Source organism: Phalacrocorax carbo, chromosome 1 (genome assembly GCF_963921805.1).
Source record: "Phalacrocorax carbo chromosome 1, bPhaCar2.1, whole genome shotgun sequence".
NCBI classification, from domain to species: Eukaryota; Metazoa; Chordata; class Aves; order Suliformes; family Phalacrocoracidae; genus Phalacrocorax; species Phalacrocorax carbo.
Genome location: NC_087513.1, coordinates 39,308,336 through 39,452,514, shown reverse-complemented (window position 1 = coordinate 39,452,514; position 144,179 = coordinate 39,308,336). Strand labels below are relative to the sequence as shown.

At 41.6% G+C, this 144,179-nt stretch overlaps 4 protein-coding genes across 7 annotated transcripts; all 4 read left to right on the top strand.

Moving 5' to 3' along the window:
• The first annotated feature begins 34,602 nt into the window (after window positions 1-34,602).
• On the top strand, window positions 34,603-61,293 carry MDM1 (Mdm1 nuclear protein). 4 transcript variants are annotated; one of them, XM_064449154.1, is made up of 15 exons: window positions 34,603-34,727; window positions 35,276-35,381; window positions 37,743-38,104; window positions 38,530-38,664; window positions 40,397-40,540; window positions 42,543-42,676; window positions 44,832-44,931; window positions 48,456-48,494; window positions 48,863-49,038; window positions 53,007-53,285; window positions 54,996-55,144; window positions 55,268-55,398; window positions 56,358-56,616; window positions 57,712-57,780; window positions 60,004-61,293. In XM_064449154.1, the coding sequence occupies exons 1-15, from the start codon at window positions 34,710-34,712 to the stop codon at window positions 60,108-60,110; spliced, it is 2,208 nt and encodes a 735-aa protein (XP_064305224.1). In that variant the 5' UTR covers window positions 34,603-34,709; the 3' UTR covers window positions 60,111-61,293. The 4 variants fall into 4 exon arrangements, with proteins under 4 accessions (XP_064305224.1, XP_064305238.1, XP_064305217.1 ...); XM_064449168.1 differs by having other exon boundaries at window positions 40,397-40,552; window positions 55,059-55,144; XM_064449147.1 differs by having other exon boundaries at window positions 40,397-40,552.
• Window positions 61,294-71,152: 9,859 nt separating this feature from the next.
• On the top strand, window positions 71,153-73,251 carry IL22 (interleukin 22). The gene is made up of 5 exons (XM_009507709.2): window positions 71,153-71,356; window positions 72,148-72,213; window positions 72,310-72,450; window positions 72,657-72,722; window positions 73,138-73,251. The coding sequence occupies exons 1-5, from the start codon at window positions 71,153-71,155 to the stop codon at window positions 73,249-73,251; spliced, it is 591 nt and encodes a 196-aa protein (XP_009506004.2).
• Window positions 73,252-89,427: 16,176 nt separating this feature from the next.
• Window positions 89,428-95,902, top strand: IL26 (interleukin 26). Its single transcript, XM_064456169.1, has 5 exons — window positions 89,428-89,598; window positions 89,982-90,038; window positions 91,507-91,638; window positions 95,666-95,731; window positions 95,816-95,902. Exons 1-5 carry the CDS (start codon window positions 89,428-89,430, stop codon window positions 95,900-95,902), a joined length of 513 nt encoding a protein of 170 aa, XP_064312239.1.
• A 23,738-nt stretch (window positions 95,903-119,640) lies between these two features.
• On the top strand, window positions 119,641-123,167 carry IFNG (interferon gamma). The gene is made up of 4 exons (XM_009507710.2): window positions 119,641-119,763; window positions 121,722-121,790; window positions 122,156-122,335; window positions 123,042-123,167. Exons 1-4 carry the CDS (start codon window positions 119,641-119,643, stop codon window positions 123,165-123,167), a joined length of 498 nt encoding a protein of 165 aa, XP_009506005.1.
• Window positions 123,168-144,179: the final 21,012 nt, after the last annotated feature.

Below are 144,179 nucleotides of genomic sequence, written 5' to 3'. Positions count from 1 at the left end.
CAGAACTGTGGGTGAGGGTGGGTAGGAGGTAGAAGCAGGATACGATCACTGGGGAACGGTTCTCTGAGTCCTCACTAAGTACCGTGCGGGTTTTTGTGGATGGACCGTGTTTCTGTCAACACCACAGTCTCTAATCTTATTGTCCACCCTGCTTATCGGATCCTGCATGCTAATACAATATAACTGTCATTAGAGCAAACACACACAGATGAGTGGCTTTGCTAAAAAGAAAAAGGTCCAGCTGGGGCAGTTTCCTTCTGAGTTATGGCAGTGGTGGTGAACAGCTTCAGACATTTTTAGTAAGAAAAGTTGTGAATGTCTACCCTAGCAATCCATCTACAAGCAAGGACATAACTGGTCCATGAAACTACTCAATTAAAATATATCAGCCATATTTATTGACCTGCCTGATCAGGTCACTGGGAATCGCTCGAGAGGTGCTGCGGCTGTCAGCAGCACCTGCAGCCCAGCCCTGCCAAGTACAAACGTGGGGGGTCAGATTTCCCAGGTAAAAACAAAGACGTTCCAGATTACCAGACCCCTTGCAGAGCTAATATATCCTTTCTTTTTATGTGCGCAAACTCACCACTGAAACCTGACCCTTGAAATTTTACCTATTTATTAGTACCTGAGGGACTTGGTGTTAGGCAAATAGAACTTCTTCTATTAGAATAGAACTGAAGACAGTATCTGAGACTGCCTGGTCCCTGATAATATTTTTCTGGATTGGGTTAAAATTTTGAGCATATCAGTTGCTTTCCCTTCAGGATGAACATAAAAAAAACCCACCAGCTCATCTGGAACAGGAGGGAGCCCTGCTCCTACTGAAGTCACAGTGGAGCTGGAGTGGGAATGCCCAAGGGGATGCCGATGCAAGATGACAGCGCAGGAGATGACCTTGGTTGTGCCTCCATGTGCCTACTGCAAATGCAGTGAGAAAGATCACAGAAATCCTGGGAAGGCAGGAAAGGCATGAAAACCACAGGAAAAGCCCTGGATCCTTGAAAACAGCTGAGTAAGCAAGGTTTCCTGACTGAACATACCAGCGTTGTGGGTGCGCTAACAGCCTCACTGGCCCTGCCCAGCCTCACCAGGGACCAAACCTCTACCCATGGACCCCATTTCAGCCCAGGCCTTTAGACCTCCATCCAAGGTGTGATGCTGGGGTGCCGTTTTCCAGTGCCACCACAGCTGTACCCAGCCATGACTGCCTTGATCCTGGCCTATGAACTGACTTTCTGGTGTGACCTTGGACCTATCTCACCCCACAGAGGTGCCTGATGATCTGGACTCTTGGTTGAATCCAGCTGGCCCCAGCCGCCCTGCTCCCTGCCTGGGGTCAAGTCTTGCCTTGCCGGTCACCGTGGTGAGCCTCTGCAGCCCCTGGTCCCCAGGGAGGTTCTGGCCCGGGCAGCACTCTGGCAAAGTCCAGGCCAGAGGCATGGGACTGCCACTCCCCTGCTTGATTGCAGCTGCGCTCAGGGGAGCATTGCTGGGTAGGATCTTTGTAAATAGGGATCTCTTGCATCTGCAGATGTCTGGTTTTGCCAGTAATTTTTCAGACAATGCACAGGACCCTGAATTTTGTTGAGTTGAGAAAGCAATGCAGAGCACGTGGCTCTGCTTTCACGGAGGTTCTGTATGTGCATGCCAACAAGAACGTGAGAGGTGCCTGTTTCGAGAGGAGCCCTTATTCTTTGTCTCACAATGCCCTTGCTTTGTACAGGCTCCCTCCCCAAAGGGATTTTCTCTTTTGCAATCTGATCCTTAGCTAGTAGCTTGGCATCGAAACCTCTCCATCACACAACACAGGACTGCTAGGCACCAGCACAATGAAGCTTTGTTATTGGTCTGTCCTCGCTGAAGAAATGGAGACCCCCAGCTCTTCTGTCTAATGTGGCTAATAGTTGGTTAACAGCTCCTGACATAATGAAGTGGCTGCTGTTGCTCGATATGGCCTTACAGAGTATGAAACACTGGCAGTGGCCAATCTTGGGGCTGGTCCCTCACCAACACCTTTCACAATATGGTTAAATTAGCAAGAAGTCCTACCTCCTTTTCTTCACGTGTTTTCCTATGGAAGTTCATGATATTTTGCCAAACTTTGGTAATTTCTATGTATTTGTAGAAAAAGGTAGTTGTTTTTTTTTTTTTTGACAAATCAACTCACCTTTTTCTTTTTTCTAGTTGGAAGTGACCTTTAGATTTTCATGTTCATTACGAACTCCCACAGTACTGAGGGTCTTTTCAGAGGGACTTGGTGGTGCTGATAATTATAGGTGTCAATTGCATTGGTTTCTTGATGTCTTTCCCTACTACTTTATGTTTAATAAGTAAGCTTTTTAAAAATAAGCTTTTTTAGAAGCTTCTTGGAGCTGGGAAATAAGGGTGGGTCAGCGGTACGGAGAAGAGGTGGAAATGACAATGCTTGTCCACTGTATTGCCAGGTAGCTCTGAGATGTTACCAGCTGTCCCCAGGATACTTGTAGCCAAAGACATTGAGAGGAGGAGGGACAGGCAGGTAGAGTCTGAAAAAGGCGGTCAGAGCTGTTCAGTCAATCCATAACAGAAGAGCAAAAGGGGGATGTTACCACTTCACTGCTGGCATCTAGAGCATTTCATACCCACTGAGGAGGTGGGTACAAGCAGGAGGGAGCCTGCTGAACTCTGAGCTGCTGGGCAATTCTTGGTAACTATTTAGTGAGCAATGTGTTAGCTGGATTAAGGCATTTGGACAGAGAATTGTATGGTGCGTTGTGTCAGAAGGCTTTTTAAAAAATTGGTTGAAATACATTGATACTAACTCTAGAAGAACTGGTTTCTGCAAATTTTGTCGGGGCAAATAACCATAACTCTAAGTGGTAATTTTGCTTACTGCCTTAGGCAGGGTTTTGAAAGGTATTTAGATGCTGAAAGGTAGAGTCAGACTTCTATTAAGACTTTCCGAAATATTGTCTGCTTCATAAAATTTTACTTGGCACATGCCTGATTTGTTTGGCACTTAAGTATCTTGGAAATCTGGCACTGTGTGGGTAATAAATACAGGAAAATAATGGGAGTTCAGATTAAAAAACAGCAACGTTGTTTTTTACAGTATCAGGGTTGGCATGATGTTAAATTATTATTACAACAAAGTCAGAATCTCTCGCAAGGTGCATGGAACTAAAAAGCAGAAACAAAACCCAGCCACATAAAAAAAGAAAGAGAATGAAAAAATGTAGAAAGTCTACTTTATAAAGCCCCTGTCATGCAGATTCAGATTATTTACTTTTGGCTTCTGTTTTTTTTTGTAACCTTTTCTCTAGAGAATTATATAGATGAATGTAGAATTGTAAATTGAGTACACAGATCTTTCTACATATTTGCAGAATGAGAGATCTGAAATAACATAACCAACATTCTTCAAACTGGTAAGGGCAGTCACTTGTTCAGGAAGGTTAAATATATCCTACAACTCTGAGCAAATCAAACTGCACGAAGAGGGGTGTCAGGAGATTGTAACGTGTCCTAATCATGAGTATGAGCCTCCAGTTTTTTCTTTTTAAATTTTTTTTTCCAAGGGTGAGAAATAGAATGGTTCTTGAATATGTAGATCAGTATAATTTAATTAGCTTTTATGACCAGGACTCCTCAGAGATAACCATAAAAGTCAATTAGACTGTATTAAAATGCAGCCATTTCCCTGAAGCTTCTGTGAAACGGCCCTTACTTCTTCAGGAAAATGGTAAAAATCTAAATATCTGATCTAATAAAAAGAATAGCCATGTAGAAAGAATGCTGTTGTCTTTTCTAATATAACAGAATTCCTTCTGCACTTTCCCAGTGCCTGAAATGCATTGTAATGTACAGGTCATACCTTAAGCTTATGCATTTATATGCTGTACTGGCCAGCCAGTGTTACAGTATGATCTCGCAGTCCATTTAAAATTGGATTTGAAGAAGATGGTTAGCAAAGTGTAGTGCCTCAGGGCAAAAGCTGATTATCTGCAGGAATCAGTAAAGGACTGTGTCCCAGCTGTACTCCCCCTCCTAATTCCAGATGTTGCACACACACAGCTGGCTGAGCACACAGGAAGATGTGCTTATAACTAACCACGCAGCCAGATGATCACGTCTTAATTGATGCCTTCTTTCCCTCACCCTTGCCTCTCTGTATTGTAATCAGATCTTCATCTACACTGTGTTTAAGAGCAGCTCTGAGGCAACACTTGGTGACCATCCAGCACTTACCTGTTTAGTCTGTCTCCACCTACCCTACCCCATGGCCACAGTCAGTTCATGCACGATGGCTCTCTGCCTTGAGGTGAAGCTGTCTATGGGCTTGGTCTCCAACACACCCTGACCTTCAGGTTGCTGCTGAAGTGGCAGCTTTTGAAGGCAGGAATCACAATTATGTTTTTGATGTCTCTAACGAACATTACAGATATATAAGACTATATTACAGAATAGTCAACATTTAATTTTGGGGTTTGCTCTTTTTCCTTTGAACAACATATTGTGGCATTACAAAGAGCAGGAGTCTACTTTTAATTGGCCTGATCAAGTAGGCACCCTCTTAAATATTAGTATGTCATGCCTATTAATGCCAGGAATGGCTTATATTATTCCTGCAGGTATGGAATACCCAGAGCAGAGGTCGAGAGGGGTAAGCAACCTAAAGCTATAGTATCTTGTCCACCAGTAGCTGGTCTTGAACGAAGGAGTGGCAGAGCAGATGGACAGCTTCCCACCACACGCATCCAGGCCTGAATTCCAGGACAGCCTTATTTATTTCAATTAGCTCATTAGACCTTTCAAGCCTCCATGCTTATCTGAAAAATAAATATTTGCTGTACAGCACGTCACACTGCCCGGTATTATGTTCTCTGCATAAATAAAGTCCTTGCAAAACATACCACAAAGAGCTTGTTTTAAATTTATTGTGAGAATCTTCATTCTGGCTTTACCTGATTTTTTATAGGATTAAAATCTCAGAGTTGATGCTGCATTAGTGTGACATTTCTGTGAAAATTATTGCATTTCATAATAATATGCTCAAGTTCTAAAATAGAGAGACAAGCGTGAAGCAAACAGAACTCATATCAAACTTGCAGCAGATAACAACAAGCATTGTCTTGAAATCTCAAGTTCTTCTCTTCTTTTTTATGGCATAAGGGAAAATATGTGAGAGTTAGCAACCGTGGCACTGAGGTGATGTCCCTTGCAGCGACATAGTTAATCTATCAGCAATTCCATCAGCAAACCTGTTTTTCAGACCTGTTAACTGAGGTCTGAAAATCAATTCCAGACTTAATCATGGACAAAGGGGTGTATTCCACCATTCTGCATGCCGGTGATACACATATATCATTGGGAGAATAGATTCCAAGGTCTCAGACCATGAGAAATTTTATGCTTACAATATTTATGACAGAATATCACTGTTGTGCTACAGTGTGCAGAAAACTAGACAGAATAGGTGATTCAAATGCAAAATAGTTTGATCCTCTGATGAAAATTCCTTGGCCTTTGGCCTTATCATACAATCCAAGGCATGTAAAAATTGTGCTGGAATTTGCCTCTTGTCGTATCTCATTGCTTAATTATTAAACATTTGGTATGGTACAGTTGGTCTATAATAAAGTCTGTCATTACTTGAGCAAACAAAACTCCTTGTGCTATTGTCCTCCTAGATAGTCAATACCTGATAAGGTCCAGGGCTGCAGCTCCTGGCTGAAGCAGGACCATGCAGCTCTGCAGCGTGAAACAGCATAATCTTGCGGCCATGTCAGCACTCTGAGAGCACCCAGGCGCTGTATTTTCAAACCTTTATTTTCTTCTTCATGAAGGAGCAAATGCTGTGCCCTTTTCTCCAGCTGGAGGGACCAGGGGGAGAGGACAGGACTGTGACCCTTTGGCACTGGCAATTGCCAAAGCCTTTGGGGCAAGGGGTGGAGATAAAACTGCCAGTGGTATCAGGTCAGGGCACCAAAATTACAGAGGTTGCCGCGCTTTTCAGTACACAGACAAGAGGCAGATGCAAGAGCACAGTTTAGAGAACATACTGCAGCAGCAGAAAAAGGACAACCTTCCTTCTCTGCCCCTGCTAGCCCAAACCCAGTTACTCAGGAAGGGCCTGAGAAAGATGATCTGTTCAAGGCATATATGTGAAGCACTTCTGTACCTGTTGATTTTTAGGCCTTACATTTAAATATAACCAAGGACTCTAAAACCAGCATTAGTGAGACAGACGATGACAAAAATTTTCATCTCTGTAACCTTCAATGCATAGCACCGGGCTTAGCACCAGTGCACCCCTCAGCAGACACAGCCTCCTTCAGTCTTGCTGTCACCCCTGGCTTTGGGTGCCCCTACTTGATGGTTCTCAATTTGAATCGTTTGGCTGTTTTTCTAGGTAGGGTTTGTGAGGCGCCACCTTTCCACTGATGCTCGTTGGAATGGTGCCAGCTCCCGACTGTTCTAATCAGGCACAGTTCAGCGTCTCCGCTTAGGCACCCAAAAACTGAGATGTGATATATCCCAATTAATGGCTTTTCACTCTGTTGGTTTTATTATCATTTTATGTGCAAATGTGAAACAGTCCCTTGAGTTAGAAGGGGAGTGAAAGAGGTGTGAGGCTCAAATACTGATGAGCCATACGTTCTCTGTCCATCGCCTCGGTCCCACTCCCAAGGTCTGACCCCCCTCACGTGAACGTGCAGCCCAGCGCAGGGCCAGGCAGTGACACTGGCAGTGGCTCTGAAGCAGCACAATACTCAGTGACCTCCGGTCCTTGCAGCACCTTTGCTGAGGTGCCTTCAGCTGCAGGGCTACTGATACCGCATGGAGCTCTGCTGTGATGCAGGGAAGGTCTTGACCCGGAGAGGTGCTGAGCTCCCAGCAGCATGACTGGGATAGCTATTAACTGCAGGGTCTGCCTAAACAGAAATTTGTAGTTGGGGGCTGCCTTGGGGATATCTGTAGGGTACTTAGTTTTAGTTTTGCTCCTCCAGATCTGTACACGCCTGGGCTCAGCTTGAAGCAGGGTGAGCCGGAGGAGCCAGGCGGGATGGCAGCCCGGGAAGGGCAGCAAAACGTGCTGGTGCCACGACTGCTTCTGTGGATGCGATGCTGCCAATTTATTTTCATCCGTCATTTGCGCTACATGCCAGCCTGCAAACTGGGGCAGCTGAGGTGCAGGCAGACCCTCTGCAGCGACGTGAGCAGTCACCTCCCGCGCAGAGCTGATGCTGGCAGCTGGGATCGGTGACTGCGCCGGTGCTGCAGCTGGGCCTGCTGCATGGCAGGGACTCCTGCTCCCCGCTATCGCCTCAGGCCCCTCGGGGCTGCTCCCACTCCCCGCTGTCGCCTCAGGCCCCTCGGGGCTGCTGTTGGCTGCCATCAGCAGGGAGCGAGCTCTCTCCCTGCTGCTTCAGCTCTGAGCACCGCAGGGCGGGCACAGGTCTCTTCCTGACGACCTCTGTTGCAGAGGTTGCAAATTTTGGCAGAGGGCAAGGCAGAGAGCTGGAGCGGGCATTTGTGGTCTAGGCATTTTTTAAGGGGGGTATAGTTTTTCTGAGGCAGTCAAACACCTTATGTGGGTCTTCTATGCTTTATACCATGTCTCTAGAGCATGTTGTGCACAGTGATGCTGCAGCTTTATAGCCATATAGTCTAGTTGTATTTTCTAAAAAACCAGACTGACTGAAGCTATTAAAAAAAAAATCCTAGAAGGTCATTTCTTTTGAAGTCAACTAACTCAGGACTTGCAAACCTAACTTTATATAAAGAGCTCTATGCTGAACCATGGGTCATCCCACCCCACAAAGCTTTTCAGTGAATTGGAAGTAATTTCTCTTTAATATCCTAACCTCAGGGCTCAAAGGGGGATCTGGCAACAGCCCTGTACAAAAGCCCTGTTGGGAAACATTTAATTTCCTGAGATGTTACTCCCACGGTATACATGAAAAGGAATTGCTTTGGATTAACGCAAGGTAAGTTTTATGGATCACGAAACTCTGCCAAAGTAGGGGTGAAATATAAATAAATAAATAAATAAATGTGTCTTCTCCCTCCTTTATAATACGGGAAGTGGAAGGAAGTATGGACAGAAATAAAGGTCCTATAGGAAAATGCTGATGTGAAAGCCTGGTTGAGGAGGTCCTTTAGTTTTACTGCAGAATCTCTTATCCAAATAGCAGAGGTCTGTGTAAGGCCTGGTTGTATTTGCTGTGTACAGGAGCCCTCTGTTTGCAGGGGGAGGAGAGGCTGTAATCTGTATCACCTGGAGTGGGAGCACACATGCTGCTGCAGTCCGCAGCCTAACACACTCGCCTGCCTCCCTCTGCAAATACATTATCTCTTGGATTCATGTGTGACCTCTCAAGATATTCTGTCTTTACCACTCAGGCTTTCCCCAACCACATCTCAGGAGGGAACCAGGAGTTTTCCCCAATGTGAATTAAATTAATGAGAAAAGAATCTAGGAAAAACTGGCTATTCTTTGGCTGATTACCTTTAGTTACCCTACTAGCCATGTTGGGGTTCAGCATTACTGAAAGAATGAACAATAATCTAATTAATATGCTTACTGTACTAGAATAGAATCTAAAGATGTATTCAGCTTGTCACAGCATGCACTTTTAAATTTTTTACTCAGCAGTAACATTAAAACAGCTAGACTTTCAGCCCTGCAAACTGTGGGTAATGAATTTCTTTCATCCCAAACAATTTACTCCCCTGTGTATTAAAACACTTAACCAGATCAGTTGTATTTGTACCGATGCGTGCTCCAACGTGCAGAGCAATGGAAAAAACGAGCAATCAGTGTGCAGTAATGATTATTTTCTTGGTAAATGCTTTTTCTAAAAATGATAGAAATAAAGTCACATATTTCTAAGTCAGAAGTGAGTGCTGTTTACAAAACCAACATGAATAATGAAAACAAGTATATTCCCTCCTGCCCTTGCTCTCTTTGGATGCTATCCAGCATTGACTGAAGTCAGGGAGAGCTCTGCTGTTGACTTCTCTGGAGCAAGATGGGATCTGCTGCCTGCAGTCGGCATTCCCCTCAAATGAGCACAGCTCTGGAAACGCCGTGTGGATGGAAAAGTCCCACGGAGAAGGCAGAGCTCACTGGGCTCGGGTTTAGAAGGATCACCCTCCGGGCCTCAAAACAAGGTCAAAGTTGGGAAGAGGAGGTTTAAAATAAAGGTTTGCATGCTTTTTTCCCTGACATTCTAGTTTCTGAGGCATTTAGCTATATTTGGTTGTATTTTTAGGCTCTGTTCCAGAAGCAGATTGAAGAACTAAAAACTTTGTGAAATGAAAGTTAGGATTTCCGCATGATCACTTCACTTCACAAACCAATGTTCTGAAAGAAATACCCCACCCTGCAACACTTGTTAAAATACAAAGATTTTGTACAAATGCGATTTTAAGCTAGCTACGTGAGTCAGGTCTCAAGAATATAATTCTCTACTTTTTAAATTTGATATGACAGTACAGAAATGATGCTGTAGGGAGCCCATCCTTTCATCATGCAACCTTTGGGACTGATTTCCATGTTCTTTTACAAACTTGCGTGGGATTAGGCTTTTCAGTTACAAGTGCACATGAACAATTTTCAGGGCAACTCCCAGCAATGCAGTTAATCATTCCAGTAAAATGGAATTTAGGGAAAAGCTTTCTGCGCTTCAGAGAACTGAAAAGGATCGGGGTTTGGCCTGCGGGGGTGGGATTCACCCTGAGCGAGGGGTGACGTGGACTTGAAGCAGGCCCAGGTCGTCAGCTGTTGACTCCAGTGGCAGCTTTGCCTGAGCAAATAAGGGCTCACATGAACTTTTCATTTGTGTGTCCGTAAGGGAATAGATTTGGCTTTGAGCACCAGCTTCTTCAATCTTTCTGGCTCTCTGGGGTGGTTCCTATAGATTTCAAAGCGTGTCAGCTGGGGCTATTCATGCAGTTGTAAAAACAACATGGATTGATGAGAGTCACTCCCCACAAGGTGACCCCTGGAAAACCTGCTCCACAGTCACTCAATGGCAAGAATTTTTATTCTATTTTGGCCGGAGAGAGATTAAATCGTTAGACATTTTCCCATCATCAGCATCCTCGTTGTGGAAACATGGCAGTCAATTTTTATTGCAGGCTATCCTCAGCGCTGCATATTTCCTGCTTGGCATCTACCTTCCTCACTTCTAAAATTCATTACGGGTAATCTGCTGCGAAAGTGAGTATCGAGCCTGTATGCCTCGACCACCCAGATCTATACACTCCTATTGTCAGATCTATATACTTCTGCCGTAATAAAAGCACTGGAGAGCAGAGCACATGAGAAAGTGCTCCTAAGGAGATCACTGAATCTTAATCTTTGCCTTACATGCTGTTTAGCACCATTTCTTCCGAAGCTGTGCACGTATCTGTGCAGCTGTATATTTTCAGCATATGTCACTGCAAAATAAATTATTCAGCATTGTTAGATTACTTGTAAATGACACCAATCAATTAACACCACAGCCAGCAGTCTTTGGGGCTTTTGTCAGAGGCCAGGATGGTAAAGCTCTCAACTCCACATTTCCCAGTTTGAAGGATTATGGTAATGACAGCTTATTTTTACGGAATTTTTAATTGATAGTAATATCTTCGGACTTGCTGTGCTAACATTAGGTCTAGGGAGAACTAATCTCTTGAAGGAGAACATGATACAAGCAGAGCTGCCCTTCCCCAAACAAAAGTCCCATTTGAATGTGGCACCAAGCAATCATGGGAGCTTGCTGCTCTCAGTTGTCAGAGTGTTTCACAAGCCTTTGCACTGAAGATTTGCGCCTTTTCCTTACGCAGGGCTGCACAGGCCTTTGAGAAGACTACGCATTAACATGCGCTTCACTGCTGTCCTGTAATAAGGTGAAAAAAGTAGGGTGGCTCCAGGTCACGTGAAACAAAGCAATCAGCAGCCTGTATTGATCCCTGGGCTGAAGATGCCATGTTTCTGTTTGCAGGCTGGAAAAGCCTCAGGTCTCCCTCCTCTGTCCTGCTGACATTTCCAGTGTTTCTGCTGGCATGACCAGCAAGGACACCGGATAGGTTCTGCAACCTTCTCACAAAGGAACAAATCCTACCACTGGCTGCAAAGCCACAGAGCCACGAAATTAAATATTAATTTCCCTGTCTTGATTGAAGGACAAAAACTGGGATCCCCTCCTCCTTCCAAAGCACCCAGCCCCCAGGTGGATTGTGCTGGTGCATGCTCACGGTGTGCGCAGGGTGACCCACGCAGAGAACTGTGCTGCAATACTGGCAAAGAGTAACACAGATGATCTGGTGTTTTCCATGTTGCTTTAAGGAGCAGTAAAACTTAATGACGATGGATAAACACTATTAGCATGCATTAAACATATGTGGTTTAAAGACACAGAGTAGTCTAAAACTAAGTTTTTTGATACAGTTTGAACACGTCATTCAACTGCTGGAGTGTTTTATATTTAAATCTTCCTTGTATCCCCATGAACTAAAATCAGACTGTTCAGAGTCTAGCTGAATTCTCTTCATAAAGTCACCGAGAATAGTTTAAAAGCATATGCATTGTATGCTGACATGGATTGATTCATTAAGGGTGATGGTAGAGTCTGAATTGGAAGGGGCAGTGAAGACAATGATGAATTTTAATGTGGCCGGTGGCTACCGTTCAGCAGATATGAAATTGGAAATCAATGCTAGCTGTTAAATACAAATGGATGCTACCTTTACATCTGAAGCAGTCTTCCATTCCCAGTCTTTCAGTGCGCCAGGGGAATGCTGGCATGAAGGAAGAAAGCCCAGCCTTGCAACAGTCTGCCAGTGCTGCTGTCTGTACTTTCGGTTCATACCTGGGGTACATCTTGCCCTCCGTGAAACGGGTCCACGGCAAATGCTCCCAACTCCCCCCATGCTAGATGTGGTGCTAGCAGCTGTACAATAAGTCTAAGCCTTGGTGTCTGTGTCTGGGAGTCGCATGGCTGCATCTGAACATAGGCTCATACATATTTCTAGACCTCATGGTCAGGAGGAAAATCTTTGAAGGGTGATGAGTGTGTAATGGATGCAGTGATGCCTGAGCCTGCTGGCACCTGCAAGATTAGCCCATGGCAAATTAGAGTGCAAGCCCTAAAAGCCAGGAGTGACTGCACCTCAGCTGGAACGTATTGCTGGAGGAGTGTGACATCCCAGGCCACCCCACTCAGGAGCAGGAAAATGCTGTCAGATGTCCCCCTGGCTTCTAGCATGGTGCCAGGAGTGGCTTGAAAGGCAAGTCTCTGCCTGTCAGAGAAGCAAACTCCCCTGTCAATGCTGCTCCATGTAGCAGCGGAGACACAGCGTGTCCTTGGGGGAGCAGAGAAAGCCTCAGGGAGCTCTGTGTTGTATTTTGCCTAGGGCATCAATTTGCCATAATCCAGTTGTGCTCCCGTATAATGCAGGGACAAGGGGGTTTAGCCTCCTAAGTAGTGTTTGCCGCCTCGCTTTCTAGCCACCCCCCTCTTTTCAACACACAGATGGGGATGATGGAAAAAACTTTACATTGTTGCTTCATAATAAAATATTAAATGGAGAGACAGAGAGCAAAGTTCCCCCTCCCCCGATAGCAAAGCGATGAAGAAATGAGTATCCCAATCTATCTCATTTAAATATTTGCTGGCTCTGTTGACACTCGAATGTAGAGCTAAGTCCCTAATTAAATGAGAAAACAATAAACATAGCTAGTAAAGTATTGGTTTTCATTAATCCCCATCTAGAATGTTTTCAAACAGTGTCTAACAAAATGAGCACCATACTTTAAACATTCACCCTCTAGATCTTCCGAGCGCAATCAGTGATGTTTATCATGTCCTTTATGAAAACGCTGTTTCTTTCTCCACTGCAGGAGCAGAAGCAGGAAGGGAAGCTGTTCCTAGGATGTGGGCAAGATGCAAGAGGGATTTGTAGCACATGTGCACTGGAAACAAACACATATTCTCCTGCGTGAGCATGATAGTGGTATTGGTGTAATGAGCTCTTCTTGGGTAAGTAAACACGATACAATGATCTAATTCCCAGTGAAGGGTCTGGGTGATGTAGTCACCAACACCGAAAAGCCGGGGGGTGGAAGCAGGACTATGGGAGCCTCCAGCCCAGAGCCTGGCTTTAGCAGCAGCCAACATGGCCTTTTGCATTAAGTCCACAGACAAGCCCCAGTCAACACAGCTGGTCCACAGAGCTTGCATGGGGCCATTCACGAGGCACCAGCTCTAGTTCGGAGGGGCACAAATGCATTATCTTCACTACCTTATGTTTTCCTCTGTGTCAAAACTTGCCTGACTCCTGAGAAACATCTCCCATTATGTATTTTAATTTGACCTTGCAGTGGCTCCCATATGGTAACACTATTTTTCTCATATCCATGTTGTCCTTGACCTGCATTGGCAACTGGGTACCTACCTCTCCTTGGCTAATGGGTATGAATTTAGCTGGTAAGGTTGGAGTATTAACGAATTCCAGCCATTTTGGCCAACATTTTGACATTATCAGAGGAAGATTCCTGTTTGAGGTTTATTGAAGCTGGTGATCAAAAAGGGGGGAAGGGGTGAAGATGCTAAAGTATCTCCAGGAAGCATCCATTTTGTGAATGTCTGAGATTTTTTTTTTTTACTTGATATTTGACATTTCAACCAGGTCTGAAACCTCCAGGATTTAATTGCAATAAGATCAGTGGTACACCAGAAATAATGAGGTGTGCCTGAATTATCCTGAAATAGATATAATTGCTGTAGAACTCCTCAAGCAGGTCCCAGTTTCCCCAGCCACAGTCAGGATCTCATTGTTTGCCAAGAGTAAAGTTGTCAGGAGCCAGTGGGACAAAGCATAATTAGCCAGGGTGCTTGTTGCCTGTTTTGGTTTTGAATGACATGTACTGAACAGCATCTAAGAAGAGGAAAGGGTGCTGGAAGAAGATGTTGGCTTGTTGGCATCCTGAGGGTGCTTCACACTTGAGCGGTGGGGAAGACGAGCGTGGAAGTGTGATGCCTGGGTGGAGCAAGCACTGGTGCAGAAGGCCTAGTTCAGCTGGGAGGTCTGAGTAGAAATTAATGGTATTCTCATTAGAACTGAGTTTTGACTTTCACTGCAGCATGGAAAAATCCCTGCTACAGGCCAAGATGAAATGCACTTTAAATTATCAGGTGTCACCTATTGGAGCCACAGCTCTGAGCCACGGCACTGCATGGAGGTAGGGGACAATAAGGTACCTGGCCAGGGGAGCTATAAAAGCCACGGCAGCTAGGGAATCTGTCTTCCTAAGGGACTCTGGTACAAGCATGTCTGCTCAGGATTTCTTGCTGCATGATCTCTGCTGCCTTTCTTTCTCCTGGAGGCAAACACGCCTAAGATGTGGTGAATGCAGGCTGGACGTCTTCCACTGCCTGAGGATGCTTGACTCCACACCTCCTCTGCTGGAGACCAGGAAGACACCAGGCTTCAACTTACACTGCCTCCTCTACTGCAGAGGTTACCTTGTACACAGAGTGACTGTGCCTTAATTAAGGGCACTCAGGCGGGGAGGCAGGATATACAGGCTGAAGGTGGGATTTGATGTGGGTCTTCCTACTGCTGCAACCACTGAGCTACAGAGGCAGCCTCTGTGGCCCCTCAGTGTTGTGCTCGATTGTGGATGAAACTTGTTTCTGAAAGAAAGATAATTTGATAAATTTGTATTAAGCCTTTTTTTTTTTTTTTTTTTTTTTAAAACAAATAGATCATTTACAAGCCTGGGGAGATGTAATGGGGATACACAGTCATCTGGACTTTTACTAAAAATAATACAAGATAAATTTAGCTAATGAGTTCAGCGTGTATATGTTTTAATAGCTTTCCCCTGCTACAGCCTCATACTGGCTCCTATCGTACATCAATGCTTCTTTCAACACGTGTAAATAATACACTGGGCACAATTCAAATTCCCACAGAAAGCAACTTGCTTTCAGTTATAAACAGAAATAAATGCAGCAGCAATCGCATCAATCCATTAAGGCAGTAAATCAAAAATTGGGCCAAATTCTGCACCTTTTCACCTTTTGCTCATGAAAATAATCTTTACTGACTTTCCTAACCTTGCTGTGATAATCAGGGCTAGATTTTCTGAAAGAATTTTATGTTGCAATAAATTTCATATTAGCTCCTAATGCCAAAGGCACTTCCAAAACCTTCCATATGTCTAGATAAAGCATAGTGGATGAGCTCCCTACATTAATAGAGAATATAACCAATCAATTAGTATAAAGACTCTCTCTCTCTCTCTCTCCATAATCACCTGACTTAGTCATACATCATCTAACTCCAGTGCTACTAATGCAAGATTTTTTTAATAGCCTATATTTGTCAACGAGACCAGGGTTTTCATGCAAGTCCCCTGTATCTATCAGCGTAGCTTACAAGAGCAGCTTGTCTAAAGTTCTCAACATTGGATAAAAGTTTCAGACGTGAGTTTCAATATGCTATATGCCTTTGCCTGGTGATCTAGGCCCAGTCTTTGGACTTATTAGAGAGTCTGGCCATGCCTATGTTGCTCAAAGAAGCAGAGCACAGTGTGTTTACATGTGGCCATGTGCAATGTTTGCTCCCTGCAGGGACCATCTTAATTCACAAGAGTCACTGAGCACCATCACGTAGCAATAGTCTCTACTCCACAACGGTTATTGCCAATTTAAACTTAAACTTATTCTGCGGTCATGTTTTTTGTCGCACTTGCAAGTTGCACTTGCAAAAATGTGCGAGGAAAATAATTTTCAGGCAGCCTTTCTTAAATATTGGTGTCCAAGGTGACGAGGGCATGAATAATAGCATAACCCTTTTCTTCTGCCTTGTGATCTAAGTGATTGGGCTCAGACATCTCCTTTCTTCATGAGGACCATTATTTTGTTCCATTGTGTTCTCTATTTCTATGATGACACTCCACTTCCTAATCCGGGAATCAGTTAAGAATGAGCTGGTAGGGGTAACGGGTGAAGGACAGATATTTGCTATCCGATCCTTTGCAACAGCATGGCTTATTCCAAAGTACATTTATCTGGACAAAGCAATATATACAGTTTACTAGCGGAAAGAGGCTTTCAGTGTGAAACCGTGAAGCAGCAGTGCATGCCTCTCTCCTTCACCTTGGTCTTAATCTACATCTTCAAGGTTTCATCTTGTCCACATGAAGATGGCTGCTGTTGACTTCAGTGGGATTAGGTGTTAGAAACATGCAGAGGGGATGATATGAGAAAGTGATTTACAGCCAATCTGCACAGAAAGAACTGGAAATACCAGGTGCAAGTTCACGGAGAAGAAAGATGCAGATGTTGCGTTTTCTCCATTTAGAAATAGGTGTCCAAAAATCAATATTCTTTATACATAGCTCTGAAATATGCTGCCTAAGGTGACTTGGACTCTACAGTGATGTGTGTCCTAGAAATCTGATCAATACAACATCTGCCTCAAAGGTCTACCGTAATCAAAACAGGTATAACTCCTGACTCCTCAGAACATGGGCAGCTCCTGCAGAAAGTAAGTACAGACATAGTCTCCAATCAAGGGTGCTTACTGGGAATAACATTTCAGGTACAGTTTGCCTGCTAACCCACTTATTGTAGTAAGTTCTGCAAAGATCAGAGCTGTCTGGGAGATTGTAAGATGCAGAAAATATATGCTCAATACAGCAAACTTTGATGATAAATGTAAGCTATATTGCTTCATTCAAATGTATACGTTCTTTTTCGCCTCAAAACCTAAATTCACTGTGTAGGTATATGTAATAAATACACCAATTTAATATGGTATCTTTCCTAGTACCTCTTGTTTTTTAATATGACCTTATAAATTTTTCAGATTGAAATACGGTGGGAAGCAGTGAGGCAGAGTTTACAGATTAACTGTTATGAGGGCAACGGAAAATTTCTCAGGCATTCCCCAAAATATTTCCATGTTCAAAAGAATTCCTTTTATCTTGAAGCTCATATTGTACCAGAACATTTGCCATTTTATGCATTTTTATTCATGTTCATCCAATCACCAGCTTTCCTAGGAAACCCACACTTAACACTTGGGGCTAGATTTGCCAGACCTGCAGAAATCATGGAGACTGAACCTGTAGGACATGGATGTGTGAAGCCTTTTTGGGTGAGGTGGATTAATACAGATATTGTGATCTTCCTACACCAAAGAAAGAAAAATAGGCTAGAAATTCACATACTCGACACAATCATCAAAGAGAAGTAGAAGAGGAATTTCAAAATTCACCACTGATCCCAACTGGAAGTACAGAAACCCCAATTATTTCTACAGTACTGCTTCCTTTTTAAAAACTGTTTACATCTGAACTGAAAACCAAATCTGATCAGAGCAATCAGTCCAGAGGCAGGATTCCTTTACCATCATTTGTATTTATGGACATTGATTAGAAATGTTCTGTGTATGCTTGTGATCTCCTTTCAGTTCAACATCTGCTTTCCTTAATTCAGACCTTTAATTCAAGGTCTTGGCACTACCAGCATACTGTGCATTGGCAGTCCCACACCAGCAAACCCCAAGCCTTGATACCAGAGGGAATGTCTCGTAGAAAGGAGATGTACTTTTTTTGAGGGGGTGGAGAAACAGCCTGTCCAAAAGCACCATTCAAATGCAGCATGGTGCCACCTAGTACTTTTGTATAATACATCAGCAAGATGGTATAGTTTGAAAGGAGTATCTGTGACTTTAAAGGACTATTCTGCTCTCAGGAGCTAAGGCAAATGCATTCATTTTTTAAAAAAGGTTACCCTTAATAAGCCTGCGGGTAAGCTATTTCCGAGAGGGACATATTTGAGTGCAGTGCTATTATTCCTAACAAATTAGTCATATTGCATCACCAACATGAAACAATGAAACTAAAGAGCCAGAGCCCTAATTTACTCTCACGCATACTGGTGTGACTGGGCCTGATTTTCTGGCATGCCTGGGCTGGGAAGAGATGCCTCAAAAAAGCCAGTTATAGCCTGAAGACTGCTCCACTATCCAGGGGAATGTGTGTCCCACTGGACTGGAGAGCAGCTGGGGATGAGATGGGATGGGATGGGAGCACGGCAGGCTCAGCCACCCCCCTCCACACCCTTCCTCTTCCCGTGTGCCAAGGGGTATGTGGCAGCTCAGTGCTAGCCGGGAGCTCCCCAGGGAGCAGACAGCAGCTCAGAAGACCATCCATTTCCCACCTCCCTTTGTACTACTGGGTTGATGCAAAGCAGGGAAGCAAATATTGAATCAGACAGAATCACTCCCCTTTCCTGGTATAAAACAGTTGCAGAAGCCCATCATTTCTCAGGCCTGTTGAAAAGTGAGAAAGAAATCAGTATATTTTGGTAGAGTTTGGAGAAAGATGCCTTTCTACTCTGTTCAAATAATACAATGGTCTGTGTCCTCATTGACCCTTGCAGTATTAACATTTTTAAAACATATTTTTTAATTAAAATGGGCTGGAACAGATTTCCGTTCTCGGTCCTGGATTGCGCCAGAGTTCACAAGTGGGTTTCTTTCGCAACCCAAATCAAAACATTGAAGACCAAATACACACACTTTGATTCAAGCTGTGCTCTCTGTGAGGTTTCCAAGAAAACACTACATTTGACAAAGTGTAGAGCTACTTTAGGTTTCCATGCAGAGAATTAAGATCAAAATCTGCTCTTGACATTTGAGCCTGCCTCCTGTTTAGATCAGGAGTTTTGACTCTGATCCATATTTAAGACTAGAATTTCTGCTATCAAAAAACCCTCTCCTGTGCTCTTTTTGGCATCTTTGCAACTTTACGCTTGTGTATGAACTGCAGTGTAAAAGAGTAAAACTAGTTACTAAAATAGCAGGAACGTGATCTGCTGAGCACCATCCTCTCAGCAGTTCTCTCCCCTTCTCCCGTGTGCTGGCTTGTTCTCAAGTATTAAATCACATCATGAAGGCTGCCCTACAAAAAAGCACCCGAGGAAAGCAGCTGTAGTACGCTAGGGCCAGTTTCATCTTTATGTATGTATTTGTAACCGTGGCGGATGAGGGTGAGAAAGCTACGTGGGCAGGGAAGTAATTGGAAGCAATCACAAAACAGACTTGCATAAGTGAAACGATGCATACAAGTAGTCTTCCGAGATTAAAGATATTTGGGTTGGGAGAGGAGCTTTAATTGGAATTGACCTTGTAAAACATGCTCCCTTATGTTCAGGCTTATAATCATGGGTGGGCCGGCTGATCTATTTAAAAATGCCTGGTTCACATTAACCACCCAGTTTTTAGGGACAGTTTTTAGATGCTTGGTGGTATCGCAGAGAACAAATGACCCCGTTTGAATATTGATCCAGTGCGCTAGCAGTTAATGGAAATGAGTACAGATGTTTTCTGTAGCACCTCAGACAGCACTATCATGCAATATTTTGACATAAGAAAACACTTTCCTTCAGGAAAATAAAATACTATTAATTCAACTGCTGCTACTAGGACAATAGATTCCCAGCTGCTGATCTCTCTATATAATTTTAGAAGCAACAGATATTAGAAAAAAAGATCTAATCATCAGGGACATTCTTCCAGGAAGCTTTGGTCAAAATTTGTTGCTTTGACTGTAACACAGATCCAAATGCAATAGGCCCAGCAATAACAAACAAGCTGTTTCGCTCAGGAAAGCTGTGCAGAAAAGAAATGCTGTATCTTTTTGCACTCTGGGTGGGAGCATGTGAAGGGCTGGGCTGGAAAGGGGCAAAGCAGATTTTTATGAGGAAATCCAGGGCTGTGTGTTTTGGGCTCTAGTGGCAACGATGCGTGCCCCTTGCTGACTCTTGGTGCTCTGAAATAGCACAGAACGATAGTCTGTGAAATAGCCCAAATTCCAGCCTCTCTTTAGAAAGGAAGAGTGTGAATACTGGATGTTTTGAATTTGCAGAGTTTTGATCATACATCCCTGATGTGAGCTGGCAGGCTAATTCTTTTTTTTTTTTTTTTTAGCAAATACTGAATCCCAGTAATTCGCTCTCTGCCTTTGCAAGTGCTGTTTCAAGGTTTGCTCCCTGGGCTGTTTCCCCTGCATTGCCTGTGTCCCTGTGACTACCAAGGGCCACGGCAGCCTGGTGCCACCCAAGGGCCGGGCGCTGCCCATGCGAAATACAGTGAAACCAAGCTCTGACCACAGAACAGGGGAAAAGGCTGGCGAAGCATCTCTGCCTGAGCGGAAAGCCCGCTCCAAGCAAAAACCCTCGAGCAAGCTTCTGCCCCTATGCAAGCTTCAAGCTACAGGGCTTCTGTGGCTATTATCATGTGTTTCTAAGTGCTGTCCACAATAAATCTGTAGTTAAATTGCATATAATTGACAAGTGCAAGTAAATTGTGGTCCTTCACAGGCAAGGGACTTACAGTGCGAGAATTCACATACATGCTTTAGAAATGTTTGAGAATTGTTGACTGAAGCTTGTGCTGATGAAAAATCAGGTTTTGGCAAAATGAAGATTTTTCTCAAAAATAGTTTGCTTTCCTCTATGTTATATAAAAAAGAACATTTCCTTTTTTTTAATTCGTTGGCCAAAATTGAGAACTTTCTTCGTTTCCTGCCAAAAAGCAGGCTTCCTGTAAGGAAACTCTTTCGTACCCCTGCACACAGCTTCTGATTGGCTTCATGTGTATAACCTCCGTCACCATAGCGTCTGAGCATAGCATCACACTTCCAGGAAACCAAACCAAATTCACATTCGACACAAATGACTCAGGAACTTACATAAAAGTAATATATCAAAATATGCTGTCTGTATAAGTAGCCTCTGATCTTTTGCTTCCTGCCACCTCAGACTCCCTTAAAATCCTTTAACATGCCTCAATTTTTTTCAGCCAATCTTCTATTGCTAACCTCTGTGCAGGCTTTAAAAGTGGATGCTGTCCAGAAATCCTATTACAATAAATTTACTGTATTAAAAAAATCTGAGGAGGAAATAAGATATGGCCATATTATTAAGTCTGACTGTTCACCATTGCCAGCCTTTCATTCAGCCCTTTGTTTATTGTCATCTTATCCTGCACTTAATCTCATTTAAAATATAGGTGCTTTATGCAAGGACCTTCAATTTTCTGTATTTTGAGTGTCTTCTGTATATGTGACACCACATTTAACGCACATATTCTCTCTCTTTAAAGTTCTTTCCACATCTATAATGCTGTACGAATAAAAAATTGTTACAAAAGCTTAACCAGGAGTTATAAGCCCAACCAGAACATATTTCTGTAGCTCTCAGTCTCCTGTGTCATGAACAGCGAGGCCAGCTTTCCTGTGTTTTAAGAAAGATCGATTATCATATTTATCTAAAAATTCTGTTTGAAGTAATGGATTAGATATTAGCAAATCTTAAGAAAACAGTATATCAGAGTGCATATCCCTAAAGAAATCTTGAGGATCACTTGCTTTAACTGGAAGTATCTTGGGATCTCCAATACCTACCTGGAGAGCCACCCAAGGCTTCCAGATTGACATACCACTCAGAGGACACCGTGAAAGCTGCTCTCCCCAGACCTGCAGTGCAGTGTCAGCGCTGGCCTGGAGGCAAAGCAGTGCTGAAACACTTCAGTTTACAACCTCAAGGTCTAAAAGCAAGGTTGTACCGAGTGAGCTGCTTGGCCACAGCCAGAGGGAATGGGATAGCGATGGCAGCCAGCGAGCCTCATTTTTATGGTGCAGTCCTAGCTGTCTACACCACTGTAGCTCCAAGTGGGGAAAAAAGTGTGTGCTTGAAATACCTGGCTGCAGAAATACAGAAAGAACTTATTAGTAGCAAAGGATTTTAATTTTGCTCGGGGGAGGAGACAACACAGCGGTTCTGTTTCAAACACGTCCTCCTTTCCCTGTTACCTAGAAGATGGTTGTGCAAACCAGAATGAAGTGGACTTTCCAGACGAGGCCTGTGCTGATGGCTAGCGTGGTGACGGTATTCTTTTCACTTGCTGGACGGCAGCTGTTTGGCAAAGCATTCACTGTTTCAGCATTTTTTCAGACATGTTTTCTGCTGCATCGGTTCGTGCCACCTAGCGGTGACAGTCCCACCGTGCTGAGTCCCATCGGTCACGCAGACCGATGGTTTTCACATCTCTTAATGTAAAACAATAATAATCAGAATATGCTTTCAAATGACAAAGCACAGTGTCCTAGGTTATTAATCTGTACCCTGGATGCTCAGGTAGGTTTTGTCTTTTGCTTCCAAACTGCACGTTAACCCTCAGAAGACTGCAGATGATACCCCGGGCCTCAGTGGAAGAAAATGCCAAAGGCAAGCGTTAACATCTGTAAGCTTGCCCGCCCACCTCAGCTGGCCTCTGCCTGGGTATTGAAGCCAGAGGCAATGCAGTAATAAAACAGAAGAATAGGGAAGTGCTTCATTTGGCCGTTCTCGCTCATTGCCACTTCTTCATCTGCCCAAGTCATCATACGGTTGTCAACAGTCCATGCATTACCTGGAAGCCTTGAAAGGTATAGCTTAAAAAATAAATACTTCTTTTTACTTCTTTTCTTTATTTAACCGATTTTGTATTTCACTTTGATTTACAATTATTGTCTAAACTTAACCCGGAGTAGAGCTGCTTAACAACCAGTTGTCAGGAAACCTGAAGTAAATTTTTTAATTAAAATTTCTCCTTTTGTCTTTGTTCAGTGACTTTTTCAGCCTTGCTTAAGCAAAGTGCTTTTGAAGACTTCTCATCTTTTTGGTTGTGCAATTTAATTCAGGGAGGGAGAAAAAAGACAACATCTATCCACATTGCAGCATTGGAGTTGTACCAGGAATGAATCTGGACCAGCAGATTTATTGACCAAAACACAACAGAAGAAATTGTTGATTTCAATCTTTCTGCACTGAGCAAGCCACAGAACAGACTGCAGTTTTAATGACTAGATTGCGGTGGAAAAATTCTAGCATTGGGCATTCATGTACAGTTTAATGGATTCAGGTCAATATTGAAAAGTGTTCAGAGGAACCGTCATGCCATAAAATCTGCGTGGTCCCCATTCAGAGATTGAAGATTCGACTTGCCCTGGTGAGGAGCTAGGAAGCAATCTGACACCCTCAGCTGCTTCACAAGTCATTCCCCAGGAGCACAGAAAAATATGGCACTTCTGCCACTTTTTTTTTTTTAAATTGTTAGGAGATTAGCTTTAAATTAATGCTGGGATCCCCTATGAGTTCTTCTGACAGAAACTGTGGATAAAAGTTCTTGTTAATACATAACCTCTATGCCAGCACCTCAGCAGTTGGTCCCACTCTCTGTGTGATGTGTGGTCCCCAGACTCTTTCTGCTCTGCACCCTTCTTCCAGCAAGCCTTTCTGCCATTGGGATTAGCCAGAGTACCCTGGAAGCAAATACAACTTCTGAGTCTAACAGAAGTGATACCATGCCAATAAAGGCTTTTAGGCATTTTATCAGTGCTTCCTAAATAATCCAATTCAAAAGACAACGAGAAGTAAGTCTGAGAGATGAGCCGTGGTTCTCAATGAATGTAAAAAATGGATTAGAAAAGCATAATTTATTGAGGATTAAATATTGGATAGACAGAAAAAATGTGAGAAATATGTCTTCTTTAGGCTGGCTTAATACCACGCTTTCAGTGTTCAGTGAGTATCAGGGGTGGAGCAAGTGCAGATGTAAAAACATTAGGAAGAAAATAATTTGGAAGAGCTGCTGCATTAGAGTTACATTCTAAAGTTAAAGTAAGGACAGATGCAGCATGTTATGACAGAAACCAACGTAACATCTTCTTTAACAGCAAATTGTTTATTTGAGGATGACTATGTCTAGGAGGGAGATAATACTGTGAGCAGAAACAAAATCAAACAATCAAACAAACAATCAAACAATTCTCAAATAATTTTTCTAAGCTTGAAAAAGCAACAACTTCACAAAGACTGCCAGCATGAGCCACGCTTAAAGAAGAGACGCAAAATTGAGAGAAAACAAAAAATACCCATTTCCTTAAGCAAGACCAATACACCAGCTGTGATAATGCAATCAAGCTGAATTGCCTTCTTGGATCCTGTTGCTACTGTTCAATTAGCATGTCAAAAGATTTTCAAATTCCTTTCTGATGTTATTTCTACAAAGTCTAATATCTGATAAAACCAGAGCAGACTGATACTCCTTTATCTTTTTTTTTTTCCCCAATAAAAAAGTAAAGTTTTTTGAAAATCTGAAGCTTTTCAATTCGAAAATTTGATTTTTTTTAAAAATCAGGTGATTGCATATGAAATACTTAACTTGCAGTTATTTCCACGTACTATTGTATCCACCAGAGAAAATATACTGTGGGCGGTTAATGTCACACTGGAGGCTACATGTGGATACACAGCTAAGTATTTACTACCGTTCAACAATGCTTTGCCCTGGACACTTTTCTCCAAATATAAGGTGGGATATAGAATCACAGAATCATAGAATCATAGAATGGTTTGGGTTGGAAGGGACTTTTAAAGGTCATCTAGTCCAACCCCCCTGAAGTGAGCAGGGTCATCTTCAACTAGATCAGGTTGCTCAGAGCCTCATCCAACCTGACCTTGAATGTTTCTAGGGGTGGGGCATCTGTCACCACTCTGGGCAACCTGTTCCAGTCTTTCACCACCCTCAATATAAAAAAATTCTTATATCCAGTCTAAATCTGTCCTCCTTTAGTTTAAAACCGTCACCCCTTGTCCTGTTACAACAGGACTTGCTAAAGAGGTTGCCCCCGTCCTTCCTGTTGTCCCCCTTTAAGTACTGAAAGTCTGCAATAAGGTCTCCCCACAGCCTTCTCTTCTCCATGCTGAACAACCCCAACTCTCTCAGCCTGTCCTCACAGGAGAAGTGCTCCAGCCCCCTGGTCATTTTTGTGGCCCTTCTCTGGACCTGCTCCAACATTTCCATCTCCCTCCTGTGCTGAGGGCTCCAGAGCTGGACACAGCACTGCAGGGGGGGTCTCACCAGAGCGGAGCAGAGGGGCAGAATCACCTCCCTTGACCTGCTGGCCACGCTGCCTTTGATGCAGCCCAGGATACAGTTGCCCTTCTGGGCTGCAAGCACACATTGTTGGCTCATGTCCAGCTTTTCATCCAGCAGTGTCCCCAAGTCCTTCTCTGCAGGGCTGCTCTCAATCCCTTCAGCCCCCAGCCTGTATTGATACCATGGGTTGCCCCGACCCTGGTACAGGACCTTGGACTTGGCCTTGTTGAACCTCATGGGGTTCTCACAGGCCCACCTCTCCAGCTTGTCCATGCCTCTTTGGATGACATCCCGTCCTTCTGGTGTATCAAATATAGTTTTCTGCTTGCCTTTGTGACAGTTTTGCAAATAGGTGTTAATTAGTCACAAGTAGCGTGTCTCTACCATGCTGCTACACTGGAGACTGTGCAGTCAGGGAAGTATTCACACATTGGAAAAAAAAATAGAGGACCAATAGGATATTCTGAAAATGTTAACCCTACCTTTTTTATGTAAAAACCCCAAACCAAGTGGAAAATTCCAGCTCAAGTCAGCCAAAAGAATGAGTATTTTCCTACGCATTTCTATTTTAAAATTTATATTTAAAAATCTACCTACTGCTCACATGGCTTTTTTCCTGCAACTTTTACATCCTGGTGGGGATGATGAACTGTTTTGCTCTGCTGAGAGCATTTCAACTCAGTTGTGCTACCAGAAGTGGTGGAACACCTGCCTGAACTAACCTTTAAAAACAGTTAAGTGCCACCACTGTTGGTTTTAACTCACTATGATATTGCTCTTTAATGCTTTCACCATCCCTGTTTTCAGAACAGGATGGCTCTTCCTCCTCTTGAGGTCATCAGGAATGTTGTTCCTTATGTCAGCAGGACTCTCTGGACATGATAGTTACAACTTCATCTCTTCACTAGATATTGTAATTGAGGGCTGGATTTTGACAGCTCGCTCCAGCTGATGATGGTGAGACCCAGAACATCTGCAGGTGGGGAGGTATACATTTGAATCACAAAATCTTTTGCTGCCATTCCAGATTTCAGATTAAAAAAACTACAAAATTCATTCAGATTTTGTCTGAGACAGTCTATTTACTTCAGAAAAAGCTTTGCCAGAATTCACAATTACAGACTGCTCCTGTGAATGACACAAGCCACTGCTCACATGGGCCAAGTTCAAGCCACTGACTAGAACATAAAAGGTTATAATATGTGATTCTTTTTAGATCTCTTAGCAGAGATGATCAGCCAATGACCCTATGTCTGGATCTGGCCTGCAAGGCAATTAATTTGGTCTGTGGAAAGAAAAGGGATGCCTTCAGCATGCTGTACCTCCGAGGCCGCTCCACTGATTTCGGTGGGAGCTACTTATGAGAAGGAAATTGCAGGATTTGGTTCCAGGTACTGTCATGGAAAGAAAAACCCTAATGATATTATCTTTGGAAGTGTACCACTGCAAGTCAGGTATTTTGAAATGAATCCAATGTATCTCATTTAATTGCATATATTTTCTAAAAGCTGTTAAGTACTGAAGGCTCTGGTTTATCTGAAATTGAAAAGGCATCCAAGACAGAATTGACTGAAACTTGACTTTTGGGCACTGAGACTCAGCAGCTGCGATAAGGACCAGATTGCTGGTTGGGTGGCATTTTCCTTTCCAACCATACTAAGAGCTTTAGATTTTGCTACAGATTGAAAGAAAATACTAGAAAGCATCCTGTTTGTGCAGACCAGCTGTAAACACAGAAAGGCCTGCTGTGTCCGGTTTGTAAAGGCCCTGAGAACATCCCTCTCACCGGGAGGTCTGGCTGCCCTGGCATGGGGACAACACAGAGTCTGTGCAGCCAAGAGTGGACCCTTTCCACCTGTGTCTGTGGGGAGAGGCCCCCAGGCAGTGCTGCAGGGAAGCTGCACCTGGGACCTACCCCTGGCCCCAGGGAGCTGCTTCCAGCCGAGGCTGTGTGCTTGGTCCCTGCTTGAGTGCCAGCTCCTGCTGTGCCTGGCCTCAGCCTGTCCCCAGGCGGCGGCTTTCCTTTAGCTAGGAAAGCATGGAGTCAGGATCAACTTCACAAGTCTTGCGTTAGGCAAATCCTACTTAGCAAGTCGACAAAGAGCAACAGGGAGCACTGGGCCTCTTCTCAGGACCAGCAGGGGAAGGGCCAGGCTCAGCCTATAGCTCCACGCCTGCCTCCCATGCAGCCAACCCAAACACTGATGCTATCTGCAGCCAGAGGTGGATGAGGTCCTCCAGGAACACCCTCAGCTTGCTCAGTTTCTCTGGGGGGCATTATCTGGAGGAAATAACTTTCTGAAGAAACTCAAGATACATGTGTCACAGTGATGTCATATCTGCCTTAGGAGGGACTTCAGGATTTTTGCCAACTGCCTTTTACACAAAACTATTAGAATGGTGGCCTGGGGGGCTGCAGACGGGGCAGGAGGGAGGAAACAGCTGCGCTGGTAAATATTAGATTTGTTTGCACTCGTGTATGCCAGACAGAAGAGAGGCTGAGACAATTAAGAACCTCAGTTTTACTAAGGACATGCTGACAAGACCATTAAGATTTGATTTGTGTGGCACTGGATCACCAACCAGTCCAAATGGATGGGGCAGGAGCACATGATGGCACTTCTGGTGAATCATCCAGAGTACAAAATTTAGTACTGATACTGGCTTTATATCGCCTGGGGGGAACTGGCAATATCTAGTCTGGCATAAAACTCACGTGCTATGGACAGAATACACCCAAACCAATATAAACTGGAACATTTTTTTAGCACATTCAAATCATGTGCATGAGGCACTTTGCACTGTAAGGCTTCAGTGTTTTAGTCCAGTATTCAATGCCCTAAAAGATTCTGGTGTATGGCCTAACATAATCCCAACTGAAAAGTTGAGCTGCAGTAACCAAAGGCTCAGAAGCTTCGTCCTTGTGAACAGCCCATCAGAACCAGGTACACAGTAAAACAGATTCCTTGCAATACCCGAATACAGCTAAAAGACATACTTCTATCAGCTGCTGTACCTAGTGCAGACAAACGACAGGAGAACAAGGAGCTATTCAGGCTAGCTGTAGTCCAGGACTACAAGATCCTGCCTACTTGCAGATTTCTGTTGGGCTATCCACTGAGGGCAGCTAAAGCAGGGCTCAGTCAGATGTCCTGCTGTCATGGTTTAACCCCAGCTAGCAACAAAGCCCCACTGAACCACTCGCTCACCACCCCGTGGTGGGATGGGGGAGAGAATCGAAGACTAAAAGTGAGAAAACTCATGGGTTGAGATAAAGACAGTTTAATAGGTAAAGCAAAAGCCACACATGCAAGCAAAGCAAAACAAGGAATTCATTCCCTACTCCCCACGGGCAGGCAGGAGTTCAGCCATCTCCAGGAAAACAGGGCTCTATCACATGTGATGGTTACCTGGGAAGACAAACATCCCCCCTTCATCCTTCTTCTTCCCCCAGCTTTATATGCTGAGTGTGATGTCATATGGTGTGGAATACCCCTTTGGTCAGTTGGGGTCAGCTGTCCCAGCTGTGTCCCCTCCCAGCTCCTTGTGCGCCCCCATCCTGCTCACTGGTGGGGTGGGGTGAGAAGCAGAAAAGGCCTTGACTCTGTGTAAGCGCTGCTCAGCGGTAGCGAAAACGTCCCTTTGTTATCAACTCTGTTTTCTGCACAAATCAAAAACATAGCGTCATACGAGCTACTCTGAAGAAATTTAACTTTATTCCAGCGAAACTTGGCACACGTGCTTGCTATATTTGCTGGCACTCTTTGAGAGGAGACAAGTTTCTTAATCCGACCTTCACAAACTTTTAAAGCCAGGTACCATCACTGGCAGGGGCACCGGTGGCAGCAGTGGTGGTGGCAGGTCCTATACCTGGCTGCAGAGTACACACACTTGAGGAGAATGCACGGACATAATTTGGGATCCTTCCTGCTGCGCTACTATAATCAGTGCCTTCAAATCACTTTATTAGAAGGCACTGGAGCTAGTCAAGTAATTGAGAGCAACAAATCTAGTTTTCCTAGACAGGTAGTAGCTGCCACAGTAATATCTAACAATTTTTGTAGTTTGTGGATGAACGTAGGTCTGTATACATAACTGCATTGGAGCATTATTCTTAATCCTGTGGCTGGCAGCAGTCAGGAGGGAAGAGGCAACCATCGAAAAAGGCTGAAGAATCCATGTCTGGTCTGTGTTTAGTATAGGTATATTATGAAGCTGTACCAGTGAAGGCTTGCCATCTGCTGATATTTTGTTTAATAAAAAGTGAAAACAAGAAGAACAAGGACATTTGCACTGCAGTTACTGGAGGGCTAATGGATAAAATGGCAGGGAAAAAAGTTGATATGACTCAGAACCTTGAGAACTACTGCCAGTTCATAAAAATAATTCTGTGCATCTCTGTGACAGAAAGCCATCACCTTAAACGGCTGCGGTGACCCAAGAAACTGGCAAAGGCCAGATGCATACTACCGAGGGATAGGCAACTTCCTCTCCAGATCCCACCGGTGAAGGAGGAAGGGGGCAACGAGCTCTCTGTCTGGAGCCAGCTACCCCAGTATCTACAGCAAATGAGTTAATGATAATGAGGGGGAATATACGATCTCTGCAAACGCCACTACTGGCTTGTCCTGCAGCTGGGTGCCAAAGTTGTTTCCCCTTTGATCAAATTGTCCCCTTCCCAGTCTGTTCTCAACACTGTTACAGCTGCTGGTGCAGTGTATTTCAAGGTATTAATAATGTCCCTTTCAGTATTTGTACTATAAAACACAGCAGTTTTACAAACTTGTTTTCAAAACACGACTCTATTGCATTATCATCATTTTAATAGAGAACAGTTAAGATACAGATATCAGCACGGATGACAGACAATGCGGCAAACTGCACCGTAGATCATTATTACCAGAGCAAGAACAATTTTTAGAGGTTCCTTTACCACAATGTTGCCAGATGAAAAAAATCTGCCTCTGTGTTGACCTAGACATACAAAACCTGAAGTTGTTTGAACATTTTCACTCTGTCCTACAGGGCTGTTGAAATAGACTTCTGCCTGTCCACCTCCTGAAGGACACCGCCATGAGTGCCAGGGAAGAGGGAGAGCTGCTCATGTTTGTATTCCAAACAGTAATGGACAACCTCCTTTGGACAATGTGGCTAATTCCCACTCCCTTAACGAGCCTTCCCTTCTAAATGGCTATGTGTCTGTCAGAGCCCACCTCCCATAAGCGCGAATTGTTATTGATGCATGTATATAGTACCGACAGTGTGATAGCAGGTATTTGTTACAGACGGCATGCAGGGCAAAGTAAGAAATTAAAAGAAAAATGACAAAAGTTACATTTAACAGGAAGTTCAGCGTGTCTCTTACAGAACCTTTTCTTAATACATCATAGAGAGTTTGGCCATCTAGCAGATGGCCCCCTGCAGTGACTATTAGCCTTTTCTCCTTCCCTTTCGAAGTTGAGCTGCATCACCTTGCCAACACAGCTGAGCCCGCCAACCCGAGCCATGAAATAGATACCCGAGGCCAAGCTCACGTCTCCATTGTTACAGTGCAGTTACCAATGCATCAGCCCATCCCGGGGTTACACATCCTGCCAAAAGGAGTTCCTCCCTGAGGGGCTGTCATAACAGATTATTTATGCCTGCATTGCACAATTTTGCTACTGTGGTGTGTAAATCTTAACGCATCTTTAAAAACAGAAGGGAGGTTATTTCTACATCATGAACAGTCACGTAGACTGGTACTAATGACTGAGCGTGCAGAGCTGCACAAACATCACAAAGTAACACCCTGCGCTTTCTACAGAAACAGAGATCACTGCTGTTTATAGCTACAAGTTGGGTGTTTGCTTCTTCGCTAAAGGATGAGCAGCTGTGGTTTCACTGTGCTCTCTAGGCAAACATTAGATCAAAATTAGATCAAAATGACACATACTTTCCTTCTTTTTCTTCTAATATAAGAAATTAAGTTAGCCAATGTCACCCTTGTATCAGCTACACAAATTTGAGATCGTTTCTTCTGTTTCTGAACCTGAATTCTACACTTTTTAAAAAATACCTCATGATATATAATCAAAATAAGCTCATGATCAGCAGATACCAAACTATGGTTAGGAATCTCTTACTATTCTCACTTTAGAGAGGGAGGAATGACAGAAAAGCCAGGGATGCCGATTTCAAAAGTGGTCTGATCTGAGACACTTTGGACTTTTAGGATCACCCTGGGTTGCCAAGGAGGCCAGTAGCCCTTCATTATGGAAAGCTCTGCAGTACGTGTGTGGCCTTGGGTGGGTAAAAGATGATGTTCTCAAAGGCAGCGGTCACTTTTGACGGTGTTTTGCCCTAAGAGATGGTGCACAATGCACAAAAAGCGAATGGTGGGCTGAGAGTTGGACTTACCTATCCACACTTCATGTTCCTTTTATGAACTTTTTTACTACATAGGCTTCTCTGCAATTCAGAATGAAATCATATGAGGGACAGATTAGCTTAAGATCATAACAGTTAATGCTTTTGCCAAGCTTGAGAACCATTGCTGAGGCATGAAGCCAGGATACTTTTGAATTCAGATCCCCGAAAGCAACAAAATGTTGCCCTTTACTGAAAGCTGGATCAGCTCTGTAACTTGAAAAAGGGACTGAAACGAGTACTAAAATTGAAGTAGTTTTAACATAGCAGTTTCTAAATGAGTTGTAAAATAAGCTGGGACAAGTTTGCATGAGAAACATTTGCTATTAAGAGTAAAACCATGGGACTTGAGCCAGGCCAGCTGTGCTACTGCTCCTCCTTTGCTCCTGTACCATTAGGTGCCAAAGGCTACAGACTCTGGAGGTAGAAAACACGTTTCATTGCTCTTATTTGATTCCCTCAGGCTGACACATGGAGTGGAGTTGACAGGCTCTATGGCAAGCTGTGTCTAGCCTTCTGTGGCTGGAGGGAGGATTGCTGAAGCATCGTGCTTTGAGTTTTGGCAGGAGAGACCATCAACGTTAAAGCAAAAGAAAAGAAAGAGACTTTAGGTTACCAACTCTTTAAGGCAGGGTTGCTGTGATGTACAAGTTTACAAGCAACATGAGAAACAGGTCATAAAAAGGTCCCCATTTAGTTAGATGTAACAGACAATTAGCTATTCACGGGCTGATGTCCAAGTCAAAGGTGCTCAGGGAAAATCTAACCTAATCATGCAGTCAGGACTCAAGAGGGCTGGGGTCAAGAGACAGAGAAGGTCAAAGATCGGTGTCAGGATATGCAGTAAGACGTAGTGAAGCTAACAGGCAAACAAACAATGTGAAAAGAAAACCATACGGATCACAAATGATCCATTTGAAATTATACACATAAAATTAAGAAATTTTCATCTGTGGGTTAGCAAGAGGAATCACATCTGTTGATTCCTTTGAAGAACAGAAACAAGAAGATCTAAATCTGGAGTAAGTATCAGTAAGGCAAAATAAAATACTTCTATTTGCTTTACAGGAAATAGGGAGGAAGATGGTCAGCCCAAGGGTTACAGAAATGTGACTTGAACTCAAAACTACTGAAATGTGTTATGTAACATCACAAGCTTTAAATGCTTATTTTTTTAAACAATGGGATCCAATAAATAATACAGACCAGTTACCAAGGGATGCACATTTACATCAGTCCCAGATAGTTTATTTTCCAGAAAACTGGAAACAATCTTTTCCTTCTTTTCAGGACCTTGAGTTTGTGAATGCACTGTAACTTTTTCTACCCATGGATCCATTTTTATGATTTCATTATTTATTCAGCACCATACGAAAATATTCTTACCAGCCAAAGCATCTTAACATTCTTACATCATATTACCTTTACTGTGTGTTCAGTAATGTATATACATTGAACTTTAAGTAGCTAGTATATATCAGCAGCAATAAAGAGCATGAAGTAAAGATCCTAGTAGCTCAGTGGCTGACATATGTACTAAAGTGCTTCTTCCACATTAGCTATTCCTATCTCTTAGCTATAAGGAGAAGATTTAAAATGCAATTTAAATCAAGCAGTGCATATAGAGGAGTGTGAGTTCCATTGTTTCACAAGAATTAATTTTGCTTTATCTTAAAAAAATGGGAAGACATTGTTAAGAAAAATAATATCCTGCATTTCAGGATGGTATGTTGTCATGTTATGCTTCTGCATTAAAGAATCAAACCCATCTCCGAATCGAATCCAGACAGCCCCAAACCATCTATAAATGCATTATTATAGTTTGGTTAATTGGAAAACACCTTAAAAACATACTAAAATTATGTTTGGCTTGGCTTCCATACATATCAAAGAGGAGAGATTCCTGGCAAACCTGGAATCTGTATTTTGAACAAGGAGTTTGCCAGCTGGCTTTTCACATTCTGTAACAAGTTTACGCATTACTTTAGAAAAGGTACTGAACTAGACCTGACTGAACATTACGAAATACACCATTGTAATAACAAACCAAACTGTTTGGTGGACCTATCAGTTTCAAGCATAATCAGCAAGCAAATTATAAAAAAAATATTGTTTTGATCTTTAAGTTTGTTAATAAAGATGTGCAAAACTTGGGAACACTGTTGATGCAGCACATTTCTTCTTCCCCTCCCCCCCCAGCTGTTGCCGTTGCAGCCAAACATTTGACTTTCCTCACAAGCCTTTCCTTACAGATTGGTGGTCTCTCCTCCCTTGCATTGACAGTAAAAAATTGTTGCTCACCTTCTACACAGGGACCAACCGGACCTAAACTCCACTTATGTCAGTGGGACTGGCACCGAATCATTCCTCCCAAGTCTGGCAGGGTGCTTTGCACACGCAGAGGTGACCGGGCCCTTGCTCTAAAAGCTTACACTGCATTAGAGGGGTCAGCAACCAGCAACAGGCCCTCCTGAGAAGGAAGACAAGGATGGTCAGCAGTCAGGCACAGGGAGCGCAAAGAGATTGCCTAAGCCGTTTTGTTTAGAGCATCTATCTTACCGCTTTTTTTTAACCACCCACTCAGTTCTTTTTTGATACAGTCAAAGAGAATCAGGATGGAGATTAGCAGTGGGAAGGCAGTCAAAAAAGCGAGCCCTGAGGGAAGATCTGCAGAAGGCGGCGGATTAGGATCTCCTGACTGGCGGTGAGGTCGGGTGAGGTGGCAAAGGAGGATCAGCAGCTGGCACACCATTGCCCAGGCTCCACAAAGGTAGAGGGAACTTATTTTTCCTTCCTCTAAACACTATATTTGTACCAACATAATGCTACACACGTGGGCGTGAGATTTTGTTTTTTAACCAGGCGTCCAATATTCCTCTGGGCTTGGGCGGCAGTGCCCCACGCTGCTGACTGACAGGCGGGTGGGCTCACACACCTCCCCGTCGTCCTTCTCCAGGCAGGCAGCACCGGCGATATAGCGCCGTTATCCTGCCGTTGGGAAGGTAAATGGTTTTCCATATGGATAACACGGTGGCCGCATCCGACCAACAGGACCCCCGAGAGCAGCGCTGTGAAGTGGGACCACAGCGGCGGCCGCAACCCGCTAACATGGCCCCCGAGCACTGCGCCGTGAGGGAAGGCGGCGGCAGCGGCCACGCCCGGCCCGCGGCCGTTCCCGCCTCTGCTGGGCGGCCGCCGCGCAGGCGCCCGGCGAAGGGAGACGAGGGTAGGCGGGCCGGGCTGGGCCGCGCCGGGCCGCGCCGGCGGCTTCGCCAGGGGAACGGTGGCGTTGGCGGCCGCGGCCCGGCGGCCCGCCCTCCGCCATGCCCGTGCGCTTCAGGGTGAGGCGGCGCCGTGTCCTCCGTGTCCTCCGTGTCCTCCGTGTCCTCCGTGTCCTCCGTGTCCGTGTCCGTGTCCGTGTCCTGCGCGGGCGGCGCGGCCCGGGCCTGGGGGCGGCGGGCCCCGCCGGCCCCTGCAGTCGTTAGAAGGATGGGGTACAGGCGTTTCTGGGGTACTACAGGCGAGGCGGGAAAGGGGAGAGAGACCCTTGTGCTAAGGAGCGCTGGCTAATAAAGACAGGAGGAGTTCAGTCGTGTGGGTGACAGGGTTCATGCTGTATTTGTTCCTGAAATTCTACTAACTTGAAGATATAAAGAAGTTTTTGTGTACTTTTCGGTGCATGAAATTACTCGATGCTGATTCCTGCTACTCGGAGAGCAATCAAGCAGTTTTTGGATGGGGGTGGGTTTGGAAGGTGCGGAGCAACCTGACAGCTTGGCTGAATCCTGCAGCCGCTTTGTTGGTGTTTCTCCCCTTGGAGATCTCCTACCAACAGAAGGAAGCAGGATGTGCACTGGTCACTTGACAAACACCTCTCTGTTTGCTGCAGGGACTGAGTGAATATAAAAGAAACTTCAAATGGAAAACCCCAGAATTTTGTAGCCCGTCCCAACAGCAGAAATCCTTGTGGGCAGGACTTCGGTCGGATCAGTTCGGTAAGCACCCCTGAAAGCTGCCCCCTCGATCGCAACCCTGGCGCTGTCCAAGCTGGCCCTGGTAAGGACGAGCCTGGGCTGCAGGAGGTCTAGAGGTGGTTGCGGTGACTGAGTGCATGACCACAGTGAACTGGTGGTGTTCGCAGTTTGCACGCTTTATACAGTTAAAAGTATATTCCTGGTCATCATTTAGAATGTGTTTTTGAATGTCGTATTCTTTCTGGCTACACCGAAACTTTCTTTTAATGTTAGTGCTGAATATATAAAACATGAAAAATACATGGTTTCTAACATGCAGCATAAGCTGAGTCCTAAACATGAAGCACAGATGCAGTGGTAACCCATACAGGGTGTGTAGAAGGGGGCATTGGGTTGCCTGCAGTGCATGGAAACAATAAGTAACATTCCATATTTAAGAGGAGACTAATTTAGGGCAAAGTTTGATACAAATTAAAAGTTTTTGAAGACCTACAAGGGCAGGTAACTAGGGAAAAGGAAAGGTGGGCACTAAATGGAAAAGCTTGTGATGCTGTACTCTAGGAGTTAGGGGTTATAGACATTATAACGGCAGGAAAATGTGGGATTGGAAAGAAGACGACAAAGGAAATGGCATCTGGATTGAAAGGCCCACAGAGAATTGAGGAAAGGAGTAAGCTGCAGAGTGATGGCAAGTGCAGTGCTTTGAAAAGGAGCAGAGAAAAACAGGAATTGTTGTAGTGGCACAAGACAGATTAAAAAAAATGTGCAATTCAGTGCAACCACACTCTGCAGTCTTGTGTGATTAGAGTGCAATATATTCAGTCCTACAATATGATAAGTGTTCTAAATGATGGCCTAGTAATTAAGAACCAACTACTGCGAGTATAGTTTGTTTTCAGTTGAGATACTAGACATTTTAATAAATAATTTAATCTTGCCAAAGATTATGCTTTATATATGTTACTGCTTTCTTCCATTACTGCAAAAACATATATTTCTTTAACCTTGCTTTCCCTAGCACATGGCTCTGTGTATAGGCACCTGTACTGAAGATAATAATTTCCACGAATCCTGAAACTCCTGAACATCCAAACGCATTAACTAATTTTTAAAGTAGTAAGATACGCTGCTTTTCCAGTTGAATTAAACTGCAAATTTTGCAGGACCTGCAATAAAGTAATGAGTTAGCAATACAGCAGTTTCTCCTCCTTCTCACAATGTAATGGTGTTTCTGTGTGTGCTTGGTGTAGTTTTTCTCCACTTTTGCATTCATTTTCACTCCTACCTCTTTTCTGGCCATTTAACCATATGCATCTTCAAATGTCACTCTTGATACCTCATGGGGTTTGCAGATTGTTTTTGATAATTAACTTATGGTTCTTCATGTTGAAACGCGTAGTTGGCAATTTTAAGAATGGCCTGGAACATCACCACAAAAAGTTAACAGCTGCAGGTGCTCTGGGTTCCATCCTGCTACTTTTCCAGTGGTTTTCCATTGGAATTATTTCCTACCACCTGTATGTGTTTTTGTACATACAGACATTTTGTATACCTTTCACTGTAAGTTGTTCTCTCTTTCTATGTAGCTTTTTCGTGAGATAGGAGTTTCTCTCTCCTAGAAAGTGTTTCTTTCAGCCAGTTATGGGCCTTCACTTATTTGTCATCCACAGCTGGATTACAATTTCCCGCTTTAAATGTGTTCAGTCATTCAATCCCCTTCTTAAAATGATAGGTAATTTTATTTTCATCTGCACGTATAATGGCTAGCAATTCTTTAGAATAACTTGATACCTGGTTTTGTTATGTAGCGTTTTTCAGAATTTGGGAAATGCTTTTGTGTTCATACTGTAAAAAGTCACCAGCTATCTGAGATGGTTTTAAATCACCATTTTATTAGATTGATAGGGATCTGTCACTGTCCTGTCACAGTAGGCGAGAACCTGTTCAACAAGGTATACTGTGCGTGTGCAATGAAAAGTGCTTGTGGCATTTTTTTATCACTGCAGGTTGGTTATTCTGTGTCTGGGTTAACCACATTCTTTTCTCTGGCTGTATTTATCTTGTTGTTGTTGTTCAACTCCCAGAATCAACCTGCAAAAGATTGTCCTGTGGACATATTTGCTTTATAGGGTATTATACAACATGGTCCTGGAGCACCATGTTCCCATCTCTCTTTAGTGGAAAGGAAAGGCATTTGCAGATAGGAAGGAAGACAGAATTTTGCAGCCGTGCCCATAATTCATAGGCTATTGTTGCTCAAAGATACTGAAATAGTTCTTTCTAATAATCAGTTGTATGATAAACTTTCAGTTTGCTCTTGTAATAGAGTGATATTATGTCTTCAATAGAATGGTTTTGTTAAACCTGATAGGTCTTTTTCAGGAATCACAAGAGAACCAAACTTCATTTCCAAGAGAAGGGTACCTTACCATAATCCACAGATTTCAAAGTCCTTTGAATGGACAGCAGACTGTGATTTGAATGACCCACTTGAAGCTGAGGCTCTTAGGACTGCAGAGTTGCACACGGACCACAACAACAATGATGTGAATCAGGAAAAAATTGAAACGCCAGAAGGACCCAGACTCCCTCCAAAAGTTCAGTCACATTCGGTAGATTCTACAGGTGAAACAGCTCTTGCTCTTGCAGAAAACAACATGAAAAGATCACCCTCTGCAGCTCCGCCAAATCAAAATGAAGCATTTCCATCTCCAAAAAAGGAAATTGAAAAACCGGGTAATGGGGTAAGGGAAAATATTTTTTTAATTGACCAGCATAGAAATTACTAATCTGATACTTACAGTAAATACCCTGTGTTGTCTAACTCTCTTCTTAGTTCTGTATTTCGATGTTCTTCTATGTTATAGTTTCTCTCTTAGGAGAACGGTGCTTTTGAGACCAGATTTTGGTTCCACTTAGGACAACAGGAATTTGACCCTTCATATGCTGTCCCTATTGATTTCAGTTAAACAAGGGTTTAGCCAATAATGTGTAGACTTTTTGGGGTTGTTGGCTATAACGAGAAAATGTACTTTGCATTCATTTAATTCATACAACCAAAACCCAAACCATTGGTTTGAAAGTGTGCATTGAAAGATACATGACTTGCAAAATGTTGTAGGAAAGGGAACAATTGGTGTTAACTGTTTTTTCTTTTTTATGTTGTCAGCTTCACAGAGTCCTTCAGAGGAAAGCAGGCACGAATGTTTCACGTTTAAACACTTTCCCCAGAAATTCTGAATATCAAAGCCAATTTGTTTGGAAGAGTCCTCATGAAAAGTCACCGATTCTTGCAGCTGAACAGGTAACTTTAAAGAATCCAAACAGTATCTTTTATGTGTCAGCAAAGTTGCACATTTCCAGGATCTCCTTTTTTCCTCTGGTGAGGGTGGGGTGTGTGTCCACCCTTGAATGCTGTTACATGGTATTTTTTTTTCTTCCTATATACAAAAGTGCAGTATAGTTAGATTTGTTTCCCTGTGATTCTTTATTGTAGTCAGGTCTAATTACTTGTTCTCTGTGGTTGTATTCTGTCCTTGCTAACAGGACCATTTTCTTCTCTTTGCATTAATTTACCTTAGGACCTCTAAGATCCTACTCAATATTACCTTTCATTTTTATAATTTTTATGTTATCTAATATATAGCTAATCAACAGGTGAATGTTCAGGTGTTCTGTGTTGTAATAACATGTCTTGCCACTGAAATCATTCAGGTTTCACTGTTTATTCTCATGGTCTTTTATAGGTTACCACAGTTTCTTATTCTCAGTCTCCATCTCTGTGCACATACACTTGTAGGCCCTAAAGTGCATCTTTGTAGTATTTTTCTCTTTCATTGGAACTGCTTATATTTAAAAATGGAATCTTCTGATTTTAAGGCACTCTTGGGTATTTTGATATATATCATGTGTTCTTGGACTTTGTAGGATTGGAAATGCTGCAATTTCTAGTCAGACCACGAAGAGTAACCCTGATTGTGAGACTGCTTTGTGTTTTCAATTCGTTGTTAGGAGATTCAGTCCATCTTTTAGTCATTTAAAGTATAAAATAGGCACTTCGGCTTTTATTTTGTCTTGTTTCTTCACTGGGAGCATATACATTAATGGGATTATTACAGACCGTGCTTTCTCAGTTTTTACCGCAGATAGCAGATTTGTTCAGTAACTGCTTTCAGAGGCAATGAATGTTGGTAACTAGGATCAATCGCTATAAAAACTGTTCCTGCCTTTTTCTTATTGGCGTACCAAGCAGGTGGACGTGTATAAATTTTCGCAGCTTCTAAGTAGAGTTTCTTGGTAAAATTTAGATATATTAACAAACTGATTTTCTTTTGATTGCTATTGATATGATGGAGAATATGCCCGAATACTGAATAATGACAATACCTTTCCCTTGAAGAGATCCTGTGAAAATGTCTTAAGTTATCGAAGTTAGGTTATAAGTCAGACCTAAACTCTCATGCAAAGCTGGGGAAAATGTATGCTTGTGACATATGGCATGGTCTTTTAATTCAGCATGCCATGAGGAGATAATACCTGACCATGTATTAGGCAAATCCTCTACCTTGGTTTATAACACAGTATTGGCTGGAGAATAGTGGATAGCTCAAATTACCAAGCCCTAAGTATCCAGTTCTAAAACACAAAACGATTGTTAGTGATGGACTGGGCATGTGCTGAGGACTCATAGGGAAGTTTTATGTCATATGTTTTAAAAATATGATCCTACATACAGCCTTGAAGGTGACCTGTCTTCCCAAATAAAAAAAACCTCTGTTAGGGAGCTTCAGTAAGAACAGCATTGAACCACAGGTTTAACTGTGTCTGACTCCGTCACTTTTAAATGTGTTTTTAACAGATTAAGTTTCTCTTCAATTTGTCCTAGAAGTTAATTAGTCTGCACATGCTGTATTTGTACACATGACCGTCTCTCTGCTCATATGCGTATTTTTGCATGGATTGGTTAACTGATTTGGAAAATTTAGCTTTCAGGTAGGCAAATGACGATCTTGTTTGTTTGTTTTCTTTCCCCAAAGGTTATTTGCAATGCAAGTAAATCCATACCTCTGTTTAAATCTCCTGAAATTACTTCTGAAACTACACATGAGAGAAATTTCAGAGGGTCTGCTCCTGTTAAAAGCCCACAAGAGAGAGGTGGTTCAGAAGAGAAAGAAAATCCGGTTTGTGAACAAGTAAATATTTCCCTGGAATAAAGGCATTAGTATACTTCTATAAATTTGATTGTTCTTGTCCATAATGCAGGGGTGGGTTTATTTTGAAATTTTAGAGCTGTTGCTAATGGCACTGAACTCAGTAGTAGTTTTGCTGTAAAAGACTGAAAATAACGCTGTACAGCTCTGTTTGGTCTTAGGGGTTTCTGTAGTGGGTTTGTAGTTTCTGTCATGCATTTGTTCAGTTTACAATAATATTTTAAGTGTGTTTTTCCTGTCAATTTATGAGTGGGTTCCTTTTTTTTTTTCCTTTCAAATTGAAATTTTGTTTTTAGTCATTAGGTTAGTTTTGGAAATCTAAATCTCTGGTTTATACTCTCATTGGTACTGGTTTAGTCTCTTGGTATGTAGGAGGGCTGGAACTTTTTGGATCTCATAAATCAGACATAGTCTGAAGTAAAAAAAATATTCTGATGTATAGAAGATGCCACAGTTGGAAATTATTTTCACCCAGTAGTTGTAACTGGAAGAAACATGGAGGAAGGGTTACAATTAATTTGCCTTTGCCTTGATAAGTTGAAAGGTAAGTAACTATATTTAGCACAGGGCTCTAACGGGACATTGTATAGCCTACATAGGCTCTGTTACTTGGTTCAAAACATTAAAATATCTTTAATGAAGGCATAATTCAGCTGTCTGAGGCCTTGCATTTCCTTGTCTTGCTGTTGGCTTTGACAAACTTCAGTGGGTTTTTAGGAAATACGGCTATGGCTGTTTTACCAGACACATTTAGTGAAAAGGAATTGTTTCAGACTAAGACCTTCTAAAAATAGGTGAGAGCAATTTAGACTGCATGGCAGCTAACTTATTTTGCAAGGGGGATGTATGAATGTCTATTTCAGCAGCAAGGTGTCATGTGTAGTGTTGTCTAAATTCCTGCAGGTTAGCTAATCATCCTTCAGGTAGAAGGACCACATAAAAGTCTCTTCAGTACCCAGTCCTGTTCCTTGATAAAACAGAAAGAGGTGTTGTCAGGTAACATATTAATTAGGACCATTACTGAGCAAAACACATGACATGGAGTGCCTGTGGCTGTTTAAGCCGTTGGTACTTTTGAGGTTCTTAAAGATGATTGTTGGCTTGGAGGCTTTATAATTTAAAACTCAGACCTGCCCATTGCTTTAAATCTCATCTGGGAATGAGGAATTTTATGTCCCTTTTTGCCTCCTTCAGCAGACGGGAAGAAAGCTTGAAAGGCATGAGGCTTTCAGGAAACATTTATTTGTTTTTAATATTGGAAATTCAGGTTGTGTTTTTCCAAGAGGGCTAATAAAGTGAAGGAAAAGAAGGCATGAGAAGGGAATTTTGTTCACAGTGTCTAAACCACTTTTTGTTCATACCACTTTTTGTTACTTCTTCCTTGATGAATATCTTGAAAAAGTTTTGGGGATTTTTGATGGGCTTTTTGGTTTTTTTTTTGCTTTCCTTTGGTTTTTTTTTTCTTGAATTTGAACAATATCTGTGAAGACCTTTAGCAGAATCAGAAATCAGGCATGAGATTTCCAAGAGGATAAAATAAGCAGGAAAAAAAGTCTTTGATGTGAAAACTGAGCAAGTCAATCTGACCCTTTATAAACCAGAATGTCAGCAAATTAATATTTTTATTTATTACAAATTCCAGAAGTACACATGTTAAGTCTTACACAATTCAGGTTAGAATGCACAGGTATCATATTATTTTATTTCTATGTTTCATGTTAAATTCATTTTGTAAAGTGTACAAAATACATAATCTAACTAACTGAATGTTGCATTCAGAATCTTAGCGTTGGCACTTGGCTTGTTTATTTTTGTATTAACAAAGGAATGTAATATTCTTGTTCATATTAAATATGCAAAACAGCTAACACTAAAGTAAATTAACTTTTTGCAAAAGCTTGATGTCAAAAGGAATATGAGGGTTTTCAGATTGTTAGCTAATGTGGTATTTTTAAAATTATCTTTGCCTTAGAATAAGAGGGAAGAACCATTTCAAAAGCCAGCAGAAGATGCAGCAAAACAAGGGATGTCAGAACAGAAACATCCTAAACAAAAAAATAAGCAACATATCAGTCCAAAGCCCCTGTCTTTACGTACAAGTCGTGGGTATGTATAAAATAGGAAAACCTCGCCTAGTGAATAGGCGTATGGCAACCTAATATTTGGAATGATGGATGATGGTCCTTTAACCATGCCATGCTATAGTTGCAGGGGCAAACGCCCCCTTGCAGGGCTGGGATTGAACTTCCTGTGGGTACATCTGCTTTCCATCCCCTTCTCCAGGCAGTGGAAGTGGAAGCTTTGTAATCACACTAGTTCAGTTGAACCTTCTGATGCAATAATAATATTATTAATAAATTTAACATGAATGAACTTAAATTGGTGCAGTACTGCTACTAAACTTCTAGTGAGTGCTTTGGAAGTTGTAGTCACCGTTCAAACTGCTCTCCTGTGCTTGCTCGTATGCCTTAAAACTGTGGTGATTGTACTTGATGTCTGCTTTTTCTAGTCTGTACCACCTTCTCTTCCAGAGTAGCAAAAGCAAACACATGAGGTAAAGGGGAGTAAATAAATCTGTCCCATTTAGGGTAATCTGACAAGCACGGACATAAAATTAAATTGTATGTCACTGAGCGTTGTCAAAGTATCTTTCTTCTGCCACATACCTATGTTGCAGGAGCTGAACTGATCCTTCCATTTTCTAAACATCTGAGGTATGCCAAGAGAAATAAAAGCCCAGAATAGATGTAGGTTTTAAAATGCATCAATTAATCCATCTTTGCTGTCTTTGCGCTTAATGTATGTTCCAGTGGTTGCTTTCATTCACATGACTTTCCAGCAGTGTTTGAGGCATTAGATTAAACATGGGAGAGGAGACTTACCTAGGTCTGAATGCTGTTGGATATTGGGAGATAATTACAAAATGATCACTCAAAATTCTATGAAATAAAATTGCTGTATGAAAATGTGAGTGAATGTAGTCTAGTTAAAACCTTTAACTCTTTAGATTTCATAGCTTTTTGACATAGTAGATTGTAGTCAATTTTGCAGTGATTAGTGTGTAAAATTCTTGATCACTTGCTATGACTTCTTTCATTTAAGGGCAAATTTCTGCCTCTTGTGCCTTCATTGTGGTAGCACAAGACAAAAGTTTCCAAAACGGTCACTGGGTAAATAGTTGTCAAAACGTGCAAGTTCTCAATATGTGGGCAGGACTGTCACTTTGTATGCAAGCTGCATTGCATGGCCTGCTTTTGCAGCAGAATGACTGAGATCAGGGCATAGCAATGATGTGTTGTTTGAGCTCATCCATTAGTTTTGCAACCAAAACTGAAAGAATTCTGTCAGTTTCAAAGAAAGGGATATATGGAAAGACATTTGGAATATAAACTTTTTTTTTGCTTTGGTATTTTTCTTTTTACAAGGTGCATTTTATTCTCTGACTTCAGGATTTTATGATCTATTTCTGAAGACAGACTGAAAAAGAGGGCTTTTCACCCAGTGCTGACTGTATTAGAATAAAGTTAGTAATGTTCTGAAGCAAGATTGAAAACAAAAACCTCTTTAGATTTAAGCGGATAAATCCACAATTCAGTGCTTAAGGACTTGAAGTATTGCTTATTGCCTGCTATAGGTTAGATGATGTTAATTATTCTGTGTATGTATGTGTGTGGCAGAAGGGAAACATCTTTTCAAGTACTGAGGCTTTTGAAGATCAAAACCAGTAGGACATAGTTAGATGAATTATACTGACCATTGTTCTGGTAGTCAGATGTTTCTAGCCCCAGCAGTTCACCCACCCATATGCAGAGCGCCTTTAGAGTAGAGTTCATAGAAGGAAATGTCTTGGACACATTAGTGCCAAACCAGGCATTTTTACTTAAATGCACCTTCATCAGTGACTTAAACCAAGATGTTGCACTTTGCATTGAAGTAATTGAGGCTTCTGTGTGTATTACATTCTGCTGATTTGGCTGTCAGGGCAAAAGCTTCTGGCAGAAGGGTTGTGAGGAAAAGCCGACAGGAGTAACTGCTTGAAGAGCCACCAGCTGTGAATGAGCTTTGTCACAGCTTTCCTAGTTGTGTTGGTATGGATGAGCTGTGTTTCAAAGCATGCGTTTTTCACATCTCAGCCCTGGCATTTAAGTGCAATTATACTTATGATTGTTGATGTAACTTTAAAAGTGCTCTTAAAGAGTGTTCTGGATATCAAGCTTTACTCTTTCTGTCTTTTTTCCTCTCCTCATTCTTGATTTCTTAGGAAGATGAACACTGAATACAGGTCAAAATTCTTGTCTCCAACCCAGTATTTCTACAAAGATGGAGCTTGGTCTCGTATTAGGAGTAAAGTTCCTAATCAGGTGAGTATTCTTTAAAAATCTGAAGCCTGAGTGTGCTTTGTATTTTGATTTTTAGGTGGAAAAATTTTGAATTGTGGTGTTTATAAGATACAGTTTTGAGATTATAATGCTAACGACTCAAGTTCCCAAAGGTGAGTATACAAAGACAATTAGGTTCTGACAAGTCCGTATAATATAAAGAAAGAAAAAATAAGAGATGGTGTGACTTAAAGAATATATTAATGTGACATCCAAAGTGAGGCAGGAGTTTTGTTTCATTTACAATTAGAATCATTCAGAACAGACTTTTGGAGCAGATAATCTCAACATTGATATCAGCCTAGTTTTAACAAGCAGAAGTTTTGAAAATGCACAGTTGGATGATAGGAGATTCCAAGGGAATTAAAGGAAAAGGCCAACATATGTATCAGCCTAGGTCAGCTTGATAATCAGGCTCAGTTTGTTAGCTTGCCGTGCTGAATCCATTCAAAGCAGTCAGCTGAATTCAGTCATACACAGTATAAAACCGAGAATTTCTCTTGCAAGTTTCAGCCAATCTAAGTATTTTCTTGTAGTTTATTCAGTAACTGTGATCAGTATTATACTGTGTAAGAACTCATTTGACAGAACACTGAAAATGCTGAACAGCTTCAGGACCATAGGATTTCTTAGCAGGATTATTGAGTATGAGTTCCTGAATCAGTCAAGGAAATCAAAAGCATTAGCAGTGTTCTAAGAAACTGCTAGAGCTAGTTCTACAACTGTCAGATTTCACTGAATTGACTCAGGCTTCTCCCAGCTGATGGAGGGAGCCTTTGTGAGACACTCTGTGCTGCTAAATATGTGGCAAATGCTTGGAAATGTGTGTTTCCTCATCAGCTGGGACCAAGCTGATGTGGAAGGTAGAACTGGAGCAGATGGCTCACTACTCCCCATGGGCAGGCAGGTGTTCAGCCATCTCCAGGAAAACAGGGCTCTATCACACGTGATGGTTACCTGGGAAGACAAACGCCATCACTCCAAACATCCCCCCTTCATCCTTCTTCTTCCCCCAGCTTTATATGCTGAGCGTGACGTCATACGGTGTGGGACATCCCTTTGGTCAGTTGGGGTCAGCTGTCCCGGCTGTGTCCCCTCCCAGCTCCTTGTGCGCCCCCATCCCGCTCGCTGGTGGGGTGGGGTGAGAAGCAGAAAAGGCCTTGACTCTGTGTAAGCGCTGCTCAGCGGTAGTGAAAACATCCCTTTGTTATCAACTCTGTTTTCTGCACAAATCCAAAATATAGCATCATAGGACTACTATAAAGAAATTTAACTCAATCCCAGCCAAAACCAGTACAGCCTATCAAACTAGTTTTGCTGGTAGACAAAGATAATATTTAGCCTGTATAAATGTGTTACTGGGTGGGTTTTTTTCTATATGGTGTTTTTTAAATTTGCTATTGTCTTGTTAATATTTCCATGTGTATCACTGAAGGTTATAAGTCTTTGTGGGTGTAGTGAAGGCAAAGAGCAAGGATAAAGCTTGGAATTTTGTGGTCTTCAGGACAGGTCGGAAGAAAACCAAGGTTAATTCTTATAACCTCTGTTAATACAAGAATAAAAATTCTGATAGACCTGATTCTTGGCCAGGCGCTTTTTTTTTTTGTAGCATCCATTATTTTGTTCTAAGAACTACAAGATGGGATCCAGCATGGCTAAAATATTAGGACTGAATAAAATATTTCATTCATGGTTGAGACATAAGAAAGAATCTAGCTATTTGAGAAATATGTTAACAGCAGATTAATGAAAGTATGCATAACTTGAAAACAAGTGTGAAGCTTATCGGTTTTATTGTAAAGCAACAAAGGTACTTCGGCCATTCACAGTATAGGCTGCTCAACAGTCCTTTTGGTTTTTACGTGATTCCATACCTGTTCCCATACTAATGCACTGACATGAAGAGAAATGTTCTTCAAAGCTGTATCTAACCTCTATGTCTGGTGGGTTGTTGAGACTCACCCCTGCCTACAGAACATCTCTTGCTTAGCACAAGCAATTAGATGATAAACTCTGACTGATCCGGTCTGGTTTCTCCCTTAGTTGGGACCACACATGGGCAACTTTGGGTCCAAAGCCGACTTTCTGAAGTTCTGAGCCCAAGCAGGCAAATCCCATAATAGAATCCTGGAATGACCTTAGCTGTAGTTATTACTCCTAGACTGCTTTGCTGCAATATATTATTAAGGGTTGCTTTTCAGCAGTCGAATGAAAAAATATCTTTGAATTATGCTTTTGAAAAATTAATGCAGGCAATTCATGATCACAGTAGGACTCTCTGGGGCCTGTGTGCTGTGGAGATAATGCTGCCCGCTGAGTCACTAAAGGAGACGGTTGTCCTTTTTACTTCTTCACGCTTCACTGGAGACATAGTATTTTTCTTCCCATTGGAGTGTCCTGTTGCTCTGGATTTATATTCCTTCTGTTTTGGCTATCATAATTAATTTTTCATTCTTCTTCTTAAAGTGAATAATCCGGTAAATCATTTGCACCTCAAACTTGAAACTCTCCTCTTAAAATGACAAGCATATATTTTTAATGGGTTCTTCTTTGGAAGTTTAGAGGGTCAAACTGTGGGATGTTAGCCTGTGTGGGCTAAGTGTATTTCCATCTGCTGTATCCAGTTATTTTTAGTGGATTTAGCAGAATTTGGCTCACTAACTCTGTTCCTTGCAGGAAGAATGATGTGAAGTCTATCATGAAAGAGGAGTAAATAAGAAAAGATATTAAAATGTGCTAGAGGAAGTGTCAGTATTACTTTCCTGCTCTTTGACAAAGTACTTATTTCCTGTGAACCATTTTTAGTGAGCCAGAAATCACACAACAATATCACAAAGTTATTTTTAATAATTTAAACATAGAAGTTTTGTTGTTGCTTTTTCTTCCTGCACTTCAGTTGTGTTTGAGTGAAGGACACAAGACAGTGTGAGTGTTCAAATAGTTTCAACCATAAAAATGATAGTGTATAATCAGCAGTATAATGTCTAAAGAGAGGGCTTATCACTTCTGGTTTTTTTTAAGACTGAACCTGACATCTGAACAGTTTTGTATCTCATTCTTACAGTTACTAATAGCCTAGAAGGAATGATTTTGATACTATGTCTTACATACGATAGCACCAAGTGTTCTCATGTAATCATCAGCTCCTCACTGTAGCTAGAGACAGTTGCAGCGTTCACAGCATACAAACTCAGTATTACACATGCACATAGATCTGTTGACTTGAAATAATCATAAATCAATGGTGAATATATCTTTGAGTGTTAATGCTTAGAAATCTAAATTAATTTCCTAAAGTTGTCAAAAACTGGTGAAATACCGGTACTGATGTATTTGTTTTACAGATTTTTATTGAATCTCAGGGAGGCAGCATAGAGCTATGTTGACAGGTTTTTAGTATTTAATTTCTTACTTAGACTGAAATAAAGTTACAAGGGTTATCATAACAATACAGTGTTGAGAAAAAAATAAGACATTTTAAAATAATTCTGTATTCCTCTCCTTAGGCATCTCAAAACACCCTAAATTCCATGTGGTATATGGAGGTTGGTTGCATCTAAGTTCCTATTTCAGTGTTTGGAGCACTGTGTCTGAGCACTCAGATGGAAAAACTAGAATCCAGCACTAAACTTATTCATAGTTGCTGCATAACTTTTTGTGCTCATTGAATGAACAATTGACAATTTTGCTTTGGCTTCATGGGGCAAACATGCTTACTAAATATACACTTCTGTTATTTTTGCTTTCCTTTTGTTGCATTTACTGTGGCATGCAATGTTTGTGCTGTGGGTGGCCCTGTATAATGAGTAACTTGCCTTTCTCCTTTAGCTGCCATTAGCTAATGCAAATACTTTATAATAGCTTTTTAGTAAACTTCAAACAGGCATGCAACTTATGAAACCTTGATGTGTAGGTAAGAGAACTTCGAGAAAGAGCAAAGGCTTACAGGCAACGAGTAGAGGGAACACACTTCTCCCGACATCATCTCAATCAGATCCTGTCCGATAATAACAGTCTTTGGGATGTGTCCTCGAATTCCAGTTCAGAAGAAGGCATCAGCAACAACATCAGAGCGCTAGATCTTGCTGGGTAAGGTTGTCATTCCTGCCTGTTATTCTGCAGCTTTGAAACTGAGCAAAATGCTGAATATAGGCAAGGCATGGCTGTGAGGTCCTGAATGTTTGACTATATTCAAGATGCAATTGGACAGGGTGCTCAGTAATCTCATGTAGGCTCCTTTTCCCCATGGAAGGTTGGACCAGATGGTCTTTCGAGGACCCTTTCAACCTGGGCTGTTCTGTGATTCTGTGATATGTAAATACTGTAGAAGAGATGAGGGCTTTTACCTTTTCACAGATGTATCAGTTGATAGGTGCTGGAATCGAAAATGAGGCAGAGTCCAGTCTTCTGAAAGAAGAGGAAGTTACTCCTTTATAATTCTCTACAAATGCATATTTAGTGTGGCAACCGTAGTCTCATCAAGTCTGGAAGAATTTTGTACTGAGTCATACTGAAGTAATGTTCTTCTTTCCACTGGAATGATATGAAATATATTTTCCCTACTCAGATGTTGTCCATGTTCTTATCAGGAGTAATTAATTCATGTCATTAATTCATTGTGGTTGAGTCTTAGACACTGTAGTTCAGAAATTAAGACTTAGGAACTTTAATGGTGTACATCTGTTTTCTCCTTTCTTTTACGGCCATCAGAACTTGCAGATATTCAATCCCTTGCCAGGAGAACTTCAAGAAGGCCAACTTTGGCCTCTTCAAAGACCTGCTTGGAGGAATCCCATGGGCTAGGGCTCTAGAAGGCAGGGGGGTCCAAGGGAGCTGGTCAGTATTCAAGGACCACTTCCTCCAAGCTCAAGATTGGTGCATCCCCAGGAAGAAGTAGTCAGGCAGAGGAGCTAGGAGACCTGCATGGATGACCAAAGAGTGTCTAGTGAAACTCAAATGGAAGAGGGAGGTTCACAGTATGTGGAAAAACGGACTGGCCACCTGGGAGGAATATAGGAATGTTGTCAGGGTATGCAGAGGTGCAATGAGGAAGGCCAACGCCCACTTGGAATAAAATCTGGCAATGCATGTCAAAGATAACAAGAAGGGCTTCTTTAAACACATCAGTAGTAAAAGGAAGACTGGGGATACAGTGGGCCCACTGCTGAACAAGGAGTGGGCCCTGGTGACAGAGGATGCAGAGAAGGCAGAGTTACTGAATGCCTTCTTTGCCTCGGTCTTTACTGCTAAGGCGGGCCCTCAGGCATCTCAGCCCCCAGAAGAGAGAGAAAAAGTCTGGAGAAAGGAGACTTCCCCTTGGTTGAGGAGGATTGGTTCAGAGATCACATATGCAAACTGGATCCTCGCAAATCCATGGGTCCTGGCACCCATGAGTGCTGAAGGAGCTGGCAGATGTTCTTGCCGAGTCACTCCATCATCTTTGAAAGGTTGTGGAGGACAGGAGAGGTGCCCGAGGACTGGAGGAAAGCAAATGTCACTCCAGTCTTCAAAAAGGGCAAGAAGGAGGACCTGGGAAACTATAGGCCAGTCAGCATCACCTCCATCTCCATCATTCTGGAGGTCATCTCCAGTAATGTAGAGGAAAAGAAGGTTTTCAGAAGTAGTCAACACAGATTCACCAAGGGAAGATCATGCTAGATCAACCTGATAGCCTTCTATGATGGTGTGACTGGCTGGTTCGACGAAGGGAAAGCAGTAGATGTTGTCTATCTTGATTTCAGTAAGGCATTCAACACTGTCTCCCGTAGCATCCTCATAGGCAACCTAAGGAAGCGTGGGTTGGACGAGTGGACAGTGAGGTGGACAGAGAACTGGCGCAACAACAGAACTCAGAGGGTCATGATCAATGGGGCAGAGTCTGGATGGAGGCCCATAACTAGTGGTGTTCCCCAGGGGTCTGTGCTGGGTCCAGTCCTGTTCAACATATTCATCCATGACCTGGATGATGGGATAGAGTGTAACATCAGCAAGTTCGCTGATGATACCAAGCTGGGAGGAGTGGCTGATACACCAGAAGGCTGTGCTGCCATCCAGCAAGACTTGGACAGGCTGGAGAGCTGGGCCCAGGGGAACCTCATGAAATTCAACAAGAGCAAGTACAAGGTCCTGCACCTGGGGAGGAACAACCCCATGCACCAGTACAGGCTGTGGGCTGAACTACTGGAAAGTGGCTCCACTGAGAAGGACCTGGGAGTGCTGGTGGGCAGTGAGGTGACCATGAGCCAACAATGTGGCCTTGTGGCCAAGAAGGCCAACGGTATCCTGGACAGCATAAAAAGTAGCATGGCCAGCAGATTGAGAGAGGTTATCCTCCCCGTCTACTCTGCCTTAGTGAGACCACATTTGGAGTACTGTGTCCAGTTTTGGGCCCCCAATTTAAAAAGAACAGGGAACTGCTTGAGCAAGTCCAGCAGAGAGCTTCAAAGGTGATCGGGGGACTGGAGCATCTCCCTTATCAGGAAAGGCTGAGAGACTTGGGTTTGTTCAGCCTGGAGAGAGAAGACTGAGGGGGGATCTTATCAATACCTATAAATATCTGGGGGGGAGTGTGTCCGAACAATGGGTCTAGATTCTTTTCAGCAGTGCCCAATGACAGGACAAAGGACAATGGGCACAAGTTGGAACACAGGAAGTTCCAGCTAAACATGAGAAAAAACTTCTTTCCTGTGAGGGTGCCAGAGCAGTGGCACAGGCTGCCCAGGGAGGCTGTGGAGTCTCCTTCCCTGGAGACATTCAAAACCCACCTGGATGCGTTCCTGTGCCCCGTGCTCTGGGTGTCCCTGCTCAAGCAGGGGGTTGGACAAGATGATCTCCAGAGGTCCCTTCCAACCCCAACCGTTCTGTGATTGTGTGAAAATTTAGAATTAGTATTTTAGTAAAAGGTACGGACAGCTATTGCTGAAGCAAAGAGGGGGGAAAAAAAGCCATTTCTGTCTTCTCTGACATCTGATACTTAAAAACAGTGCCTTGGATGCCTCTGTCTGTAAATCCACTTAGACTCCTGTATGCGCTCTACTTGTTTTGTGTGTGTGGGAGCGATCTATCCATTTGTATGACTGTAGCTCTAATAAGGATTGGGGGATGACACGTGATGATTCTGTGAATCCATTTGATTCTATTAGAAATCACTTAGATAGTTTCAGTATTGATGCTTGTGAATATTGTGCTATTTCTGAAGAACAACTGTAGAATCTAAAAAGCAAACTATTTTTTTTATGCACAGCTTATACAGAATAAGAAGCCATAAGAATAAGTCTGTAGGCACTGTAAATCCTTAGATAAATAGAACTTAGAGAAAAATCTAAATATGTATAAATTTTCGCAGCTTCTAAGTAGAGTTTCTTGGTAAAATTTAGGTATATTAACAAACTGATTTTCTTTTGCTTGCTATTGATATGATGGAGAATATGCCCGAATACTGAATAATGACAATACCTTTCCCTTGACTGTAGCTCTAGTAAGGGTTGGGGGATGACACATAAAAGAATATTACACTATAATGGGTGATATTAAGTATGGTGTAAATTTTTTGTTTGCTGGTTTGGTTTTTTGCCTGTGAAATACAGAACCTCTTCCTGATCTCATTTCTGTGCACTGGGCTAATTTGCACTGTTTTCCGTGAGCAGTTGACAGTTTAAGACTTTCAGAAGTTGTGCCTAAAGAGGAGTAATCTAAAGTGCTTGGCTTTCAAAATCGTGCCATCAGAGTTTCCCTATGCATGGAACTAGTTAGTTTTTGAGCACCTCTGACAATCTAACTTGTTTAAATTGGAAATAGAGCCCTAATTTTACAATACATTTTTTTGGAAATGGTAATCCAGAAAGAGTTTTCATAGAATCTAGTTTGAAAATCGGTTCTGCTTAAACATCAGTTAAAACTTTAGTGGAAATTCAACCATTCATCATGTCAACTGTACCACTTCTTAATATCTGAGCTGTACTTTTGGAAAAGGACTGAACTGGATGAATGTGTTCCACAGAGACATGTATATATCGTGCAAATCAATTGTATGAAACACTGCTTTCTTTGTTACCTAGAGTTTCTGAAAAAGAGACTGTACCAAGCCCCAAAATGCTGCAGCAACCTGACTCCAGAGAAGAGCCACACCAGGAGAGCTCTGAGAAGAAAGACATGTCAGATGCTTTAACTGTTCCAGTTGAAAGGCGTTTAGTTTGGGGTGAACAAGAAGGTCCTGAAGAAAGGGAGAATCAGCAAGTAACAGAAGACAAAGAAAAACAAGATGAACAGGCTGCAGTCGTGACTCAGCATTTAGAAGAAAACAATAAGGATGCCAATGAAGATAAGAAAATTGAAGGGTAAAAGTGAACATTTTTGTGGGGTATATGTATAATTTTTTCCTCTAACATCTCAGAAATTTGTAGGTTAACTGATTTTTGTTTTTAAATCAGATTTACTTAAGAGAGTGTAAGGTAGTGTGACACTACTTTTGCTTTTAACAGTATGATAAGGAATGAGAAAGTTGAAGACATTTTGCTGGTTGATGGAAATGGATCTATCATTAAGAATACTGCATTTCTAACTTGCAAGACAGAAGTTTGTAGAAGCATGAACAATTCTAATGTTTTTTCCAAAACTATAAAATTTGCAATATGGGCCTCTCAGAACAGACTGTTCATTATACAGCAGCCAAATGTAGTGAAAATAAAAGCTCACAATTTGCTTCAAATTGGCAGTGTAGGATTGATAGGATTGAAAGGATAGAATACATGCTAATCTTGTACTTAAGCACCTGTTTTTCGTAAAAAAAAATCATGGGCAAAGATAAAAGACTTGGGACAAGGAAATAACTAGCATCCAGTAATCACTGGTGATTATGTTACTGAGTACAGGTGGGGAAAAGGAGGAGGGGTATTCAGAAATAATGAGAGATTAGTTCAGTATGTGCATAGCACAGTGCATAGTACTGTGTTTGGCAGTTGAAAGATCCAAATTATATCTAGTTACAGAAGTCTCTGGCTTTTGCTGTGCAAGTTTTGAATACTTTTTTGGTAAACAGTATTTTAATTTGGTAGATATTTAAATCTGAATAACTTTGGCCCTTGTTACCATACCATCTAAGTATTTTCTGCTCCTCATTGGGTTTTATCTTCCATGTTGCAGCATGAATCAGAGGTAAGGAATTGTAATTGTCTCCTTTGGGAATAATATCCTGTATGCAAAACTCAGGCAAAGAAAGATTGAGATGCTAGACTTAAATAGAAATTAAATGCAGGCTTTCAAAACCATCATCCTGAAAACCTTCTTAAGTTTCTATCTAATTGTAGAGATTATTTAGTTCATAGATGTGGCTCTGATTGACACTGAAGGTTTTCTGTCATCCTGCAATGTGGTTGTATGTGTGCTGAGATATGCTCTGGATTTGGCCATGCAGAGCAGCTTGTTATCTAGCCTGCTTGAGAGCTAGAAATGAGGCGTTCTTTGCTCAGATGTCCTCAGAACGTGTCTAGCATGCACTGATAGGATCAAGTTCCTTGCACAGTGTGGGTATGCTACCACCTCCTTTTGAAATGTGTCTGGAGGAGGAAGACAGAAGTGGTAGTGCTGATTTATTTAATAACCTGGGGGCTAAAGTGGTTACATAAATGTGGGATACTTGGTTTCAGTTCCACCACATTGACTGAAAAGAGTCAAACCCACATTCCCACCTCTAAGGTGGCAACTAGGTTCAAAGTTTTTCTGGGCGAATACTCTTTCCAGCCCTCTTGTTAAGTCTCTTCTACTGTGCAGCAGTGCTTTCAAAGCTTATCAGGACAGAGGGAGCCTGAATTTGCAGCTTGAGACTGTTCATGTATTTTATCCAGTTAGATAAAAAAAAAGCATTACAGAAACTGAGGCTCAAGGTCTGGAATCCAGGACTCCCTATTGCAAGCAGATGTTTTAGCTATAGCCTTTTGGTGTTTCATGGCCCTGTCTTGCCTTAGGCGTCATTCTAGGAATGTATTAGAAACAAAAAGCTTGAGTTCAAGACTCAAGCTAATCCTTTAATAATTTCTCATTTTTTGCAGTGAGAATGCCTTAGTATTGAATTCTTCTGCAGCTGTGTCAGATTCTTCTTCTGTATCCTCAAGGACAGGTGGCAGGCTTCCTACCCCGAAGCTGAGAGCACTTGGTGGAGCTCAGAGGACTCATCATGATCTCACTACCCCAGCTATTGGTAAAAAGTCTTTTAAATGCAAAGCAGTATTTAAGAACTAAAGAACAAAAAAGACATGTATTAATTAATTTATTAGATTATTTAAAGGTAATAAAGCATTTTTCATCTTCTCCACTACAATAGGAGGTGCGGTTCTAGTGTCTCCTCCTAAATTCAAGTCTTCATCTTCACAGCAGAAAACACGACGTTTAGGAACAGACCCTTCTTCAGCTAAGCAAGGTGCAAGAGATGGTTCAAAAGGAAGGTCCTTCCGGGTGAGCCACAAAAGACAATTACCATTATGCATTTTAGGAATGTGCTTTTTAAGTAATTGTGAATAATTTATTTAATAAATCTTTTTCTTGATTTGTCGTTTACTATTCTCAAATTCTCAGCATCTGTGACTGAAAAAGGCCAATGTCTGAATAAAGAATTTTTTTGGGGGGTATCAGGCAAAGGAGTTGATATTGTTGGAGTGAGATTGGATGAGCTCCATTTTGGCTTTTTCTGCTAAATGCACAGGATTTGTTTAAAAGAAGAAAAAAAAAGTTGCCATGAAGAGCTGTTGATTTCCCTATTAATGTTACTGTGGCTTGCTACTGACATGGGGCACACAGCTCTAGATCCCTTGACTTGAAAGAAATTCAAGGAGGGGTTGGGTACCTATGTACAAGATAGGGTAAATGTGCTATAGTGGTTTTATTCTCCCTTTCCTTTACTTTTGTGCTTCTTTTACATTGCAGCTTGCATAGTTACTAAAAGAAAAATAGAAACATTTAGGAGTTGTTTAACTGTCTTCCTCTTAAAATTGTGGTTTTTATGTCAAGTTGTGCTTAGTCTGAATTCTACAAAGACAGCTAGCGTTTCACTGCATACATCCTCTGTAGTAAGTTCTCTGATAGAAGCAAACACAATTGCATGAGAAGTTGGTTATGTTGGTTAAAAACTAAGAACCCAGTTTTTTGCTGTGAAGAAAATAAGCTTTTGGTTTGACCTGACTAGGTTACTTTCAGACCATGTTAACCACTTGTTATTAGGAATAGATTTTCTTTAAGCTGTGTCACAAGCTTGAAACACTTATTCCTCCAGTACCCTCGCAAGAAGTATAACAGTGTAGAGCCAATATTTGCTGCATATGTGAGGATCTGTACTGGAAGGCTGTATATGCGGTGTTAGATTTTTGTGGGCTTTTTTGTTTTGTTTTGTTTTTTTCCTCCTTTCTATTGTGTTTTAGCCTGACATGGAAGTGGAAGCTGTTTCACTCCTTGCCTCTCCACCTGCTGGGCTGGGAACTTTGGATCCTCTGCCACTTAGGCAGGATCAGTGGCCTCCTGTCAGTGTTTCTGATGAGCAAGTTCCTCTTGCTTCAGCCCGTCAAGAGCATACCTCTACAATTCCTGCGCTGAAGTCAGCCAAAAGCTGCACTATGCCTTGCTGGAGTCCCTCTCGTCGTATTCAAGGGACTCTCAAGGACCCAGAATTCCAGCATAACGGTGGGTTTTGTTTATTAATTGGCTGTGTTAGAGTGCCGCAAGATGGAAGTGGCTACAGTGCAGTGTTCAGACCAAGAGTGCTGGGCTTCCTGCCTTACAGACACTACAAAGAATATGTTGTTTGTAAACAAAAGCTTTTCTACTGTATGTTTAGTCTTGCTGAGGAAATGTGCACAACTCTCCACCTTAGTTTCAGATTCCACTATTATAATTGTATTCTAGTGGTCTGTTGTCTAATTTTGCCTTATTAATTACAAAAACTACTTACTCATTATGAGAATAATTTGGTTTAGCATGAACAGTTGTAATTTTAATCTTTAGGCTACAACTGGATGCTGTGACACTTTTCCAGCTGCAATTACCAGCAATGGTGCATAACTGGGGACCTTTATAGTGTGGTATGATTTTGCAGGAGTTGAAGATTTCGGAGAAATAAGCTTCTTAAATAGTTTTGCAGGATATAGAAACAAAAAAGCCATCTATAAAATATTTATTAGATATTGAAAAAATCAATTTCTTGGCTGACATGGAATTGGTGCTGGAGCATTTTAAAGATTTTTAACAATGTTTAGGTGCACTGGGGACATAAATTTGATGAAGAAAATAATCCTTTACCCCATAGTCAAAATAAAGTTTATGTGCTTAAGTCTCCATTCCAGAAAGACTTTCTGTAGCTGCTTAAGGTCCCACAATTCTTGGTCCTTTTATTATAAAGATTAGCTAAATTAAAGTAGTATTTCCATTCTGGAATGGAACAAGTAGTTGTCAGGTTAAGTGGGATGGTGAAATCCAGAGAATTTCCTCAGAAAGAGGGTAGAATCGGTGCTGTGTTCTAGCTCTGCACTTCGAGTGCAGTTCACTAAGTAACTTGTAGCATCTACCAAAGATAGATGCCTTGAGAAGAACACAGTGGAGTAAGTTTATTGTACCTCAGCTTAGAGTAAAGGGGTCTCATGGAGTTTTTGGTGTGTTTGCTATTTATCAGACTCATGTTTTGGAAATGTTGTTGTAACATTTTTAAATGTTCTAAAATGAAATGTTACCTTTGTCTGTTTTGAAGTGATTCAAAACTGTGCCTTTGACTTTTTACCTTAGGGAATGTTGGCAATCCAAAGATGAGATCTTTCCAGTTACCACTTCAGCAAAGAAACTATAACGATGAAGGTATTTCTTGTCCCAAAGTATTATAGTACGTCATGTGTATACTACCTAGATGAATTTTAACTTTTGCACTAAAGCAAGAGGTTTCTGAATGCAGTAAGTAATCCTGGTTTATGCGTTTGCGTGAATAACTACTGTGTTGTTTCATCAAGATAATTTGAAAACATTCGTCCTGCTAATCTGAAGGATGAATATGAAGGTATATTCTAGTATGAATAAACCATTAAATGTGGCTGAAAATTAAATAGACCATTATGGCCCAATGAGGTTACTGTAGCTTGCTCAGTTCCATACCTAAAATCATTTCCTCCCCACGCATTTTTTAAGCCTTGTGTTGATAGCAACAGAAGCAAACTGGAAAATGATCGCAGCCCAGGTTGCAGCTGCAATAACTTTGGATGCAACTTAAAAAGTACCAAAAATCTTAAGATAAAGATTTTGCTTGTAAGACTTCAGCACCAGATAGGCAGCCTAAAATGATTCCTCTGACTTTAATTTTCACATCTGTTCTTCTGCTCAGAGTATTAGGAGTACTTATGCATGCTGTTATTCTGCCTGCTGCTTTGGCCCTTTTTTTCTGAGCAGCCAGGGCACAGCTCGCCAGTGCATCTTCTTGGCCCTTTTGTGGGCAGACACAAATAAACTCTTTCAGTGGCATGAGTCAAGCAAAGGCAGTGTAGCCTCATTAGTTTGAGCTGCTATATATTGCTTCTTAGCATGGTATATGAGGTTGAGCTTGGTGTGGTGCTGCGCTAGTCGCAATCACCTGTGTTTGGTTCAGATTAGAGTATGGGCAGAGCAATCTTATATCTGATTGCAGTTTATTTATAGATTACACCCCAGAGCAACCAAAAGCTTTTTTCTGTACCCCTTATGCTTGTTTGCTCCTTGGTTTTAACCAAGGTTCACACCAATTCTCTATTTTACTCATTGCAGTTGGCTGGAAAATGTGTGGGTTGTGCAGATGGCTCAGCCAAGCATCTGTGTATCTACATAAAACATGCAAAATCCTATAGTACTCTGCAGCTTCCCACAAGCTTTCTGCACACAGATTAAATGCTGTAACTGCTGTTTCTTTTTGTTTTTTTTTTCCTATGAGCTCTGTGATGATGTATGAGCTTTCAGAAACAGTATTTGTTCACGTACATACAAAACAGGGAATTATTCCAATTACATGTCTGTTGGCAGAAGTGCGTTTAGTTTTCTCATACATAGGAATATAGTTGTTATGTGTCGTGTGTAGCCTGTTCAGGCTGTTTGGATCACTGTATTTCAAGAATTTAGAAATGCTGCTGAAAAGTTAATTGAAACACTGACAAAGTACAGGTCATATTAGGATTGGGTTGTGGAATTGTTGTTGTTGTTGTTGTTAGGGGCTGGAAAGTAGTAATGCAGTTCTTTTTAATCCATTGCAGGAGAATGGGTGTAGTTAAGGTAATTTTTCATAGAGAGCGTCTTGACAGAGCTGTAGCAGCATTTTAATAATGATGTTAAAGAAGTATAACACGCTTTATCAGAGCAGCAGCATCCAGGCTGCTTAATTTTAAGAGTTTGGCTGGGCATGAAGTGGACCCTGTATTCAAAAGGAAGACATTTCAAAAGTACATTTTTAAAGCATGCTTCTTGTTGTCTTTGTGTTAAACTTCCTGTTTTCTTCAGAAGACACATTTCTCTTAACAGCTTGTGACACACTAGCTGGTTTTGGCACAGAAGGGCTCTCCCAACAGCACAGGTTCTGATATATTAGTTGTGTTATTCTACAGTTGTCTGCTTTGCTTGAAGTGGTGGGTTGCTTTCATGAATATGTCAGTATCAGAGTCTAGTCCATACAGACTTCAGTGGCAGAGGAACGATTTCTGAGGTCTTTTGATACAGGACAGTAAATGTAAACATGACTTGGAGAATTGGGCAATTCCCAGATGACAGTTGGGGTCTCATTCTGGAGTCAGTCAAGAGTTAGGCATGTGTTCTCTTTAAACTTACCTGGCATCCTAGTAGCTTTCTAGAGAGATTCTTCTCCAGCATGTCAGTTACCAAGTAATAGAATTAAAGTGTGTTGTGGTACTATTTTAGCATCCATTTTGAAAGAGGGCATAAAAATATTTGCACTTTCAAAGTCTGCCATGAATGTCAACTGTGTTTTTTGTTTTAATGTCTGTCTACCTACCTACCTACCTACCTACCTTCCTTCCTATTTACTTTTTCCCCTTGTTGCTTTCTCCACAGACGACAGGTTGTCTCAGATTTCTGCTCGCTCGGCAGCATCTAGCTCGCTTGCATCTCAGATACTGGAACGAGCTCAGAAGAGGAAGGATTTCTGGAGCAAGACATAATCTCTCCCACCTGATGTGTAGAAACTGTTTTGTAAAATTATTTATTTTTTATATTTTGTAGTGTACATTTTTAAAAAATCATGATTGTAGATATCATGAAGCATCCTTTCACTTATCACTAATGGCCCAACTTTTAGGACTTGCCACCTCAATTTAAAATTTCGATATTTAAACCTGTGTTGAAAATGTAGTTCCTTGATATCTGAGAGTTATGTCTCAGTTCACTGTGCCACAACAGCCATGTGGTGTTTTACTTTTTTTTTTTACAGTGGCACCTCTTGAAACTGAGACTATGATTTTTTTTTATGCAACCTGTGTGTTACTTTTCACGGTATTCTGCTGCAGTCATGCAGTATGACCCAGGGCAGTATTCAGGGGCAACACCATTGTTCACCAAACACCTCAGTTGCTTGATTTTAGCCAGCTACCTTAAAGGCAACTATGGTATATTTGTTTATGCTACTGTATGAATTGTCAGTACAACACAGTGCTGCAACAAAACTACTTACTGCTCTTAACCTGTTACCAAAAAATTCTTACTATTTCTTAATAAAGCTAACATGGAGCATACAGGAGTTTGAGAAAAGGACACTAAGCATTAGCGTTTGTTCACTGTCCGCAGTTTTTTGGTCAGGATGACTGTTAGAGTTCAATGTGTACAGTGCTGCATTTTGTCAGACGTACTGATGCAAACATTTGACTTTTTGTGGGCAAGACCTGTGCTTAGTGTTAATTTCATAGAAAAAGCAACCTCAGCCACCTTAACCAGTGGCCTTCCCCAGCCCTGCTTCAAACTCAGGTATTTAGGAGTAGTTGATCTCTTAAAGTAAATTCAGAATATTTTTTCTTGTCTTTAACATTTTAATTACCTCTCCTCCTAGTTGCCTGTTGCTGGGAGACTGAAATACTGTTATGATTTTGACAGTGAAAAACGTTTGTGACTTATGCTGACAGCTTTTTTAACCTTTCCAAGTAACGCAAACAAGTTAACATGCGGTAGAGGAAATAGGTAGCTAGCAGGCTGTTTGGTTCTTGTGTGGCTTGAAGTTTTAATATTACTTCATTTGGAAATTTTATACAAGAGCAATTTGAATTTTGTACATATTTGCTTACATTTTGATTTTGTACACAATTATGTATGCATATTACTGAAAATAAAAAAAGGTTGTTTGATTTGCTTCTATTCAAGTTACACCAGATAAATTGGTAGAGCCTGTTATGTTGGCACTTCTCTGTTTAGTTCTCTGTTTCACCTATTCAGCTGGAACATCTGTGGACTTTTGAAAGACAAGGTGTTACCTCAGAACTGATCTTCAGAAATAATAAGTTACTAAAACTAGATATGTTGATACTTGGAATCATAACTGGCTGCAGACAGTCGGAATCGTGACCCAGAGCAGATGTGTGCTACACAGGCTGGAAGCCTGCAGTGCCCAAAGGGCCAGTCCCCAACAAAAGAGGTGTTGATTTAAAGAGCGAGTGCTATCCAGCACTGATTGTGTTACAAAACAGTGGCCACTCTTCCAGAAATTGTGCATTGCAATAGCTTCCTACCAGTGCGGGTTTTTTGAAACAAATGAAGGTATTTTATTTTATGTTGAGGACTTCTAGGATTATTCTGTGGCATGCATGTAATATGTAAGTTATAGTTGGTCAGAAAGTTTCTGCTGAAAGGGAAACTGTATTTGTGTACAACAGCCTTTATGCAAATTGCCAGTTTTCCTCTAAAATTATAGTTTTATAGTGGAAAACTTAATGGCTAAAAAATGGAAATATTTTTGTTGAGGAGGGAATATTGCTGCAGTGTATTGTGGGTGGGTTAATTTGGGTGTCTTCTGCCTACGTTCTTCATGTTCAACACATTCTTATGGCCAGAACTCTCATTATCCATTAATTCTCCTCTGTGGTATCCGTAATTTGAGCTTTATGAACTGTGCTGTCTTTTTAAATCTTTTATTTTTGTTTTTCTAGGTTTGCCTGGGATTCCTGGCTATCTGACAGCTCTGTTAGAGTTTCTGTGCAGGCCTGATTTTATATAATTTTTTATATGAATTTTATTTGATATTGTAACAGCATCTGTGCCAATTTTACTTACAGTGTTGCACTGTGAGTCTGGTACATCTGGGTAGGTCTGAGTTTGTTACATGTGCGCTCTAATGTATGGTACATGTATATTGATTTCTGCCAGGGAGACGATAGAAGTGGCAAAGGAGGGACACATTTTTGTTGCGTGGGGGTACAAACCCAATTTAGAGATGAGAATGGAAGCCCCTGGTGTCCCACACAACAGCATGACATTATTTCCCATCTGAACAAATTCTAACTTTTGCCTGAAATGTCCTAACTGAATTTACTTTTGGACAGAAGTATTTAAGAGAAATGTAGACAAAATACTTTTTTTTAAGTACTGCTAGTGCAAAGCTTCTGAAGGATGCTTTTCTGTAGTCTTCAAGGCAGATACAAAATTCTTTGTGCCTGCTTTCGGCTATTGTTTTTTATCCAGGTTCAAGAGGGCTTTTTGTTTTGTTTTTCTGAATGTTTCAGACCAACCTTCAAACATGTTTCCTGTTGTGTTTTTCAGCTAGCTGGACATGGAAAAAAGGTTCAAAAGTACACCCTTTATTAATAATTACAAATGTATGCTGTACGGTGAATGTGTATTGTTTTCTGTCAAGGAAATCTTAGAAGCCTTGAAGTGGAGAGACCAAGCTGATAAACAAGGAGGAAGGCAGTTGCCAATAGGAGGTATATTTAAGGAATAAACGGCTTTGGGAGCTTGTTGACTTAAGGTCAAGATTTACAAAACCAGCACATTAATAATGGACCCAGGCAATGAGTATTGAATTGAATGTCTTTAGCTCCTGCTCCCAAGTTGGATATACCTGCTGGTGAATCTTGCTGCTGGGGTTCACAGCTCCCAACCACCTCTAGGAGTAAATAAGCCGTCTCCTCCTCACTGACCACTGCCAGCTGGGAAAAGGCCAGCCTTTACCCAGTATTCCTGTCAATAAAGTGTTCCCCCAGCAAGCCAACAAAGAGGAGACTTGGTGCCAGTCTTGCTTCTCAAAAGCCTTTACGTCTTCCCAGATAATAAGCCTGTTGCCTGTCTGTAAAGGATGTCACTCAGTGGTTCTGCAGTGTCTTGTTAGGGTTGAGGACTAGGAACCACACAAGATTCACCTGGAGATTGACAGTCCTTTGGGAAGGCGAGCAACGCCTGGTAGTGTTTACAGCTTACACACCTTTTGTTAGATCAGTTTATTTCCATTCGTGGGGCTGGAATAAAAGTATAAGAGCAAAAGCACTCATTTTCCTGGTATGAACTTGCTCTTTGTGGGGGGAGGTTGGTGGTACAGTCATGGCAGCAAATCTTCCTTAGCACAGACAGTTCTTCAGTGGAGGGGAAAAGGGCAGCTGAAGGTTCTCACTCCCTGCTTTCTTCAGAGGTATTGACAAAGCGTGCATCAGCTTTGTGAATGTGACTGATTCACATTTATGCCAGCTTACCTTTCCTGAGATAACAGTCAATGACCTGTGCAGGTTTTGAGTGGGCCTCAAAGCTTTAAACTGTGTTTGTATCTGATATGCACACGTACTGTATGTGTGTCTGCATATGTATATACGTGTGTGTGTATATATATTAAAAAAAATAGGTTTTTTGTTCAAGGTGACTTTGTTTAATACTGTCATGTGCTGGGGTGTCTCCAGAGCACCTACTTCAAGTCTTGAAGTAGAATAGGAATAGTTGACAGGATCCAGAAAGGCTGTACTCTGGATTTCTCCCTTCCTAGGTCCCTTTCTGGTCACTGGGTTGGTGTGACACACACATACAGGCCTCTGTGGATGCACCATGTTCTGGAGAGCTGGGTGCCCAGCTCTCACTCTGAGGTCTCTTGTGGGGCCAAGGGAAACGTGCTGAGGCTTGGTGGCACCGGCTGGAGTTGGGTCCCTGAGTTCCCAGAACAGTGTTCTCGTGAGGAGCGTGCTCTTTGTGTTTCCAGTGGAAAGCTGGCTCCAGCCTGTTTACATGACATGTGGCTAAAAACAGACAACCCAGGAAAACATCATCCTAAGGGCTAGGCTGTAGCTATTTTGTTTGGTCTCCTTTTGGCCCCATAAATCTCACATTCTTGACAATAGTCCCGCTCCAACAGGAAACTCACTGACTCAGAGGCTTCTCCGGGAGATGGGCAATAGCATAACCTTGGGAAGGGCTGGGGCATGGGCTGTTGACTTCCTAGGGATGGATACTAACTAGAAGGCTACTGTTAACAACTTAGGAACTGTCACCTCCTTCTCTAGCAGCCCTGTTATAGAGAATAACTGAGCAGCCAGGGGTTCACCTTCAGGAGACGATGCTGAGCTCAGAGCCTCAGTGGAAGTGCTGGTGTACGGGCAGTGTCTGGGCACAAGTACTTCACCTTAAATAATGTTGCTTCCTTTCAGAATAACTTTATTTAAACTACTCAGGATGGTGTGGATTTATTACATGAGAAATCTGATGTTACTTGGTAAATCAAGGTGCATAATGCTGGGGCTATGTCTTAATCTGAGTAACTGTTCGTCACTGAATTTTGGATTATGAACCATCTTGCAAAATTCTGTTCCCAGTTAGAGTGGTTTTCTTTAAGATACACTATGTCAGTAATTCCACTTTGCCATGTCACTGAGTCACCACTGTGCAACCACACCACGTTAACAGGATGCACAGAAGTTTCAGTTCACCTGATCTGACTATTTGCAAGACACAGTTGGATATATGTAGGTCACTATATAAAGTGACAGAGTCTCATAATACATGTGTGATTTTACACTCTGAATCGAACTGGCCATCTGGTGGAAGGGTTAGTAAGTGGTGCCTTCGGTGGCACGAGGCTATGGGCACTGAGATGGTCTGAATTATCTTTTCTCCCGTCTGTGTGAGCTAAGCGATGGCTTCTATGGGCAAGTCTTATTGAAACTTTTGTTCATGCTTTACTGATGTCAGGAGCAGTTGTCTGCAGAGGCAGGACCACTGGACTAGTATCAATTGTGCTTCCACAGTCACTGGGGTTTTTTGCCTCTTTGTTTTCATATTAATCACTGAATCTGCCTGCCACTGCAATAAAGGTTACCACATCAGCAGTCCTGGAGTAGCAGTGGTAATGTCAGTATGTCTCAACATGTCTCTGGGTGGCTTTCTCTTGGAGCTCTGCTACATCAGTATTGCTGAGGAGAGAATATAGTTATTAAAACCAAGGTGGGTTTTTTTTTGCCCAAGAATGTAATTGAAAATTGAGACCACAATGAACTATTAGTTCTCTTCCATTTAGGTTTTTTTATGATAAGAAGTACCAATTTTATGAAGTTTATTATGTAGCATCTTACACTTAGAAGACCCAGGAATTGTGTAACAGAACCAAGTGAATATCAGAAACAAAGATGTTTGATGAAATATCAGCTATTTAAGCAAAAGTGTTACTGTCAGAGGAAATGTGTTACCCACTGTGTAACAAAAGTGTTACTGTCAGGGGAGGTAGGTGAATTGCACATCCTCTGCAAAAAGTCTGAGTCAGCAGTGTCTGTGCTGAGACCTGACAGAAGAGTCTTTCCCGAAGTAGCCTAGCACTCCCAGGCTAAGCAATTTTAATAATACTACTACTTGTCCTTCCAAAAGATTCACAGTGTCTTACACAACATCAAACCTGTCATAAAAAAGCAAAAATACAACTGTCAAATGCTAAATGTCCTCTCCCGATATCCGTGTTGATATAATTTCCTCCACAGAAAATTAATCCCATCTGCCATTCCTAATGACCAGGCCCAGAAGACACTTGTCTCTGTACTTGGATGTTTCCATAACGAACAGCTGAATTACAGAAAAGCTTATTTTCAAGTTTTATAAAGAAGAATCAACTTCCATTACTGATGTTTTCATTGCTGGGCAGAGAGCCGACTAAAATAAGGCTCCACTGGAGCTTGAGCTGAAACATGTTTTAAGTCTGCTTTAATCTTTTCAAGCTTGAAAGTCTAGGCAAAAGCAGAGAAGAACTGAGATAAAACTCAATGAACTAGCTCACAAGTGAGCTGCAACAAAGTGAAAGGGATGATTGTGACCTGAAATTTGAGGATGTCTCCAGATGGACTGCCTGTTCAGTTTTAGGCACTATGTGACTTGTGGTCCATTCATACAGATGTTTAAGGGGGGAGAATTTCATCGCCAGGTAAAAGACCCAAGAGGACGATACACAGGCTCAGGTTTCCACATGCCTACTCTTGACAATGTTTCTAGCCCAGTGTACAGTCCTGAAGATGTTTCTGATAATGCAATATAATCCTAGCTGACTGAAAATGTATTAAATCTCAAGAAAATTCCCGCATACCAGCGTGCTGGTGATGGTACACGAGAGACGAACATCAAAGTACAGTATTGATTATTCACCTGTGGCCTCATTCAAAGTAAGAAGGAAGTGTCTGTGGCTTTTGAGGCAGACGTGATGCAGAGTTCCAGTCCTCCTCAGAAAATCCTGTCTTCAATATGGGTCAAGAAGTCATTGTCGAGAATATTCAACCGCTATGGTTTCTTGATGAATTAGGGAAACTCCATATAATTACACTTTTTCAGTGAGGCCAGTGATAGACGTTTAATGCTTGGGATGGCACTGGAGAGAAGATACAATTTCAAAATTTTTTAGAATTAGTTATACATAAAAAAACAGTGCAGAAGGTACTTTATAGAAGTTCAGAAGTCTTTGGTAGTTTTTAATTAAAGCAAGAGCATGGCAGGTATTTTTCTTATAAGAATTTTGCATTTTATTCAGTGCTACTAGCCTCAAACATTAAAAATAGTATTAAACCTACAAAAAGTCATAAAATAAAAATGGAAAATTGTTTTCCCCCCCTTCTTCTCCCCTCTTCTGCCCCAAGCTTGGAGGGGTCTTTTTTTTTGGGGGGGGGGGTGTTAGTTTTTTTTCCCCGAGACAACATTTTTTAATAAAGAAAAGCTTGGAGCTACCATGTATCATAAGATATCAGTAGTTCAGGCTCAAAGAGAAATTACTAAATTACCAGTTCCCATACCACTTGCTAGAATACTTGACAATGGTAACATAGGAAAGAATTACTGAGAAAGGCTGCTCTTTTAAGACATGTTCTTCAGTCATGGTTTTTCCACTTTATTCTTTTTCCCCAAAATAAGACCCACCAGTGGTGGTTTCATTCAGGGTACCACATTTTAAGTTAAATGCAGCTTTGCTTCCACTGACCTCTTCTGCCAGGTCTACAGTTCAGAGCAGCCTGTTTGGAGAGGGGTGTCTAGGTAAGCAATTTCTCCAAGGTTCACCTTCAGGGCTGGCTCAAGCCCTTATTTTTCAGAAGTTTGTTGCATTTCTTCCTCAAATAAGAAGAAAGAGGATTCTTCCTCAGCTGCAGCAGAAGAGCTTCCCATTCCTTCCTCCCTTTCTGGACTTCAGCTGAGGACTGGAATAAGATCCAGTGGTAGGACTGTGCAGATTTTTAGCCCCATCTTTCTATAGGACATAATGCCGGACATGTATCGGCCATCCAGGTGTGGTAAGCTAGTCAGAAGAGGTGCTAGCAGTGCCTAGTCACATCCTTGTTCAATGCAATCTCATAACAGGAATAGCAGATGCCGGGAATGGGAGGCATATCTCCACTCCCGAAGGAATCCTCTTGACATGTTACAGGGAATAATTGCAGCCACAACTGTGGCTGTACCATAACTCAGTGGTACATCAAGAACCAGCCATCATCTGGTGGAAGGTGGTTGGGAAGAGGCCAGGGGTGGACTGATGGGTGGGGGAACTATACAGTCTGCTAAAACTGGCATCCAGCAAGATTTTGAACATTCATTTTTTGGCTGGACCATACCATACTCACAGCAAGCTAGGGGAATGGAAGATACGTTGTTAAAACTCACAACTGCAAAAACAAGTTAAATTATTTGAAGATTTTAGGAATGTCATAAAAAGGCAATTTGTGAAATATGAATTAAGAAACCTGCAATGGGCATTTCAGCATTTCAGTGTCATACCAGCATCAGGGAGTTAAACTAAACAAGTGAAATCAAGATTTTTAAAGCATCAGAAGGAGGATATCATGGCACAGCCAAAAAGTAGTGTGACTGAGAGATGTGGCTAACATTGATGGGGGAAAGAGAGCCTTATAGAGTCTAATTTAACGTTCTCTAAGAAAATAGGTATGTCCCAGTGTATGGTTTCTAATACTAGAGAAGACAGAGAGAAGAGACGGACAGAGAGAACACCCACAGGCTTGGGGACAAATGGCTGGAAAGCTGCAGAGCAGAAAAGGACCTGGGGGTGCTGGTTGACAGCAGGCTGAGCCAGCAGTGTGCTCAGGTAGCCAAGAAGGCCAACGGCATCCTGGCTTGTATCAGCAATAGTGTGGCCAGCAGGAGCAGGGAAGCGATCGTGCCCTGTACTCGGCAATGGTGAAGTCCCACCTCAAATACTGTGTTCAGTTTTGGGCCCCTCGGTACAAGAGGGACATTGAGGTGCTGGCACGTGTCCAGAGAAGGGCAACGAAGCTGGTGAAGGGTCTGGAGAGCAGGTCTTATAATGAGCAGCTGAGGGAACTGGGGTTGTTTAGTCTGGACAAGAAGAGGCTGAGGGGAGACCTTATTGCTCTCTACAACTACCTGAAAGAAGGTTGTAGTAAGGTGGGTGTTGGTCTCTTCTTCCAAGTCACTAGGGATAGGACAAGAGGAAATGGCCCCAAGTTGCATCAGGGGAGGTTTAGATTGGATATTAGGAAAAGTTTCTTCACTGAAAGAGTGGTCAGGCATTGGAACAGGCTGCCCAGAGAGGTGGTGGAGTCACCATCCCTGGAGGTATTAAAAAAACTTGTAGATGTGGCACTTTGGGACATGGTTTAGGATGCCTGGTGGTGTTGGGTTGACGGTTGGACTTGATGATGCTAGAGGTCTTTTCCAACCTTAATGATTCTATGATTCTATAAAGAGATCCTGTAATGACTGCATAAAAGAGGGCAGAAGATTCATTAGATTCAACATCTAATTCCTGATCTTTCTGCCTGATGCCATTTAAACATCTGTCAGGATGTGCAGGAAGCTTGGGACCAGGTGGGCTCCTTGCAGCAGCTTGAACAGATGTGAGTGGCACAGCACCTGCTTACCCAGGTCACAAACCCTTCCCATGGGATTGGAGCTACAAGAAAAGATCAGGCAAGCTGGATCCTTGTCTGCCAAGAGTAAGTGACCAAAGGGATGGAGAAGCGGGATCCAGAAGGGTGGGAGGAGAGTGGTCTGGACCAGGACTGGGGCTGCATTCTCCCCTCAGGGAGGGTCCCTTATGAGAGTTTTATTCTAGGGTTGAGAATTATGCTGGATGAGCCAGTGGAGAAGTGCGAGAAACCTCAGTTAGAAGCAGACTTTGTTTAATACCTGGAGAGGAGTTTGTGGGATTGGACTTCAGGGGAGGCCAATCCTTCGAAACAGCCTCTCTGTCTGGATTTTTCCCAGTTTCGTCTTTAATGTCTGTTCTTTTGACTAAGTATAACTCAGCCTCCCATCTTCTCACTGACCTGTTCTCCCATTGGACCTGCTAGACTGGCAAATGAAAAATTTATGGAAAAGAGTTTGCAAACATCTTCTTGAATAGCTTTGTGGTACCTTTGGGGTGTGAACTAGGTTGTCAACATCTTGGGTCCAGACTTGATTTCTGCTGCCCACTGCAGTCAGGATGCTGTTGGAGTCTGGGCATGGGAATGGGTAGCATACCCTGAGAGAGGCACGGAAAGGGATGTGGTGATCATGGCTCCAGGGTGAGGGGGTGCAACTTCAAGAGTACTGAGCTGCGCATAGCTGATCTGGCAGGTATCTGGGGATATGTGAGGCAAAGTTGAGGTATGGAGAGATGAATTTGTGCTGCAGATGCATCAGGGGAGGCTAAAGCATAAAGCTCGTGCCAGCCAGCCTTTAACTGTTTCCTTTCACATAAAAGCAAAAGACCTGGGCATTACAGCCCGCAGGGTAAGGCTGATTATGGCTCTTGCCCCGAGAACCTCAGCCATGAGGGATGAAGCCCAGCCCTGGAGATGCCTCTGCTTACTCTCAGAGGCAAAGCTGGAGCTTTGGTTTTCCAGGTGGGTATTAGACAACCAGGAGTTTGCACGTGTACAAGTTCTGTGTCCTCATCCATTTCCATCTCAGCTGGGTTGCAAATTACTCTCTAAAGAGATAACAGTTTCCCTTTAGCACCCTGCATAATATTTCAGACTGAAGGTGCAGCACTGCCTTTATGTTAGCAGAACAGGATCAGGAACATGGAAACCACCCAGATAAGTAATTGCATGCCCATAGCTCTGGTCATTACCTCCAGTTACAGCCTGGAATATGGATTTTTTTTTTTTTTTAAATGGAAATTTGGAGATCAGCGATGTGATAAATGCAGTGTTGGTCCTACCCACTTTCTGGTCTCTCAGAGAGGATTGCACAGTGATGAGCAGGTGCCTGGTGACTCCAATGGGACACTGTGTGGGAAAGAGTATTTGCAGGGTAGGAACTTTAGGTGGTCAGTGGTCTGGGTCTGGTGCAGTCTCTGACCACTTGTGTATACCAAACAGCACCAGCAGACCACCAGTCTTTTACCAGGATTCCTGCCCTGGTAAAAGCCCCTGCTTTGCCCTGTATGAAAATTCAGTTTATTTTATAAGAAACTAAAGATTACAATGGCCTTAATGTTGTATTTGTGGGTTTTGTAGTGGTTAGGTAGTTCTCAGAAAAGGATACTGGAAAGTAAGAGACCTGCTGATGTCATTTTTAATTCACCACCAATACCCCAAAAAAAAAAAAAACGCTGAGAGAGATGTCGGTGGCCCTATATAAGGTGCACCTCACCTCCTGCAGAGCACATCAAGAACCACAGCAAAGGTAAGGCTTGCAGCCTTTGTGCATTTCTCACTTTGCCTTTCCCACTCTCCCTGATGCTAACAGTACTCTCTCTCGCCAGTGCTGAGTGCTGTAGCTGCAACCCGCTGGGACAGACAACTTTGGATTGTGAGCCATGGCCTCCTTGCAGACCTTGACCAAGAGCTTCTCAGGATGGGTCATCATCTGCTGCTGTTGCTGTGTCCCTCTTCTTCTCACCAGCCCTCTGCCTCTGAAAGGGGCAGGGTTGTCTTCTACTGCCCATCATGCCTGCAGGCTCGGTGCTACAAAGTTCCAGCAGCTCCACATCAGGAATCATACCTATACCTTGGCTAAAATGGTACAGTAACCTGCTTATCCTTCATGGTGGGATCTGAGGACCTCCTCCTCTGCCAGTGCCCTGGCTTCTTGCCTTCAGCATTCCTCTCTCTTCCTCCTGCCTTTCTCCAGAAAAAAATGTGCACTTGCAGTAAGGCAGAGCTTAGGCATGTGGGGTGGGTCTGTTGCTCTGTGGTTGTGTAGCTAGGGGAAGCTGCTGCCTCTTCTCCTCCTGCTCCCCAAAGGAAAGGCAGCCCCTGGCACAGCACAGCTCCTTTTCTTGAGCGTCTGCTGCTAGACTGAGTCAATTGTGAAAAGTGAGCTTAAATGTCTCTGTTTGCCCTGTCCATTTGGAGCTGGCCCTGCCCATGACTCTAGCCATGGCCAGGCAGCTCCTCAGGCATCTTATGGTGCTCTGCTCAGGCAGGTTTCTTGGCTGCTCTTACCATGGGTGGGTCCCTGTGGTGTATGCCATTGAGTGCTGCAGCACCTCCCAGCAGCACTGTGGGCCACCGTGAGATCGGCCACCTGCGGCATCTGGTTTAGTTATCATAACCACTGCGGCATCTGATGTTTAAGAAGGGGGCAGGAATTCAGACTTCTTATTTATTTTCCAGTGATACTGACCCAATTCTCACCCAATTAAGGGGAGAAACAGACACAATGTCCAAGCTTATCTGCTTGTAACAGGCTGTCTTTGGTGTGCATTCCCTCCTTTCATCTGCACTACTATTGATGAAAAGCTGTGCGTTTATTATTAATTTTTAGGTAAGGTTTCCATCCCCACCTCACATTTCCTTTTTTCCCTCTCAGGCCAGGGTCTCAGACCACGACACAGACAACAGGCTCATTGGGCAGCAGCTCTATGTTAACATCAAAGTAAGTCTTACACCCGGAAGTTGCTCTTTGCATCCTTCTGCAGCACTTGTTGATCTCTTGCCATGATGTAACGTGACGTCTTACTTGCATACATAGGAAAACAACCGCTGCTACATGATGAAAAATATTGTGGAGATTGTGGTGAAAGATGTCCTCACCAAGGTGAAGCACCAGTATCCATACATTGAGGAGGTGGCACATTTCTTGGCAACTCTGACCTCAGAGCTGAACAGATGTGTGAGTAGCGTTGGGTTTCCTTATCTTCTCGTGACTTTTGTTGCTGCTCCTGAATCTCAGAATGCTGCAAACAGCAGCAAAAGACAGTGAGATGAAAGGAAATCTCAGATCAAAAATATCAAACTTGAGGGTGATAGAAAGTGTGAAAAAGAAAAGCACATTGTTGCATTCAGCTGCCAATGTCTAGACTTTTTTTCCCCCCACAGAAATTCTCAGGACACAGAGAGCACATTGAAAAGAACCTGGAAGAAATGAAGAGCAAAATGAAACAGGTACACTTTTTCCCAGCATTTAAAAAGGGCAGTTCCAAACTGCAGTCATTGAGTTTGATTAAGGCTGACCTAATTATGAAACAAACTCTGGCGATTATTTAGAAGGTGAAGCCTACAGGGGCATTAAAGAGGGGATTAGCGATGTTTCCACTTCCAGCATTCCTTCATTTGTGCTGTTAAGTCTCTGCATGTGCTATGGCATTTTAAAATTGTTCTTCAGAAATCAGTTTGTAGGTAACTGAATATGCTAGACTGGATTTGAATGAACTAGTTTATATCTTATGTATAATGACCCTCACAGAACTGCTTGAGAGAATAAGGAGAGTATATTCTCAATTCAGTTTCTGTGACAAGCCTAATTTAAATTTTCTGAGAAATAAAGAGGTGCTAAAACTTATATTCTGCTCTTTTCTAGTTGGGAGAGAATGGAAAGACTAAAGCCATTGGAGAACTGGATTTACTGTTTGACTACCTAGAAAATGCCTGTACTGATGCCCCAAAGAGGGGAGGGAACAAGAAGAAAAACTGAAAGAATTTCAGATCAAGCTTGAGGAGACGTCTTTAAAAAACTTTTTCTAGAAGTTGAATTGATTAACTATTGTGGACCACCCTCCCCACCCCTGATGCAGTATATTTTTTACCTGTGCCAAAAATAGCAAACTAGGTAGGCACAGACAGGAAGCATATTGCTGCCTCCTTTGAAAATGAAAACTCCAGGACAGTGTTTGCAGCTCCATTTCAACACAGGGAATTAATTATTTTCAAAGGCAAATTCCTGTCCTCCTTATCTCTATTGGAATAAAGCAACTGCTTCCGTATTTTATAGGCTGAGATTTGACAACTGTGAATCAGCTTTTGTCAAGGTAGGCAGTGATACATAGCCGGGATGTTTTGAGCCTTTTACCTGGAAATCGCTCTTGCATATATCGCCCCCTTCTGACTTTTACCTGAAAAGATGGTATTTCAGACTAATTCAGAAATTATTTTTGTCATTCATATTTAATGGTAACTTATTTTAAAGTAATAACAGTATAGTACTTTTATTTATATAGATTAATTGAAAAATATCCAAGGAAATGTATTTATGTAGCTGTACTAGAGGCTTTTAAGTGAACTATGAAATCAAAACTGCTGTACAATATTTATATGCAAATGGATTGTTTTATAAATGCTTACTCTTTAATTTATTAAAATATATTTTTTGGTCCTCAAATATTGCCATTTACAGTGATTTTCTCTTTTACTCAAATGCAATTAAGATGACACATACAGTGCCTGTGAGGCTGCTGGGCCAGTGGCTGTATTCTTGTATCCAGAAAGGATGCAACCTTGGTCTGGGACATGCTTCTTTTTCATGAGGCTGAAATTTCAACTTATCACATGCCAGGGCTTAATGGGGAGCATGTGGATCAACCTTTCTTGTTGGGGCGCAGTGGGAAAAATAGCATCACTCCTGTAAGTCATTGGTTTGGTTAATTGATTCTGCCTCAGTATGCCCACAGACAAGATTCTGTCTTGAATAGTTGCAGGTGAAAAGCCCCAAACTGCGCCCCCTCTGGCCCCGGGTCAAATGAGTTGGAGACAAGCTGGTTTTGACTGGGATAGGGTTAATTTTCTTCAGAGTAGCCTGTATGACACTATGTTTTGGATCTGTGCTGAAAACAGAGTTGATAGCAAAGTGACGTTTTAGTTACTGCTGAGCAGTGCTTACCCAGAGCCAAGGCCTTTTCTGCTTCTCACCCCACCCCACCAGCGAGTGGGCTGGGGGTGCACAAGGAGCTGGGAGGGGACACAGCTGGGACAGCTGACCCCAACTGACCAAAGGGATGTCCCACACCGTATGACGTCATGCTCAGCATATAAAGCTGGGGGAAGAAGAAGGATGAAGGAGGGTTGTTTGGAGTGATGGCGTTTGTCTTCCCAAGTAACCATTACGTGTGATGGAGCCCTGCTTTCCTGGAGATGGCTGAACACCTGCCTGCCCATGGGGAGTAGGGAATGAATTCCTTGTTTTGCTTTGCTTGCATGGGAAGCTTTTTCTGTATCTATTAAACTGTTTTTATCTCAACCCACGAGTTTTCTCACTTTTACCCTTCTGATTCTCTCCCTCATCCCACGAGGCGGAATGAGCAAGTGGCTGGGTGGGGCTTCGTTGCTGGCTGGGGTTAAACCACAACAGCAGTCAGGCAGCAGTTGCTAACTCAGAGCTCTGTGTTCTCACTTCACCATAGGCACACTGAGCACAAACGGCACTCTGCAGCATCAAGGATTTGAGAGCACTTCAGAAGAGAAGTGCTTGGTGCCTACTCTCATGCAAGCTCCCAGACAGAAAAAAACCCAGTCAGTTTAATCCATCATTATCAGGTCCTTCAGCAGTGTCCCCTGGGCAAAGACAGAGGCATTACTCTGTTAAGCCAGGGATATTGGAGGCTGGACCAAGGTTAAGGAGGTGAAAAGCATACAAATAGTGTGAAAGCCAGAAGAAATGTGTAACAGAGGATTGTCAGCAACTGGTGAAGACTTCTTGAGCAAGGCTTTACCATTTCTTCATCAAGTCAATGGGCATCCCATCCACATCTTAAAACAAAAAATGTCCTCAAAAAGGCTTGTGGTGGCAGTGCAGGTGAGGAGGGTGAAGCTTTGCAAACACAGCACATCAGGGACATTCATATGAAAAAATCTTGCTAAGAGGATATCTAGAAGATACCCCATAAATAGATACTGTAATATGGGAAAAATATTGGCAGGAAAACTACTTTGATCTACCTTGGTAACTTCATCAATTAAATACAGAGAGAAATTAAAGTTAGTCCAAAACCAGTTAGTTTCAACATGTTTTACACCAGCTGTTGAAGGTAGACAGCATTGAAGTGGGATTAAACTATCCCATGTTGCTCCTGAACTAGAGTGATTTCAAGATAAAAGCAACCTTCCATACTTAATTTCAACAAGGTTTATGTGAACTGAAATGATAACACTTCCTTGTAGGGAACTTATGTATTAGACTGCCATACAATCCAGCTTGGTGATGGATGCCTGTTACCCATCAAACTAGATGCAATCAACATGGTTTACTTTGCTCCACACTCTCATTTACATTTCACTGTATATGAATTACACACCTGTTCACAGTCAAGGCAGAAGTGACCCAACAGTGACAGCGACAGCCAGCTGGGATTTGGCACCACATTACGGTGTTAGGGGTTTAACCTTTTGCTATATTCAGTGGGATATTTATTTTCTTTCTGTGGGATAAGCAATGATGCTGTCAAGAGCTGTTGGCCAACATCCTTTCTTTAGCGCTCAAACTTGTGACAGCTAACAGCAAAGGGCGGGGAGTTACATACCAAATGGGGAGTTCATCTCACTGACCTTTGACACGTACAGCCTAACCCCAAGTTACGAGGCTCCCTTTATAGTCAATGGAGGGCAATAGGAACTATACAGGTGTCATTCATCTCATTTACACTAGAGGCTTATAAAGATTGTGCCTTTGGACAGAATAACATAACTTTGTCCTAAAAGTACCTGTTTTCTTCCTTGATTATAAATAGAGACTAGACCATGAACAGCACATGCTGTTCCTCATTGATATAATCTCTTCACAAATGGATAATTAACTTATTTCCTCCTTCTACTTCCTTTACGACTCTTTCAATATTGTCCGTGTTGAGCTGCCCTACCGAGAAATGTCAAATCAATCTCTCAAGCTTTCCACACTGGGGTTAAACCCAGATGAGAACTCATTTGTCCACAAAGGTGTAAAAATGAAGTCAAGTGCTTATTAACTTCTCCAGCCCTGAAAACCACCAGCTGGAAGACTCTACCATGGAAACTTCATGAGCTGGAGCCCTGAAAATGCTACACAGCAGTTTTTGCAGAATTTCCTTCATAAGTTTTCTTGCAGGGCACGTGTGACTTGTGGGTATGTGAAGGATGGTGGGTGATGGTCATTTTTGAACAGATGAAGGAAGTAGAAGTTGGAGGAGGTTTCCCTTACAACCAGGGGAAATGTCTTGGACAAACAATTACTGACTAAAAGAAAATAAAGATGTAGTTTCAGTCAGGCAAGCTGGGTTTCAATTCAGTCAGTAGTTACAGCTCAAAAAAGGAAAATCACGCTGAAATATTTCATTCTGACATTTTCTAAATAAAATATTTCAGTTTTACACTTCATAACAGTGTTTTGGTTTAGAATTTTTTGTTCATTTTCTTTCAAAGGTTGAGAAGAGACCTGAAAGCAAAATGAGGTGTTTCATTTTGAGTTGGACAAGTGCTTTGGGCTGACCCAAAATGAATTTTTGGTTTAATTTTTCGGTTGGGTCACCAAAGAGAAACTCTGTGTTCGTGCAATTCTATTTCCGTTGCCCTATTTTCCTTTCCTCACCCCGCCTCCAAGTCATGGACTATTTGTAATTCCCAGAGGTCCTTGACCTAGCACTATTAGGGAAAGCACCTTCTCCACATCCTTCATTGAGGACACCTCCATCGTAGAGGCTGGAGGACCTCTTCACGAACAAAAATTGACAGATGCCTAATGCCAAATTTGCATTTCATTGGCTCTTCCTCCCCTTTGCTTACATTAGGTGATCAGAACAGGCACTTTTTTTTTTGCTACATAGATTATTATAAAACATTTAAACTACGTCTGAAACTTCATATTGTGAAGACAGAGGAACCCAAAGCATGAATAGAAGTTTCCACATCCTGCTGAGTGAGTACTGGTGACAGTTTAAGAAATGTCTCTTAAATACATTGCATGGAGTGTTACTCAGTTATGAGATTTACATACTCAGTGTCTGAACATATACTCCTTAAGTGACCTAGAATAAAGGAGGGTTGATATTTCCAGTTTGCAGCTAGAAGTATATTCTAGACAATCCAAAGAGCTGAAGTTATTTTAATGGTAAACCAGTGGCATGTGATAATGTCAGGCTGTGCTTTAAAGCACAATTAGCTAAACAATTAGCTGCTTTGAAGGAGGTATGGAATGCACTGAACAACAGTAAATGCCTGACAACCTTTTCAGTCACACCCATCTTCAATACCTAATGAATGTTTTTAAAATTTATGTAACCTGGAGCAGAACAGGCTTGCTAATGTGAAACAGGGTTGGCAGAGACATTACAGTCAATCTCAGGCTTATGAATGATGCTGCCAGGAAGAAGGCAATGACCATGGAAAGAAGGAAAACGTACAATACAGTTCTGTGGGACCCAGAGTGTTTTTGGCAGTCCACCACACAATGATGTGTTAAATGAAATATTTAGGATGGAAAGTAATGCAACCTCTCAGGGGATCCAGACCAGGATTCTATGCCATTCAAGAATTTGTTAGGAAGTCTTATCTGGGTGAGGTACATTGCAAAATACAAACTGTGCTAAGGCTGATGGATTTATGGGACTACATGTGCTTCTTAACACTTATCCATTTGTGACACCTTTTTCTTGGTTAACACACAGCTGCAGACCTTATCAGATGAACTGTATGAATTTCACCACTAGCAAAAGTGTTAAACTTTATGTAAGCAAAAAGATTTCTTCTGAAGTCTAGGAAAACACCCTTTCTGTTTGACCATTAAATTCCAAATCCCTGGCCAAATTAACAAATATCAATTGCTATAATTTAATCTGGAATTCACTGGTGAATGGTTCAGAAAAGAATATATTCCTACATCTTTCCTCCTGTAAGGAGAAATTTTAAAAAAACTTATTTTGAGAAGAACTGTCCATTTGTCTTCAGCAAATTAACTCATGAGACCCAAATGTGAAGATTTTTTGAGTAAGAAGGATTAAGGCATAGCATTAAAAATTTCCAAGATCAGGCTGTTTTTCTTCTCTAGGACTGAATAAAGAGAAAGGGCAAATCTTCGAAACTACAAAAATCTTCTGTTTTGCTCAGGGCAACATGAATTAAAATATTTTGAAAAAACAGACTGAAAAATGTGTCTTTGACTAGCTGACTTGAAACTGGTATGGTTGTTTCTGCAAGAACCAGTAAAGTTCTTAAATGGAAATTGTAGCTCTAGTTTCAAATGACTGAATGCAAAATGATATTGTTTCAAAAAACTGCAAAATTGCACTGATTTAAAGTTTATTTTGTTCTATAGTTTTCCAAAAGAGGGTCACTTCCTACTCCAACAGCACATTTAAGGAGTGGCGATGATGTTCATTAAACTGTGAAAGGAATGGGGCAATCATGTATCTGTGGTAAAGTCTAGAAGCTATGCAGTTGTGAAGACTAACTTTCTGATTTGTCTTGCGCGTTAGGCCTTGATGTGTAAGGGCTCCCCAAAGGATTGGCTCATCATGTATCTAGTCCTGCTCCACAGAAGATAGAAAATATTGAGTTCAAATTGTATAAGATCAGGCTTGTAGTTTGTGCATGTGTCAAGTCAATTATATTACAAAGAACAGATGAAAAGTTTCAACACAGATGTTAAGATGGAAGTGATGAATTGGACTGCTCTGATGTAAGGCTTGTTCCAGAGAGTCCAATGTATTGAAGCAGAGGTTCTAAAATAAAGATTAGACACTGGTTGTCATTGCGGTGACTTTTTTTTGTTTGTTTGTTGTTGTTGGTTTAAAACTATCCAGGCTTTGTCTTAGGTTACTACTTCTCATCAAATAGGTGTCTAAAATTTCTGGTTTGACCAAACTTTCTTCTTTAGTAGTTATCCTTTATAATGTGAATCCTGCCAGTCTTGAATAGCAGAAAAAAAATTCAGATTCTCTATCTTTTTTTTTTATATTTTTAGCATAAAAAAACCCATTGAAAACTCAGATTTTAGGTAGATAATCCCAGATTATCAACTCTGATGCTCATTTTCACTCTGGTAACTCAAAAATGGAGAATACTTGTTTGGAAGCACAGCATTTGGCAAAAAATGTGATTATTTTGTAGGCATTATTTAGTCAACTTCAACACAGTGATCATTGCTCCTGCATGTAACAGAGGTTTCATTAAGTTTAGAAAAGCATCTTGGTTTGATGGGACCCATGTGTGTCTCAGAAAATGAAGACAGTTACTTGCACACGAAATGTCTGGTTTAACTTGACATGTGAGGTCGAAGCTTCCAACCAAGGGAGCTGCTCAACTTTGGCATTATGTTCTCATTTTCAATCTCCCAGTGATTCGGTTGTTACATGACAAGAACTTCTGTGCAGTGACTGGGAACACTAAACAAATCAGTGACCAAGTCTCTGATCCTGCAAAATGGTAAAACACCACAGATTTTCCTGATTTTGACAACAGCTTTGTATGAGTCATCCGCCCTAGCTTTGGTGCTAGAAAACTAGCTAGCAAATTCTGAGGTGCTGTCCACAGGTCCCCGGAGAGCCCGTCTCCTCCTCCGTCAGCAGCAAGGATGTTAGGCAGATGAGGTGAGGTGTCTGTCATGTGAGGGCCTGGTCTCCTCCATCAGCACAGGGTGATGAGCAGACTCAGACATCCAACCTCCTGTGGTCTCTGGTTCGGTGTGACAAATCCCAGGCATGTACTTCAGGGTGTTATGATGCTCATGGGTCAAGATACTGGCAAGAGAAAGAACAAGAAACATGCAGCTTTGTTCGCGCCATTTTACTTTGGAAACCTTTTGGCAGTAAGAATGTAAATCTAGATTTCGTTTTTAATTTCTTAACTGTTTTCCATTGGTACTTTTTACAATACTTGCAGTTGTGAACTTCAGGTTAGGTTGGTAACCCAGTGACATTGGAAATGAATAAATAATAAAGAATGTGTTTTAGGTGAGGTGAACATGTGAAGTTTCTCTGAAAATAGGAAGAAGGGAACAACTCATCTTTTCTACACTTCTGAAAAGTAAAACAGAGAATTTCTTAGAGCCGCAGCATGAAGTTTTGGCAGGGAGAGATACTTTTATGCCATAATCTCTTTATCAGAACATGGTAAGAGAGAGATTGCAGACTGAAAAATTATCTCCTATTCTTTGCTTCGTGGTTATAGGAGTATATGATAAATAAAATGTTTGTTTTTCAGAAGAAAGAGATTAATAAAAATAAACCTCAGTATGTTCAGAGGTTTGGGCAAACGTTTCAGACCTGGGATACTTTTCACAGCTTGCCTGAAAGTTTTGGAACAGATTGGCTGAATATCAAGGCTGAATTTTATGGAACTGCTAAGATGAATGCAGGGGAATCTGCTAGAAAAATGTTCCTTCCCATTGAAAGGAATTCTCATGTGAAAAATTTGCTTTTAAATAAGAAACATTTTACAACCCCTGAGAGTTTATTTGGTGTCTGGTACTGGGTCAAATTCACTAAAATTTGCAGGGAGACTGATAAAAGCTTCTTCTGAAATGGGTGCAGTACTGGAAGTTTTTATTAGGGATGGCAAAGAAGCCATTAAATTCAAGGATGCCATGTGATTTTCCCAGCCCATACAGAGGGATATAGATTTCACAGAATCACAGAATGGTAGGGGTTGGAAGGGACCTCTGGAGATCATCTTGTCCAACCCCCCTGCTTGAGCAGGGACACCCAGAGCAGGGGGCACAGGGACGCATCCAGGTGGGTTTTGAATGTCTCTAGGGAAGGAGACTCCACAGCCGCCCTGGGCAGCCTGTGCCCCTGCTCTGGCACCCCCACAGTAAAGCTTTTTCTCATGTTTAGCTGGAACTTTCTGTGTTCCAACTTGTGCCCATTGCCCCTTGTCCTGTTGTTGGGCACTATTGAAATGGTCCGGTCCCATCCTCCTGACACCCACCCTTTAAACTCTTTCTGCTGATGTAACGAATACAAATAATCAGAAGAATGATGGCAAAGGAAATTTTTTCCCTTTTATTTTTTTTTGTAGCAATTGGTAGCTCTGAAGCTTTGATTAAGACTAGAAGTTTTTTTTCCATTGGATTTTTTTCCCTGCTGGTATGAAATGTTTTTTTTCAAGAAATTCATGTTTTTGCTGCTTTTCCCCATAAGTGTTGATTTCCTTCCAGAAACTCAAAAATTGGTAAGTCCAGTACTGATATTAAATTGCAAAAGAAAAAAAGTTTTCATTGGTTGTTCACTGGAGACCATGGGTTTATGTTTTAAAAAATGAAAAGTAGCTATTTTCATATGACGAGCATCAACAACTTTCTAATTAGTTTCACTTCACTCCTACAAGCATATTAGATTATTTCAACTTCTGTCATGGTTACAAAATTAATCGGGTGTATGGAGTTTGTAAAGTGAATGCTCAGTTCTCTAATTGTAATTTTGCACTTAAGGATTCCCTAAAAACATTACTAAAACTACAAATATCGAGATGGAATATTTCTGATTTGTTTAAACAACCTCTTAAAGAAGGTGTTTGTTTTTATGTATTCTGCTACAGACTAAGCAAAGAGTAAAGCCTAAAAATAGGCCGAAGAGTGAAAATTCAGAGAAGCCAGCTATCCAAAGTCAGATATAGCCATTAGTCTACTTTTTCCTGAGTTTCAGAAATAAATTACAAATAATGTAGGAAACGTGAACTTCATTATTATATCCTTGGTTTCTAGCTCTAACCATTATTTAGATTTAATTATATTAATTGCAATAAGCAATGCTATCTTTTAGATGGTAACATAGTTTCCCCATTGTTTTAATTGGAAAAAACCCTCAAAATTTCCCTGATCTGAAGTGAAAAATCTGAATGCATATTTTGTCATGTGGCATCTGTTCTTTCTGAGTGCTACTTAGATTTTGTGATATTTTATTTTTCTATAACTTTTAGGAGTCTTTACAATACAATCTCTTTTTTATAAATACCGCCGACAAGAAACATACAGATTTTACTCCACTGTCAGGGACTTCTTTAGTGCTCATTTATGTTACCTGTGTCACAGGATTTCACATGTTTTGGAAAATGAACCCCTCATGAGTAATTTATTATTCAGCTCCTATATCTTCTCCAGCAAAAAAGTGCCAGACGTGATCATATCCGATAATTAAATAAGTAAGTTTTCCACAAAAAATGCCTCTACTGCCGAGATTCATTGAAAGCACCACTTTACAAAAAGGGCGATACAAAGTGGGAAGCAGAGAAGGCTGTTGAACCAAAGCTGGGGAGATGGCACCATGGCAGCCATCTCTGACTGAAGGTCGCAGAGTTCTCAGGGCTTGGGGACTACTTGCAAGGGAAACATAATGAAAGGAAGCACCTTTATTACAAATAGTTTTAAGTTCCCCAGAGGGAGAATGGCACCTCCAATGGAAAAATGCTCTGGAACATCATCTTGCTGCCTACTGCGCTGTTGCTTCCCTCTCTTATTCTCTGGCGCTACCACTGGAGAACCAAGGTTGCAGCCATTCTGTGGCAATCAGTCCAACTATGGAAATACTTGGCAAGCAAACATTTCCTATATAGTTTTTTTTTTTTTTTTTTTTTTTTTTTAAATGAAAGACTCTTCAATAGGATCAGCTATAATGATTTTCCTTAACGTAGTTTGTTTTGCTGCCTGCCATTCACATGGCCATGCCAGCTGAAAGAGTCAATGCCACTATTATTCACCAGTGTCTGGTTAGGTTACTTATACCTCTGTATGTCCTAATTTATAACTGTAGTTTCTGAATATTGTCCAGAAATTCTATTTCATTACTATTTAAAATTACATTTCAAAATTTATTTCTCACAGGACTTCATATTAGTGACAGAGCCACCTCTGAGCAGTCTCCTCAGTTCATGCTTAAATAATCAACTTTTCTAACACCAAGAAACCTTTCTGGAATGGAAACTGCAGTTTCTGCAGCTTCACAGTCTTCTATCCCAGCTCCCAGGTGGTCACAGAGCTGTATGGGCATCCTGTGTTGGCATTGCCAAGAAGCTCTGGGATGTCCTGGGATAAGAGAACAGAGGGGAAAAACCTTTAAAAACTAAATTTGAAAAAAGAAGCAAGCGAGAAGGGTAAAAAAGTCAGGGGGAGAGACAAAACTGAAAAACGGTGCACAAAGTTAGAAGAAGAGAGGAGCTTTTCAGTATAAGAGTGGTGCCATGCAAACTGACCCAATTCTACCAGGCTAGCTGCTGTGGGCATCCTCCTCCCCCAGAACTGGGCCCAGGTTTCCGTCCGGTTTGCTTTTTCCTTTCACAATTTTAGTACAAACTTTTTATAAAGCCATGATAAAATTACAGGAGAAAGCAGGTCACGGACTCTTGAAGACTCCTGTGTCACAAGAGAAAATGAAGAGTTTGGAAGAGCCGCCTGCCTACGTGGGCAAGTTGAGTGTCTGTTATTGCCAAGCACATCTGTACACTCTGCAGTAATACCGTTGCACAGGGATTTCCTAGTGTGAGTTTGGTGGTAGCAGATGAATATTTTCTAAAGAGTTTGGGGACTGAATCACTGTCGTTAAGTGAGATCTCTTGACTGGTTGATGGGAACAATGCGAATATGCTTGAGCACATATTCATATATCTTTCTTTCATAATCTCTTTTCTCAAACAGCAGTCTACCCATCAGACTGCAAGAGTGTGACTAGTAAAGGCTATATACATAAAGGTTTTTTGTCAAATTCAGCTCCTTGTCTAGCCATGAAGTGATTACTGATCTTAATTACACAGCTGGACACATTTGAAGATACTCAGGGAGCGCTGAGCATTCTTCTAAAGTAGCTAATTGTTGGCCATAAAACTTACTACTGCTTTGAAAACTTAAACTCTTGTCTGTGCCCAGAGGGAAAGTTTTACTTTTAGTACCGCACTGATTGCAAACTGGGCCCTGAATATACTCTGTAATCTGTCTCTGAAAAACTGAATGTGCTGACACCTTCCTATCAGATGGCTGAAGTAAAACTAGCTTGACAGACAATTGTCAGCCATCTGTCACCAAACTGAAACAGAACCAGGGCAGCAGCATAGGGAGATCCACCACTTGAACCAGTCTGTGCTGTTTCTTGAAGATGAGAGATTAACAGTGTATTTTATAGCAATTCACATTTGAGGCTTACTCAAATATGTTACTCATAAAGTGCAAAGAGATGCAAATGCCCAGAGGAAATGTAATTAGGTTTGGGGTTTGGGTTTTTTTTTTTTTATTTATTTGGTTTGTCTTCATCTAGGTTTGAGCCTGACTTCTGCTTTACTTAATGCCTTAACATTTTTATTACGTTTGTCTAAGGCATATAGTGAAAAAATTCTGAGTGTAGTGGATATGTGGCCCTGGTGGTGGAGGGCCGCAGAGGTAATTAATGGATCTGAGGAGAGGCAGCAAGAGTTGGGACTGTTCAGCCTGCAGAAGAGAAGTGTCAGGGAGATCTTATCAATGTGTATGAATACCTGACAGGAGGAGTAAAGAAGAGAGCCAGGCTCCTCTCAGTGGTGCCCAGTGACAGGGAAAGAGGCAATAGGCAGAAACTAAAATTAATGAAATTCCATCTGAACACAATAAAACAGTTTTTTACTGTGAGGGTGACCAGACATTGGCACAGGTAGCCCAGAGAGGTTGTGGACTCTCATCTCTGGAGATATTCAAAACCTGACTGGACACAACCCTGGGCAACTGGCTCTAGGTGGCCCTGCTTGAGCAGGAGGGTTGGACAAGGTGACTTCCAGAGGGCCCTTCCAACCTCAACCTTTGTTGTTCCTCAACAAAGGCAGTTGAGGAGCACACAGACAGGCACCATGTGGTGTGGGTGTGTCATGGGAACAAGTGTAGTGCTTTCATAGTTAGGGGTGAGAAAGGCACCAGACTGATATCCAATCCTAGGTATCCAATGGTTTTAGCTTTCTTTAAGCTGTCCCAATTTCAGTTATGTAAGCGAGTTTCCTAACCAGAGCAGTTACACTACTTAAGCAGGAGCTTCTAGTACCACCTATTCATGTTATTCTGTTGTTCCCCTACCTTTTACGACTATTGAAGCTGAGGGCAGCGAATCGTTGGGTGCCTACGTGCTGAGTTTGCACTGTTAATTTAGGTACCTGGGCCTGAAAAATTGGCTCATAATTGTTCAGTAATTGTACAAAATCTACAGCAGCTCAAAAGGTTCCTATTATAATAACAGAAGGTTACAAGAGACAGTGTTTAAACACTGGTGGGTATTTTGTGTTTACCTATATGCCTATGTTCATTACAACCATGTTCAGAAAATTGCAGAATCAGTTTTGGATGCTAGGAACTGCTCCACTCCAAACTCCTCTCTCCAATGGAGGCTCTAGGGTATCTCATTTTTTTATGTCGTACAGTAATACTGTCACCCTCAGTTTTTGGAAAATCTCACTAGACTTCATTGTTACTCATCAAATCACATTTCTGAGCACAAATACTGCAGCTCTTCATGTAGACCTATTAGTTTTCAGAAGACCAAAGTGAATTAAACAGGATAAGGGAACAAAAGAAATAGAGAATAGTCTTAGGAGATGCATAACATTCACAGCAGCTAAGCAGATATGAGTAACGTTTATAGGAAGTACACGACTAATTTAGTTCTAGTTATACTAACAGGAAATAAAATAAACAGAAAATGTGAAAGGTAAGAAGATTCAGAAGTAAGAAACTAGATGAGGCTTTTTATGGATGGAGATCAGAAAGCCAATTAAGCTGAAAAACAACCAGTAGATGTGATTGTTACCTTAAATAGACTAATGGAACTTTGCAGCGGTGGTAGATGTATCTGTTTGTTCTACATAGGTCAACAGAATTTAAGATCTACTGAACTCATATAGATCAAGACAATTCCATGGTTCACAATATGAAGGTGAAGAAAGGATCTTCTCCAGGCTGGTGGTCTCTCTCATGCACTCATGTGGAGCACAGGTCACACACAGCCTTTTTTGAAACTTAGTCCCTAGACAGGGTAAACCTGGCAAGATTTTCTTCTTTAATAAGTTGGCTACTCTGTTAGTTTTTCTCATTCTTTTTTCTTAGTTATTTTTTCTCTTTCATTCTTGTGATCACAAAACTTACATGTTTTATATTAATGTAACACAAGAACTTTGCATGTGTTATCAGTATTATATTGTTCCTTAAGTATTCATTGATACTGTACATCTAAAATTTTCCATATGGAGAGAGCCCATTTCCTCTGGGGTAGGCTTCCAGGCTGTTCCCAGCCTAGGTCTGGAAGTCAACATGCTTGGTGGTGTGTTTTGTTGTTGTCCTCAGACTGGCTCTGGATATATCAGTTCCACTGCCCATACAAAACTTTGCAGATCTTTTCTGTCTTCATGGCTAAAAGGACTGGGGTCCCTGAATTTGGTTCTTCCTCTGCTTCATATAGCTTAAAAATACTAAATAATACTGGTTCTTTGGTGTTCTATATTATTTATACCCTAATTATGTCTGAGTGCCAAAGTGGCACTAAAATCCAGTGTACAAAGTGCTACACGAGACCTCAGATGAAAAGACCGTCTTTGTTCCAAACAAGTAACAGATGAGAAAGTTAAAGAATATTGGCTATTTTCTGACTAGTAATTAAGTCATTAAACGTGGAAGTGTAACCGATTTTACAGGATCAGGTATTAAATGGTACCCACCATCCTTCTCTGACAGGAAAGATAGAAAAGCCCTAGTTTCTTTTAATTTAATTTTTTTTTTTTTAAATATGGTCATCATGCATCTGCATCCATCTGCATCCTTTTACACCACTCATTCGAAAAGTTGGCCAGTTCGGTAAGATGTTTGCTGATTCACGTGTGGAGGTCTCCTGAGCCCAACGCAACCGTGTCGCTGCTACAGTCCTCTAAGCACAGTGATAGGAGCTCACAGAACAGACAAAATGAAACTTGTGGGCTAAAGGGTTTTCCAGCAACATCAGAAGTTTCAGAGATGTTGAAAATTATTTATTTTCTTGTGAAAAGCCATTACAGACTGGCTACATGACCCATTTATTCCATTTAGAGGAAAACTGTTCACCAGGGAGTACCACACCTTGGGCAACCCAAGGCAGTTTTGCACTCTGACTCTACTCTTGCTATTGCCTGAGATTCTCTTCTAGGAACAAACTAGGAGTAAGTGGCTAATCTGCTGTCCATATACCTGGTGTGCTGAAGTTTGGTGCACCTCATGTGGCAAACCCAATAGCATTTAGAGAGCACAGACCATAGTTCAAATAAGCACTAAAGTGCACACAGGGCCTCAGGTCTCCATCATCTCCACGTTCCAAAAGTCTAAGCTTTCCTCCCCTTGTCGGTCCTTTTTGTCCCTAGACCCCATCAGCACTTCAGTGCTGGTGAAGCTACTGGGATGTGTGGATGGTCCTGTGGTAAAATGTATTTCTGAGAGCTGTTACAGGTGGGATTCTTGCAGCTGGATGTGAGCCCAGCTTGGCCTGGAAGCTGCATGCATGCTTGTTTGTGTAAATGGCCAGTGGGATCAAGGCTGGGTGAGTTTATTATCCAGCTCATCTCACCCTTCTTTCTCCCAAAGCCAGCTCATGCCCCTGGCACAGGCACACTGGTGGTGCCATAGAGGGGCATACAGCTCTGCTGCTGGCTCTGGCAGCTCAAGCTCCCTTTGACTGGTATCAGTTGTAGTTTAAATAATTTTCTCTGATCTGTTTAAGCCCTTCTGTGATGCTCTTGAAACATTAAAGGAGTATAAAACTTTGTCCTGGGTGAACATTTCAAGAGCTTGCTTTTACTTCCAACCAAAATGGTATTACTGCAGGCTAAAGTATTGCTATGCTGATCCAAAACCTGCTTTCTCCCTCTTCTTGCACACACCTCTGCCAGTGCCAGGGGTCTTGACATTTGACTTGCATCCTTCCTTGACTTAACAGCCTCACATTGCTGGTGTCACTTCAGCATTTCCAAGTCTATCCTTGGTGTGATGTTCCTTGCTTGTCTGGAGTAGTAACTGAGAAACCCTCAGCATTTTCCTATCTCAGAAACAGGCCCAATCTCTGTTTGAGCAACTCTGTAGAAAAGTGACCATCCAGCTCCATGGTTTTAATCTAACACACCCGTGGTGGGTATGCTGGGACCTTGCATATTATTTCCCAATGCCTGTGGCTCTTAAAGACTCATGAGGCAACTTGATAGCCAGGCATGCCCTGGTCCTTGAACAGAGCCCTCTCTGGAGCCCTGCCTTTCACACTAAACAGCCTGCTGCTTCTACTAGGGCAAATCCTGCCCTGGAAAAAGACTAATTATAGAGATTAAAATAGGCAGCAAACTCCTTTGCTACTAGCTGCTGTACCCCTGAAACAAAATGCTTCTCAAAGACTGGACAGTGAAATTTTAAAGGCAGTGCTGTCCAGTCCAACTTCCTTATAGACAACTGATTTTCTCATTCTTCTTAGGGTAAATTAGCAAAGCTTTTTTTTCTCTCCAGGTCTTTATCTTTCAGAAAAATGCTCCCATAATGTTTTTTGGAAAAATAATTTAAAAATTCACATATTTGGTATACTTTATTATGAAACTAAACTAACTAGCTCAACTACTTTTTCCTCACTTGACCACCACTTAAATGAAAGAAGGCTTCTCACATGAGAGGGAAGTTCTTCTTTCTTGGAAACCTTGACCCTGCTGCCAGTAAATATGGAGATGTCGTTTAGAAAAACGTCACAGATGATTGTGGTCAAATTTGTTGAAAGTGGAGCAAGATGTATAAAAAAGCACAGCAACAATACTGATCAGCCAGCACATGAGCAATAGGTTATCTACGTGAGCATCTCAGTACAGAAGCTGCTTTGAGGGTTAACAAAATTAGGTTAACCTCTGTCATCTAACCAGTCTTGCTGTATCACATACGCTGCTGTGACTGTAGAGGCACGAAGATTTGGGAGTGAAGATGAAAGTACATTCTATTTTCAGGTCTGGGTGTTTTTTAGTTCTGCTTTGTCTTTTCACTGTGGAAGGCAAAAAGTCACATACAGGAAAGCATACCTGCCGAAAAGGACTCCTCTCCCAGGTGACAGAGAACCTGTATATCAAGGCAACTAGTTTAAAATCATCTGTTCCTGTAAGTTGATCCCACTAGTTGAAAAATTTGTTTTATTTATAGAAGCTTCTTTACCAGCTTTGTTACTGAACACCTGGAAACTTTAATAAGCTGAGTGATCTCTACAGTCCTGAGAGACAGGGTAATGTTGCTACTCCTTTTGTAAAGATGGGAAAAAAGAAGATGCAAAGAGAGGTGGGATGAGTTTGCTGAGGATTTTGCCGTGGAAGAAGTTTGTAACAAAGCTGGGATTGGAACACAGATTTGCTGAGTCCTCGTCCTACATCTGAATAAGATGATGATGATGATGATTATAACTAATAAGTTTTGTAAAAACCAGGCTTAAAACTCTCTCTCCCTTCCTCTGCTTAGGTTAATTAATACTAGCACATTATACTTTACAGAAGGATCTCATCAAGAACACAAGACTGCTTAAAAAGACAACAAAGATGCTGTTTATGGTAAGATTTATACTACTGGTTTTCTATTTTCTTACCTTGGTTTTCCTTTGGACAGTAGAGATAGGAGTGCATGATCAAAAGGAATGATAGACAATGCAAAAATCACTTGTGTTCAATTGGGAAGGGCATTATATTGATGAGAATCATACATTTAATGAAGACCTCCACTTAGAGGAAGAATGCTCTCTGTCCCATAGAAATGGATTTTCCTCTGGGACATGAGGGGAGAGTTGAGCATGGTACGGAGTGGAAGAGGTGGATTTGGAAAGCCTGTCTGGAGGCGCTTCTCTCTAGGTGGTTGCAGCGGTGCTCTGCCAGGAGACTTGGGGTAAGGGTGTTTGCTGTGTCAGGGAGAAGCGTGCTTGTGGTAGCGCTTGCTACTCCTGTGAGTGTTTGGCTGTGTGTGATCCTCCCCAGCAATGCTTTCCACGCACCAGCTCATTCACATCAGTGCCAGGGCCACAGCTGCCATCCCAGCAGCTGAGACAGCTTCTGCTGAGGGTGTGTGGTACCACGGAGAGCCCAGTGATGCTGCAGAGCAGCCAGGACACCCAAGGAGCTGCTCTGGGCTTTGACATCTGCAGGTGCACTGGAAGAGGTAGATTAGAGTTCCCTAGTGTGATTCAGCATGGGAGTGAGACAATAAACTTGGGGTGCCTATTTGTAAGTGACTACAAGTAAGTGAGATATTTTAGCTTCCTTAACATAGAGAACTTGTCAGCAGAGCTAACTGAGTCAGTTTATCCTTAAGTAGAGACCTACAGGCCTTTGAACTCCCCTGGATTTAATTAATTACCTTGGGAGTGAAGGCTTCTCGCTTGCCTGTGGGATGTACACATGGACACCTGCATTTGTGTGGCTTAATCTGCAGCTGCATTACCTTCCCGTGGGAATTTCACATCTGATACTTGGTTCCATTGCCTAAAAATAGGCATATAACCATTTGAAATACCTTTGGGTATCCAAGAGATCCCACAGGCCAGGCAGATATGACATAGGGTGTACAGGATGATTGGTCTCTTCTGGAGCAGCAGTTGGGGATGGGCGGGAGACCCTACAGCATCTTAAATGGTATGGGATGCTGACATGGAGGAATGGGACAATGACACCCACAATGACTCCTGCAATTTGGCCAAGATGGTCTGACTTAACTCCCAATTTATATTCCATCTATTCATTTCATGTTAAATAGATTTGTTGCTGCCACTTCTGTTGGTGGTTGGTCTTACCAATACTCCTATGGCTGCCAGCACATCATCCTCCTGCCTTTCCTTCAGAAACCACAGGCGTTTGCTGAGCTATTTAAAAAAAAAAAAAAAAGCAATCCAATGGGATACTAAAATTCATGAAAATGTTTTTATTGATGTTATGCTTTCTAAACACACATATTTTTGTGAGGCTGAAGTTTTAGGCTGAAGTTGACTTGCGAGGTTTTCATTTGACAACCCTCTACCTGCTTTGTTTTCAGACAAACTGCAGTGTTCGAGATCAGCTCCTCTCCTTCTACATGAAAAATGTTTTCAGTCATCTTGGAGTAGGAAGTGACAAGTTGTACATTACTAGTGCCTTCCAGGTCCTGCAAGTGAACATGAACGCCTGCGTGAGTATATTCCTGAGAGCCAAACAAACTTTGTCCAGCTGGAAGGTTTGGGAATGGCTCAATCACAGTTTTTGTGCCCATAGAGAGGGTGATTCAGAGTCACAGTGTGCTCAACATTTCAGAGGACCCAACTTCCCAAGGGTTTCCCCGCTAGGGCCGGGGAAGTTTAGCACCACTCATTTCCTCCCAGAGTAAGCTTATGGGGAGCAGGCAAGGTGGTGGAGATACCATGGAGACAAGCCACTTCCCTGCTGATGATGTTGACTTGTACTGCCCTCTCAGCACCAAAGCTGCAAAGAGACAGGGTAACCACAGAGAGAAATGTGGCTCCTCAAGTTTCCACAGTGTAGCACTGCTTAGGCTTTCCTTCTTCAACAGCGTATCCCCCGGACTTGTGTAAACTTTACTCACATGTCATCTCTGCTCCCCCATACAGAATTTTGAAAGAGCTGGTGGTGTCTCATGAGTAAGCAGGGACTGCAACTATGAAGTACATCGGGGCAGTTTCCATGTGTTGGCTATGCTCGCAGTTGTAGCAGGTTGTCAGGGAGTGATGCTGCCCACCAGCAAAATGTCCTTAGAGTGGATCCAGGTGTTCCAGGGAAGAGGCACTCTTGCCAATACCATGTCATCATCCCACTCTGTAAATAACAACAGGACAGCAGTTGAAGCACACTTTTGCCCATGCAAATATGCATACTAACATACTATGATGTTAAGATGACACTGTCACTTGTGCGTCATTTCTCTTTGCATATTATTTTTAAGAGTAGATAAATAACAACAAGGTGTGCCTTAAAACTTTATATCATATGGCTGTGGTTTTATTCCCTCCCCTAAACCTGCAGTCCTCACAAGTCACAGTGTCCCAAAAAGTGGAGTGTGACTTAAGGTGAAATATAGCCATGGATATCCAGGCTTTAAATATCTATAGTAATTTAAAAAGTGAGAGCAGGATGAGAAGTCAATGAAATGTTAATGAATTAAAATGTTGTCTAATCTGAATTGTATGATAGCATGAAAGAAAAGGACATTGGTTCTACATGCACACAAATATTTGCAATGCAAAAATAAGCTGCTTCAGTGATCTCTTTGCAGTGCTATAGCTCAGAACACAACCAAAATATTTGTATAATGTAAAAAGATTCAAACCTCAGTGGGAAAAAACTCCCTCAGCTTTCAGGTTCTGCATTTAAAACCATGCTAAACAGTTGCAATTTACAGTCATTATTCACAGCATTCACAGCATTTAACACACTGTGTCTGTCAAAATTCCAGATATTGTATTCTATAATATACTTTACAGAGATTTAATTCTTGTCTGAAAAAGCAATTACACCCTATACAAGTGCCAGTACACACTGAGGAGTTCAGACTGTCAACTGTGACTGAACTCAGAATACCAGTTATTCTGAAATACCATCAGTGACTGGAGCTTGCTATATAACTTAGTAATACATTTGCTTCTGTGCTGTATGGAGACAAAATGCTGGAGGTTTCTCAAAGTTCCTGCATACTTTTTCATAATTAGTGCCAGTGTTTTACCCAACAAGTCTAAACATAACAATTTACATTTCTGGATCTTAAAAAATACTGGTAGGAGAGAAAAGGCTTCTTGTGGTAGTAGAAAAACAATAGCTCTTTGAGAAAGGATGGCTTGTCACGATTTCCTAAGAGACATCTTATATCTGAAAACTAACATTTTAAAAAGTATTTATATCAACTCAAAGCCAACAGTACAAAACCACATGAAAGAATATAGAAACTCTGAACAGATGGAAAGTAATGGACCCTTTGCTAGTACCAAGTTTGGGATTTTTCCATTGTATTATTCCTCAATAATTTAGAAAATTCATCCATCTACATAAACTCTTTAATTTTTATTATCCAGTTGAGTTATGTTTTTCAGAAGGGATTTCCACCGTGGCAACATACTTATGCAATGAATTTGTTACCTTTCAAGGATAAAGTTCTTTATACAATTGAGGAAAACAGTGATACCTTTATATATGTACCCACCCTATATTCTTTCGTAAACTCAGGCTCTAATACAGCCGACTGGAGGCATGCATACGATTTAAAAATCCTAACAATATTTGTCTCCAAACCACTTCCAAAGACTTTTCACTATATTATTATTACAGTTCTTACCCTGATAGTTCTTGGCTTTGTCCAGACAAGTACACATTAATATTTTCCAATGATTCAGGTGCTGTTTTTCAAAAACATGTAGGTACTAAAATCTCTAAATCCCTTTTCTGCAGTGAAATCAGGCTCCTTCATTTAAAGTATGACTGTATGGTAAAGGGAACAGGTTTTTTTCCCTTGGATACTGGGAACATCCACCTGCAGCACCACTGGCCTCAACAAAAGCCTGTTTACTTCTTCATGTGCCCTATTGAGGTGGCAACAATGCCGAAAACAATATGAAGTTGCTTCTGAATTTATGTTCCTAAATTGTAGCAAAATATGGAAGCTTTTCTTTGTATTTGAGAGGAGTGCAGAAAGACAGTATATACACAGAAGGATTTTTAATCATTGCTCTATTGTTGCAGGCAGAGCTTGTAGACCTCTAGCAGAGATAGCAGCATTGCTCGCATTTTGTTTATTTGCTCTTTTTACAGGAAGAACCGAGTTTGTAATGTGTATTACCACTCAGGCCAGAATAGTCATTTAAGGTCAGTTTTGCCACTGAATGACCTCTGTGGAAATCTGCATCGTACACGCTGATCTTAAGAAAAAAAAGGAAGACAGAAAGAACTGCCCTAGTTACAATATTTTTAAAGGTTTACAGATTAGAGTTGCTTTTGTTAATACTTTCATCCTGCGAGGTGTCTTTAAGAAGCACAAAATGTCACTTGGAAGAGAAAATATTTGTTGCTCCTTTTTAAAACCTCTGTGTGAGGTAGAAAGAAGGACCTTCAGCGGAGTCTTCATATGAGTTCATATGAGTTCAGGACCTTTGCCTTTTGCTTTTTCAAGCATCCTGTCCTTGTTTGTAGATTGGAAAACATCAGATTTTTCCATTTTTTCCCCAGAAAGGATGATTCCCCCCTTGGAAAGCACAGAGAGCTGGGGAGTCAGCAAGACATATTGCTCAGAAAGCACAGCCAGGCAGCTCCAAAGAGCCCAGTCGGAGCAGTATTAGGTGGCTGGTACTGGCCTGTTGGAGCTGGGCAGTGATGACAAGGCCAAGCCTGGTGGTGTCTCTGCTCAGGACTCCCCCGCTGCCCCCACTCCTGGCCAGCCCCTGGGCTGGGGCAACCACCTGCCCTGCCCCAACCCCGGGTGCGGCCTTTGGCTCCTGTAGGATGAACCAATGGAGTCTTTCCTTCCTAAAATCTTCCAACTCAAATCCTGCAGGGATAACACAGTCCTGTGTCTCTGATATCACAGCGGGGGGTAGAGGGATGCCAGAACTTGCAAGTAAGATGCTGTTGACTTATTTGGGTGGGATGCCTGGGAGCTGGGTAGAGTCTTGCCAGCAAAACTCCCAGTGATCTTAATGGAAAACTTAGCTTGACAAAAGGGTGCCTGTAATTATCCAGAGAGCGGAGGAAAGGGCAGGAAAACAGGGGAAAGCATAACTTTATAAACATATTTGAAGGATTTGCAGAAATGTGCGAAATTGCACTCTGTACTTCGCAAAGGTCTTTGGCCCTTAGCCTTGCCTTCTCTGAGGGTTCAAGGTTAAAGGGCCTTGAATCTTAGAGCTAGGCTGCACATTACAAAAAGCTGTAACCACAACTGCTGTAAAGATCCCTGAGATAAATAGAAAGTGTTTAATAAGACTTGGTGGTACTCATCTTACAGTTTTTTTTTCTGCTGTGAACTCAACTTTCCAGGAAGCACACAAGTAAAATGACACGTTTGTAGTAGCAAGAGGTGTTGAAACAATGCTGAGTTCACAGATTTTACCAGTAGTCCTTTGGTGCCACGCTGTGGGTTGGACTCTTCCTCATCACTATGTCTTTACATCAGCATCTTTGCTGCAACAAGCTCTTTTGGTTTCTTCTCATCCCTTCAGCTTCCATGTGCTCCATCCACAAGGTTAACTTCTGCAGTCAAAAAATTAAAGAAAACCTTTCTTAAGGTAAGAGCAGGAGTGCTGGCTCCCAGCTGTACTGTTCAAGAGGCATGGGTTGTTCCTTTTCTAACATCTTTATCTTCTTGACAGCTTGGAGAGAAGGGAATCTACAAGGCCATCCATGAGCTGGATATTCTTCTTCCTTGGATTCAGACCTACATACAAACCATCTTATGAAGAACGAGGAAGCAACAGACAACATGCTTCTGTGCTAAGAACGGATCCTTACCCAAAAGGCCTGAAAATCAGCCAAAAGCTGGATGTGCAACGGGCCTGGCAGTAACTCCATCCCACTGAAGGAAAGCCTCTGTAATACAGTGGCATAAAAAGGGATTTTTTTCAAGAGCTTTCACGGTTGGCCTGGCATAGCAGCTACACCTGTCCTGTAGTATGACAGCAGCCTCCAGCACAGTTACAGCATGAGGTACTTCTTGCACTGCCTGCCTGCCAGCTGCCTCACAGGCAGCCCCCGGACACATTTCACGAGTGTAACTTGAAATCTGCTACCCTGTGGATCAGACACAATGTCCTGTGTGCTGTGGGCACGATCTAGCCGTGCCTTGTGCCACCCCATGTGGTTACAATTCAAAGCAATGAGGACCACTTTTGAAAATCCCTCCCTTAAGCTATACTTTTTTTCTGTTATAGCTATATAACAGTATACACAAGCCGTTCTACATACAAATAAGAAAATAAATTATATACTGCTTATCATTGTTAATTTAAGTTAAGTGATCTTTAATAAACATAATGCAATTAATGTCAAAACTTTGGTCTGTGACTCATGACCTTCAAATGTCACATGCTCTATATGAGATCACACAATACAGAAAACAAAATATATGGATTGCATTTGGCTAGGACTGCAAAATGGTTTGAGAGGGATTTATAGGAAGTTGTTACTCAAATGATGGTAGTAGTTTCCAAAATATCCTTCATATAGTACAGAATGAAGATGGAGTTCTCGTTTTCTCACATTTTAAAAGATTTACCAGAAGAAACAATCTAGATGATGAAAATATTTCCAGTCTGCATGTTTGTGCTTCCACAGGGGTGAGATTCTGCAAAATTTCAGATCTCATGGTGCTGGCACGCTGGGGGCATTGAATACATCGATATGCTGACACCGAGCCAGTTCCTCCTCTGTGCTGTGGCCTTCTGTAGCCCAGGGGTCGTGGTTGGTCTCTGACAGGTGATCTTTTGATTCCAGGGTCCAACTACATGTGCTCTCTGAACAGGGTATGGTCAGTGCACCTTCATGTTTACTCCTTCAGGAATCACTCAGAAACTCTCTGGGGTCCCTGCAGGGGTGGTAGCTAGAGTGGTAGGAGGCAGCGTGCCTATCTCCACTCCTGAACTCATGAAAGGGCCACCACTGCTGCCAGTGGGTTGTTGATTTTCAGCAAGGTGAGTCGTTAGTGGCTGGTGAGGGATGAGAAGAGAGAAGAGCATCATCTCTTCTTTAAACTTGCAAATCACTGCCCAGCATCCTGGAGGGGAGAAAGCATGAAGCTATGAGTGAATCCAGCTTGTGACCTGCTTCTGTTGGGATCAGAGCTACATGCTAGCCCATACTACAGCAGTTCCTTACAACCCCACCTCACCTCTTCCTGCCCACAAACTGTATGTGACTTGTCCTTTCTGATGCCTTAGAGCCCTGGAGTGTTTCTGGCTTTCTTTTCCAGCTTCTCCATAGTTTTGCAACACTCTGCATAAGCATTGGCCATTTGTGGCAAAAGTCAAAGAAAAGCAATATTAAATTGCAGTGCCCAAGTTACTCATTAGCACCCTCTACTAGATTAAAAAAAGGAAGGAGGCCGTCATTTTGGAAACCTGCAAAGCATTCAGCAAATCTCAGTGACAGCAGCTTCTGATGACAATACGCTATTTTTAAGCATTGGTGCTTTATATAACAAATTATTACAGACTGATGCAAAGGGTTATCTTCAATAAGAACACAAGGCAATTTCTTTATACTTACATTTAATATGAAGAACAGCGGAATAAAGACTTGAGCCTTTCAGCACAAGCAATGACCTGTCATACCATTGGCTTTCTAGCTTCGTATTCTAGCAATTAATATTAAGGAATTATATTAGTTACATGTTGAAGTGTAACATCTTGTCCAGAAAATTTTTCTGTTAAAGTACAATGGTGGATGCTCTTGGGAAATACCACTGACTGATTATGGTGCTGGGACAGCAATAACAGCAATAACAATAAATGCACTTCGTGTACTCAGTGTATTCCGGAGTTCAACAGCCAGTGCCATGGCACTAGTATACATCTTTTGCAGGGGCATCTTGATGTCCCTGTGTTGACTTTAGTCACCACATATTAAAAATCCCAGTGCCAGGAGCTGTCTAGGCGTGCCTGTTAATGCGTTATGATAAACACTGGAGATATTCTAGTCTAACACTTATGTAAAGAAATGTTCATGCATGGTAGTTTCTGTTTGCTGAGCATTTTCTTCTGTTACCATGATTTCACCTGACTATGTATATCCCACAGACTTGTTAAAAGAAAGGGCTGACTTGAAGAACTCTTAAAGGACAAAAAAAACCAACAGTGTTTACCATGGACAATTCTCAGGTAAACTCCATTTCTTGTTCCTCTTCTGAAGATAGAAAATCAGTTATGCAGACAAAAGGAAATACAATGCAGGGATAAACCAATGTTAATTTTCACATAACTAGTCAGAGAGTGACCAAAATCTTCCCTATGCAGAGTTCATATTTTTTGAGGTGTATCATTTTCACATCATCTTCAATCTCTAGCTTCCTCAGCCATTGACATGAAATGAGAGACCTTGGGAACAGATTGCCCAGGTGACCATCGTAGGAGTAAAAGAGAAGAGTGAGAATATTTCAGTTGCAAACTGTCCTATAAAAGTCAGTACATAATTCTCAAAGAATTCCAACACAAAAAGGACACAACCAGTGAGGAATATATAATCTGGTAAAATTTTAAAAAATAAATGTATTTTTAAATTTGGCCCTATAAATGTAAGCCTGTTCCTCATGAAGGATAATAGATATGCCTGTCAAAAAAAAAAAAAATGTTCTTATGCATACACTTTCTTACTCTGGGAGACAGCAAACCTAACGTGCCATCCTACATGGTGATTTTAGATTTGACAGGGACCTGCCAATCCAGAACACAGAGTTATATAAAAGGAGCAGGTGAGGTGAGGAAAGCTGCCTTATGCCCCTTATTCCAGAAGGATATCAGCTCCAGCTGAATGCCTTGCATATTTAACAATGAGATACAGATTTAATCCTCTATTTTATTAGTAGTGTTGTGTTATATTTTTTCATTATTTGTTATTTTATTACTAGAGGGAGTTGCACTATACGACACGCCAGGTTTTGTTGCAGTGCCTTACTGGGCAACTGTATTTTATTTGAGAAAACTATATTATAAAACAAACAAAGTCTGAACATAGCATTCCTGGCTCTGAGGAATCACCTCCAAATTATTTAGATCTTACTGAATTTCCTTTTTTTTCTGTTTTGGAAAGCTCTCCTTGCACAGTAAGATGACACCTAGCAGGGCTAACAAGACTGAAATGCAGTCCTAACTCTCTCTTTTAGCTTTCATGAAGCTAGTTTTTGCCAAAATAACACATTCAGGGAGAAGCAGCATCGAAAGCTGGCCCAGTGCTTTAATTAACAGGAGGCTGCAGAGACAGACCAGGCCAGACACAGGACCCCACCGCCTGAAAGGTCAGGACCCATCCTGGCCAGATGTGGCTGGAGCAGGAGCCTGAAGGTTTCCCGGGGCATATTGCTCGCTCCAGGGCGAGCGGGGGGACCCCAGGGTGAGCTGTACAGCAGGGGGACCCGAGGAAAGGGAGGTGTAACTGCCTGAGGGTACGTTCACTTGCTCACCCGTAAAAGCATAACGCCATCGTTTCAAATGTTCGTCCTGCGGTTGGACAACTGCAGCGAAATCACACCATTGAATCAATATTCAACATCAGCTTGCAGGATTGTGGCAAACTAATACAAAGGGGTTGCAATTCAACCTTTTTTTTTTTTCAATTAAAACCAAAATGGTAAATTAGAGGGATAGCGGAAAAGGTGATACATCTAACGTTGTGGTCTTTTTTTGGCCCATAATTTAATTTTTATTTAATGTGGTGTCCTTTTTCATGGATTTTTCATAGCTCATCCTTTGTTTGTGAGATTTAGGTTTGCTTTCTGTTTTAATGTTTTTTGCCCAAACTCTGGTGTATGGAATAGAAAACTGACTGTGGGCACAACCTCACCAGCATTCATCAGATGTCACCATACAGTCCTCGCGACTGGCAGGGAGCAGATCTGGGGCCTCAGCACAGGGGCCCACAGGGCTACGGGAGCAGGAGGGGCTGCTGCTTCTCTGCTGCAGAAGGGAGCCAGTGACACCTGCAAACAGAAGAACTTCCATGTTTAATTCAGAGGATCCCTGGGCAATGTTTTCAGGTGATTCAAGTTGCTGAAGATTTTTCGTGTGGAATTTTTGCTGAGCTACCACATCCAGTCAGTGGGATTTTCAGGTTTGTTTTTTTTTTTTTCTCCCCTCATGGATGTTCAGAGTTGAAAAAGAAAAACTCCAGAAGCAGCCTACAATGACTGCATGTGGATTATTTGTGTTTTCTGCTGTGCTAAGGTGCGAAGGTGGATATGAGCTCTGTGGCTGAATATAATTTCACAAAATGAGCATCTGACACCTGCTTTTCAAAGGGATGCAGAGGTACATAGGTGACACACAGAGAGACAGATTAACTTTGAAATGGGCCTAAGTGGATCAGATAGCTAATTTTTAAAGATTTCAGATGTGTTTACATGATTGTCTAATTATATATGAACCCACAGGTAGCACCTTCTTCCCGGTGACTGACGCCATGCCCCGCAGCAGAGGGGTGAGGAAGGGCAAGCCCAGCTGCCACACTGAATTCCTGGGGGTCAGTCTCTGGCATAGTGTCTTCCTTCATGCAGTAGTGTAAATCACACTTCCAAAGCAATTCAACACTCCCGATTGAAAGGCAAAATATGGCACCTGCAAAATAAAGGTCATTATTTAGCAGAGAAGTCTTGCAATAAATGACAGATGCCATATACACGCCACTTAGCAACAAATATTGTGTTGTATCTTTACAAAAACGTGGCAAAATAATTGATACTAAATAGATTTAACTGATGATTCGAAGTAATAAGTATGGACAGAAGCTTATTGACTTTTAAAACTGGATGGGTAAAGGAAAGATTTTTAATTTTTCAGAAGAAACTCTAGGTGTCGCTCTTAGAAAACAAGACTCATGTTGGTCCCAGTTCTCTCTTCAGTTGATGGAGAAAGTGTTAGAGCATGTTTCATAAGTAGCTTCCTTGGATGGAAAACTGAGATGATTTTTTTTTTTTAAATTCATTTGCCACGAACAGAATTGAAATTGAAAATGCAGGGAAAGAAAGATGGGCATGTAGCTGAAGACTAGGGTTATAAATGGGATATGAATTCAGTCCCTGGTTTTACTACAGACTTCCTATGTGACCATAGGCAAGTTGCTTCATTAAGGTACTGTTCTCCTTTGGCAAATGGAAAAATTGTCTATCAATTATTTGCCTAAATTAATTTATCTTTGCTTTGCATACAGAAATTGTCAGGAGGAAATTAATACCTGCTTAGTGTTAATTATTGTCACTATTGCTTAGCATGGCTTGTTTTATGATAGCGTTTTGGTCTTTCTGGAGTAGTAACTCTTATTACACAGAAAAAAAGGTATTTTGTGACTTATTGCAAAGAGAAGAATGAAAAATATGTGGCTGCGTATTAGAACTGTTACTAGCCCATAACTTCTTAAAAAACACTGATCTAGTGGAAAATGGCAGCTGCACATGCAGTTTTGGCGTTATGTAAATAATACAGCAACAGTCAGCAAAGACAACAATTTCCATCACAGACAAGACCATGTACAAATTTTCTCTATTTTCCCTGAAGTGCTTTTTTAATCTGAAGTGCAAAATGTTCAGAGCAGAGACTATCCCTTAATAAGTAGTTTCTGCTGTAAACAGAATCATCTACAGCAAATTCCTGATCTCAGCTGGAGTCCTGAGGTGATGTAGTCGTTAGCAAATGCTGGGAGAGTTTTCCTTAGACAACATTGGAAGGAAGATAATTTTTCCTGAAACATGGGAATAAGAACAGGATTTGGACAATGATGACACTCGTGTTGGATTTGGTCATTTGATCAATGTTTCTTCATGCCCAAAACATACATGGATTTCTGGAGACTGCAATAGCAGCCTCCTCACTGCAAAGATGTGTGGCCAAAGGTGAGACGCATGGACTTTTGGTCTAGTGATTAATAAGATGCTTCCCATAATAGACCCCTGAAGCCACTGAGCCCAGGTACCACTTGAGTCACCTTCCTCCTCAGCAACTGCAGTGGTTTGATGGGAGAGGGTTGCGAAGAGAAAGAATACCTGGGCAGGTGGTGCTGTTACGGGAACGGAAAGGTTACAGCCGGGCTCACACAGCTGTGCTGTGGTCACTCTGCATCTTCCCCCATCTCTAGCAAAGCTTCTTTGCATTGTAAATAATGACTGCCATGGTGGTACCTGCTCCTGAAAGCTGACAGGAGCTGCTGAGCTGTGGGAGACTCACTTTCCAGGAACACGTGCGGAGAACAGTCTTACCTTAATTCAATTTTCATTTAAAAATCAATATTTAGCTTCGGTATTACTATTCTGTTGGCTCCGGTGGAAGAAAGAATAGGAAATATAAAGGCAGGCAGGTCTGAGGAGCATTGCCAGAGGGACAAGGGAGGTAATGGAAATATAATACCATCAAGTGAAGCTGGAAACGATCATGCAATAAGGATGCTGGTGACATATGTTGGCAGTAGGTTTGAGTGCTAAACTGCAAAACATTATGGATAATCTTTTTTCACTCCCATGGATGGGGTTGCAGCTCTGAAATGCAGCAGTAGTCATAAAGCCACAGGGCTACAGAGTAAATGAAGCTGCCAGGAGCCTCTGGAGGCCTGTGGACCTGTGGCCTGTGGACCTTCTGCTCAAAGCAGTGTCCACCAGGAGGTCAGACCAGGCTGCCCAGGGCTTTATCTAGTTGGATCTTGAAAACCTCCAAGGGTGGACATAGAAGGCTAAATTTGAAAGGCCATTGCATAATTTCTGGACAGGGTAAAGTGTTACAGAGCTGCGTGCAGCCACAGTGTGAACAGTAGGACTGTGCAGCTGCAGAGATGCTTTCCTGTCACCAAACCATGCACATCACACCTGGCAGCCCCCTTATTCATCCTGGCAAACCCACCTCTGCGTCTAGATGTGACTTAATCAAATACAGTCCTGTGGTGACTGTTGGCTGTCAGTGCCTTCATGAAGAGGGCAGTTGAAGAGCAAGGGGCTTTTTTTCCATAGTAGAAAGGAAAACTATGAGCAACTGTCTGGCCACGAAGCCTTTGTGCAAGGTGAATGACAAACTGCAGGAGAGTGTCAAGTCCTGCAAGAGGAAAGGGTCAAATGAATTTTGAAATACAATTAAGACTGATAAGAAGCCGCAGACGTTTCTCTTTTGTAAGTTATTTCTGAAGAAGCAGGTCCCTTTCCAGTAATGCTGAGACTTTCCGTATGAGGCCCTGGGATGGAAACCAGACTGCTCCTGCTCTTGCTCCCACTCCTCTCCTCATGGCATGGGCACCAACAGGGAGGTTTTTCTTGTGTTGCCCATAAAAGGGTCACACAGATCTCCCTTCTCCTCAGCCATTGACTCTGGCTGGCCCCAAAGTGCCGCACCTTCTCACCCCAGGTGATGATTTTTTAGAGATGTATCACCTGGTGGGGGACAGCAGCTTTCTGGCTCAGCAACACGGCAAAGTAATGGAAGAATATGTCATGACAAAATATTTAAGTAATTACAGCTACCTGATTATCGTTCCCTGCTTTTGAATTTTCAGAGATAAAACCTGAGCAAATCTAAATTCAACATGGTTTAGTGAGAAAGGGAGTGTAAAGGGAGAGGGAACTGGAGCAAGCTGGCATGTGAGTGTGGGAGAAGAGTGACGATGGGTGAGTAGAGGAGCCTGGGCTGTTCAGCTCTCAGTGTGTTACTCTATTTTGCACATGAGAATATCTGTTTTAAGACAGCAGGGAGTGGAGCTTTCAGCAGCTGCAGTTGCAGAGAAAATAATGAAATCCAATCAGAGACAATTAATGAGGTTGTATATAGATACTAATTTCATTACTGGTATAAAAAAAGTGTCCAAAATAGTCTATAATTGTGATAGTGGTAGGGGCAGGGCCTGCAATTTTTAAACAGAGGGAGGGCAACATAATGTTTTTCATGAAAAGGACAAAATTAATTTCCATTAAATAAACCTGAGGGACCTTGTGGGGAGATTCTTCCCATTTCTGCACTCCATCCTGATTCTGGAAAGGTCCGTATTAATTTTGTGCTCTTCTAATTATCTCAGAAATAAGCTCATCAATGGCAGTTCATCCTCTCTGAACAACACACAAAGGTTGGAGGTAAGTTGGGAGGAAGATCATGTAGCCTGACTGCTTCTTTCAGGCACATGCTCAGTACCCCATGGCGCTGAAGGGATGGCGTTAAAAGCTGTGTTGTTTTCTGTCCAGGGAGAGGTTGAAATCTGCAAAGGCGGCTCTGCCACTGAAGGAGGTCTGCAGAAGTTTGTTTAACATGCTTCACTGAAGCTATCAATAGTCTTGTCGCAGACAACACAGGGGAAGCTGAAATTTTTCTTTTAGACCAAAGATGCCCCAGAGAAAACTCCCTTGGACCGAACTTGGTGCTTCTTCAGGAGCAACAACACTCCTCCAACACTCTCCCCAAAAATCACGAGCCATGACAGCCAGAAAAACAGAAGAAAAGAACTTCACTAGGGTGCTACCTGGCCTTGGGGTCAGCAGCTGTGCTACTTGTCTGCTTCGGCCTCGGATCCCATCACCAGCTAAACTTCTACAGCTGGTCATGGAAGCAGGTGGTTTGCCATTTCTCCTAATCTGCAAAGCCCAAGCTGAACAAGCTACAGGCTGTAAATATTTTATCTGGAGCTTAAGCAGTTAAGTGGTGAGGACCAGTGTCATCTGGGTACACAAAATTTAATTTTCCTTTGAGGTGTAAGCAGGTTTGGTTTTGTTTTCCAAACAGCCTTTTAGTCAATTATAATATTTTTCTTCTCTTTAAGGCCCCAAAGACCTTTAGACACATGATTTAATAGCACAGTTTTGGGTATTAGCATGCATCACTGTTAACACTAACTGATCGATGCTTTTCCTTCCACCTTCCCTCAGTGCTCTTTGTTTAAGTCATTTTGGTACTCATGGTGCAACCATGGTTTTTCCTGAGCTGATGGGAAGGAAATAACTTCCTTGAAAAAGCAAAGATGCAGAGAGCATTTTTGTTTGCTTGTTTCTCCTAAAGATTCATTGAGCAGTAGTTAGCAGCAAAATATACCATGGTGGTTTTATCATTGCAGATGAAGCTCGGTAGTTCATGTCCATCGTTACTAAAGCATCACCATTAATTATTTCCTGTTTAATTCCTCCCCACATGAAAGAAGTGGTTTGTGCCAGCCCAGCTCATTGTCCCTAACCACTAACGAAGAACCCACTGACGTCTCCTAGACAAATTTTGTCATGTCAGCATAAATGTTTTCTCTGTTCCTGTATAACGATTAGGGAATAACCAGTAGCACTTTCCAAGTGATGAAGAAAGCTCACAGAGATAAACCACAGACGCGATAAATTAGTCACTTGATAAAACTATTTACAATCGAGCCTCCTAGATGTGAGGAAAAATTTTTTTTTGTGAATGAGAAACCGCATGCTGTCAGTGGAAAAGGCAGCCTGTTTTTCTACCCGCAGCAGGGGAAAGAGTGTTTCACGTACAACGCCGCCCCAGGAGGGCTTGCAGATGTGAATCCCAAGCTGGCAGACCACTGCGGTGGCGGCGGGAGAAGGGCAACCCACGCCAGCTATCAAGTCAGAGTTTCTTGGGCAGGCACCCGGCATCGCCCCTGCTTCTGGGAGGCTCCCCTTCTCTGTCCTGTGCGGAGGGAGCTGCAACAGGGATGGTGATGGCGTGGCTGTGCCGTTTCTCAGTTTCAGGCTATTTCTGGTATTTTGGGGCAACTTTGACGTCAGTGTGGGAATGGGAGCAGGTTCCTTGCTCTGTGAAATGTTGGGGGGTTTTTAGAAGTATTTCCCATTCCACTTGGGCAAAGCTAAGTGTATTCAAAGGTTGGAGAAAATTGCAGGGCTGCAAATGGCTACTGATGACTACTGAGAGGAAGCAGAAAGATGATGTAACTTTTGCGTGTGGTTTCACTATTGGTTTTCTGAGTCTGCTTCAACCTTTGGAAACATTGGAGTATTGTAAAAGATTTAAAGGAGATTTATAAGGAAATATGCCCTCTGGTAAAAACAAGACATTAAAGATATCAGTTCAATCCCATTCATGAGAGGGAAGCTAAGAAAATCACCTAAACTGCAGTTCATCTACAAAATGACTTTATAAGAAACACCATGGTTCTCCAGTCAGATGGAAAAAAGCACAAAAAGGATTTACTCCTCAGTACTAAAATCAGGAAATCCAGTTTGCCTGAAACTAGCAATAAGACAGCCATTCACCAGACCAATTGATATAAATGATCACTTTTAAGACCATAAATGGAAACTGTACAGTTTTTCATAAGCAGCATCCACCAGATACTGAGATCACTTGTAGAATAAGATACTTCAAAGAAGTTTTATACCTATGAATCCTTCCCTGTTCTTTTGGGAAGGCTGTTCCAGAATCTCATGCTCTGATTGCCAGAAGTCTTCCATCTTTTGGCCAGTTTATAGCCATTTCATCCAGTATCAGTTTATTCTGTTAGCTTACATGACTTACTGCATTTGCTGTTTTCCCAGTCTAATACAGTCCAGATAACAATTGCCTCTTCTCTCAGCCTTTGTTTTTCTGAAGTTGAACAAGCCGAACAGTTCTAGACTTCTTTTATAAAACAGGAGCTCTCTACTTGTTGGCTGGACCATTTCTAGTTTGAACTCATCTATATAGCACAGGGTTAAGCCACAACTGTACATTGGCATTATTCCTTTCCTCCCTTTTCTGGAAATACCTTGCCCAGTTAACCTTCACAGTGTCCATTTCCATCACAGCATTTCCTCAGTGGTTCCTGTCATAAGCAGTGGCACCATGGGGTGATTCTCCTCCTCCAAAGGATGTGCTCCCAGCTTCTTCTGACCAGAAACCACACACCTGAACTGGCACTTGCACAGTCACATTTCTTCTTATTTCATTAATTCCATCCTCAGCTAGATTGAGTTCTTCTCACTTCAATCTGCTTTTGATTGAACCCAGGCTGCATTTTATTCTTTCCCCTCCTTGTCTTTAATGGTTGATTATTTCATAATTTGTCTAAAGCCTTGCACATCACTCTTGTCAGATAGCATGTCTTTATCTGCCTTGCTTGTCATTTCTCCCTTTCTTAATCACAGCTATTGTGTTTGCTGTTCTCAAATCTGAAAGTGCTACCACTCATTTGATAGATTGATTAAAATTTCTTCCTACTGCAGTTGCACTTTTATGTGCCCATTTGTTCGGCTTGTTTCCTTGGTAGGAGAACCTTTAACTCTACCTTCTTGCTTCTGCTTTTCCCTTAGAGAAGATTGTTGCCATTCCTGTTGCTGTCAGTCATCTTGACTTTGCTTCTGTGTTCTGTGTCAGCAACTCTCAGAATGATCTTGCTCAACTACTACATTCACTAATGCGTCTTAATGTCCCCATCAATATTAAAAGTTGAGATGAATTGCCTATTTACTCTTTGGGCTACAATGTATACAAACACCCAGCCCAGTCTTAACCTGCATCAGCCTCACTTATTTCCTTATGCTCCTCTCGTTTACATGATGATGGCATGATTTACTGTTTTTCTACTTCTGTTTTTATGTAGATTTGGTGTGAATTTAGGTAGTTCTTTTGCACCCCTTTTTGACATCCAAGATACAGTTATCACTGCTGATCTGTCCTTCTTTCTGTCCCTCAAGGCCCTGCTATGTTCCTGCTATTCTTGAAGAGGTGGTTGGGTTGGCTGCTCTCATCAGAATAGTATCATAGATAAACTCAGGTTGAAAAGGAGTTCTGGAGATACCTGGTCCAACCTTCTGCTGTAAGTGGGGCCTTGGGTGAAGTTATCTAGGGTCCTGTCAAGCATGGTGTTGAATGCTTGAAGGCAGGTTCCACCAATTCTTTGGGCAACCTACTGTGATGTTTAATTTTTCTCATGCTGAAGATCTACCTGTTGCACCTTGTCCTGTCACCATGCATCCATATGAAAAGAGTACCTCCACCTTCTCTGTAACTACCTTCTGGGTAGTGGAAGATTGTGGTTAGATACCCTCAAACCTTCTCACCTTGTGGCTGGACAAACTAAATTCCTTCAGTCTTTCTTCATAGGTAGCGGTCTCTAATCACATTGGAGGCCATTGTATAAACCACCTCCTATTTTTCAGTGTCTCTCTTGAGCTGGAGGGACCAAAGCTGGTTGCACTCTGCTGGGTGTGGCCTGACAAGGGCAGAGGAGAATGGAAGAGAGAACATCCTGTGACCTGCTGTCTGTAGTTTTGCTGATATAGCCCAGGATACTATTTGCCTTTGCTGCTGCAAAGATGAAATGTGCTTACGTTCAGCTGTCCACCAGCACTTCCAGGTCCTTTTCAGAAGACCTACACTCCTGTCTGTCATATTTTTCTTCTTTACTTTTGAGAAAAATTGTAAAGAATTCAGCACTTTTGACTTGCAGAAACTTCAGTCTGGCTTCATGTTTACCTTCACCTTCAGCACCACTGATTGGTTCCTCTAACTTCTCAAAATGTTTCATTTTGAAGTGAAAATATCTTGGTTTAACTGAAAACTTACAACTCATGTAGCAACATCCAGTCTTATTCAGAGAATTAATGTCTACCATAATGATACCTTTCCAAGTAGTACTTACCTTCTCAGTCATACTGTACTTTATTATATTTTTTTAATCCAACCAGCGGATAGGATAGCGGACACCATATGTGACTCCAGAGGAATGTGTTTTACTATGATATTTTACCCAGCCCCATTTTGTTTTCTGCAAGATATTCCTTCAGATGTTTTGACTATTGTCTCCTTCTGTGATATACAAAATTTCTTCATCACTCCTGCTTTTCCCAAACTTTGTTGTCTGTGCTCTAGGCATGCCTGCTACTTCACTATTTCACTTGCATTATTTCTGCAGCACTTCTGGAGTTGCTGTAAGACCTACAGGCTTCCTAAGCCTGTGATTATCAGCACAGCCTCGTAATTCAAGGCAACTAGAAAGCCAACATGAATCCATTCCTTCTTCAGCTAATCAACACTTCATTATTGCTGACTCCTTGCCATACAGTTCCTGCAAATACTTCTTGGAAGCAGAGGAGGAAATGATGCATCCTACCGTAGCCTCTTTTGAGATTAATTCAAGATGCAATGCCAGAAATTATAGGGTTTTTTAATAGGTTTCCATGTGTGCCCAGGTATGAGAAGATTCATTACTACTTTTAAATATTTAATTGCTTCTTCCACAAATATTTATTTCTGTACACCTATCTGTCTACTTGTCCCTGATTAGTCTGGTTCAGGGTCTTGTACAAGCAATATTTTAATTTCCTGCTTCCCATTGCTTAGACCATTCAACTTCAGCGCTTAAACATTTCAAAAAAGATATCAGAAATTGTTGCAAGATCATAGAATCGTAGAATCATAGAATAGTTTAGGTTGGAAGGGACCTTTAGAGGTCGTCTAGTGTAACCCCCAATATCGTATACTGTGAAGATATTGGATGTCTTAATTAACAAAAGGAACATTCCTATAAGAGCAGAGCTGTAAGTTAAACAAACTGGCATCGAGGACCCAGCTTCCACACTGCATTTGTTTTTGAGTTTATTTTGAACTAGCTCTAGTCTGGTCCTGTGGCCTGAGCTCCTGTTAACAACTGGAGAACATGAAGTGTGTTTCCAAAAATATCTTCCAGTTTCAGGAACTAATTTTTGCAGGCTCCAAGAGTACTCCTAAATGCAGCCTAAGGTATGGTCAGGATGATCAGGAGACTGGTTTTAAATTCCCATGTGTAGAACAAATGGCATACTAATGTAGAAGATCTCACTGATATGACATTTTATCTACATGTGAGGGAAAAGATTGTTAGCTTATGTAAAATTTCTTTGGCTATTTTTTTAGCAACTATCAAATCAGAATTGCTAGTTTTCCATAAGAAAAATCTCTTATGGAAAGGGCAGAGCATTTCAAATGTGCTGATGGAAACCAGAATTGGTGTGCCTGAATTCTAAGCCCTTTGCAATTGAAATTCAACTCTTATATCTGCTTTTGCAAAGCTTTGAAAGGACTATTGTACTTTGCCTGTGTACACTGAGATAGAGATAGCATACCACAGCTAAATCCCAGTGTATCATAGCTCCTCTGCTACTGATATCCACACTAGATAGGTTAAAATAAAACAACCCTAGTTATGGTAGAATGTTACAGTTTGTCCTTCAATTTTGCTGCACAGATATGCACAGAATAGGCTGTTGTGGCAAACCAGAGGTACTGAAAAAGGATGAAGTAAGAGTCCAGAGCCCTGTACACATTAATATGAAACAATAAGATTAGTTTAAGTGGGAGGGTAAGGCTCCTTTTATGACTCTTTCTTATAAGCTTTGGAAGTTTTTCACAACTGCCATATAGACTTTCCTAGATATTAATTAACTCTTCAGTAATTGATGGAGCGCATATGCTTTCACAACAATCAAATAGCTGTGCTAGGAAAGCTATTTCCCTCCTTACGGCGATTAACACATATAGACACTTTAAAATATCAACATGTGGTCCATTATTAGTAAAACAACCTTGCTGTTCCTTGGCTGTGAATTTTAATGAAAGTGGCAGGGGCTAAATTAGCTGTAAGACTTCTGAGTCTCTCAAATTTGGATCAAATTGCTGACTCTGTTCAGAAGTTACTGACGAGGAAGGAACTGACAGCTAGAGAAACTGTATAAGTTTCATTTCCTTAGGAAAAAAGATTAGCAAACCAACTTGCCACAGTACTTACATTTTGATTATGTTAAAGTATGCTACTTGAGATTTTGTTTTGTTCTTCTCCAACATTTGGTTTTTTAATTGTCTTTTTAGAAACTTGCTTTATTTTAGTTTGGGGGCAGAGACTCATTAGCCTCTTCAAAACAGAAACTTAGTCCTCTCGTTTCTTGGTCTTTTAAGTATTTTTTACTAAGTAATTAAATCTTTACATTGCCTAAAGTGGACTAGAGGTTGTCCGTTCAAAGCACTTCATAGCTGTTAGTCCAGACCTGTGAAAAAAGAAGATATGTGACTTTAAAATAAAGTGCATCTACACTCGACCCACAGTAGCTCTTCTATAGGCAGCCTTATTTCCTGTGGAGATGAAGAGGAAATGTACTTAGGGTGTGAAGCACTTTGGTTTTTAACTCCTAAAAAGCAAAGGTCTTGCATATTTCTCCTTTCACTTTAAATTCTGAATCTAACTGTAAAGTCTTTGCAAGCAAATTGCTCTCAAGAAGTCCAGTTCTAAGTAAAATGTCACCTGTGGATGGATTGCCTCTACGCCTGGCTTTCTGGTGTGCTCATAAGTGTTCTGGAGGCAGGACAGAAACAGGTAGGACCAAATCTGCATACTGATTTGCTTTTTTCTCTGAGTAAAGATGACTGGTTTGCTTAGTCACACAATTATGAATGGCACTAAAGAGAATGGCAGGCAAGGGGAATCCCCACCAAACTGTCTCCTGGATTGTTTTAGAAGAAAGGATTGCATCACACAGCCGATTTCTGCTAGGAAACCTCCCGTGGATGTTTCCAAATGGTTATGACAAAAAGTGCCCACTCTGTAGGCTGGTTTGAAACATTTCACGGATATCTTCTTACTGATGCTTGCTTGCTTGGTCATTGAGTTAGCCTCCAACATATGTCCATACCTACACACTTGTGTTTGCATGCATGTATGTGATATTTAACTGTTATAAATTGTGTAAGGGATAACACGATATACATAAATGATCAGATTTTTCCCCCAAATGCTCACATTTCGACTTAGAATATTCAAGAAGAAATTAAAGTGTTACAGGATTGCTTTCACTAGTGTTTTCGTCCAGATTTGAATAGGAGTGTTGATTTCCAACAATAAATGTATCTGTACAATAAAGGTACTTAAACTGTAAAAACAAATGCAACTGTGCAATGAAAGCTTGAATGGTGCTTGAATTCCTTGCTAAAAACTAGATCAAAAACTCCAACGCAAATAAAAGCCCACAATGCAGAAAATCAACATAAGGAGAAGGAATGAATCACAAAACCCAACATGCGGAGAAAATGCTGTAAACATAATGGCAGGAAGATGAGTGGGGCTGGCTCACTGGCAGGCTGAGAGTCTGAGCAGCACTGTTTGGATATAGTATTGAGAATGTATGGAAAGTATTATGTTGATCAAAGGACTATGATTTCCAATGTTATCAACCTGCAACAAATTTTCAGCAGAGCCCCTGCTATTTCGGGAGGTTGCAAGCTGGCCTGTGATGAGATCAATGGAAACACCTAACTGGATTCACCCAGCGCATACTGAAACTGACAGCTGATCCAAGACTAGCATCCTTTGGTCTTCTGTCTTTAAAAATAACATGGTCCTTTTCAAAATGTGCCATGAGGTATTATCACAGATACCTGGATACAGAAGTTCAGATGGCTTTTTGGCTTCTTTTGAAGGTGGATCTGATCCTATGAACATGAGACTGAACAGCAGACTGTGAAAATACCAGACATCTCACTGGATGGAGAGTTGATGTATAGAGGGAAACATGCTTTCATTTACTGGGAATTAGGGAGACACTCTGGGCAAAGCATGTGATAGTTTTTCTACCTATTAATGTACAGCAAAGGTAGACATACACATATATATATTCACAGGAAACAGCAGAAAGTCAGAACCACATAACACTGTCAGGCCAAATTGCAGTGGAATTGTTCTCCTAATTCATTATTTCTCTTAAACTGAATTAAAATGTGACCTCAAAATTGATGGAAATATTTGTGGAAAATGTTATGGAAATACTCGTGTGCTGGCCTTATGAAGAGCAGGGGTATTAGGGAAGAATTAGAAAACCTTGGAAGATCACTTTGGGGAGAACTATTTTAATAAAATACATCTTTAGTTTGTAGAAGACTTTACACCCACCAAGGCATGAAGTGCCTTATCTGAAGTCAGTATGCTGTACTGATAGAATTGGATTGCTAATATTGCCTGATTAACATTAAACGTCAACCGTTTGCATGTTGTAGGTGCCGCTGGTGCCTACGAAACCTAGATGAAAGTATTTCAAAAGTCTTTAGGACTTGAAACAACTATGTTTAAATTGTAATTTCTTCTATTTGCCTTTTTATGCTTTTAGAAGTTCTTCAATCTTTCCCCTGCAACCATGATGATAAAAAAAAAAGATTAGAAAAAAAATCCCAACCCCAGAACTCTGAAATAAACCCTGAGTTTCATGAAATCACATATGACAAGAAGCTGGGGCTTTAGAAAGGAAACAAATACTATAAGATTCGTGATATAATGCTCAGAATTGGCAGTACCTCCAAAGGATATTATGGTGCTGAAACCAGAAAACTTTCAAGAGTAAGTGCTTTATTCTTCTTGGAAGAATGAAGAACTTGTGAAAATGAAAGATTTTATGTGGAAAAACCCGTAGACACTCTGTGGTTTTAGCACAGGAGGTATTTTATGCAACACCAGCCATACTTTGGGCTGCTGCCATGCCAACAGTTGTGCTGCATTTCCATTGATATGCACTTAAAATAAAATTGAATAAGGTTTGGAATCTTATTCTATTTTATGGGTAATACATTTTAATCTGGAGTTGGGTATGTGAAAAGACTCTGAACTGTAGAATAGAATAAAAATGCACACCATGTTTTCCCACTACTGTCTTCTACAATGCTGTCATTGTTTTCCATACTTCACTACAAGAAAAATAGCATTTTAGGATTGTATCTCCCTTTCTTATTGTTAGATCCCACTGGTAACTCATGGTTTCTTAATCCTTCATACATGGACACTGTGTTTTTTGGAGACCTGGAAAACCAGTTTGTACCAACCTGAAATATGGCACAAGACACAAGGAGGGCCCTTTGGTCTCTCCATTACATACTGATGTCTATGCACAATCAGCAATGAGACAACATATGTTATAGGTCCCTCTGTCCAGTCTCAGAATTCCTCATACACATCAGTTCAATGGTCTTTCAAGGAAAGGGAAGGCAGACAGCATTATATTAATTTTTATAAACAGGGACATTAACTGCTGTTAATGGGGATAGATGTTCTGAGAAAGATATTTGTTATCATCTCCATACGCTCCAGTAAATTATTTTAACAGAAGCCCTGAATATTCACATTACGCTATTACTGGCACCTCTAGACAATACAGAGCTGATAGTCATACAGTTAGAAGTGGCCAAAAAGTCCACAATAGTGTGTGGAAAAGGCCAGCCCAGGACAGCTATTCACAGTTATCCTCTTCTTCTTGGGCAAGACAAAAGCTTGAACTCTTCCTTACAGGACGGATGAGCACTCCGACCATGAGGGGGAAGTGATTTCCTCTTACTAATTCAGAAAGTAATCATTAGTGTTTTGCAGGGAAAGGTTTTCCCAACCTATCAACTTTTTTTCCATCCTGCAAGGGGTTACCAAATTGAAATTCTGAAGGGAATTATGAAAAAGATGTCTTGGGTCAGTCAAGGTACCACGATTTTAATAATTTTGAACTTACATTCTAATCACTTAAAGTTGTACCCATCAGTTCATTATCTGTCTGGACATCTATCTCTCTAGATGTCTAACACCACTGAGTATTAGTTTCCTCTTCCCTTCCTTTCTTTGGAAGAGTCATCAGCTAACATGCGTGAGAAATTTTGTGAGTGGAAAGAGGGAGCAATAATATACATTTTCCCATTGCTGATTGTGTGCAGACAGGAGTATGTAATGGAGGCCAAAGGGTCTTCCTTGTGTCATATTTCGGATGGCACAAACTGGTTTTCCAGTTCTCTGAAACAATAGCATTTCCAAAAAGTGCTTGGAATGGGCAAGATAGAGTATTTTATTTAGGAAAATGTCAAAACAGCTCATTCTGAGAATTTCAGAACTTTTCTCTGCTCTGGAATTTTTTCCTTATAAAACAAAGTAGTTGTTTTGTGGCAACATTATCCTTAATGATCATTGGAAACATTCTCTAAATAACAGAGGTCCAGTGGTCACAAGGAGCAGACTGCTACATCTTCCACGATGTGTAACACCAATGAAACATACCCATATCTGTAGAAGGGTGGTGGGTTTTAGTTTGTGGTAGAGAAAAATGTTAATCTTATGGTGTGCTCATAAGGGTCAGTTACAAAGTCATGAAGCCTGATTATCACGCCGTCTACTTTGCAGATAGTGGTGGCATGAATAACAATATCTAGTAATTACATAGCACCGGTACAATGCAGACGTCTATGAAACTTTTAATCACTTAATCCCTTACTCCCCCTCCCCCCGCCCCCAGCACTGTGAAGGAGGAACTGAAGGAATTATTTCTGGTGCTTTATAGGAAAGGCAGGCTAAGAGGTGAAGTGTGATGGAAGGTCAGAATGACAACTCAGAGAGGGGTTTCCAAACCTAAGCTGCTTTCCTTTTAGAGAAACGAAAGTCTGGCAGAGAACTGCTGGGCTGGCAAAGGCTGTTCCTTACTAAGCACTCAGCCAGCACACTGGGGAGTACGCATAAAACAAAAAATGAAAGGGAAAAACCTTTAATCATAGTGGTCATAGTGAAATCTGACATGTCTTTGCAAGGACATCATCGGGCAATTAGTGTAAAGTGTTGTATGAACAGAAGGGTGTGAAACCTCTGCTTTGCATGAAGAGTCAGATGACTTCCAGGCAGCAAAATGAAAAAGGCCTTGGTTTCATTTCCTACTGTGTTTGGAACAGATGATAGTCCAGCTCTGACTATGGAACCACACAGAAGGACCACTCCAATTCTATGCAGCACAAATCTTTTCAAAACTGTTCTGGCACCTCTTTCAGCTAGATTAGGACTAGTGCTCAGGCAAAGAGCTTGTGTTAGTGCCAAGTGCTCAGTCCCCTCTAGCATGCACTCAATAGATTTCTACTAAGGAACATGGATAAAAAATTGGATGCTCTTAGGCCCTTGGCTCTGTCTAGTAAAGGGCAGATATTTGCAGGATGCCCCCTATTTTGTTTGTAACCATGTTGATGCTCAGGAAAGGCAGTACAGAGGAACTATCTGAACCTGAGCTTTCCTCACAACCTGACTGTTCACGGTTCTTGGGCAGTAAGGCAAGCACTAGGCAATGGTGATCTGTTTCATCTCTTTCGGGTAGAATGGGAAGCAGAACAGGGCTGGGAGGGGTGCGGACCCCTGGGACCCAACGACCCTCACATTCTGACTATCTGCTGTAGGCTGTTGCCTAGTTTCAAAATGGTTTGGAAGGATGTGATGGTGTGTGTCAATAGAAGAAAACATTGTGAGATGAGCCTGTGTACATTAACATGGTACCATTTATTCAAATGTAAAGGATTTGGAAAAGGAATCCTGTATTTCTGTATTAGAATACATTTCTGTCCAGCTGACGATTTACCACAGAACATTCAACCCTTTGTGTGAGAATTTGAATGTGGAGATGAGAAGGCCTGAATCTAACGTCCACGGGCAGGAGATGGTACCTGGAATTCAGACCTGCACTCTGAAGATAGCATGACATAGCCAGACGTCATGGCTTTCTTCTTTGCTCTTTGCTTAATTTCTTGCCTCAGTTTATGATATAATACTTGTAACGCTGCTTAGTGAGCAAAGGACCACAATGGGACTGGGAGACCATGTTCGTGTTCCTAGATTTGCCTTTCCTAGACGCTGAATGATCACGAATCATACCATTGCTCTACGCTTCCATTTTCTTACCTGCAGAATTGGATGCTTGACAGTGGCCTCCTCTGAAAAGTGAGGAGATCTAGTAATAAAAGTAGCCATATAAACTCCCAAAACTTTAACCAGTATCTACAAAAGCTGAGTTGGAAAAATCCTTTCTTTCTGGTGTTTCATCCTCCTGTTATTCTTAAAAGTTCAGTAGTAATTGGAGACCAAAGGGAGGTCACCTGAGACATACAGGCTGCTGTGGATAAGATGCATGTCTGACAGGTTAACAAGGCAGTCTAATCCATTGCAGTCGCTCTGGATGAATAGTTCTCTGCAGAGGAAGGCAGTGTTACTGACTTAATCTTTCAGCTCCTGGAATTACATCTTCTGCCTGGCTGGATAAATTACAGCAATTAGTGGTGGTCAATTGCGCTGTGATTTGTCCTCAACATGTTAAGAAGACTGGACTGTTTGAGTAAAGAACCTCTCCCAAACTCCTTACTTGCAGCTTTTCTCTGCACAATCTCTAATAATTCAACAAAAAAGCACTGCTCAAATTAAGACCCATAATGGCAAAAACTGGGCTTGATGACCCAGTCCCTCTTCCAGTTTTATGTTTCTGACAGCATAAAGAGTGCCATATGTAACAGGAATAATTTTCCTTCTACCACCTGACATATACCTTCCAACACTTTGCCAAAGAATTGCTCCATACGCTCATGGCCAATTGATGTGCCTCAGCATGTGTCTCCCACCTTGTAAAATATGCTTGGTTTTCCTGCATGTATAAAACTGCATTTAGCTCTGCCACAACATGCTGTTCGACTGTGCTTGCCTTACAAAGCAATCCAGATGTTTCAACATTGCCAATAGGTTTATTCAGTATGCTGACATTTGTGCGCCCACTTTGAATCTCAGTGGGACCTCCATTTTGTCACCATCCTTGGAGGTATTTAAAAGACATGTAGGCGTGGTGCTTAGGAATATGGTTTAGAGGTGGGCTTAATAGTGTTAGGTTAACGGTTGGACTCCATCAGCTTAAAGGTCTTTTCCAACCTAACTGATTCTATGTTTCTAATTTATAGCATAAGATAATGGAATCAGAATGGTTTGGGTTGGAAGGGATCTTTGAAGACCATCTAGTCCGACCACTCTGCCGTGGGCAGGCATGGTAACATTGCATTTTTTTTACAGTGCTTTGAAGCACCCTTGAATAGCATTGTCACCTCACCTCCATGCCAAAACTTTCAGCAATCAAGTTATTGCTTAATCAGTTTTAATTTCCTAAACTAAAACTAAGATTGTCATTGCATAGTGCTACTACCCCAAGCAGATTACAGCTTTAATTTTTGTGTACTATTGCACCTGTTGGGAGGTACATGCCATCTGTCTATGCTGCTGTTCCCAGGGAGACTTAGCATGCAGTTTTTGGGCCTGTGACTGCTGGTGAAATTTGGTTCTCATCTCTGCAAAACTGCGATTCTCTGTTTGCAATGGTAGTACTAGGCTTTATCTATTCCACAGATGGAGCTCTTCTTTCAAGCTGCAGATTAAAAATGTTTGATGGTGTTAGTGGTCATTTGCTGAGATAGGAGGTACTGCTGGGGAAAGGGCCAGCTTCTTGCAAGGAACACCCAAAGACTCACACAGAGCTGTGCTGGAGAGCTCAAATCATACTTGTTGGGGGCCAGTTTAATTCTCACCTGTTTCTGATGAGTTACAGACATCCTCCACTGCAGCCTGTGTGAACTGAGTATACAAGTTCCCTCCTCCTGATCCTCTCTCTTTTCTTTTTCCCTATGGGATCCTTCTTTCTTTTCCTCCTAAGCTACTGCCTACCCTGTGTTTAGATACTATAGCCTAAAATTACTCTGATTTCTTTGTAAGACTCCTCACAGTAAGCTTTTTTCCCATGATATCCATCAAAGCGGAGTTCAGTTCCTATACAAAAACCTCTTTCCCAGCTATCCTCAATACAATTGTTTCAAGGGTCTGTATGCACTTAGAGACCATCCTGTCTTCTTCAACTGGGCTTTTTTTCATCCATGCATTCTCTTTTCATATTCTACACACATACATGCAAATGAATGGACAGGTGGGGAGCTTTAATTATTGCCAAGCAAAAATGAGTGTCTTGAGTACTAAATACTCTGCTCTTGCAGGTAGTAGACAACCACAGAGGAATTTAATAAAATGCATCATGGCATCCATGCTGGAACCTCATTTTCTCTGAGTCTGTTTTGAATCAGGAGGTGAAGAATGAGAAAGCAGCAGAAATTAACTTTAGACCATGGAAAGAATGCAAATAATGTTTCACAAAAGGACAGCAGAAGGGAGAATGCTTACATCTCTAAGTGACTCTAAAGAATGCAATGGCAATCTCAGCGGTTACTTTAAAAGAATATCAGAAATGAGTTGACTGTTATACTGACCCTCTAACCACATGATATGACTTTTTTTTCACATAGTGTGTAAGAATATGCTTGAGCCACAATGCATACTCCTCGATCAGTATCATAATTTCCCCGTTTCTCCCAACCACGTGTAAAAGAAACTTCAGAATCTGCCACGTAAATGTTACCCATTGATGAACCACTGAAAATTTTTCCAGGACCATGCTTTAAGAAAGATGCTTTCGAGGGATTCCCTTGATTAGCCAAAAAACGAAGGGTTCTTATCTGACACTATCTTGTCTAAATATATGCAGCCTGCGATGACGGAATAAAAAATTTCAAGACCAGGTATAAATACCACTGACAGACAGATGAAGTTCATTCGCCTACTTTCTTCTAATAGAAGATTTAACTATTAGAAGTTGAAGCTCACTGCTCTTAGAATTGACATCTCCCAGAACATATCTGAGCATTTTAACTGAACCATCACCAAGAAAATGACTTGCCAGACCTACAGCATGTTTGTTCTGTCTGTCCTCATGATTTATTTTGGACGTTTTGGAACTAGCTTAAATCTTGCTGAACTTGAAGGCGATATAGACAAACTGAAAGCTGATTTTGTAAGTATGGTCTTCTCCTGCATTTCTCTCCTCCTTCTGCTTGTGCTTTAGATATAGTCCATACCTGAGCACTGCTTGACACACTCAACATGTACAAATAGAGGGTAACCATGGAAGAAATTTTTTGGTTATACCTTTTTTAAAACACGAATATGGACAATTTCTTTGGTGTTGCTAACCTCTCACTAGCATGATTCAGTTTTTCAATAGCCATAGTTAATGTAGTAGTTTGCACTTGTTTCAGGGGCACTCTTCTTTTCACAAAATCTTCTCCTACCTCCCTTCAGCCTTTAATTACATGTTATGTTTTATGACAAGAAATCTTAATACAGTTTATGATGAATGAATGAATCTTGATTCATCTCTATTCAGATGCAATTTACTGATACTTTTTCAGTTTTAGGTTGGTAATGTTAATAGAGGATTTAGAATTAGTTAGCAATATAAACAAAACGGAGAAGAACTTTTGCTTTCACAAATGCATCTGGTACTTATAAGTAGTAGTAATGTGTTGCCCAAAGGAGGTTCCTACTGCTCATTCTTTTGCATTCCCAGCCACTCTGCTTCCATATCTGTGACTATGATTCTGCATGGGAATGTTATTGGGCATGATATTAGTTCTTTTCAGGAAGAATTTCGCTAACTTGATAACTGTAATGTTAATTCACCTATCTTCATCTAGGAGGCATTAGAGTAGTTCAGAGTTGACTTCAGCTGGGATTAGTCATAGAGCTAACAGATCTACAGTACAGTCACTTCTAATTAACAGCTTTTATTCTCAATATATTTTTTGGTATTTTCCTTAAATGCATGAAAGCAACTGCAATAATCTGCTCCTATTTTTGGTTCTGATTTTTTCAGAATTTTGTGCGTTTGAAAGTTGAAATTTAGTAGTCAAAGAATCACCCTGAAGTATCACACAAAGAAACCTAGTGTGAGTTTGCAGATCGATAGGAAACTGGCTGTAAAATTGGCATTATATCTTAAATTTGTCATTAGCATAGATCAGAGAGATTCTCACTAGGATATATATAACTCTGTCAGAGAGAACCTGAGCCATGGTGAGCTTCTTGCACTGACGTTAAAAACTCCAGTCCACAGCAGGTGCTCCCCACATTTCAGAAGAACAGCAAAACAAGGTTTGGCAATGTGTTCAGCACAGGGAGCCAATCAGCCTACAAGGTTTCTGTCAGCCTGCAAGTTTTCCCTTTGCACTCACTGTATTTAAATTACTGAGCAGACAAAAAAGGAAATAGTGACTGTTGTATACAAAAAGAAAAAAAAAGACACACACAGAAGAGGAAATGATTCAGTTTACCTTTCCTTGGTAGGAGAATTGAATTGCTCTTTGTTTCCTAGAATCTGCCACAGTGTGTGGCTAACATCTGATGGTTAAACTCCATCCTTGTGAGCCTCTCAGTAGCCCACTAACCCTGTATATCCCCATGCCTGACTGTGGGCTACTGGGCTTTTCTCCAGTTCTACAAACTGTAGGTTTTTAGAAAAGTTAATTAGTTCTTGTTCCATATGAGATTTTATTAAGGCTGGATAAATTCAAGGCCACAGACTACACAGTGGTGGTCTTCCACTTAGCAGAAGACATGCAAGATCAAATCTGACAATTTTCTAGCCAGTTGCTATGCTTATAAGGTTTAATTTTCAGCTATCAGTACCAAAACTTGCAAGGAAAGTTCAGTAAAATAGATGGTGCTAAATGTCTATATTTGGAAGAGTTATAGCCGGAGAAGACATTGAAAAGCAAACTAATGCCATTTCTGGTACTAGGCAGTCATCCAGTGTGATCTGATGCTTAGAGAAGTGAAAGCATTATAATAGCTATAGGCCAGTGGTACAAAAATCATGTGTCTCTGGTTTTTACTGCTCCTTGAACAGAGAACACAAATTTGCCTTGTGATAAGTATTGTTTGTATAACAGCTATGTTTGTTCTTTGTTGCAGAATGCAAGTCTTTCAGAAGTAGCTGACGGCGGGTCTATTTTTGTGGGGAAACTGACAAACTGGACAGAGGTGAGTCAGAACCAGATATGATAAAGCATCTCAGGCACTTTGCGGGGCACTTCTGGTACAAAGCAGCTCCCACTGCCAGCATAACCAGACAGGGTAGAATGAACATGAGCAGAGACCAGTTCAGATGCTTGGAAATGAGAAAACCCAATAAAAATGCTTCCTGTAAGGATCGAGGTGCTTTGTACTACACCACGAACTGATCCTGAGATACAGCCACGCCCAGGAGATGAGTTGCAGGAGATGATTGTCTTTATCATCCCATTTCAAGTGGCAGTGAGAACTCCAGCATGCTGTGTTTTAGCTTTGTTCACTTTCCTGCTGATGGGCACTCACAGACCTTTCTTTCTGACTGTATTTTTCAACAGAGAAATGAAAAAAGGATCATCCTGAGCCAGATTGTTTCCATGTACTTGGAAATGCTTGAAAAAACTGACACGTCAAAGAAGCACGTCAGGCACATATTTGAGGAGCTCCATACTCTGAAAAGCAGCCTTCCTGATGGCTTAAATAAGATGAAAGTCCTCATTGACCTGACAAAGCTTCAGGTAAGGCTCTTCCTCTGCCTCCAAGGCTCATGACACTATATTTTCCAGTTGAGATTTGAGTGTGACTCAAGCTAATAATGCTTCAGTAACCCATCTGGTAACCGCCATCTGGCTCAGTTCACACTGGAAAACCTCATGTTTCCAGCTGCAGGGGCTGCTGCAGGTCTGTGGTGTGGGGTGTCAGCGCGGGGGCTGCTCTCCCCGAGTCTTGCCAGAGTCTGGCGCAGAGGTGCCAGCAGCCCTGCCGTGTCGTCTGCCCACCAGAGCTGCCACTGACATGGCCGTTGTGGTTTAGAAATCAGGTGGGAGGGTTGTGCCTGGCTACAGCATGCCTCCACGGGCTTTGGAGGCACTTGGCTTATCAAGCGAGTGTCAATGGCATAAACCATTGAGCTCTGCAGAGATCTGCAGCCAATACCCAGCTGGAGTTAGCTGCTTGTGGGTAACTCATATATCATCACAATAACTACAAAGAAGCTCAATTTCACAGAACTTCGCTGGTCTGTGGCATGCTGCTAAGTAGCACAGAAACTGGAAAACAAAATTCTGTGACAAAGTAGCTCTTTGTTGTAGGAATTAGGTAGTAGAGTTATTGGAAACTGCAGATGTCCGTCTGGTTTACTCTGGTAGCAGTGTAGCCTGCATGACGTGATCAGTAAATAATTATAGCTCTTGGCATGACCCTCATTCCATTTGTGTTTTACAGATGAGTGATTTTACAATTCAGCGCAAAGCTGTGAATGAGCTGTTTGGAGTCTTACAGAAACTGGTGGAGACTTCACCTTCTTTCAAAAGGAAAAGGAGCCAGCCTCAGAGGAGGTGCAAATGCTAATGACATCATATGACCTTTCGTACTGAGTTATTGTGCAAATTTTGTTATGATGCACATTTTTTATTTCAATCTTTTTATTGAGTTTTTATATGTTTATTTATTAATATTTAAGTATTTTATATATTAATTTATAAACGAACACAAATCAAAGTATTTATACCTCCTACTACTATATAAGAAATTACTTTGTCTTAAAATCCTGTCTTTCTGTTATATGTTTGTTGACCTGAAAATACAAAACAAGGCAATGTTTACCCAGTTTCCATATGGAGAGCCTGAAATGACATGATATGATACCCAGCTTTCCATCTGGTGCTGTCTTGAGAGAGGGCTGCTATAAGATTAGTCTCATCATTCATCTATTTGTCATGGAGATGCAAGAACCCATATGGGGAAGTTTCTGTACTCAGGAAAACATATTCATATCTGCTTACTTCTAAGCATATCTAAATCCAAATCAAGCAAATAGACATGCTTAAAGATAAGCAAATACTGAAGCACTTTTCCTAACTAGGGGATTGATGATTAATTGCTGGTAATTATTGTTATGCACTGAAGTTACCAGGAGGCCAGGCTACTTAGCAACTCCAGTAAATGTGACTAACTCTATTGCACTGACTTAACTTCAACTCACTGATTTTGAGAAGCTCTGTATTTTTTTTACTGAATCATTTAAATGTGTCTGACGTAATCTTATTTATTTGGAGATAGTAGTATGGAAGTTTTTTTGTCAAGGACTATATTTTTGTACACGAATATTATTTAAAACTTTGGATTTCTCAATGGAAACTTTTGGAAATTTGGATATTAAATAAAAAAAATAAGTTCTTAAAGTGTACTTGCATATTTATTTACCAGAACGTCCGTGAAAAGTAGAATGCTAATCTTGCTTTATGTTGTCACAAAAGATGGCCCTGCCCAGATATATAAAACCATATTTTATTTTCTTCTGCCTGTCCAAGATTTGGGAATGGATAATGTTTTTGAAGAGATCTGGCAGAAGGGTCTAAAATTCCCAAGCTCTTCAAGTTCTGCTTGTATCTGGATGAGGAAACATAATTTTGCTTGTAAGGTGGCATTGATCCTCTAAATTTGTTGTTACTCTGACTTAAAAAAAGAGACACATTTGAATTTCTCTGCAAGTCAAGGTTATGGAGCCTAGATCAAGGTCAGCCCATCTGCTGGGCTCTGTGAGAGTGGTACAAGCTGAAGGCCAGGGGCTGCTCAGGCTTTGGCCAGTCTCAGCAGCTTGCGTTTGGGCTTGGGAATGGGGAGGGGAGTTGGTGGGGCTTCCAAATTCTCAGGTCCTCAGGGGTTTACCAAGAAAATTATCTGGGGGCACTGGTTGGGATGATTGGGAATGTCACAGGTTCTACTTGCAATTCCTGCCAACACAGAACCTCCAACTTCCCTCCGAAGTTTGCCTGAATCAGCAAATTCCAGAAATGGCACCTCACCGAGTCCAAAGTTTAGTTGTAATAAGCCCAACAATTTTAGTTGTAATTGTTGCAGCCCTTCCTACTTCCACGGGCCCATCTGTCTCTCCTGATGTAAGATACCTTCATTCATATCCTCATTTTAGAGTCATAACAAAGTGACTCAGTAATCCTGGAGACTTGAACTGATTTTGAAGGAAACAGCTGTTCTTGTTTGTACTCATCACAGACATGCGTATGCATGTGAGATGCAAGTGAAATAACACCGTGGGATTTCTCCCATTCCAGGACTAAGCATGAGAAGCCTCAGTGTGCATTTAATATGGGTAATGTGTCTGTCTGTGAACATGCTCTTTGATGAGGTATTACTTAAAAGAGACTAGCTGCCCTCCAGGGAAGCAAAGCCAACTGTAGCAACTTCTAATGAAAAAAAAAAAAGAGAAAAGAAAAAGAAGAAAGAGAAAAGGAGAAGAGAAAGAGACGAGAAAGAGGAGAGGAGAGGAGAGAAAGAAGGGAAGAGAAGGGAAGAGAAGGGAAGGGAAGAGAAGAGAGAAGGAAAAATGAAAAACCTAACAGGAAAGGTTAAAGTTTCATTAGCCATTGGCAGTGAATCAGGGAGTGTCCCCACTACTCCTGATTAAATTAATACTCTATTCTTTTAATTTCTAGCCAGGACTGTTTAGGAGCTACTTTATTAGACTATGAACTGAAAAGTCTACAGTCCTTCCACACTTTGCCAAAGTGGTCCATAGAAAAACAATTAAGGCCATTGCCATACATCCAGCTGGAATAACATTTACCCATCCATCCTGCCTTAGCTGCATATACCCAAGCCTGTGCCATTTTCTGTGCTGGGCTGTCCCATGCATTTCTGCCCATTAAATCTGGCTCAAAACAGCAAGGGTTTTGGAGGAGGTTATTGCTCAGTCACATAATTTCCCAGGTTCTTCTCATCTTAGTGCTGGGTAGCAAAGGCAGAAACGTAGGGACAGAACGAGCAACTGGGAGATACAGTAGCGGCTGGTGCTGCTGGTAAAGTGTGTTTGTGCGCTCTGATTTCAGTAGTTTGGGGGTTTTTGTTTGTTTGGTTGGGATTTTTTGTCTTATTTTAACGTATCCTTATTTCCAACTGGATTTTTTTAAAAGCATCTTTATACCTTTCATGTTAAATCTGACACCAGACATTGCAGAGATCCACCAGAGCTGCCATAGTTACCTATCCACTCAAAGAAAACCAAATAATTTGTTTCTCATATTGGCTTCCCCTTGAGTTTTCCCTACTCAGTGTAAGTCTGTGAGACCCATTTCTACAGGGTGCTTAAGATAAACTGCTTATAAACTCACTTTGCTCTGTTAATACGATAATGGTGTTAAAGAAGAACATCATAAAAATCAGCCTCCACAAGACCACATTTGAAGGTCAGCACTAATTTTTCCAACTCTTTTTCTCAGCAACCTGAGAGAGTTAATAGAAGTGCAAGCACAGGAGTGAAAAGATACTATCCACTACCTAGTAGTTAAAATTAGAAAGGGGAAAAATCAAAAGAAAAGACAGCATTGTCTCAGAAAGTTGCTGCAGTTTATGCATCACTTCTGCAGCATATTGATTCCGCCCTTACTATCTGCTCTTGCATGTTGTCAGCACTGGTTTTAATCTGCCATTTTATTGCCTTGTCACCTGGTATTTTGAAGTCTTTTAATAGTTCTTTGCAGCCAGACTTCCTCTCGGGTATCCTGAATAACTTAGTACACCAGCAAACTTAATTATTACACAGGCCATCCTGATGCCAAATTGCTGATGGCTACATTAAATGACACAGGCCCCAGGCAAGCCTTCTCATGACTGAACCCACTTTACTGTAAAAACCATTCACTGATTCCTACCCCTTACTTCTTATCTTTTAACCAGTTGCATAGTTACGTGAGGACTTTCTTAAAACTGAATAGCTTAACTTCTTTGGTAGCTTTACGGTGAGACTCAGCTGAGATTCTTTTGAAGATTGAAGAACATGATGTTATTGTGGCTCCTCCTTGTCTGTAAATTCACTCTCTCTTAGGTAAACTCTAGTATAACCAAGAAGAGTGGTATATTCTGTCACAAATGTCATAGTTACTGTTCTCTTGTGCACCACAATTATCTATGGGCCCACTCTGCCTTGGTATTGTGTGGTAGGGATGTCAGCTTTACTGGTTTGCAGTTTTCTGAGAATTCCATGAGGCCTTTTAGAAAATTGATAGCCTTGTGCACCCCTGGTATAGGAGCAGACTCAAGAGCAAATTAGATCCCCCACACCCTGTAGTTCAGCTGTTTCACCCTTGAGTCCTGGCAGGACCTCTGGGTGAAGGCTGTCGGCTCAAATCTGTCTTTGTGGTTATCTTCCTCCACTAGTCTAGGAGTGACCATGGTATTATTTTGGTCAGTGGGAAGCAGGAATAATCAAGAAGTCTAAAAAGGTCTGGAGGTGGTGTGTGGAGACTGGTGTGGGATTTTCAGCCCAAAATAGCTATTCATGCAAAAACTCTCACCTCTCTGCTAACGTATGTGGGACAGAGAAGTGATAACAGCAACTTCTGTACTGCATGGGATGTATGTAGGCTGCTGAAGTAGGTGAGGAGCAGCATAATGGTCTAGCAACAGCAACAAATATGACTTCTAGGTGCATTATGTAGCAGCTGGTCCTGATGCAAGGTAGCAAAATAAGGCCACCCATCTTCCAGCTTCCTCTTTTACTCTTTTCTTTCCAAGGTTCTCTCTCACAGTGAGAAAACTCTTCCTGGGAAGCAAGGAAGATCTATGCAAAAAATTTACCTGCAGAAGTAAGCAGGGTAATTCCTTGATCCATGGCAAAACCAGCTGTGGCTGTATGGTGGTCACATCATGCCAGAGGGAAATCAAAATCAAAGAGGGCTCAGTTCCCTGTTGCACAAAGTGGGTAGGAAACTCCTGCTCCACTCCATGCTCACTTCTAATTTACAGGCAAATGTGTCCTTTGCGGGATTTACCCCACATCACAGGTCTAAGACGACCTTGACCTTACAAAAAAGAAAGCAAGCCAGTCAGGAAAATCTGGTCTCTAAATCAACCCAGATCTGTGAGTTATTGCCACTCCAACACCTTTCGTTTGCATGCATGTAGTGTTTCCCAGGATCAGGTCCTGTACAGAATTTTTGGATCTCCTTTGAAGTCATATATCTGCTGGGTATGTGGAGATACACAGCATGCACATGTGATACAATATGCAGGTTTTGGTCAGTGATACATATAGTGGTATATTGTTCAGACATGGCTGAGGATTTCATGTGTTCATGGCTGGTCTCACTACTCTTTCCAGTGTGCTGCTTATAGGATCATGCTCATAAGGAGCTGGAAGTTTTCCGGATGATATTATTAACAGGAGTAAATGACACTCAGTACTTCTTCACAGACTGGATCTATGCCAACAAGATGTATGTAAACAAGATGCAATAAAATATATCTATTTCCATAATAATTTCCATACAAAAGTATTCTTGAAAAGTGTATCATCATATACAATGCACCCAAAGCCAATGACACTTTGAAGGAAAGTCATTCCACAACTCATGATTTTAGGTTATCCTCAGGCTGTTAATGTCACCAGCGGTAAGGAAATTCCCCCACACTCACCCTTATTCTAGGGTCCTGAAAGTCAAACAACAGATGTTGCTTACTGGCTTCTCTTCCTCTAGGCCATGCACAACTCTGTCCTCAGTCCACTTTCACATCTCCCTGCATTATTGTCCTGTGTCCTCCTCCACAGGTTTCTGGTTGCATCTTCAAAGACTGTAGGTATCAATGATTTATGTTCTTATAAGAACAAAGTTAGACTTCCCATTTTAGCTTCATCTTTAGAAGGACCATTGAACAGCAACACTATGTAAATAATGCTTTTCTATAAATAAAAATTTGATTTTTGGGATTTTATAAAATATTTCCTCCCCACTTGAGCTGTATTTACATGACTACGCTATTTCAAGGAACCATTGAGTGGTGCAAATAATGTTTAAAATACTAACCTGAATTGAAAATTTGGCTACCAGGCTAAACAAATGCTAAAGAACTCAGTCTTACCCAATTTACTGCAATGACCATGAGCAGTTCTTTACTATCTGTAGTGAAAAGCCAGTTGGATGCTGTTCACTTGAAGTACAGAATTCCTTGTGCAGCTGGTGCCTCTTGAGGTTTCTGTTACAAGTTGATTGATTTAAAAATTCACAGAATTCAATGGAAATATTCCTTTCAATTTAAAAGTTATTTGAATTGGGTAATTGTATTCTAGATATCCATATAAGGCTTTTTTTTTAACCTTGAGTGGTGGGTCCAAACAAAAGACTCTAATAAAAGAAAGAGTATAGAAGAGGTTAATACTTTAGTATAGATCTTGCACTTTCATGATTTTATATCAAAAAGAATCATGAGCATTAACATTACTTCCTGAGAATATTCTTATTTCCCCTAAATAGTGTTAAAATTCCTCACATTTGCACCTGGTATACAGTATTGCGAAGTATGAAGAAAGTGGGTTGCTTCACGTCATCAGAAACCCACTACACACCATGGGCTCTATTTAATTTGGATGGTCCAGACTTGCAGTGTTCTGGTTCCTGAATCATGCTTCTCTTTTGGCCACTCCAGACACTCAGGGAACAGTTTTTACCTAATGCTGGAAAGATTTCATTACTCACTGTAAAGCTAAACTGTTTTGGCTTTGATTACAAATAAATGTGCTAAAGTCCTTTCCTCCATTTAGCCCAGTAGAAGAATGTTTGGAATAAAATGGCTGTGAATTTATGGAAGGGCCATAATTTATTGATAAATGACAAAATTCTCAAAGTACATAAAATACCAGAAGACAATTAATTTAAAATGTATATGGTACTTTTCAGCAGTTTGTAGAAAATATATAAAATGCTGTCACTCGCCTTATGTCATCCATGTGCTTGTTCTTTTAGTTTGTAGATTAACAGAGAAGTTTAAGAAAAATAATATATGAACCACTAAATTGTTGAGATTTCTTACCCGAAACATACAGTGATGAAAGTCCATACGTGCTACACAGCTGATGAAGTTCATGTTGCCTATCTATCAACTGTTTTTTTTCCATAGACTTTGTAAAAATTATTTGCTTCTTGAGCACTGCAAAAAATCACTTGGTATACTTCTGAGATGGTATTTATCACAAGTGGCTAGTGATATGGATATAAATGGAAAACATTATTCATTTTAAAACCTTGCACCCGTCTTAGTAAGCTAGCTTTTCATTTTCAGAGAGTTCTTATGAATTCTAAAATTACGTATAGACCAACCACATAAATGTTACATGAACACACTGTAGGGAAAGAACAGCAATTGGAAAAAGAAATTCTCATGCATTTGTGCCTGTATCTCCAAAATCAGCTATACACAAATGGACAAAATAAGTATCTTTTAACCTGCACAGAGAAAAACAGACTCTCAGATGAAAAGTAAAAGTCACTTTGGCTAAGTAGTTTCTATCCAGTGATAAAAGTTCCTTCCCAATAAACATTTCACATGCCTTAAAAAAAGTTTTTTTTTAAAAAATTACAACCCCAAATATAATTTCATTTGCACTTTTTACAGACATGATGTCTGACTACCCGTGCAACCCACCTACTGAAAGCCGTGTCTCAAACCAGAGGTGCTCTCTGAGGACGTGGATAGGGCTGTCTGACCTCTAGACTCCGACTAGAGCCAAGGAATAGATCTGGTCTGAAGGTCTGTCCTCCTACAATTGTTTAATAGCTCTAGGTACTCTTTTTATCTATATAGCACTAATTTCACATATTTTTTATTTTGTTAGACCATGTACAACATCAATTAACATATTTTCAATTTTGCTAGGCCATTTTCTGCTCCAAAGGGGCATTTCTAATAAACTTTCTGAAACTGTGTGAGAAAATGGCTGACAATACAGAAAAATAATCTTTAGGAAGATGTTTTTAATAATCCATAGACTTCTTTTTGAGTTATTTGTCAGCATGATCTACCATTTCCAGGGCAGGGTGCTTGTGTGCTTTTCTCTGTGGGGCATTTATGAAAGCTCAATGTAGTGATGGCCAGGGGTCTTGGGAAATATCAAGCCAGGATCTCCATCTGAGTCAGCACTTGCCTCCGGGTGGGACAAAATATGAAATACATCTGCCCTCCCCCTCTTCCCAAATGGAAAACTCTGCTCCTGCTGGTGCCTGTGCTCCCCAGTACCTTCTCTGGCCTCGTATTCAGAGTGAATGAGCTACAGCTGAGCATCTGCTTAGTGGCTCAGATAGGAAAATGTATTGGACTGGTTTTAACCCTCTTCCTCAGTCCTCGTTTCTGTTTCAAATTTCCACTGCTTTCTTATGACTTTTTTATAACTAGACATTTTTCTCTCTGGTTACCTGTCTCTCTTTTTCTCCCGCTCCCAGGAAAGTTCTCTGATTTGTTACCCTGCTTGGCCTTTTCCAGAGCACAGCCTTCCTGAATCCAGGTAGGGTCAAAACTCATATTTTCTTACAGGTCCCATGAGATGTGACCCAGATAATGCTGGCTGAGCACGAAGGAAATCTCTGTCAGATTAATGTATGGGTGTTTGTATTAATATAGGCATGTTTATTTTCAGAAAAGCCCAAACCACCATTTCTCCATCCTCAGCCTCCATATCTTAAGAAGACTGCACATCATTCAGCTATGCACTTTAGCAGTTTCTAAAAACACTTATTTGACTTCATTATAACCATCTTCATCTTCTCTCTGCTCTTTATTCTTTTTTGTCACACTCATTTACATACTAGGTTTAGGAAACTTAGTAGCACCTTGTGAGATCCTATCAAATATTGCTAGCTAATTCAGTTGAGCCAATACTGTTAGGCTCTGTCCCTTTCATCTTTTATGGTATCCATTAATTGGAGAGATTCTTCCTCACCCACATAAGAAATAATGAGTCTAACAATTAAGTGTGGGAGTTTTACTTCTTGTTTGGCTATTTCTTACCTGTAGCTAACTGGTTTTATCTTCACAGGAAAGTCTGTGGGTTTTGCTCCTTTTTACTATTATTTTCTTCCTGGTAATTATTCTCAGTTTGTCTCTATTTGAGTTAGAGGACTCCTCCTGTACAATACCTCCTCAGCCACAGGAATATGCAAAGACACGTGTAACAAAATCAGCATCAAAGTAGCTTTTGTTATTCTGACATATCAGCATGAGCGCTGTTACTGTTTTTCACCTCCAAGGAGGACTGACTGGGGATAGATGGCATGGAGTTTAAAAATGTCTGACTGAGGGTTAGCCCAAGAGAAAGATGAATTTCCTTTTGCTATAGTCCTGCTTCGCCACCCCAAAGTACAGGCACACAACATTTTATCTTACGGAGAGATGCCGACATTCAAGCAACTTGCCCAAAAAACCACTTTTCTGGAGCAGAATTAATTCATTTATACTTAGCACCTTGACTACACACTTGAGTTTAACTATTAAATAAAATAGTTGAAAAGGAAATGCTAGCTCTCGTGCGTTTGAGAAGGCTGTGGTGAGAGGAAGGTCTGGAAAGAAATTCAGAAGAAAAGGTCCAATGCAGTATCACCATCTGATAGTGGTTTTTTATCACCACATACGTCTCAAAGTGCCAGAGGTAAGCCAAATTTTCTTTTCACCAGACACATGATTTTAAGAATTACTGAGCTGTGTGGACCTGCCAGAAACATTGCATGCAGCTCAGCTCCAACCCCTGCCTGCCTTCAGCTTGCAGAGGTAGCTAAAACAACAGAAAACCAAACCATAGACCTTGTGAAATGGAGAGTAACTGCTACCATAGCTCACAGCGAGGTATTGCTCAAAGGAGCCATGGATTCCTGCATATCTCTAATACATAGCATACATACCTGCTCTTGCTGGACCGCTTGCAAGCAGAGATGGTCTAGCCAACTGTAACAATGTTGAGGTGAACCAACTTTTATTAAGAAGAGGAATTAATCCCACTGTGATCTTACTCAGCTGTGGTCAGAGAGAAGCAGTGAGTACAGTTTGCAACGAAGGAGCAAAGAGTTAAAACGCAACTTATTAAAGTAGCACTTAAATGATCTTATTTAGGAGCTCTTTGGTGTAGCTGTCTGTAGAAAAAAAGGCACTAAATTAGTCACAGGGCTATTGAAAAAGCTGTCTGGCTGACTCATAAAAGCAAAGTGACAATAAAGTAATAAAAATATATGGGCAACAAAGAACAGGTTGTGGTTACTTTTCCAAGATAGTAAAGAAAACAGTGAGAAGGAGTGGCTAATGTCAAGTCAAGGGTGGTTATAACTACAAGGGCATAGAGAGAGACTGTATTACCTATTGATTGATAATGTTTTACAAGAAAATAATTAATTGTTCATACTCATTAAAAATAATATTTTAAAAATATGCATTAAAAAGGTTATCACCCATGGTAATTAAAAATTGCTCAGACACATCTGTATTGCAGATTCAGAAAGGCAGAGCAAACGAACGTCATGGAAATGGGTTCTCTCAGCTGAAGAATGAGAAGGAAAATGTGGCTGGTGATAAACTTGTTTAGGTACAAAGCGATAGTGAGTGTTCACTTGACAGCTGCAATTGAAGAGAGGAGCATGTCTTGAGTGAGCTCACACAGGGATGAGTACCTGTGAGGGAACAAGTCTGTGGTCCCCAGCCTGGGGGACAGAGGAAGGCAGCCTAAAGCTCTGGGGTCACATCCTGATGCAGGCTGGTTGCCGTGATCTCCTTTATTGCTGCAGGTGAATCATCATTTCCACAGCTGAGGGGTAAATCAACCCAGCTTCAGGGGTTGCTGCAAAGGATGGGGTGTGTGCATGAGTGTGTGGAGCATTACAGCATCCACATTTGGTGCATGCCTCTTCAGGAGAGGCTGAATTCATTGAATGTTTCCATCCAGCTCCTCAAGCCTTTCTCTCCTGCTCCTACCTTTTTCCCAAGGAAGATAACATTTTTCAGCAAGTAGAAACATACGCACATTGATTTCCCCATGTTCAGTATCTTAGACTAATAAAGCAATTTATGTCTGTAATTTAAATGTCTGTACTTTCTAGGCTGGTTTACTCATTTGCTGTTAAGTTGAAGTGATAATTACATGTATGACTTCAGCTCTAAATTACTTTTTCATGTTCTTGAGCAGTTACCACTGCAGCATTGGGGTTACTGTCTTATAGTAAAGCTATTTGCTGAGCAAACGGGATTCCAAAGAGATGACAAACTGGACTGCAGAAGCTGTAGGAATAGCTGCATTACTCTTGTAGAATTTTAGGATTTGTTAATCTACATTTTATAAAAGCTAAAATTTGTGCCAGAGCTTACCTGGCAACACTCATTTACTTTTGTTTAAGATGGAATTTGGAGTTTCCCAGCTGGAGCCTGGGGTCACAATGTTTCATTGTTATAACTTTTGGGAAGGATGAAAATAAAAACGAACTTTTTTCTTACTATCTTTCATTCCAAGCTGCTTATACTGTAGTGTTAGATATTTAATATTACATTAATATTCCTCTTGAGATACATAGCAAAATAGATATTTCAAAGTGAAGGTAATAAAGCTGGTGAGATGGTTTACAAGAAAAATTCATATGTACAGCAGGAACTCTGGGAGGTTTGCTTTCATTTCTCCACTCCCTTCTTAATGAAAAAGTTCTAGAAAATACCATGGATTTACTGAATTGTTTATTTCTGTTGGCTAGAAAATTTCAATTTGTTGTAGGACTTTTTGAATTCCTGAGGCAAACGGTCTGACCTCATGTTCTCCACTTTCAGACACAGGACTTTCCAGGTAGAAGTTGTTAAATCTTTTGGTATTCTACCTCAGCTTTACGCTGTTGGGAAACATGATCAGGGTGTGCCATATGAGGCTAACCAATTTCCCCATAGCAGAGGCTACAGTTGTGAGAGGGGTTTTTCTGCTAGAAAAAAAAAATATAGTGAAACCACAGGCTGCTCCTGAGTCTTGTGCATACAGGAGGCTGTGGGGCCAAAGGCACTAACAAGAGGCCCATCCTAAGTTCGTGTCACAAGCACAACTACCTCAAATAAGGGCAGCCTTTATCCAGGGAGTTGCTACCAAAAAATTCAAGAAAATATATGAAAAATGGTAGGTCTGGTAGGACCCTGGTAGGTCTCACCAGTTTGTGTACGCACATTTGTCTGAGCAGCTTTTGAATGAAACATGGTAGGACTGAGTTTAGAAGACCAATCTGAAGCAGACATATGGCCTGTAAGACTTTTATCCCTGAATTAATACAAGTATTTGCTGATAATTCATACCAAGCCAGCAGACATGTAGCTGAGTGAGGAAACTCCTGTCTACTTTCTCATACTGCTGAAACTGGACACCATCAGGTTCTGAAACAACCCAATCCTTTCTTAGAAATGGTGTATAACCATGATGTAGTTCAATGTGTGAAGACATCTCTACAATGCACAGAAGATGAGAGGGAGGGTAAAAAGCCATGACAATGCATACATTTAGATTTTGACACAAAGAAGAAAGGGATATCTGTGAAGGATGCATTAGGGATGGCAACCTGGTTAATGTGACACCCTGAGAAAACTAAGATTGAAACATCTTGAACCAGCACAAACAAGAAGACTGCATGCTCAAGGCCAGAAAAAGGGTTCTGGAGCAGAAAAAGAACGAAAATGAAGATACAGTAAAAACCTGGCTGTTAATTTTTAACTGCGTAGATAGAAGTAGTGTTGTGTTCGGCAGCGATGCATTTGTAGAGTCTGTAGAACTTGCAAAACTCAGTGACAACTGGGATCTCAAAGAGAGCTGACCTAAAGAAGATACCTGACTTACAGGCTTGAGGAAAGGTGGCTAGCCTGGACTTAGAAAGAAGTGACTTAGGAAGAAAAGTATGACTCCATTTGACCTTAATGAACTGAAGTTGGTGTTGGTCATTCATAGAGACCACAGGGGCTTTAGTTTGTGTAGAAAAGGACAAATTGAAGGGGTGGAGTGAATTTTCCTCAACACAGAGATAAAGCTGAATGCCTACTTGTGAATGAGATTATTAAGAAATAAGAGTGAAGGATATAAACTACCAAAACAGCAAGAACAGGTGTCCACACATAGCCTGAGAAACCTCCACAGCAAGTTGGAGCAAGTGAAGAGGAAGATCCTCGGTTTAAACAAACAGATGAAACTACAGGTAGGGAAAGGATGTATTGCAAAATCCAAGGTGTTGAGACAAAAAATGGCAGCTAACTGTTGGATGAGTTTGGGATACTGAGTCTGGCCAGGGAGAAGTCAGGAAAGACTGGGAACAGCTACTCCGTTGGAGTACAGGAATCAGAAGATAGATCTATCATTTGGAAAAGTGGACATTTTCAAAGCAAACCAGTGGTTCTATATGTGGATAGGATCATCTCTTCAGATGTCTTTTCGTGAAAATCTGAAGCCAGGCTTATCAGTCCTCAAAGAACTTAACTGATATGGCACGAAACAACATGAAAAGTATGACTAAAGAAATATCAGATAAAGAGAATCTAAGAATGAATGATAACCATCAACAGAGGTGAGTGAAAATGAAAGCTAAAAAGGGAAGGATAAAGCCATTGAAATTCAAATGGGTGAAATCAGACTTCATATTTGTTAATTAAGGGTCAGTCTGATATTGCACATTTATCCTGTGGCACAAGGACCCTGCTAGGTCTTGGATCATGTTCTTCTAAATTTTAGCTCTACATGTAAACTATAGAGGTGTACTTTCCAATTTAATGCCAAATACCGGCTCGTATTTAGTGGGAGTTGTTGCTGTGGTATGAAACTATTCATTCGTTCCTTTGGTAGTTGATAAAATGCAATGCAAATCACTCATGTGCGCCAGCCTTCACTAAGTCTTTTTACATCTCTACAAAATGCTAGAGAAGGGACCACTGAATTCTTCCTATATGCTGTTCCGTGGTCTCCACCAACTTCGGAGGTCAATGGATGGCTATCAGCTCCCACCTCTGCTTACAGACCACCCTCCCATTTGTTTCTAATAGAGTTGCATCTTCTGCTTCGCTTGCTGAGGCCAGGTCCCCCTGCTGTGTTTTATGACCTTCCGAAAGTACTCTCACCTACTGTATCTTCCTCGGTGACTTTGTCAGAGGTGCTTCCTCCTTCCTCCCAAATCAAAATAAAAGTCTGCTCAAGTTGATTGTACACTGAGAAGTTGCATCTTGTGACAAGGAAAGCAAAGTGCCTGCAGCTCTGGCAGACCTTGAGGGCAGCTCTATCTTCACCCAAGCCAGCTTACAGCCTTAAATGGCTATAGTCCATTACTATTACTGAAACAAAGCACAGTCAGGAATTTTGAAATTGCATCCAAAAATCTTGTACTTGCAGAATCTGGGATGAGTCTGGGCTGCTCATATATGTCCATATGTGCATGCATATCCACACAATGACTTTGTGTTTGGGATTTTAGTCATACAGCTAAGCTATAGAAGGCTCCTACCAGGAACATCTGTTTGATGCATATGGTTTCTGTGACACTGCAGTGAAGAAATCCACTTTCTCGGGGAAGCTTTCACCCTCTCCTACACTCCCATGTCTTCTGCATGAGAAGGGCAGATGCTGTGGGAACTGCACAGCCAGATCTGGGTGCCTAAAGTACCAAGGCACTGATTAGCACCATGCCTTTGGGTACATCCTTTTATGAATCTGTTCTCTGTAATATGCAACTATAGTAACAACCAGCCATAAATTCCTGTTAAGGATCAAGGTAGTGAAGCTCTTTTTCCTATGGTTTCCAGTCCAATCAGGATGCAGAAAATGGCCATGAAAAGGTGTACGCTCCAAGTCATCTGGAGCAGAAAGGCTCATGGTGCCATGCACCGGGGAGGACAGCTGTTAGGCTGTCCCACAGCCCCCTCATCCTGGCACAGGTGCACAGCATATACTGCCCTTGATGGCCAAGACCCCTTTGATGACTGTTCTAACCCAGGCCATGGGACACTGAGGTGTCATACACAGCAGCCAGGAACTTCTGGGAGATGACTAAGGTCACACTACAGCCCCATGCAGTCACAGCCTCTACACTAGCCCCAAGGAGAGTGCAGGAGCCCTGCCATCTCCCAGGCCTGGATCAGCCCCTGGCTCCCAGTGGGGGAGGCCAGGCAAAGGGCACGCATGGCTGGTGTGTTGCAAGCGGGGCAGTTATACCCCACTCAGCTCTGCATTTCTAGCCTCAGGGGCCAGCACTGCCTCACACTGCTGATCTAGCTGTGTGTGGGATGTGTAAACAGATGGTTTTCAAAAGGTCAGGTTGGAAAGATATTTAAAACAGCAAATACACCTAAGAAAAAGGTAGTTTGAATGTTTTGCTTGCTCCCCACTTTCTTTCAGCCTGTTTGAAAGGTACCTAGTGCCTTCATGACATGCTATCCTAGGACCACCCTTTAAAGAAAACGTGCAGTGTTCCCAGGTACCTTTGCACTGCAGAAACAATTTCCTCCAAGCAAAAGCAAGCTGCTCAGCAGCGATGTAGAACTGTATGGCACCACACAGCTTGCTTCTTCACCCACCTATGCAATGCCAAGGCAAAACTCATGCACGTGGTTATCGAATCGGCACATACCACACACTTTGGCCAAGAGTGGCACAAAGCACCACACGAGGTTGAATGGTGGGTCCTCAAATCTCTTTTCATCAGCCAGCCCGGCCACAAACTGAATCGAGGTGGTGCTGTTTTGATTCAGCCCTCCAGGTAAGTGGGGTGCTCAGCTAACCCCATGGCTGCAGGGTTCAGTAGTCCTTGCCTCCATCCTGGACCAGCACAGTGAGTGCTTATCTTCATCTCCCTGATTATGAAAGATCAGCCTGAGGAAAGATTGTCAGCTGAGAAAAAAGATTTCTCACATTTTCTGGCTTCTCTAGTCAATGGAGAGCAAAGGGTTGAACAAACTGAATCCTCCACTCTTCTGGATGGCTAACATGGGGACATAGGAAAGCATTTTATGTAGGAATGACTGACTAATATGGATGCTACTAGGTCTGATCACCTTCCTTTTTCCCTTGGAAAGATAAAAAATTGTAAATTTTTTTACCAGCATTATTCATTATATGTATCACGTTAGGGAATGTCCAGTCACTGTTGAAGTCCTACAGAATATAGTTTCAGCTACATATACTATCTAATACTTATTAATACCTTATACTACCTATATCTAATGGCACCACCCACTTCTATTGAAGTCATGTAAAGCAAACCCCTTTGGCTTTGGGAACTATACCTCTAGGAGCTGCACACATTAATGTGAGATAATAAGTATGAAACCATGATGTTCTTGTTCTTATGCACAGCTTAGACTGATACACAGAGCAAAACAGGTCTTTTGCAAGCTCCTTCAGAGCTGACTGATCACTAGAAACCTCCCCACCCATAAGGCCCTGCAGAGCATCGAGGTTTATTCTGACAGAGGAAAATGTCTGTAAATATCTTAAAAATTATTATTTGCCATATGCTTTTTTCGTGGTTGGCACAAGCTCTGGTAGGACAGCAGCCAGTCCAGTTACTGTTATAAAAACCAACAACAACAACAACAACAAAGAAATAAAATATTTCTTATTTGTTAGAACGGGCTTGCTTAGTTTCATTTTGTATTGCTAGCCCACAGAAGGCTTACAGGAAATTTCAGCTGGTAAAATGTAAATTTACCGTAATTGTGTATTAGCACCAGATGCAGCTGACCACAAGATACGCGCTTTAGAAAAAAAATAAGTGTTCATACCAGCAGGGCCATAAATGACAGGAAACAAACCTGTGTGATGCTACCACAGGTTTTTAAGCCTGTGACTTTCAGAAAAAATATATACTACACCTCCAAAGAATGCCATGCATTCTGATGAGATTCCCACAAGGAAAAAGACAAATGGTAGAAAAAGTTAAACGGCAGGGAAAAATTATACTTTTGTTTTGTTACCTTATAACATGCTGCTCTGAGGGCTGGTGGGGCATATTACTGTCACACAGAATCACAGAATCACAGGTTGGAAGGGACCTCAGGGATCATCTAGTCCAACCTTTCTAGGAAGAGCACAGTCTAGACAAGATGGCCCGGCACCCTGTCCAGACAACTCTTGAAGGTGTCCAACATGGCCGAGTCAACCACTTCCCTGGGGAGATTATTCCAATGGTCGACTGTCCTCATTGTGAAAAATTTCCCTGGTGTCCAGTCGGAATCTCCCCAAGAGCAACTTGTGTCCATTCCCCCTTGTCCTCTCCATGTGACTCCTTGTGAAAAGGGATTCTCCATCTTCTTTGTAGCTGCCCCTTAAGTACTGGTACATGGGGATGAGATCCCCTCTGAGCCTCCTTTTCTCAAGGCTGAACAAACCCAGTTCTCCCATCCTATCCTCATATGGCAGGCTTCCCAGTCCTTCGATCATCTTGGTGGCCCTTCTCTGGACCCCTTCCAGCCTGTCCACATCCTTCTTATATAGAGGGGACCAGAACTGTACACAGTACTCCAGGTGTAGTCTGACAAGTGCTGAGTAGAGCGGGATGATGACTTCTTTCTCTCTGATGGCGATGCCCTTTTTGATGCAACCCAGCATCCTGTTGGCCTTCTTGGCCGCAGCAGCACGCTGTTCACTCACGTTGAGCTTCCTGTCCACCAGGACCCCCAGGTCCCTTTCCACAGAGCTGCTCTCCAGCCACGTGGATCCCAGTCTGTGCTGCACTCCTGGGTTATGTTTTCCCAGGTGCAAGACCTTACACTTCTCCTTGTTGAACTTCATAAGGTTCTTGTTGGCCCACTCTTCCAGCCTATGCAGATCTTCCTGCAGAGCAGCTCTCCCTTCTGGAGTGTCTACTTCTCCACTCAGTTTGGTGTCATCCGCAAACTTCATCAGGCTACACTTGATCCCGTTACCCAGATCACTTATGAAGGTGTTGAATAACATTGGGCCCAATATCGATCCCTGGGGGACTCCACTTGTGACAGGTTGCCACTTGGAAAAGGAGCTGTTTACCACCACCCTTTGGGTGCGGCCTCTCAGCCAATTCCCCACGCACTGCAAAAAGCTGAGCTAGGGGCAATCCTTCCCCTCCGGCAGGGCGAAGATGTGCTCTTCCCCGCAAACCTCCTCCAAAAACAACAAGCAGAGCTCTAGAGCTGGGCCCAAAACCAAAACATATTTTCTAACTTTGGGCTTGGACACCAAAATTGAGTGCAGATTTTACACAGAGCTCCTCTTTGCTTTTTGGGAAAGGCAATCCAGGTGGTCACTGAAGTTGGAGTTCACATTGCTCAGCTGTGGAAATGCTCCTCTGCCAGCACTATGGTTGTGCAGTGGACCAGCAGCACTGTTAAGTTGTCATGACTCTTCTTTCATAGATCCCCTCTTTCAGCCTTAATTACACATTGGCCGCTCATGGTTTTTTTGTGCTGCCTCTTTCTCCTCACATTGTCTTCTATGTCTAAACTGGTCTCTCTTCATATATGCCAAGTGCTCAGTATCATTCCATATGTTCCTCAGACTAGCGTCTTTCATTATCTTTTGCCTCTGACCTATCTCCAGACATGCACTGTTCCCAACCCCCAGGGTAAAGCGAGTGTTTTATTACAGGTTGGTCAGTAGTCACTCCATGACTATTGTCCACCTCCTCCTGCCTGATCGTTTCTTCCTCTTCTAGCTCATCAATCCCTTATCCTCTTCTTACTCCTTCCTCCCTTGTGTCACAGAGTGCTCAGGCTGCATCCGCACAGGTGTAGGAAGCCCATGGTGAGCAAAACCCATTAGCACACCTGGCCAGGTGACCCCTGGGACCTTCAACATACTACAACGAAGCAACTCTGTAAGACTAATTTAATGGGAAATCAGCTCATATAACTCAAAGTGCACCTTTGTGAGACACAAACACTATAACAACCCACTTGCATATATGTATACAAAGATAATTCCTATGCAGTTCTCAGTGCTCCAGGTCATGCTGTTCATATGTGCCTACTTTCCTTTTTGGTCGTGTCCACCCTCATGAGTTTTTCTCAGCATTACGCTAAGAGAAAGTCTTTGGGGCAGAGAGCTTCTCTTACTGCTTTGGCACGATGGCTTTGGCTATTTGAATAATAAAATTTGCTGATATAAACAGAACAAGAAAAGGGAGGGAGGCAGACCAGATATGTACACAGAGTTTCTCAAATCTCAGAAACTGTGCAGGATCCTTGAAGGCCTGACCTTGAGTTAGAAAAGCCACATCTGCTTGTGAAGCTGAGCCTCAGTGCTATAATCAGCCTGAGGGGTGAAAATACAGGTTGAGCACATGGTGTCCTGATGGAAAACTCTGGGAGTGAGGTGTAAAAACAAATTCCCAATTATTTATCCTTGAAAATTGCTGGTTTGCTTACTTCTCCAGCAATGGCCTTCAGGAGCTCTGTAAATAATTTTTTGAGATTTCATTATGAGAATATTTATGAAGGCAAAGTTTATTAATTCAATTTGCAATGTAAACAAAACCAATCCCCCCCCCAAAAAAACAACCCAAACAAACAAACTCAATTAAAAATGTTAGAGAAAAAACTTAGCTTAGGTTACCCCCAAATCAAATTTGTACTAGATGTTGCGAAACACACCTGGGCAGCTGCTTTCGAGGACCAACCTGTTCCTCCCTTTCCACACCCGTCTTTCAAAAGGCAGGAATTTGGGTGCCTAAGTGCAACAGGAAAAGTCCAAGGAATCTGGGCACTCTTGTGCAGGATATGAGCCCCCTCAAATGACTTCCAAGCTCATGGCAGAGGGAAGGGGCATGAAAGGTTTCACCTCAAACTCTTGGTCAGCCAGAACATCTGACCTGACTGGATGGTACCAGCAAGCGTGGGGCTGAGAGATTTTGGAATAAACAACCATGAAGTCTCCAGCCAAAGGCAACCACAAGGTGCCGGCAGCTGCATAAAATTGTTGTGAAGTACAGGAATCCAACGCCTCAAAAACCCCCAGTAGCCTGTTTTGGTTACTCGTAATGTACCAGTAATCCATCCCATTGCTTTCTGTGGAAAATAGAATTTCTTGACAATTACATCTCCACCTTTCCAGGTGGAATCCAATTCACCTGATTACCATCTTTTTTGAAGCATTTTTCCACTGACTGTGGAAGGCATAGCCTTAATGAGCTGAGGAACGACAGCAGGCCTGACCTTAGCAAAAACCAAAGATGAATAATATGATGGTTATAAGGACCTGACATATGATTAGCTGAGCCAGCATACGGTACATGCGACAGACTGAGGTGTATAAGGCCTGCAGGAGGTCAGAATGCACTAGACAAAGGCATGCCGTGCGAAGGCAGGTGCCAGTGTTTCTAGCTGAGTAAGACTGATCAATTCAAAGATTCTCCTCAGGAAATCATAAAAATCCATGGTATAAATGTGAGACTAACCACAGCTACCACCTGATCACAGGAACAGGCTTTGCCAGCCAAAAAGGATGAGAAATGCGAAGGGTCACATTTTCTAAAATGCCATGTCTTTGGGCATCTTCCTTGTTTGTTTACAATTTTCTCCTCCTTTACCCGATTGCTCAGTGTTCCTGTCTCCTAAATATCTGAAGATATCTAAATATAAATTTCTAAAAGCCCCTAAATGTAAAAAAAAAATGCCTTTTGAGACAGCTCATATACACACAAAGAATTAGAATGCAATTCTTTGCCTTTTCAAACGGTCAGAGAGTAGTAGCAGTAATTAAGTTTTTTTCTAGCTGTTTACTAGTGTGAAGTAGTGCATTGTACTATACAAATAATATTTATGCTTTATTGGAGCAAAGAAGTTCATTTGCAAATGAGGGATAATTTCTCAACCAGAGGAGGAAACTTCCTGTGTTCTTTGGCTGCTTTAGATGGGCAAGTTAACTGCAGCAGAAAAACCTCATCCAGTATCTTCAAGTAGAGTTTCAAGCTACAATACAGGATCTCATTTGTCACAGAGAGAAAAAAACCAATACTTTGTCTCATGCAACCTTTGTGGCAGCAAGGGTATGTGCTAATTGACTACAAAAAGACATATATGGCAGCTACTTAGGTTTTCTGAACATTATTAAAAAGCTTTGTGCCTCTGATAAATCTACTAGGGATTGATTCAATACCTCCTGAATTCAGTGGATAGCAATCCCTTTACTTCTGTAAACTTTGAATCAGGCCTAGAGTGAAGCAGCAACAGGAACATCAAAATAGTAAAACGGAAAAGAAATTAATTTTTATTTTTAAATTTAAAAGGCGTATTATTTGTGTCACAGTCACAGGGTGTAATAAATTCCATGCCTAGACTTATTAATTGCTTCCGTTCAGTCAAGTCAAGCAATACCTTTTTGGGTAATGTGTTGTTTTTATGTTAGCATATTGCTTTTTCTGAGATAAATATCCTCTGTAGTTAATCAAATGTAAACAAAATCTAACAGCACAAACCACTGATTTGAAGAGAACAAAGCCCATCAGTCAAATCATTATAGAAGCCAGCAGAGTTTCTGGGAGAATTCAAGTGTATTTCTTGTAGGGGAATAGACAGGGATCGGCGACCGGAAGATTACGGGATGTGACGGAAAGATAGACTCCTCCC

Bases quoted from the DNA above. Each gene is read 5' to 3' on its own strand.
- IL22 (XM_009507709.2), top strand. From the start codon at position 71,153: ATGGCCTCCTTGCAGACCTTGACCAAGAGCTTCTCAGGATGGGTCATC. The intron at 71,357-72,147 runs GTACAGTAACCT...TTTCCCTCTCAG, and splicing joins CCTATACCTTGGCTAAAATG to GCCAGGGTCTCAGACCACGA. The intron at 72,723-73,137 runs GTACACTTTTTC...GCTCTTTTCTAG, and splicing joins TGAAGAGCAAAATGAAACAG to TTGGGAGAGAATGGAAAGAC.
- IL26 (XM_064456169.1), top strand. From the start codon at position 89,428: ATGAAAGTACATTCTATTTTCAGGTCTGGGTGTTTTTTAGTTCTGCTT. The intron at 90,039-91,506 runs GTAAGATTTATA...CTTTGTTTTCAG, and splicing joins CAACAAAGATGCTGTTTATG to ACAAACTGCAGTGTTCGAGA. The intron at 91,639-95,665 runs GTGAGTATATTC...TCATCCCTTCAG, and splicing joins AAGTGAACATGAACGCCTGC to CTTCCATGTGCTCCATCCAC.
- IFNG (XM_009507710.2), top strand. From the start codon at position 119,641: ATGACTTGCCAGACCTACAGCATGTTTGTTCTGTCTGTCCTCATGATT. The intron at 119,764-121,721 runs GTAAGTATGGTC...TCTTTGTTGCAG, and splicing joins ACAAACTGAAAGCTGATTTT to AATGCAAGTCTTTCAGAAGT. The intron at 121,791-122,155 runs GTGAGTCAGAAC...ATTTTTCAACAG, and splicing joins AACTGACAAACTGGACAGAG to AGAAATGAAAAAAGGATCAT.
- MDM1 (XM_064449147.1), top strand. The intron at 38,665-40,396 runs GTAACTTTAAAG...CTTTCCCCAAAG, and splicing joins CGATTCTTGCAGCTGAACAG to GTTATTTGCAATGCAAGTAA. The intron at 55,145-55,267 runs GTAAAAAGTCTT...CCACTACAATAG, and splicing joins TCTCACTACCCCAGCTATTG to GAGGTGCGGTTCTAGTGTCT.